General features: G+C 38.4%; 2 protein-coding genes across 6 annotated transcripts; both read left to right on the top strand.

Annotated features, from left to right (window-relative positions):
• Window positions 1–3,682: 3,682 nt before the first annotated feature.
• LOC122742976 (splicing factor 1-like) lies at window positions 3,683–5,143 on the top strand (the record flags this gene model as incomplete). The annotated part of the gene is made up of 1 exon (XM_043987589.1): window positions 3,683–5,143. A coding segment is annotated over exon 1 (1,461 nt), but the record flags the coding sequence as incomplete, so codon positions are not given.
• Window positions 5,144–32,307: 27,164 nt separating this feature from the next.
• Window positions 32,308–115,189, top strand: SHLD1 (shieldin complex subunit 1). Of its 5 annotated transcripts, XM_043980455.1 has the most exons (5): window positions 32,309–32,375; window positions 32,546–32,823; window positions 38,311–38,357; window positions 41,854–42,033; window positions 112,487–115,189. In XM_043980455.1, exons 4-5 carry the CDS (start codon window positions 41,862–41,864, stop codon window positions 112,924–112,926), a joined length of 612 nt encoding a protein of 203 aa, XP_043836390.1. In that variant the 5' UTR covers window positions 32,309–32,375; window positions 32,546–32,823; window positions 38,311–38,357; window positions 41,854–41,861; the 3' UTR covers window positions 112,927–115,189. The 5 variants fall into 5 exon arrangements, with proteins under 5 accessions (XP_043836389.1, XP_043836390.1, XP_043836391.1 ...); XM_043980456.1 differs by lacking the exon at window positions 38,311–38,357 and having other exon boundaries at window positions 32,546–32,733; XM_043980453.1 differs by lacking the exon at window positions 38,311–38,357.
• Window positions 115,190–144,179: the final 28,990 nt, after the last annotated feature.

The following is a 144,179-nucleotide window of genomic DNA, read 5'->3' as shown; positions in this document are numbered from 1 at the left end:
AGAAAAGGCCTATCAAGCCTAGAGTTCCAGCCTGGTTTGGTTCTTCCTCAAGTACTCCACCACGAGCCTGCTTCAATCATGAACTCCCCAGCAAACTGATTGTGGGAGGTTTTTATAGGTCTGGAACATGGGCGATCCTTACACACTGCTTCAGGCTGTCATCAAAATCCATTGGTCACTGGACTTGAAGGTGGTCTCAAGTTAAATTCAAAGTCTAGCTTCTGAGAACAATACCTTCTTAAGGGCTAGCCAGGTGTGCTTACAATCTAGTTAACTTGAAGTAGGCTAATCAGCAGTCAATCACTCACTTAATTCAATCAGTTTAGAGTTCTTTCCAGGTGGGCCTTTAAGTATCTACTAAATCCCATTATTTTATCATACTGCCCTAACAACGATAAGGTTCTTAAAAGATACATGCATCATTTTCCTATTTAAAAATGTAAATAGTTTAAATTTCTTGAGTCCCATATGATTTTTTTTTCCTGTTTATCGTTTTATTTCTCTCGAATCTTGTATTTCAAAGTCAAATGATCCATTCAGTTCTGGTCTTTTCATCAGGAATGCTTCAAAGTCCTCTATTTCATTAAAAATCCATTTTTCCCTTGAAGAATTATTCCCAGTTTTGCTGAGCAGGTTATTCTTGGTTGTAATCCTAGCACTTTTGCCTTCCAGAATGTCATATTCCTAGCTTTTCACTCTTTTAACATGGCAGCTGCTAAATATTGTGTGATTCATAGTATTTGAATGATTTGTTTATGTTTGCTTGAAGTATTTTCTCCTTGACCTGAGAACTCTGGAATTTGGTTATTACTGGGTGTTATAATTTTGGGAACTTTTAAAGAGATGATCAATGGATTCTTTCAATTTCTATTTTGCTCTCTGAATCTAGCATATCAAAGCAATTTTCCTTGATAATTTCTTGAAATATGATGCTTATGTTCTTTTTTCTAACAATCACAGTTTTTATGTAGTCCAATAATTCTTTTTTTTTTTTTTTTTAGTGAGGCAGTTGGGGTTAAGTGACTTGCCCAGGGTCACACAGCTAGTAAGTGTTAAGTGTCTGAGGGCGGATTTGAACTCAGGTCCTCCTGAATCCAGGGCCGGTGCTCTATCCACTGTGCCATCTAGCTGCCCCCAATAATTCTTTTATTACCTCTCCTTGATCTACTCCAAGTCAGTTGTTTTCCCAGTATATATTTCACATTTTCTTGTATATTTTCAGTCTTTTGACTTTGTTATTGTTTGTTTGTTCTTGATGTCATTGTTAGCTTCCACTTGCCCAATTTGAGTTTTTACAGTTATTTACTTGACCAATTCTGTTTTTCAATGTGTTCTTTTCTTCAGTATTTTTTGGGCTGCTTTTATCAAACTGTTAATTGTCTTTTCATAATTTTATTCCTTTGTTTTCATTTCTTTATCTATTTTATCCTCTCTACCACTCTTATTTGAGTTTTTAAATCATGTTAATAATTCCAGAAACTCTTATTGGACTTGTGTCCAATTCACTTTTTTTTTCTTTCAATGTTTTGCTTATAGCCATTTTGACTTTATTGTCTTCTGAGTTTGTGTCTTGATCTTTCCGTTCACTGTAGCTGATTTTTATGTTCATGTTCTTTTTGTTGTTCCTTGCTTGCTCATTTTTCTATGCTATTACTTGATTTAGAACTCTGTATTAATATTGGAGTCTTCCTGGTGTGAGATGAGTCAGGACTCTATTTTCAGGCTTTTTTGCACCATTATTTTCAGAATTAGTTCTGGATGGTAGGAAGTTTTCAGTGCTTCCAAGATGGTGTGATCTGAGGAAAGATGTGATCACTGCCTTCTTATTCTATACTCTGGTTTTTACCCAGGAAGGGCCCCTGATCTCTTGGGACTGCAATCATTAATACTCTTCAGGGCCCCTCCTTCCTTGGAACCAAAAGTGATACTGACCCTCAAGGTCCCTGATTGCCTGGAGCCAGCAGTGATATTGCCCCTCAGGACTTCAACCCCCTCTTAACTGAAAATGCTTCTCTCTGCCCTTGAACTATGACCCAGAAATAGGTTAGACAATGGAGTTGCTGTAACAGCATCTGGTCCTACATCCAGTGCTAGGCTAGGGGTACCCTATAATGTATTTCTGACCAGTTTCCAAGTCCCCTTACCATCTCAACCTTGAGAGCTCCCAAAACTGCTGCTGCTTCTGTTACCATGACTTAGTCCCACCACTAGTGTTTCATTCATGTGGGCCCTAAGCCAGCTTCCTTTTTTGTGTCACAGATTGTAAGTAAATAATGGGCTTTGCCAATGCCCAAAGGCCCCATCTTGGATTGATTGAATTAAGATTGATTGGATTGGGGGCAGCTAGGTGGCTCAGTGGATGGAGCACTGGCCCTGGAGTCAGGAGTACCTGAGTTCAAATCCAGCCTCAGACACTTAATACTTACTAGCTATGTGACCCTGGGAAAGTCACTTAACCCCAATTGCCTCACTAAAAAAAAAATCCAATAACAACAAAAAAAAGACTGATTGGATTGACTTGACTTCACTGATTAACTCACTTAAAGTTAATTCAATTAAAACCACACCTTCCTGGCCCTCAAAAAAGGTGTGTTCTCAGAAGGTGTGAACTCTGACCTCAACATGGGACCACCCTCAAGTCCTGTGAACCAATAGATTTGGTTGGTGCTAGTCAATTAGCCTGAAGCAGTGTGTAAGGACCTCCTCTCCTCCCAACCCATAAAAAGCTTCTACACACAGTTACTTGGCAGTTCATGTCTCCAACAGTCTCCTGGAGGAAGACTTGGGAGAAGAACCAGGCCAGGTTGAACTCTTATCTCTTTTCTAGGGTAGATAGGTTTCTTAACTTTCTGAACTCTATGTGTTCTCTCTTTACTCTTTAATAAATGCTTAATGCTCAAAAACTAAAGCTTCTAATTTATAAGTAAACCCTAGCTAGTTTTCCCTATACTGGGGACAGGAATAAGGTGACCACACATTTAGTTTTACTCATCACAAGATCTTTCTCTCACCTCCTATGTTGACTTGACCTAGAAGAATGTCATACTGACTCTATTGGCTCTGCCACCCAAGAATTCTAGCTGGGGTATTATTTTAAAGTTGTTTGGAGGAGAAAGTTGGAAGAGTCCTGGCACTTGAATCAGGTGAAAATAATCTATCAATAATAAACTTTAGGGGCAGCTAGGTGGTGCAGTGGATAGAGCACTGGCCCTAGAGTCAGGAGGATCTGAGTTCAAATCTAATCTCAGACACTTAACACTTACTAGCTGTGTGACCCTAGGCAAGGCACTTAACACCAATTGCCTCGCCAAAACAAACAAACAAACAAAAAATAATAAACTTTAGTCTTAGTATACTAGAAGAGGGTTCAAATAAATAAAAGAAATTTGGTTCTGTTCTAGGGGTCATCTATTAATTACCAAGCAAGGTGGTCGTATTAGCTGCCGCCCGGGATGTGAGAGGAAGGAGCTACTGCTCGCACCACAGACTTGGAGCGGTCCTCTCCGATTGGCTTGGACGAGGCTCAACGCCTGCGCCCCGCCCCCCGAAGGTTCATAAAGCCCAAGGCCGAGTGGCTGGCGCAGAGCTGCCTTCCTAGCCCCAGTCCCAGTCCCAGTCCCAGCCACAGCCACAGCCCCAGCCCCAGCCACAACCAAAACTGGAGCCGATCCCTGGGGGCACCATGGCAACCGGAGCGAATGCCAAGCTGTTGGGTTTCCCAAATAAGAAGCGGAAGAGGAGCCGATGGAACCAGGATACCATGGAACAGAAGACGGTGATCCCGGGAATGCCCACTGTCATCCCTCCTGGGCTTACAAGGGAACAAGAAAGAGCTTATATAGTGCAACTGCAGATAGAAGACCTGACTCGCAAACTGCGAACAGGAAACCTGGGCATCCCCCCTAACCCTGAGGACAGGTCCCCTTCCCCTGAGCCCATTTACAATAGCGAGGGGAAGCGACTCAACACCAGGGAATTTCGGACCCGGAAGAAGCTGGAGGAAGAAAGACACGACTTCATCACTGAGATGGTGGCGCTCAACCCTGACTTCAAACCACCTGCAGATTACAAACCTCCAGCAACCCGGGTAAGCGACAAGGTGATGATACCACAAGATGATTATCCAGAAATCAACTTTGTAGGACTTCTCATTGGGCCCAGGGGCAACACCTTGAAGAATATTGAGAAGGAATGCAAAGCCAAGATTATGATCCGGGGGAAAGGGTCCGTGAAGGAAGGCAAGGTTGGGCGCAAGGATGGCCAGATGCTGTCGGGGGAGCATGAACCCCTCCATGCCCTAGTTACTGCCAATACCATGGAAAATGTCAAAAAGGCAGTAGAGGAGATCCGAAACATTCTGAAGCAGAGCATTGAAACCCCAGAGGACCAGAATGACTTAAGGAAGATGCAACTTCGAGAGTTAGCTCGCTTGAATGGCACTTCCCGGGAGGATGACAACAGGATTTTAAGACCATGGCAGAGTTCCGAGACCCGCAGCATCACCAATACCACTGTCTGCACCAAATGTGGAGGAGCCGGGCACATTGCTTCAGATTGCAAATTTCAAAGGCCTGCTGACCCACAGTCAGCCCAGGACAAAGCCCGCATGGATAAAGAATACCTGTCCCTCATGGCGGAGTTGGATGAAGCTCCTGTGTCAGCTTCGGCTGGCTCTACCTCTGGGCCTGCCACCACACCCTTGGCCTGCGCGCCTCGACCTGCTGCCCCTGCCAACAACCCGCCGCTGCCTTTTCTCATGTCCACTACTCAGAGTCCCCCGCCGTGGGTGAACTCAGGACCTTCAGAGAATCGTCCATACCATGGAATGCGTGGCGGAGGACCTGAGGGCCCTGGCCTTGGAGGTGGACCTCACAACTTTCCCCATCCACTGCCCATCCTGACGGGTGGGCATGGTGGTCATCCTATGCCCCCACCCCTTTGGATGCAGCCGCCACCGATGAACCAGGGGCCCCACCCACCTGGGCATCACGGCCCTCCTCCAATGGATCAGTACCTGGGAAGTACGCCTGTGGGCTCTGGGGTCTATCGCCTACATCAAGGAAAAGGTATGATGCCGCCTCCGCATATGGGCATGATGATGATGCCGCCGCCGCCGCCGCCGCCACCACCACCACCGCCGCCGCCACCACCACCACCACCGCCACCACCACCACCACCACCACCACCAACTCCCAGTGGGCAGCCCCCATCGCCTTCCTCTGGTCCTCTTCCCCCATGGCAGCAGCAGCAGCATCTTCTGCCTCCCCCTCCTCCCAGCAGCAGTATGGCTTCCAGTACCCCCTGGCCATGGGTCCTCCTCCCTGAGGAGGTGGCCCACGCAATGCAAGTGGGAACTTTCCCTGCGCATTGGTGACCCTTCCAGGGAGACAGCCTCAGCAGCGCCCCTGGTGGACTGGATGGTTAGGCCTGACTTATTTTTGTGTAAGGAACACCCGCTGGCTCCATATCTTGAATTTTTTATTAATTTGTTTTTCTTTTCCTTCCGATTTCCTTTTGTCATGGGGCCCAGGGGACCCCAGAAGTTTTCTGGGGCACATCAAGGAATCTTCTCCTTGAGAAACTAAACCAGAGGACAGATTCGCCTAGAGAGATAAGTGGAACCAGTTTGGACTGAGCTAGCTTCTGGACCTCCACCCTTCATCCTGCTCTCCCTTAGCCCTGGGGAGATAAGTTTGGGTGTGGCTGCTGCCTTTGTGTCCTGAAGAGAGAGATGGCTTGAGAGATCTATGGCCATCCCTCACCCAATTCTTCCAGTCACTATCAGTAGGGGATGGTCCTCCACCCCTCACTAAAGGAACTTTCCACAGTCAGATGCCTCCCCCCATCAGTCCTTTATAAAAGTACCTGCCAGTCTCCTGCTCAAGGAGATTGGTATCTCGGAGCCACGTGCTTTGTGCCATGCCTCTCCCCAGGAGAAGTCCAAGGATTTCTCTTGGTTTCCCTTCCCTTTGCTTCCCTTCCTCAGCCCCCAAAATAAACTACTATCTTATTCTAACTGCTTTTGTGTGCAAGAGGGTGTAATTATTTATTTGTATGTTTTTTTGTTTTTGCAGGGCAATGAGGGTTAAGTGACTTGCCCAGGGTCACACAGCTAGTGTCAAGTGTCTGAGGCCAGATTTGAACTCAGGTACTCCTGAATCCAGGGTCGGTGCTTTACCACTGCGCCATCTAGCTGCCCCCAGGTGTAATTCTTTAAAGCAGAATTCCTAAGGACCCCAAACCCGTACCCCATTTTCCCCCATGACACTTTTCTCTTCCTTTCCTCAGAGTCCGTCCAAGGAGATGCTGTCCTCAGTCTTCCGCTGCAATTAGCCCCCTTTTCCTTCTTCCCAGGCCTAGATTGTTGGCTTTCTGTAGTGGAGGGAGCAAATGGAGATTTTCCCCCATCGTGGGCTGGGTAGAAAGGGCATCAGGGGCCCAGCGCCAGGCTCCTCACTGCTTGGCTTGTGGGGGTTTTAGAGAGTTCCTGAAGAAGTTGTGTCCAGCCCCTCACAGACCCGCTGACAAGGGCAGTGGTGAGGCTTTTGCCACCACCACCACCACCACCACCACCCCCCGCCCTTTGACCCCATTTGCTCCTCCTGCCCACAGAAGGTCTTCATTTTATTTTAGTCCTAAATGTCTGAATGTTTTGTGGTGGGGGGAAGGGTCCAGCTCTGCTTCCTCCCTCCCCCCTCCCCTCTTCATGGAGTGATTATGTGGACAAAGATGTGTAAAGTGTGCTCACTCTTCTCACTGCTTTCTCTGCAGAGATTTCTTTTGGCCTTTTATTTGGTGTAAAAACAATAAAACACTGCCTTAAAAGGTGGACGTTCCATTAAAAAAAATTACCAAGCAAGTTGAAAAAACAATCCTTGGAAAGGTTGGAATAAGCAGTAAAATTCTTGAAGAGAAACTTGGGGTGGGTGGCAGGGGAGAAGAAGTTGGGAATGAATAGAGAGGTCTTAACTCCTGCCTTCAGCAAAATCTCTTTTATCCCCCCTTCTGCTTTGACCAGAGGAGGAAATTTTTAGTTGCAAAGATTTGGAGAATACTGGACTTTCTATCTTCCCATCAGTATCCTAGCAGCATCCTGTATCAACCAATGACAGTGTCTGCCATAGGAGTCAAGGACAGGTTAGATACAGACTTATAGCTCCTCCATTAAGAGTTCAGGAAAGGGCAGCTAGGTGGGTCAGTGGATAGAGAACCAGCCCTTGATTCAGGAGGATCTGAGTTCAAATCCAGCCTCAGACACTTAACACTTACTAGCTGTTTGACCCTGGGCAAGTCACTTAACCCCAATTGCCTCACACACACACACACACAAAAGAGTTCGACAAAAGAAAAAACACTTGAGCATCCAACAAATAGAAGAAAAAGACTTCTATCAACTAGGAGTTGTGAGTTATCCCTTTGCCGCATGTGTTCTCTAAATTCAATCCCACTTTCCTCTGGACTCTGTATACTTGTTGGAGTGTGTCCCAGACTTTTTGGAAGATGTTTGTAATGACTCTTCTAACTATACCATCCTTTCTTTTTTTTTTTAGTGAGGCAATTGGGGTTAAGTGACTTGCCCAGGGTCACACGGCTAGTAAGTGTTAAGTGTCTGAGGTCGGATTTGAACTCAGGTCCTCCTGACTCCAGGGCCCGTGCTCTATCTGTGCCACCTAGCTGCCCCTGTAAATACCCCTTTCAAAAAGCAACTTAAGGGGCAGCTAAGTGGCGCAGTGGATAGAGCACCGGCCCTGGAGTCAGGAGGACCTGAGTTCAAATCCGAACTCAGACATTTGGCACTTACTAGCTGTGTGACTCTGGGCAAATCACTTAACTCCAATTGCCTCACCAAAAAAAAATAAGAAGAAGACAACTTAAAGCTGACGAACTATAGCAATTCTTAACTGATAATCATGGGGGATAGAGCCACTATCATTAAAGGATCAACTGCAACTCCTCAGGCATACTCCCTTAAACTCTAAGCAGGAGATGTAGCCTTGCTTGGCTAGGAGAGCACGAGTTGAGATAAGGATCCTCTTTGCATTTTTGGACCACACCTACACATAACATTCTGCCTCTTTCCTTTATGCCTTTGTATAAACTGGCCCTAAAATATTTCCCTCTTTACCACTGCCTTTTGGAATTTCTAGAACTTTTCAAAGTTCAGTTCAAGTGTCACCTCCTTCACAGGGTCTTTCTTGATCCCCTGAATTATTTTTAACAGCTGGAATAGAATGGGCACCAGGCATTTTGCCACATGGGAGGAGCCTAAGGCATTTAAAACCTCTTCTTCAGTTGGAAGTTCTGCTAGAGAGGGATTGACTTTAACCAGAGGCATGAAGTTAATGGCTTCAGCTTTGAATACTAAATGATCTGTTGAGAACACTATGGAAGTGTTCAGCCCAACTTTGACATGCAACACAGCTTTAAAAGCCTGTTTTAGTGTGCTGAGAATTTACCAGCAGCTACAAATCATTTAGAAGATTCTTGCTTCTGACAATATGCTTCAGGACCCTACCAATCTTTTGAATTGATCTTTGATCACTTGCCCTTGCTTCTACCATAAATGTCTTCAATAATCTGTTTCAACTTATTTTCCTTAGAAACTTTAGGCCATGTGAATTTCCTTCCTTTCTGCGACTTCTTTGAAATATGCTTTCTTAAAATGATGGGTGTGCATCATATTACATTATTCAAAAGACATGAGATAGGCAAAAAGAAGAGGGCAAAGAAGGGGCCAGGAAGTGACACTGTAGAAGATATATTTATAGCAGTTGTAATTGATGTGTGTGGTAGAGGGCTAAGTGGTAATTAGTAGACTAATTATTCCCTCTTTCTGGCCCCTACACGAATGTGGGCAGTACAACTTTCCCCCAATTCCTTCCCAATGTATTTTCCTTGGGTGAAACATTTTTCTTTAGTCACTCTCTTAGTTTCACCCCATAGAGAAGAGTTTTCTAAGTACTCACAGTCTTCTCACCCAAATAGAAACTAGACTAATTTTTTATCTAGGACTAGCTTTGATCCATCTTTTTGTTTTTAGGGATTCCCTACCTGCCTTCAAATCCTACCTGCAATTCCACCTCTGTAAGAAACCTTTCTTGATCTTCCTTAGTGTCAGTACCTTCTGTCTGTTGAGTATCTCTAATTTATCTTGTATATATGTTGTTTTTACATACTTGTTTGCTTATTGTTTCTCTCATTTGACTGAAAGTATGGGGAATTATTTTTGTCTTTTTTTGTATCCGCAGTACTAGCACAGTAGCTGGCACATTGTGGGTGCTTAATAAATGTTTGTTGATGAATTAGTTGACTTCAGCTCTAAGGCAGCACACCTGGTTAGCCAGAAACATTCAGGGTACTTCTAGGCATGCTCCCATTACACACACACATTGGTAGAAAGAGCTCCTGTATCAGTTGTTGCCTGCTTTTTCTTATTGCAGGTGAAAGTTTGATCCTGGGGAATGGCAGAGTACATCCAGAAATAGAACCCCCCCTCCAAACCAAAACTGTGATTTAAAGGTGGAAGCCATCAATCATTTCATTAAAAAAAAAGATTAGATTATATCATACTAAACTCATTTTCCTTTTTGACAGGGTTGCAAGAATGGTAGATTAATGGAACTCCAAATCTCCATACACACACATATGTACATATGCACACACACACACACACACACATATATATATATATACACACACACACACACATACATATCTTACCTGAAGGTAGCAAAGCATACTTCATAAAGTCTCTCATGCTAGTCTTATAAACAACTTATGATCTAGATGGCATAGTTAGGTGAACTGAGAAGTAAATGGTTGAATGGTCATACCCAAAGAGTTTTCATTAAGATTTGATGTTGTGAGAAAATAATGGGATTTGGCAGATACTCAAAGGCTCACCTGGAGATTAATCTAAACTGATTGAATTAAGTGAGAGTCATTGACTGATGATTAGCCTACTTCAAGTTAATTAGATTGTAACCACACCTGGCTGGCCCTTAAAGAGGTATTGTTCTCAGAAGCTAAAGACTTTGAACTTAACTCGAGACCACCTTCAAGTCCAGTGAATCAATGGATTTGGATGATGCCTACCAATCAGCTTGAAGCATTGTGTAAGGACCGCCTCTGCTCCAGACCTATAAAAAGCTTCTATACTCCATCTGGGGAGAGTTTGTGATTGAAGCGGGCTTATGGTGGAGGACTTAAGGAAGAACCTGACCAGGCTGGAACTCTAGGCTGGATAGGCCTTTTCTTAACTTTCTGAACTCCACATGAATACCTGGTATGCTTTAAAAAATGCTTAATGCCCAAAGAGCTAAAGCTTCTAATTTAAGGTGACCACACCTTAGATGTTTTAGACAACACATTAAATTTTAAACGTCACAATGTCAAACTGAAAGGAAGTTTTTAGGGAAGCATTTGAAGAACCTTTGCTTGGCCCTATGTTATTTAATATTATTATTGATGATTTTAATAAAGGCATGGATGACCTGTTTATTAAACTCAGAGATGACACAAAGCTAGTATAGATAATAATAACTAGTTTTTATGTAGCGATTTAAGGTTTGCAAAGCACTTTCACATGTATTACCTAATTTGATACCAAATTAGATGACAGGATTAAAAAAATATTGATACACTACAGAATCAGGTCAATTCTAATAAGATGGTGTTTAGTAGGGATAAATGTAAAGTCTTATATTTTGGTCTAAAAACCAATTTCACAAGTACTCTATGGGGAATGTGTGAGTAGACAATAGTCCTGAAAAAGATCCGGGGTGCTGAATGATCAAATGTAGAGTAAATATACAGAAAGGTCAAAGGATCCCATGACCACTTGAGGCATATGGAGTTATTGTTGTATTCAAAGTCCTTCCAAGAGCTTCTTGAGCCACTCTTGTGAATGACTGGCTAGTTTCTTTTCTGTTGGCATAGAAGTAGCATGTGCATTGGGAAGAGAACAGCTTTTAGCCTGGGAGAGTAAGAAAGATATAAAAGTTTGGGAGCATAAAGGAAAGTGATGATCTTGTTATATTATCTATTGAATGGTGTTTTTCAACATTACCATGCTTTTCCTCTTTTAATCCAATTAAGTTGTTTTGCTTTTGATTATTAAAAGAAAAAAGATATGGAAAGTTTCATGGGCTATAAGCTCAAATTAATTAACTGTGATATGGCAGCCAAAAAAAAAAAGCTAATAAGGTCTTTAGTTTCAGTAAGAAAGGCAAGATGTCAACAGTTGATAGTTCTATCATATTTTGTCCTGGTCAGAAAACCACCTGGTGTACTGGGATTCGATAGAGGTGCCATATCTTAGGAAACACATTGAAAAGCTGAAAAATGTGCAGAGAAAGGTGAATCGGATAGTAAAGAGACTCAGGATTATACCCTGTGATGACTGATTAATGGAATTTAGGATATTGAGCCTAAAGAAGCCAAGACTTAAGAGAGGTATGATAAAAATCCTCGAGTATTTGAAGGACTATCCCATGGAAAAGGGATAAGACTTGCTTCATTTTGCTCTAGAAACAACGTGTAGAAACCACAGAGGGAGATTTCAGCTCAATGTAAGGAAAAATTTCCCAATGGTCAGAGCTATCTAAAAATGACGTGGGCTACTTTAGGAAATATAGAGTTCCTCCTCAATGCCAGTCTTCCAAAAAAAAAAAAAAGCTGGATGATTCTTTGTCAGGTTAGTTGTAGTGGGGGCACTTATTCAAGTATGGCTTGGACTGAGGTTTCTAACAAAACTGAACTTCTGTGATTTTATATGAGACATTTCCTCTCCTCTATTAAAGTTCCCATAATTCTACTTCAGCAATGAATTCTTCCTTGTTGGTCAGAAAAAGGTCTAGAATAGCAATTTCCCCATCTCTTCCTCCATATTATCAAGAATGACATTATCATTAAAGCACAAGAAGAATGTAACAGTTGCTCCATTTTTGACAGAGTGAGAGCTCTAACAGATGTCTCAATAATTGAAATCTGCCATAACTTTGATATCATGCTTCCATGCCAAGTATATAACTTGTATCCTAAATTCTATATCTATTCCTTCCTTCTGTTCATATGGTTCTATTGTAAACTCCCATGAAAAATTACTTCTGTTTCTCCCTCCACTGATCATCACTTAAGTGTTTTACACAATACAAAGCTCCTCTGGTTTCTGGATTTTCTATAAATATATTTTCTCTATATACAATGAAACCTTTTTTTCCCAATTTTTTCTTTTTAATTATATGTGCTTTTCCATAGTACATTTCAGTTCTGAGTTCCATCTTACTATATTTCAGGGAGATTGACCAATAGGAGCCCAGTCCTTCAAGAATGTAGAATATATTTTCTGGGTTTCAATCCATGTGTAGATGGCTAATGAAGGGCCTATTCCCCAATTCAGAATATACTTGGTTATTCCGTGACTATTACCTGTGAGTTTACTGGTGATAAAAAAAAAAAAGTCTTTTAAGCTGGCTGCTGAGCTGAAACTGAGTGTGAGTACAAAAGACAAACAAAATCAGTCTCTCTTCTCTCTCTCTCTCTCTCTCTCTCTCTCTCTCTCTCTCTCTCTCTCTCTCTCTTTCTCTTGCTGTCTTTCTTCCCCTCCCCCAATTTTGAGTCAGGAGGACCAATGCTGCAAACAAGAGAGTTACTTGCTAATTGGCTATGCTACAGCCAAAAGTGAATTTAGCGAGAGGAATGTTTGTATCACTTTAAAGTTGCAGCTCCCTTTCCCTGGGGACTGAGGTGGTAGAGGAGAGTATGCTCCCAGTTTTAGGGAAGAAATTCTATTGTACTTTGGGTCTTGCTATATCTTCTCTGTAAATATCCCTTTGTAAAAGCTAATTGATGATAATTTGTTTTTAATGATATCAAAGAAATATCAATCAATTGATGCTGGTATATGTGATTGGACCAGTGTTTCTCTGATAGATCTTTTTTCCTCCCACCCACAATATAAGCAGGCTTTCCCAAAAAGAAGACAAAGCTGCCCCAGAGGTCTGATTGGCCTTAGCTTTCCTGACACAGCATCCTGGTCATCTATGGGCATAAAAACTCTCAACAGATAGAGTTTATTTCTCTCAGACTTAGTGGGTTCCTAAGATGATGCAAGTTGTTCTACCTACTGTGATGACCTAATGAACAAATTCATTTTCAGATGGAAATGGGAGGCTAGGGTGGAGATATTCAGAGATGCTAAGTGCCACTGTATCCTTGTTTCATAGCTGTGATGTATTAGGGCAAAGTAAACTTCCTTTGTTAAATGTTTGATGACTTGCAAGTACTTCATTTTGTCCCAACATTGAGTCTGAACTAAGGAAGGGCCTGATGTTAGAGTCATGCTTTCAATGAGGTGCTAATTGTTGGTGTAGCTGATATTTAGACAATATTAACTACTAGTCAATTGATACTGGAGGGAATAGACTGGATGGAGGCTTGTGCACAGTTGCATTAAAAAAGATGCCCCCCCCCCAAAAAAAAACCTGTAGAAGGAGCAGCTAGGTGGTACACCAGTCCTGGATTCAGGAGGACCTGAGTTCAAATCCGAACTCAGACATTTGACACTTACTAGCTGTGTGACCCTGGGCAAGTCACTTAATCCTCATTGCCCCACCAAAAAAAAGTGTGGAAAATTGAGATTATTACCCACAGAATATTGAGGGGAGATATAGCCTTTTTATGGGTATCTAATCTGCTGTTCATAGTACGTTTGGGGAGTAAGCCCAGAACCTATATGGACTACATCTGTATTAGGAATACTAGCTCACCTTTTTATCCCCCATATTCTGTGCCTTGTTATTTTAGATATTACAGATTATAGTTATCTTAAGTCATGAGTTTTTATTGCTTCATTTTAATTACTACTTTTGTTTTATTATTTATTCTTGGCCTGTGAATTACTGGATTTATTTACTATTATTCTTTTGGTAGAATAGCAGTCATCTTATACCTACCTGCTACTCTGCATGATATGTTTATTCTTTCCCCCTCTATTCTTATTTTAAATCCCTGTGATTAGATTCACTTCAGAAGAACATTTTTACCAGCCCTCATTAATTGTATTCCATCCCTGACCAAGAGTCAGGCAATTGTATATTTTAAGGCATAGTTCCAAAATCCAAATCAAATTCTCATGTACTATTTTTAAACCCAATGTTTTCTTACCAAATCTGCATTTGTCATCTTAAGTACCTATTTTTAATATGCTGCAATGATAAAAACACAACCTGCATCCCTAGCATCTTTATTCTCTATCCCATGACTTTAATATATAGCTATGATCCTAGATGCCTTCTGGTCAATATGACTTATTCCTATATGAATTACCCTGAATAGTTAGTAGTTGTGACATTTGACAAAGTTTAGGAGGGTCTCCATCATATCTTAGACACATGTTCCAGAAAGACAGCAATCTTCTCAATTGTCAACAAATAGCTGCCTTCGTTTCTAGACCCTGCAAAGGATCACTGATCACCACTACTTGTTTATTTTTCCTCTGCCTGTGGATATCTGTGGATCTACATCATCCTTTCTGGAAGGACAAGAAGCTACTTCCTTCTGCCGGGGTCCAGGTCCTCCCTCCACAGGAAAAGCATCATTCCTATAACTTAATTGTATCTTTCTTTTCCCTATCATATTCTTCCACCCTCTAGCCTCCTAATGCTGCTTAGGATTCCCCTCACTCTCCTCTTAGTTTTATTATTTGCTTCTTCAAGCATTTCTTCTGTTCTTTCAAAGAACACCCCACTTTCTCTGATAACTTGGGGGAGTAGAGAGGGAGTCTTTGAGCTCTTTGACTTTCTTTTCTGGGAGGATATCTGTGAATACATAGTTACTACTTCTCAGTGGCAAACATACACAGAGACACAGACAGAGCCACACACTCCAGCATACCCTACAAAACTGCCCTTCCCTCTTACATTTACCAGAAGCAAGATAGCTCTCTTGTCAAAGTCTTCGGCTACCTACCTGTTTGCCATACCTGTTCTCTGTGCCTCAGTTGATAATATTGGGGCTGGGGCAAAGTAATCTATACAAGGATTAATTTGTATGTCTTTTCTTGAAATATGATGCTTGCTCACTCAGCTTCTGATTTGCAATGAGTAAATTCTTATCAAGCCCCATTACAAACAGAAGCTGCCCTCAATTCACCTCTGTGCCAAGATTTCAAACAAAGAAGCAATTAGCAATAAAGCTAAAAATTCCCACTTCCTTATCCTCTATTCTCACCCTTAAGCCCTGTCTCTGGGCCTCATAATGATAATTGCTTCTCATGCCCTCAACACAATACTTGCCCTGTGGGTGCTCCTGTCGTAGGTCACAAAAGCCATAAATAATAGCTTTTACTACCTAGCAGGTGGAAAAAAGAAGTTAACATTCTTTCTGCCTGTGTTGTGGTAAGAGAGGAGTGGTCTTTGCATGCTAAATTGGAACTCTGAAAGTATGTTTTCCCATAGAAATATAGTTACATATGGAAATTAGGTTCTGTAATACTATTAGCACCATTAACTATTACAGGTAAAGTGTGGGTTAAATAGGATTTCCTTTATAATATTCTATGTGAAAACACTCTCAAAGTTTTGAAAAATTGGCACACAAATGAATTCCTAAGTTGGGGATTGCTGATATTTTGAACAAACTACTATCATTCATTCAACAAACATTTATCAAATGCTTATTAGTTGCAAAGGTTTGTGCTGTTATTAGGGGTTGCCAAAATAGAATAAGATATATTCCTGCTGTCAAATATTTTGGAGTGAAGAAAAGGTAATGAAATATATTCATATTAAAGTATAATTAAACAAGGAAGAATTTTATAAATGGGATGAGAGGTACAAAGGACTATTGGGTCCAAAAGGAGATAAGCTCATTTTTCACTGGAAGACTTCAAGGAGTTATAGAATTCCAGATTTGGAAGGAACTTCAGAAGCTATCCAGTATCTGAACAAGAATCCCTTCTACAATGTATTTGAGGAGGGGTCACTTTTCATTTAAGACCTCCAGAGAAGAGAAATATTCTACCTCCTACTGTATTCAGTCAACAAGCATTTTACATTGTGCTAAGCACTGGGGATACAAAGAGAGGCAAAATCACAGTTTCTCACATTCTTATGGAAAAGACAACATGGAAATAACTAGCTACAGATAGGAAAGATACAAGGTGGGTGGAAGTTAATCTCAGAGGGGGAGGTAGTAGGACATGGGGAAATGGGGAAGTTTAGATAGGCATGATTGTTAGGAAAATTTTACTTACATCAGGCCTAAATTTTCTTCTTGCAATTTCCACACCTTGCTCATAATTATTCTTCTTGGGCATATTTAATTGATCTTCCAAGTGACTGCCCTTACATACTTTAGGATAGCAATTATCTCCTACCAAGAATTCTCTTTTCTAGAGTACACCTCCCAGTTCCCTCAATCAGTCCTCACAGGGCATGGAATTGAATCATTTTGTTATCCTGGTTGCCTCTCTAGATACTCTATAATTTTTCAATGGTTTTATGAAGATTAGAGAGTTAAGCCTTCAAACATATGTAAGATCTTGACAGCTGGGGAGGAAGGAATATAATTGGGAAAAAGTAAGAAAGGATATACTGTGTTCAGGGAATGACAAACAATTAAACTTGACTGAAGCATATTACATGCTTAGGGGATTAGTGGAAAGTATGAATGGAAAACTATTTGGGGTCAAATCACAGAAGGCCTTGAAAGCCAAGTTTGTGTGTTTTTGATAAAATGCTTCTAAAAGGATATGAAAACAATTTCCAACTTTTGAGTTGGAAAGGAGGTTTTCCTTTACACTCTGAAGCTATGCTTGTTAACATTTGGCTCTGCAGTTCCGGAGTAGGTCATGTACTTTGCCAGACAGACCACTTGTGATCTTTTCCTACCTATGGGTCCCAGATGACTCCTTTAAGAATTCCATTATTTTGTGATTTGTACATATACAACCTATATCAGATTGCTTGCTGTCTTGGGGAGGGGGGAGGGAAGGAAGGGGAGGAGAAAAATTTGGAACTAGAAATCTTATAAAAACCAATGTTGAAAACTATCTCTACATGTAACTAGAAAATAATGAAATACTTTTATGATAAAAAAATTTTAAAGAGAAAAAAAAGAACTCCATTATTTTCCATAGTTCCTAAAAACAAGTTTTTGTTTTTTGTTTTTAATATGGAGAACTAGCAGATTTGTGTCTAGGTTATCTGGTTTCAAATCCAGTGATCTTTCCATTATACCAGACCACATGTTAGTTCTTGAACTTGTGCACATAGCAGGATATTAATAACTATATCTGTTTTACAGATTAAGAAATGAATGCAGCCAAGAAAGCTGACACAACTTCTTAGATTCCTAGATACATGCAAGACCTCCTCTGCCTCTCATAAAGCTTTCTGTTACAAACTGCAACAAAGAAGGAAGCCAGTTTATGAGAATGGGTCTAACAAAAATGGTATATGAATATTTTTATATTTCACATCAAACATAACTAGGACATTAGATCTTTGTAATTAGCAAAACCCTTTGATTAGTGCTTCTATACAGGCCCTTTGTCAGTCAGTCAACAAGTATTTATTAAGTGCTTACTTTGTGCCAGAACTGTACTAAGTGCTGGGGATACAAAGAAAGTACTTCCCCCTTCCCCTGACCTGCAATAACCCCAAATCAAAAACAAAAATCCAGTCCCTGCTCTCAAGGAATTCACAGCCCAGTAGGGGAACAACACGAAAAGTACTGTGTAAGAAGATTTAGATAAGAAAAATTGGATATAATCTTAGAAGGAAGACACAAGCATTCAGGGAGATCAGGGAAGTTTTCTTTTCAAAGGCAGAATTTTAGCTGGGATCTGAAGGAAGTCAAAGAAGCCAGGAGATGGAGATGAAGAGGGAGAGAATTCTAGGCATGAAGGACAGCCATTGAAAATGCCTGGAGTAAGAAGATGGAGAGCCATGTAGACGACTTTTCACTTTCTTGCCCAAGACTTCATAGTTTTAAAAAATACTGTTTTACATTCTTTATGGGAGTGTTATTTGTGGTCACGTAGCTATCCACCATAATACCCATAAGTAGGTTGTTGTCATCAATTCGGACTAGGCTTTGGGGTTCTCTGTTAGGTCTTGAATCCACATATTGAAAAGAAAATAGGCCTTTCCCGTTATTTCCTGATCTTGACCTTTCCTCTTCTTCCCCTAAATTTTTGTATATCCAGTATATCCTCAACATTCCCATGAGTAACTTTCATGACCTTGAGCATTCTGTGATTTTGTTAGTAACTTCATTTTCACTTTTGCATTGGCAACCATGCAAATTTTAGGGTACATGCAATAGAGAAAAAAATGAGAGGCACGATGGGCACAAGTTTGTGGAGTGGCTGGTATGCTAATAGCCCTGCAACAGCTATAGTCTCAGAAACCTCTCCTTTGGTCTTCAGATGGCAGCCAGGGTTGAGAGGTTTACAGCAGTAGAGTATGCACTACAATGCCCTTGTAGCACCATCTAACACAGTGGAAGATAAGATTCACGTGAAAAAATGTTTTAGCTTTAAGAATTTTATTTGCTACACAGTATTTATGACATGATAGTGTCATGATGTATATGAAAAGTTAATGTCTGAAATCAATGTATGTTTTTTTAAATTGAGATGTTAGCACAAAATGTCATAGAATTCTAGGGAATTAATTACTAGTGAGAAAAAATGTCTTGCATGTTACCAGTTTTATGTTGTGTACTGCATTTTATGGGTTATTTCATAGGTACTGTGTTAGGAATAGTGCATATTATCAGAATTAATGTTTTGTTATAAAGAATTGTTTGTAAGTGCATTTTCAGCAATCTCTAGTGAAAGATTATAGCTTTTGGTGGTTGCCAGAAACTAACTCCCTATTTCCCAGAGATTCAATGTATCAACATTTGTGTTTTTGACTTTCATGTCGTTTTCTAGGAAAATTACCCCCATGAAAGTTGAAGATTGATTATACATCCATCATGCCTGGAATGTACTATTTCTTTGATTTCTGTCATTTGGCAGCCTTCTCCTCCTTTGAGATACAATCCAGGTACTACCTCTTCTCTTCTGAAAAACAATCTCTGATCTCAGCTATAAAATAATTCTTTTTCTCTTAAATGTTTTAGGTCACTTTGACCTTTTATGTATACAATCATTTCTGTATTCAAGGAGTAGTTTACGTCTATAAATAGTTCCTAAAAGATTGCCATGTGCAAGGCATTGGACTAAGTTGCTGGGGGAAGGAAAGAGGAAAATTAAGAGCATCCCCATTGCCTAGGAGCTTGCAATAGTACTTCTGGCAAGTCTTGGACTGGCTCTCTCTTGAGGCGACCTAAATGATTCAAGATCCTGGGTGGTTATATTTCTTTCCAGTGTGGTTAAAGAGGAAACTAATAGATCAGGACTGGAGGGCTAAGTCTTCCTCCTCCAGCAGGGGTCTTAATGACCTCTTGAGAAAGAGAAAAGAGAACAGGGACAGAAGGAGGTGGCAAGGATTTCCTAATTCATGGAGAAACTGCAGGACCATGGCAGGAGCCCGGCTAAATTACCCAAGCCCTTCCCTGGAAAACTAGAGAGGCAAAAGCTAATTAACAAGTTATGCAGGGGCGGCTAGGTGGAGCAGTGGATAAAGCACCAGCCCTGGATTCGGGGGTACCTTAGTTCAAGTCCGGCTTCAGATACTTGATATTTACTAGCTGTGTGACCCTGAGCAAGACAGATAACCTGCATTGCCCCACCAAAAAAAAAAAAAAAAAGAATCCTCTGGTGCTTCCTCGAAGGGCTAGAGTTCTGAGAAAAATAAAAACAGCAGTAACTGGCTGTCCATATCCTCCTCCTCCTCCTTTCTTTTTTCCTTTTCTTTTTTTTTTGTCAGGGCAATGGGGATTAAGTGACTTGCCCAGGGTCACACAGCTAGTGTCAAGTGTCTGAGGCCGGATTTGAACTCAGGTACTCCTGAATCTAGGGCCAGTGCTTTATCCACTGCGCCACCTAGCTGCCCCCCTCATTGTCCTTTCTTAAGAGGGGTGCAACCAGAACTTGTTTCTCACTGTGTTCTTTTATTCTGCTATGGATTGTATTTGACACATCCAATTTTATTTCTTATAAGCATCTGTCACTGACCCTATCCTTTGTAATTTTTTTTGTCCTTTTGTTTATTCCCTAAGGAATGCTATGAGAACTACACAAGGGAAAAGTAACCTTTCTTAGTACAGGATTGGGATCCCAACTCCTAACCCACTCTTAAAGAGTTTTCACTCTCTATTTGGGGACATCATCACAAACCATTCATATGTTTCATGCCTGCTCTTTCAAGGGTAGCATTACTATGAATTTCATTATTTAAATTTGTCTCATCAGACTATGAGCCTAACCTGGTACAACCTCCTAGTGGCTACATAATTATAATCTAATAGGACTATTACATGTACAAAAATAAGCATAAGGTTGAGATCTTGGCATTTTTTTTGTCTGATGATAATTTCTCATTCCATTTTTCCCTATGCTTTGGTCCTCCCAAACCTATTCTTCATCCACATTGTGAAATTCCAATCTTTCCACACCTTCTCTACTTTGTCAGGCTATCATCCCTGCTCTGGTTTAACCTCCTCCCAAATGGGATCCCTAAATGAACGAATTCAGTTCTTCACTCTCCTCTACACTAGAATCCTTTGCTTCCTTGTATTAGTGCCATTCATGCCTTGCCAAACCTCTAACTTGGATTATTCCTACCATCTGACTCCTAAGCTCCTACTCACAGGAACAGAACTGGTGAAAATCACAAAACTGAAGACTGCATACAATCTAGATTTATGTTACCTAATCTCAATAATACCTAATATCATCTGAGTCCTCAATGTAGCAAAACAATCCTTTTTTTTTTTTAAATTAGTGAGGCAATTGGGGTTAAGTGACTTGCCCAGGGTCACACAGCTAGTAAGTGTTAAGTGTCTGAGGCCGGATTTGAACTCAGGTACTCCTGACTCCAGGGCCGGTGCTCTATCCACTGCGCCACCTAGCTGCCCCAAAACAATCCTTTTACTCCTCTAATTGTTTTTCCTCCCACCTCTGCCCAATGGCTGTTCCAATTTCCCTCAGTCTCCAGTAGTAGTCCCTTCCTTTCCTCTCTCAGTTGATGACTTTGCCTCATACTTTATCATTCAACTTCTTTCTTCCTTCTCACCTGGCAGGCCTTCTTCATCATCTCCCAGCCCCTGATATTAATTCTCACTTTTTCCTTCTTTACTCCAGTATCTGATAAAGAAGCAACATGTGTAAAATGCAACTCATTGTCTTCTGCACACTCACGCTGCTTCCAAACTTGCCTACTGCTTTTGAGGGGCCCATAATCCTCCCACTCAGGTTTACATGCTCAGCTTCATCCTCAACTCTTCTGTCTTACTCCAATCAGTTGCCAAATATTGTCTTTCCAAAAGATCTCTCACACATTGGAATGTCACATCTTCACCATTCACATTGCAGCCAATATGGTTCAAAATCTAATTACCTCTTAGGATCTAATCACCTGCAAAGTAATACCCTCCTATTTGTTGTTGTTGTTGCTGTTGTTGTTTTTCTGACTAAAGCCTGCAATTATTTTTCTACTTAACTGCCAAAGTGTTTTTCCTGAAGCACAGCTCTGATCATGTCATCTCCCTGCCACTACCCACCTCACCCTGCCCCTCTGGTCAACAAACTCCAGGAGATCCCCATTACCCTAAGGATCAAATATTACATCCTTTTCATCATTTAAAGATCTTCATAACATAGCCCCTTCCTACCTTTCCAGTTTTATACTTTGCCCTCTTCTTTGCCCTATGTTAGCCTGGCATCTGGTGTACTCGACATCCTGCACCCTCCATCTCTAACTTAATGCCTTTTCATTAGTTGTCACATAGGTGTGTAATGTATTTCTTGCTTATTCACACTTGTTAGAATCCCTGATTTCTTTCAATATTCTATTCTTGTACCACCTTCTTGGCAGTCTCTCTTGGTTTCCCCAAGCACTTGTGTGTTTCCTTGAAAAACTACCTTGTAGGGGGCAGCTAGGTGGCATAGTGGATAAAGCACTGGCCCTGGATTCAGGAGGAATTGAGTTCAAATCTGGCCTCAGACACTTGACACTTACCAGCTGTGTGACCCTGGGCAAATCACTTAGCCCTCATTGCCCTGCAAAAATAAACAAACAAACAAACAGATAAATAAATAAACAAATGAATGAATGAATAAATATATGAATAAATGAATAAATAAGTGAGTAAATAAATGAATGAATGAATAATAAATACATAAATAAGACCACCTTGTATTTATTTTGTCTGTTTATACTTATATTTATATGTTCTCATGTGATCTCTCCCACTGGAATATAAATTCTTTGAGGGCAGGGATTTTTCACCTTTGCCTTTGAATGTTCAGTGCTTAGAATAGTATCTGGCACATGGTAAGTGTTTAATATATCCTTGTGTATTGACTGAAAGTTCAAAACAATGTCTTACAAGAAATATGAAGGGGCAGCTAGGTGGCGCAGTGGATAGAGCACCGGCCCTGGAGTCAGGAGGTCCTGAGTTCAAATCCAGCCTCAGACACTTGACACTTACTAGCTGTGTGACCCTGGGTAAGACACTTAACCCCAATTGCCTCACTTAAAGGAAGAAAGAAAGAAAGAAAGAAAGAAAGAAAGAAAGAAAGAAAGAAAGAAAGAAAGAAAGAAAGAAAGAAAGAAAGAAAGAAAGAAAGAAAGAAAGAATTATGAAGGTAAGGGAAGGAATAGCTTTCAGTTGGAGAGATCAGAAAAGGTTTCATGGAGAAGTATATCTGAAACAAAGCTTGAAGGAAAAGTAGGATATCAAAAACATGGAAGATGAACATTCCACGTACTAGACATGGCCTTCAATGAGCACATAAATGTGGAAGATGTTAGACTGAAATTGGCAAACATCTATCTGACTTATTTGGCTGGAAAGAAGTATATAAAAAGGAACAAAGTGAAATAAGTTTTCATGGGTAGATTGGATTACTATTGTAAAGTGGCAATATGACGTTAGCAAATTTGTTTTTTATCCTATAGCTAATGAGGCATCAATGAAGGTTTTTGAGACACAGAGTTGAGGATTTGCTATGTGCCCTAGGGATTCAGATACAAGCAAACATATGCTTAAGAAGCTTACATTCTAATGGAGAGAAGATAACACATAAAGGGGAGCTGGAAGGGTAGGGTGGTATCTATACAAGAGAAATATGGCAGGAAGCAGGTAGCACATTTCATTATTAGTCCTTACCTTGATCTGAATTCTTAAATCTTTCAAAGTTGTTTTTCTTTGCATTGTGGTTGGGGTTGTATAAATTGTTCTTCTGTTTCTGTTCACTGCATCAGTTTGTACAGACCTTAGGAAGATTTATTTTGGCAGTTGTGTGAAGGAAGTTCAGTGGGGACTATGAAAATCTCCCTTTCCCTTGGGTGCAGGTCCCTCTTCCTCAACTGCCTGCAGCTCCATGGACTTAGCATGAGGGGTGACCTGAAAAAAGAGACTCCAAGAAACAAGGACCTATAGTCATCTAAGGATAATCTTTGTATGTTGCTTAGGGGTTAGGACTAAGCAACGTGGGTGTAAAACAACAGACTAGAGACAATTGTTGAAAAAGGAATGGGAGAGATTTATAACAAAATCATCCTTTGCTCCGATATGATTTTCCCATAATCTAGTTTCTTGAGAACCAGAGCCTGAAGGTAACTAGCTCCAGGGAACCATGGTGCCTGTCAGGAGTGGGAAGCAGTGATGGGAGCATTGCCAAAGGAAAACAGTGTGGCATAGACTCCCAACAAGGAGCAGTGACCAGAAAAGAGCTGCCAGTGAAAGAGCAGTCACAGAAACTATTGTACGGAGGCCTAGGAGGAAGGGGGTTGGGGGAGGCCCTCAGCTAGCTATGGGTGCTTTACCATATAAAGTAAACTAGTCCCTATATTTTTGCCTCTAGCAAAAATATAAGAGCAAAAATATAAGCTGCCTATACAGCTTAGAGTCTCTCTTCAGGAAGTAGCATATATTGGATGGGAACAATGAACCATATAAATGTTTCCAAAATGTCCCTGGGCCCCTTGTATTATGAGGAAGTTTCTGACACAAGTATGATGTCTAGATTAGAGAGGGGAAAGACAATGGACACAAAGACCAACTAAGAAGCCGTTAGCTAAAATAGTCCAGATGAGAGGGTGGTAATGGTGTGAGTAGAGAGGAGAAGTGAGAAAGACTGTGGAGATAAAAGTCTTTGGGACATAGTCAACATGACCACTTCCTGGGAATGTAATAGAAGGTATTCTTGGTCAGGTATTGGTTGGGGAAGAGAAAGGGAAGAAGCATTTATATAGTGCGTACTATCCTAAGCACTTTCCAAATATTATTTCACAACAATCTGTGAGGTAGCTGCTATTATTATCCACATTTAAAGTTGAGGAAACTGAGGCAAAGAAATTAAATGACTTGCACAGGATCACATAGCTAGTAAGTTTCCAAGGCTGGATATGAACTTAGATCTTACTGACTCCAGGCTCAGTGCCACTTAACAGCCCTATAATAGTTGCACTAAAGAGCCTTTATATGTGAATGTACCACAATACTCCTCTTTTCAATTCATTGATTGTCTATAAACTTACCTGTCCTCCTACCATTTCTGTTGAGGGCACCATTATTCTTCCAGTCACCCAGTTTTACAACATAGAAGTCATTACCATTTCTTCACTCTCTCTCACCTCCAATCAACTATGAGATGTTGCCAGTTCCATCTCCTCTTGCATCTGTTCCCTCTTCTTGATTCTCATCACAACCATATTAGTCTACAGTTCTGACCATGTCACTTCTCTACTCAGATTTCATCAACGGTTGCCCATTTTTTTGAGGATAAAATACAAACTCTTCTCTTTGACATTTACAGCCTTTTGCCCTCTAAGAACTCCAGCCTATCTTTCCACACTAATTATACATCATGCCCTTTCATGTTCTCAGAATTCTAACCAAACTGGCCTATTTGGTATTTCTTCTACACAACGATCTCCTGTCCCTGTGACTCTGTTTGGCATACCTGGAATATTCCTTCTTCCTGGAATATTCCTGCCTACTCTCCTCAGTCTAATGAAACCCCTTACTATCATCCACACTCAGCTTAAGTTTTACCTCCTCTAAGAGGCCTTCCCTGATCCCCCTAGTTGTTTCCTCCACCCAAATCAATGCATATTTATTTTGTATATTACTTATATTTTTAAATTTGTGAATGTTTTATCCCCCTAGTACAATGTAAGCTCTTTGAGAACAGGGAGCTTCTCACTTTTGTTTTTATATCCCAGCACCTTTCCTGACATATAGTAGCTAACTGATAAATGATTGTTGGTTGATTCATCTATGGTAGGTATTCTTAATCTTTTTTGCATATCAGGGACCCTTTGGCCAGCTCATAAAGCCCCTTCTCAGAATAATGTTGTAAAATGCATAAAATAAAACATATACGATTACAGAGGAAACCAAGCCTACTGAAATGTGCTTATCAAAATATATTTTTTTTAAGTTACAAGTTTACTTACCCTAGATTAAGAATCCCTGGTCTATGAGGTCTCTTCCAATTCTGATATTTTGGAATTTAGTTTGAGGTAAAGAATGAGAAAAAAAGGAAGAGTTAAGATGAGTAATGTTTTAAATATGAGTGACACCATCAAAAGAAATAAGGAACTTGGGAGGAGAATATGATTTGGGAGAAAAGAGGAGCTAACAGGATATCTAGGCATAGACATCCATCAGACTGTTGGAAAAGTAGAATGAAAGCTCATGGTACAGGTGGGGCTGAATATAGAGATTTGGTAGTCATCTACATAGAGATACTAATTAAAAGCATTAGAGTAGATCGCCAAGACAGAGAACATAGAGAAGGCACTAAAGATACTCACATTTAGGGGGCAAAAGGTAAAAGAATATCTATTAAAGAAGATTCAAAAGGAACCAACAGACAGGTAAGAGGATGAATAAGAAGGTTTGATGCTACAGAAGCCCAGGAGGAGAACATCAAGATGTAGAAAAAAGACTAAAGCAGACTCTCTATTACTTTTACCTGCTGGTCTTGGTTTTTCTCATTGGAGTCACATAGAAAAATATAGTCCTTCAAATGTTCTAAAGCATCTATCATATCAACCTTTTGTCTTCCAATTGTCTCTTACTCAGGCTAAAAAATCTCAGTTCCTTTATTATTCCTTTTACAACCCAGTTTCAAGTCCCTTATCATCCAAATGGCCATGGTCTAGCAATGTGTTAGTGTTTCAATTTAAATATGATGCTTAGAGAAGTGAAAACTATACTCTAGGTGTGATATGATAACAATTAATAGAGGAGGCATATGATTTCCCTTATTTTGAACATTATACTTCGATTGATGCTTTCTTTTTTTTTTTAACTTTTTTTTTTTTTTTTTTTTTGGTGAGGCAATCGGGGTTAAATGACTTGCCTAGGGTCACACAGCTAGTAAGTGTTAAATGTCTGAGGCCGGATTTGAACTCTGGTCCTCCTGACTTCAAGGCCGGTGCTCCATCCACTGCACCACCTAGCTGCCCCGATTGATGCTTTCTTAAATTGTTTTGTCATGTTACTTACTAGAAAAAAGGAAAAAGACAATGGGAAAGTAAATAAATTACTTGACCTTTACATGCACATTTAGCTATTTATATTTTTACTCTTGCTTAAGGTTACCCAGCACCAGGAAGAGGAATTTGATCACGGGTCAAAATAACAAGGTAGGAGATAAGAAAAATATTGTCCTCATTGGGAAAACAAAGAATGCAAGGTCTCTGAAATACTTACTTTGGTTTTTCACCTAACATGACTCCTATAAAAGAAATGTGGCTAAGATTGCTGATTTTAATGTTCTAAAAATAAAACCTAATACCAAAATACTAGTACTTTTCCAAATAATGTTGTATATAATTTTGAGATAATATTTTATTGGTCATTTTTATAATTATAGCTAATAGAAAGGAACAAGAAGGCTATTTTGATTGTAAAGATATCCCCTAATCATTTACCATGAACTTTTTTGGGGAGCATGGGAAGGTGGTCATCAAAAGCTTTCCCTTTCTCGATATTTTCTGTATATACATATATTTACATATATTTTATATATCCATATATATAATTTTATGTGGTCGTTTTATAATTGTTGTTGATAGAATGGAGCAGTCATCTCTACAATTTAAGAAAGCAAAGAAACCCACAAATCATTTACAATTGAATATATTCACTTTCACTTTGGGGGAGGAGAGAAGGAACAGATTTCACTTTCTCTTTATCATAGATATGATTTATATACATATATATTTCATTATTTGAACATAGGCCAATTAATGGGAGTGGGAGAAGCAACTCTACATGGTAGAGGGAAAGCTGCTACTAAGGATTCAGAAATCTTTCATGTGGATAATACATTAGTGTGAAAAACTCTTGAAGGATAAGCTGGTAGTATAAATGGCAAAGGGAGTCAATATTTATGCCATGAGTTCATTCCATATGAGAATCTGTTAAAGGAACTGGGGCTGTTTAGACTGGAGAAGAGAAGATTTATGGGGGACACAGTTAACTATCCTAAAGTATTTAAAGGAGAGGAACTAGATTTGTGAATCTGACCCCAGAGTGTGGAACTAGAAGCAATGGGTGGTAAATTAGAGAATCTTAAATTTTGGCTTAATGTCAATATAGACTTCCCAACCACTGAAGCTAAAAAAGGGGGAATACACTTCCTCAGGAGGTAGTACATCTTCCCTTGCTCCATTGGATGTCCTCAAGCAAAGGCTGAATAACTACTTCCAGGCCCCTTCAGTCATGACACTCTTCTCTGACCATCACCTCTATCTCCTCCACCCTTGCATTGCTCAGCTTGGATAAAGGAGCTTTTGCCTAATCTAAATAGGGCCTTTGCCTCTTTGCCCTGCCTCCCATGCTGTAATGCTAGGTATACTAGGAAAACTATTTCACACAAAGACTGCCGCCATCAGAAATTTCCCTAGGATATAGGGAGAAATTAAGGATATGTTGGAGAAGTTAAGAGGGCAGAAGAGGAGGATGTGCTGGTGGCTGGGAAGCACCTAAGGGAGGCAGCCAGTAGTGGGGAAGGAAAGGCTTTAACTAGCTGGTGCTTTTTTAAAAAAAGAGGGGGGAAAACCAATATGACCTTTGCCCCACCATTCTTTACCCTTTAAGAGAAAGAGTTTAATAGATGTAGAGTTACAGTACCTGTATTTGAATCCTGGCTCCTGTAACTTATTAGCTATGTGACTTTAGACAAATCACTTAAAGACTCTGAACCTTAATTTCCCCATCTGCAAAATGAGGGATTATACTGCCTGATTCACAGGACCATTGTGAGGGTCAAATGAAAAAAAAAAATGCATGCAAAACTGTATGTAAACCATAAAGGAATATGGACTAGACAAGTACTTAATTTGTATAAGGAAGAGGCAGATGTCCTTCAACCGATGAAGGTTGGAGACTTCTCTGCAATTCACAGCATTAGAAGGTTGCCCCAGCCCTGAGAGGATGAGCTCAAAGTCACACGGACGATATGTCACATGCAGAACTTGAACTTGGTATTTCAGGCTTCAAAGCCAAATCTATCTGCTACACCATACCGCCTCTTATCAACCACACGACGTTGTATAAATTCGATCTAACAAATATAAAATCGTGGAATTTTAGAGATATTTTAGTAGGGACATTCCATCTCCCAAACCCGTGCCTTTGACCATCTTGTTCCCTGTGTAGGGAATGTACTCCCTCACTTCTCCCTTTTAGGAGAATTTAGAAGATTACCTCCTACATCTGCTTCCTTTAGGGAAATTGGTTATAGCTTTAGGTTCCTGGCAAATTATGGACTTTGTTTTGTAGGGAAATGCTATGTTATGAGAATGAGCATTCTACTGTTTATGATAGGATGGCATTTATCAAAAGGAAATGGTAATTGACCTATTGGACTTTAATATTGATCAGTTTTATCAGAGTTGGTACCAGGAAGAAAACTGCAGCTCGATTTTCAGGTGATGGTGATATTTTGTGAGATAATTATACACAAGTAAAACCATCTGTATAATTCACAAATATAAATTCAGCATACTACAAGGTAGACATTATTTTCCAAAGAATGCATACATTCCAAAGGATATGCATGCATGCACACATGTATATATGTATGTATGTATGTCTGCCTGTATAAGTATGGATGTTTCAATGATTCCAAGGTCATCCATTGCATCCCAAGCCATTGCCAGGCATCCTGACTTTTGTCCTGCCACTTAACTTCCGTTACTCAGGAAGAGAGAATGAGACTGATGACTTTGCCAAACTCTGCCTTACTTAAATTCACATGCAAGTCAAGACTTTATCTATAGTCTTTATCTATCATTAGTCCTCTTTGAAAATGAAGGACCAACAACAACCACCACCTCCTACATGAAGCCATTCTTGATTCTCCAGCCTTCTCTCCTCTCCTCCCACTAAATTACCTTCCGTTATTTGGAACTATGCCCAAAGGGCTTTAGAAATGTGCATACCTGGGGCAGCTAGGTGGCGCAGTGGATAGAGCACCAGCCCTGGATTCAGGACTACCTGAGTTCAAATCTGGCCTCAGACACTTAACACTGATTAGCTGTGTGACCCTGGGCAAGTCACTTAACCCCAATTACCTCACTTAAAAAAAAAAAAAAGAAATGTGCATACCCTTTTATCCAACAATACCACTGCTAGGTTTATATCCCAAAGACATCCCAAAAAAGAAAAAGACCTATTTGGGGGTTTTTTTTGGGGGGGGGAGGTTGTTGTTTTTTGGATTTTTGGGTTTTTTTTGCGGGACAATGAGGGTTAAGTGACTTGCCCAGGGTCACACAGCTAGTAACTGTCAAGTGTCTGAGGCAGAATTTGAATTCAGGTCCTCCTGAATCCAGAGCTAGTGTTTTATCCACTGTGCCACCTAGCTGCCCGAAAAAGAACTATTTGTACAAAAATATTATTTATAACAACTCTTTTTGTGGTCGCTAAGAATTGGAAATCAAAGGAATGCCCATCAATTGGGGAATGGCTAAACAAACTGTGGTATATGATGGTGATGGAATATTACTGTGCTATAAGAAATGACAAGCAGGATGACTTCAGAAAGGCCTGGAAAGACATGTATGAACTCATGTATAGTGAACAGAACCAAGAGAGAACATTGTGCACAGAGACAGCACAGATGAAGAACTGTGAATGACTTGACTTTTCTCAAAAATACAATGATCCAAGACAATCCCAAAGGACTGATGACAAAGCATACTATCCACCTCCAAAGAAAGAACTACTATTTATGGAACACAAGCTGAAGCACGCTATTTTTCACTTTCTTTCATTTTTTTCTTTTAATCAAGTATTCTTGTACAAAGTGACAAATATGGTAATGTTTTGCATAATCATATATGTATAACCCATATCTGATTGTTTGCCCCCTCAGGAAAGGGGGAGGGGAGAGGAAAAGAGGGATAAAAATTGGAAGCCAAAACTATAAATAAAAACGTTTATTATACTTAAAAATAAATAAATTCTGTATGCAACTTCCTAACAAAATTTTTTTAATTAAAAAAAACAAATTACCTTTCATTTATTTTGCATATATTTTAAATGAGAGACAACATAGTGTAATATAATAGTTTTCCAATTTATTGGTCTCAGGACAACTTTATAGTATTAAAAATTATTGAGGACCTCAAAGAGTTTTTCTTCACGTGGGTTATATCTATCAGTATTTACCAGGATGAAAATTAAAATGAATCCATTTAAAAATATTTTAATCCATTTTAAAACTAACAATAACAAACCTATTACATGTTGACATAAATAATATTTTAAACGAAACATAACTGTTTTCTAAAATAAAAAAATTGTGACGAGTAACAATTTTACAAATTTTTGCAAATCTCTTTAATGTCTGGTGAAATAGAGGATAGCTGGATTCTCATATTTTCTGTATTCAGTCTGTGGTGATATGTATATACACAACGAGCTCTGCCCTCTACATGTACCCATGTTATTAATACCATTATAATTTCTCCACACTTTTTGAAGTACATGAAGAAAATCCATCCTCATACAAATAGGCAGCTAGAAAAAGGAGTATTTTAATAGGAAATAAAGCCTTCCAATCATTATGAAAATAGTTTTGACCTCAGAGACGTTGTGAAAGGGTCTCAGACTACACTTTGAGAAACACGGGTACAGTGTTTATCTACCAAGGAAGCCAGGAAGACTGGGGTTCAATTCCCTGCCTTTGGCATCCTTACTCTGTGATTGATCGTGGGCAAGTCATTTAACCTCTCAGTGCTTTAGGCATCTGCCCACAACTATAAGTTGCACAGAAATTGCAACCCAAATTAATGAAGGGAACTCGCGGGAATGAAATCCTACTCCTTTGCATACTATAAACCGAATCAGAAAATAATAGAACTCTCTCCTTCTGGTTCCCCCCAAGGCAAAGTAAGTGGGATCCCCTTGCACAGACCTGTCCCGAGCTGCATGTTACTCTTTTGTGACTTTTCTCCTTCAAAGCTGCTCTTAAATATTAATTTTAGAGTACATACCATGTGATCTGTTCTCTACACAAACCTATGTTATTAATAACTTTATAATCTCTCCGCCCACTTTCTTATCAAAGTCTGCCCTCAGCTAGCATTTGGTAACTGATTTTAAAAAAAACTATTCTAAACTAAGCTATAAATACCTGATAACTCGATACAGTATTCTTTCTAGGAGCAGTAATATCTAGGAGATACAAAACATGTTTATTATCATCTCCTTTGGACTGTGGAGAAAGGTTAGTGTCCAGTGCCATGTTGGCATTCAATATCTACTCGGTGCAATACTTTGTGTCTCCTGGCTCCTGAATGTGTTTTACCCCAGAGAGCTAACCTGAAAAAAGTGAGATCATCTACATGAAAATGCTCTGAAAGCGATAATGTGATCTAGAAACCTAACATTACACTGTTAATTCCTCGTTATCTCTTCTGAAATTTTCCATTTTTTTCATTTTCATTTAATTCATCTCAGAACTGCCCTGACCTGTTTTTAAACTGCAGCTTCAGGGGAACCAGGTACACGACTGGTGCCTTGCTCTCCACAACCAGGCTTGGACTAGCAAAGCTCCCTTCCAGCAGCAATTGCCCTTAACCAAAATGGCCGCCGCAGCCTTTCCCTTCTAATGCTGATCGCCAGCACCCAAGATGGTGCTATCACTTCCTGTTGGAGTCTGTTTTCCCTTAACAAAGATGGTGGCTGTATTTCCTGTTCTGCAATGTGCTGACGGCCGCCTTAGGCTGGTGAGTATGGTTCCGGTATATTATCGCTAAGTCTCTGGCTTCTGTTAACTGCAGGAGGCCTTGGCCTTGGGTGACGGAAGGGGGAGTCTGGCCCGGTGTCTAGTTGGCAGCAAGGGAATGACGTCCGTGCTTGGTACTAACGCTATGAAACTGTCTCTCTCTCTCCCCAGCATCCCTCCCTCCTCGCTCTCAGCCCATGCAACAGTAGCTTTTCTGCAGGGCTACAGCTTTCTGTGCTGGCGTTTGGGGAATTGACTGTTACTGACTCAGAGTTAACAGTGTCTGGATGGATGATCCCGGGTTCAGATCACAAATTGGACATTCCTAAGCGATCTGGGACAAGTCAGCCAAGCTCTGGGTCTGTTTCCTCGTCTGTTAAATGAGGGGCTGGTTTTGGAGGACCCCCGAAGTCTTTTTCAGCTTTAAATCGTGACTGTAGGAACCCAAGGTGACTGATATTCCGTGAGAACCCAGCTCTTGTGCCCCTCATTCCCACAGTATTACCTTTGTACAGCCTTCCTCACTTAAATCCAATTCATTGCAAGCCATGACTTCTGCGGAGGTCCTCTTTAGGAAGGAAGGACAAACAACAGACAAATCAAGCATTACAATCAATAGGATTAAATGCAATAACAGTTTATTTAGCACATACTTATGTGCATTTAGGGATCCAAAGACAGAAAACAATGGCAGTACTCCTCCTGGAGGGGATGAAACCTGTACACATACACATACACACACACACACACACACACACACACACACACACACTCTCTATATAGGGGTAGGAAGAAGAACATTAACAGCTGGGGTAGAAATCAGGACAGGCTTCCTGGAGGAGGTGGCATCTGAGCTGTGCTTTGAAGAAAACTAGGGAATTAAATGCTATTTATTCCAACGAAGCCTTCATCCTCAACTGATTATAACTTCAGTTTCATAAATGGAAGCGATCTCAGAGGCTCTCTGATCCAAAGCTTCTTAAACTGTGGGTTGAAACCCCAATATACTCAATGTGTGGTTGCAAAAAATTTGGCAATAGTAAAAGGTTATATATACCTATTTTATATAATTACATACCCAAGTGAAAAGGAATTGAGAGTGGAAAAAGTTTAAGAAGCCCTGCTCTAGTCCAGCCTCTTCACCTTAAAGGAAACTGAGGCCCAAGAGGGGTAAGTGACTTGCTGTGAATTAGCCAGAAATTGTCAGAAATAAGATTTGAACTGGTTTTCTTTACTTCTGGACCAGCACTGGGATCCCCTAATCTACCTCCCAGTGAAGAACATTTTGAAGCACATTGCACTTACTACATCATGTTTTATATTCTTAATTTTAAAATAGGAGTTGAACATTTTATATTGGTTTCTTTAAGGAAAAGGGGGGGAGCTAAATGAAGCTGATATCAGCTTAACTGATGAAAAGAAAAAAGAAAAAATGGGTTTCCCTTCTCTTGATATACCAGATTTGGTATGGTTAGGGGCTGAGTATATATAGTTACAGCATGTACCTTATTCTATAGCATAAGGAAGAAATATCCATATAAAGCATTATAGATGCATATAATTTAAAAAACTTTATTGATATCTTTCATTTTTATATCACCATAATTTCCTACTATATATAACCTTCCCTGTTTTCCTTATTAGGGAGGATAGGAAGAATTTTTTGAAAAGCAGTTTAGGGGGCAGCTAGATGGCGCAGTGGATAGAGCACCGGCCCTGGAGTCAGGAGTACCTGAGTTCAAATTCGGCCTCAGACACTTAACACTTACTAGCTGTGTGACCCTGGGCAAGTCATTTAACCCCAATTGCCTCACTAAAAAAAAAAAAAAGAAAAAAGAAAAAGAAAAGCAGTTTAGCAAAATAAACTATCATACTCAACCAGTATGACATCATAAGGCATACACTATTAAGAAAGGAAAGGGAACACTTCTTGAAAAAGAAATGGTATTTCCCTTCCAAAGGTGTAGAGGTAGGTCATACAGGGTCAAAGCCAGTTTAAGGTAACCATCCCCCAAACTGATTGCAAATTCAGTTATTCCCAGACTATTACAAGGGCCTCTCAAACTCTCCTTGTTCTTTATGTTTTTTCCAGTAAGAATGCTGTAGGATGAGTTTTCATTTAGCAGTAAAGTTATTTTGCAAATACAAATGGTTCTTATTTTTAAAAGGAGTTCTGCTTATCAGCAAGTCTTTCCTTGGTACAGTGCCCAGTCCTGGAACATGTTTGGTATTTAACATATGATGATATTATATATTTTTTTATCCTGGTGTTGTGCTATTCTTTCTGGGAAAAGAAATCTCATCTTATCACAGTTCTGATAAAACACTAGGTTGGGTATTTGGCTGTTGACTTCAAACTCTACTTTGCAGTCAAAGGTCACAGAATTTTAGCACCATTGCAGCTGCTAAACACAGATTATGTTTCATCGACCTGTTTTTCAGACTAGGGAGACATAGCAGTAAATCAAGAGACAGCCATGGGCACCCACAACTTAGGAGCTTTCTGAAATTTGAGGCTTGACTGGCTAATGTGGCAGAAATTTTTAAAAAAACAACTAGGATGTTTTTGTTTCTTTGAGAACCTTGAACTTTCAGGTCACTTCAGAGTGAATCAGCTAAAACGTGATTCATCCACATGTAGAACATATGTGGCAATAGATCCTGACCTAGGGCTACGGTACTGGACTTTCAGTCAGAAAGACCTGGATTTGAATTCTACCTCAAACACTTAGGAGCTGTGTGACCCTGGGCAAGTCACATAGCCTCTCTCAGACATAGGATTTGGGGGTTTTTTCTACTTTAAAATGTAGAAAATAATAACTGTAGTATTTGTCCTAAAGCAGTAGTTCTCCAAGTGTTGTCCAGAGATTCCTGAGGGGCAAGAATATTCTGGAGCCTGCGCTAACATCACAGTTTCAGTATAAACATGTACATTGACAAATGTTGCAATTTAGTGCTTGGTTTATTGTTTAGTTGATTGTCTAAATTTCAGAAAGCGGTGGAGAAAACGCTGATGCAGATTAAACTTGAAAGTGTGTCATGTATAAAATTTTGCCCCCAGAGAGAACTGGTTGTTAAACATTTATCAGCATACCACTGCATAAGTTTCCCTGAGATCTTTTCGGGGAGGTCTCCAAAGTCAAAGCTGTTTTCATAAAAATGCTAAGATATTTTTTGCCTAGTAAAATAATCTTTTTTCCAGCCACTTATCTTTATGAGTTTGGATTTTCTTCAAATACTTCAACCAAAACAACATATCAGAGCATATATGAATACAGAAGCAGGTATGAAAATCCAGCTATCTTCTATTAAGACAAACATTAAAGAGATTTGCAAAACACCCCCCCCCCAAAAAAAACCCAAAAAACAAATGCCACTTCTCACTAACATTTTTTGGAAAATAGATATTTCATAAAAACATGTTAACATGGAATAGGTTTATTATTTTTAAAGTTTGTTATTTTTAATATCTAATATGGCAAATAACAATAGATAAAACCCGTATAAGCAAAAACTCTTTTTTGTCCTCAGTAATGGTCAAGAGCGTCAAGGAGTCCTAAGACCAGAATGTTTGAGAACCTCTGCCTTAGAGAGCTATTGTGAGACCCAAATGTTCTTAGTGTTTTGCAAGACTTAAATCACATATAAAATCAGCAATTATTATCATCATTGTCATCAGTATTGTTATCGTCTAATAGCATGGGTTTCTCAGGTTGACATGTCTACTCTTCTAAGCTAAATTTATTAAGATAGTAATTTAGACTATAACAGGGGCAGTTAGGTGGTGCAGTGGATAGAGTGCTGGGCCTGGATTCAGGAAAACTCCTCTTCATGAGTTCAAATCTGACCTCAGACACATATTAGCTAAGTGACCCTGGGCAAGTCACTTAACCCTACTTGCTTCAGTTTCCTCATCTGTAAAATGAGCTGGAGAAGGAAATGACAAACCATTGCAGTATCTTTACCAAGAAAACCCCAAATGGGGTTGCGAAGAGTCAGGCACAACTGAAAAATGCGAGAACAACAGCAATAATTTACACTAAAGCAGTGAGTAGGAAGCTATAAAAGGAAATAAACTGCATAACAGTAGAAACAGCTTTGACTCTGGAGTAAAAGATCCTGAGTTCAAATGCCACCTTTGGTTTTTTTGTGTGTGAGGTAATTGGGGTTAAGTGACTTGCCCAAGGTCACACAACTAGTAAGTGTTAAGTGTCTGAGGCCGGATTTGAACTCAGGTCCTCCTGACTCCAGGGCCATTACTCTATCCACTGTGCCACCTAGTTGCCACCCCCCCCCCTTTGATTCTAACTTTCCATATGACTCTGGGCAAATTACTTAACCTTCCTCAGTTTTTTTAATCTGCTTAGTAAAATGAGTGGGTTAAATGGCCCCCTAGGTGCCTTCCAGTTCTCCAGCTATGGTTCTAGGATCCTTGCAAGCCAGTTAGTTATAGAATGTCAGAACTGGTCATTTAGTCTAATGAAACTGAAGCCCTCCAGGCCAGTGTGTTTTGCACTAGACCTCACTGTTTACTTAAGTGACTCAGTCTTATCTATAAAATAAAGAGAAGTTCAAGGAGCTGTAAGCCCCTTCTAGCTTTAGAATTCAAATGATTATATGGAATGAGCCAATATTTTTAGCAAGAATTCTTTAGTGGTTGCATAGAACATTGCAGCTTTCAGATTCGATTTATTTCCAGACATGTAGGAAGATAACCTGCACATTTCAAGTAGTACAGAAAGATTCTTTGACAAGATGGAGTATATTGTATCAAATACAGTAAACCTTTTGTTCTTTGTTAGGAACCTACATAGTTTGCTTCAGAATTAAAGCGTTCACTTTAAATCCAAAGCAAATGCTTTGTAATCCCTGATTTCCTTTCAAATCACTGATCTTCTTATCTTTAATGGCATATTGGAACCATGCTATAGTCTGCAAGGCCTAGATTTGCATTCCCAGGGGAGCTTCCCTACTAGCAGAAATGCCAGCTCTTTTCCACTGATTAAATCCCTGAGTTAGTTAGACTTTCAGAAAGCTGGTGAAGAATACTGGGAAAGTTATTTGAGGTTGCGCTAATTTGCGTGGCCAGAGGCATTATTAATGGTTTCCATTTCATGCTAAAATGGTCATTGGTAACCCTGTTCCTTATAGTTCCAGAGTGAACTTGCTTATTGCAAACACACATGCCAGAGGGGTTGAGAGGCTGAGGACATAGGTTATATAGCATTGTGGTAGACAGATAGGCCCTTTCAGGGATGTTCCAGAGCACTGACCATATGATCCTAGGTCAAGAGTCCGAAAGAGATTTCAGAGGCCACCCAATCCCACCCTCTTTTTACCTTTGAGAAAACTGAGGCCCAGGGAGGTTAAATGTCTTCCCCAATGTCCTGTGAGAGGTGGGAGTTGGCCTTCCTGCAGTATAACTCTGTCCAGGTCACATTCCTACTTAGCAAACTCCAGTGGTTCCCTAGAAGCTCTAGGATCAAATATAAAGTCCTTTATTTGTCACTTAAAGCTTCCCACAAGCCAGCGCCTTCCTACCTTTCCAGTCTTCTTATCCCTTATTCTACTCTTCCCAACCACAACACTATTTTCTGCCTCTGCTTTTGTACTGGCTGTCCCCTGTGCCTGAAATGTTCTCCCTCCTCACTTCTGCCTCAGTGTCCCTGGCTCAACTTGTACTTTCTGCAAGAGGCCTTTCCAGGTCCCTCCAGCTGCTGAGATTGCCTTTCATCTGCTCTGCATATATTATACACACCTAGTTACTTACATGTAACATTAGACTATAAGCTCCACCCAGGCAGGGTTTTTTTGTTGTTGTTGTTGTTGTTGTTGTTGTTTTGTTTTTGCTTTTGTAAGAATAAGAACGGCATTTATATAGCACTTTAAGATTTGCAATGTGCTTTACAAACATCTCATTTTATCCTCACAACTAGGTGCTGTTAGTATCCCCATCTTACAGATAACTAAGACAGATAAGAGGGTAAGTGACTTGCACAGGCTCATACAGCTATTAAGTGTCTGAAGCTAGATTTGAATTCAATTCCTGATTCCAGGTCCAGTGTTGTATCCACCTCACTCCTTACCTGCCATCCCAAACTTTTAGCATAATGCTTGGCCCATGTTAGTTTTATTTGTGTCTAACACTTTGTGGCCTCTTATTGGTTTTCTTGGTAAAAATCATGGTGGTTTGCCATTTCCTTCTCCAGTAGATTAGGGAGAACAGAGGTTAAGTGACTTGCTCAGGGTTACACAGCTAGTGAGTGATGTCTAAGGCCAGATTTGAACTCAGGTCTCCCTGGACTCTAGGCCCAATGCTCTATATACTGGGCCACCTAGGTACCCATAGTAGGCCCTTAATAAATACTTATTGACTGACTGATTCCACTGCAGTGCTTTTTCCACTGAACCAGCTGCCTCTGAGATAGTTATTTTCCTCCAGTCTTTGAATATCAAGTCCAATGCTGAGCCTACCATCAATCCTTAATAAATTCATGTTTGACTGGCGTGTATAAAGTACTGTGCCCAGTGTTGGGAGGGATACAAAAGAGCTATAAGTCACAGATGCTGCCTAGGATGAGTTGGCAATCCAGTCAGTAAGGAGAAAGGCTTTAAGTAACAATACAATGCAGTATAAAAATAAGCATCAACATGAGTGCCGTGGATAAGGAAATACTTCAGTATTACCAGGCACTATGTCAGCCTCTGTGAGAAATAGAGGAAAATTTCTATAAAATGAATTTCCTGCCCTCTAGGACCCAATGTGAGGTACAGCTAATTGCTGCTCACATGGGGAGGCCATGCCCTACTTGTCTGGTCTATATACACTTTTTAGACAATTTAAATTGAACAACATAGGAACAGTGTGATTGATAATTGATGAAATAATGACATGTCTGGCTTGTGGTCAGTGTGATATATTAGAATGTCTGGATTGGGAGTTAGAGGACTTGGATTCCATTCCCAACTCTATCACTTCCTAACCATGGGCTTTCTAGGTTGCAGTTTTCATCTATCTATATAATGAATGTGTTGGAATGGATGACCCTTAAGGTCCCTCATAGCTCTAAATTTAGTATCTAGTTGACTTGAACCAAATCAGTTGACCTCTTTGGGCCTCCGTTTCTTTATCTATAAATGAAGGAGTTGTTCTCTAGTGTCCATTCCAGCTCTAGATTGATAAACCTTTGGTCATTTCCATAAAAGGTTGGCTGTCAACCCTTTATTCAGAAATATAACCCTTTCCTGTAAATTGTCTTCCTTAGTACATCATAAATTCCTTTCTTAATTTAAGTTCTTCCTTTGTCAGAACTGTAGTAATTCTGCAAAGAGAAAGGGTAGGAGGGAGAGGTGGAAGGGGAATAATTGGGAAAGAATCATGGAGGAGGTAGGATTTGAACTAGTTTTTGAAGGATAAATAGGAATGTGAGAGGGGGAGAGGAAGCTCATTTTAATTGATTAAACAAGACCAGTGAAAGCTAGGAAATGGAAAAGTCGAGGCTTAATATACACAACGAATAGATGTTATATAAATGTTAGCTATTAAAATAATAATAATTATTATTAACTGTGGTTTAGGAAAATCACTTTGGCAGCTGCGAAGAATGGATTGGAGGGACTAGAGCCTTCAAGCAGGAAGGCAAATTAGGAGGCTATTGCATTAATCTACACAAGTGGTGATAAGGAATGGAGCTGTGAGAAATGGCAGGGTCTGGTAATTGATTGGCTATGTGATGTGTGGGAAAGTGAGGATAATTACATTTAGGCTGACTGTTGGTCATTCAGTTAATAAACATTTATTAAGCACCTACTCTGTGACAGGCACTGTGCTAAGCAGTGGGGATATAAAAGGAGGCAAAAGGCAGCCCCTGTCCTCAAGGAGGTTGTAGTCTAATGGGGGAGAGACAACAAGCTAGTATGTGCAAATAGGCTATATACAGTAAATAGGAAATAATTAAAAGAAGGAAGCCTAGAATTAAGAAGGGTTGGGAAAGGCTTCCAGTAAATGATGGGATTTTAGTTGGAACTTCTTGGGCCATCTCCAGTGGTCCTCATACATACATACATGCATACGTGATACATAACACATACATACATACACATAGATGACTCAGAGAAGTGAGGCTGGTGACTTTTGCACAGCTCTCCCTCACTTAAATCCAATTCACTGCAAGTCGTGACATCACCTCCCGATGGTCCTCTTGGTCCTCTTAAAAAGGAAGAACAAACAACAACAAAGGAGGCTAGGGAAGGCAGGAGGCAGATCTGAGGAGGGAGAGCAGTCCAGGCATGGGGGATAACCAGAGAAAGTGCCTGGAGTCCAAGGACAGTGTTTTATTCATTGAATAACAAAGAGCCAGCATCACTGGATCGATGAGCATGTTGTGGGGAATAAGGTGTAAGAGGACTAGAAAGGTAAAAGGGGGTGACTGGAAGGATGATGGTGCCCCTGACTGAAACAAGGATGTGTGGAAGAGGAAGGAAAGATAATGTAATAAAATCATCGATATGAAACACAACCTAATGATCACTGCTCATCCTATGTTACTCATTCTGTCCCACCTTCATAAAAAGGGGAGAGCTAGAATTCTTACCAATCACTGCTCTCCAAGGACACCTGCTCTAGCAGCAAGGGGATGGTGGGTAGCACCAGAATTTTCCCGAAAGCATCTGTGCAGTTGCCAGGATAGTAGTTAGAGTGTAACTGTTTTGAGATGCTGACACATGGCTCAAAGAGAGGAGGGAGAGGGCACAGTGAGAGGAATGTTAGTGCATAAGGGTAGGTGTAGTTTTGTTGGAGACAAGCCCCACAATTGGCCATCTTGGATGGAATGGGATACAGCCTGTCTTTCCATCTTTGGATGGGTTGATCATCTTCCCCCACTTTGGAAACCACTGCTCTAGATTAGCTATAATGAGGACCTGAACTAGGGTAAAAGTCATGTGAGTGGAGGAAAAAGGATGGATGGAAGATATTTTGTGAAAATGGAAGGAATAAGTCTTGGAAACGATATGGAGAGAGAAGAGTCAGAGGATGCAGGTTGGATGAGTGGAAGGATTGTAGTACCCTCAATAAAAAGAATGAACTTTGGAAGAAGGGTGGGTTTGGATGGGGAGGGGATGTTTTATAAACAGTAGCATTATTCAGCAAAACTTTTTAGTTAAGATGTGGGACTTTAAGAGAAACTTCTGAAGGCAGTGAAAAATGGGATCTTGGGCAAAGTTTTCCTCTATAGTTTTCTGCAGCGTCCTGTTCTACCTGGGACTGTAGCTAAGGCCAATTTCTAATTGCTTGCCTTTCTTCCAAGTTTAATTATTAATAGTTTCTATCTGGTGAAATGATGTGTTTTCAAACAAATGCTGTGCCAATACTTTCATAATTTAATGTGGAAAAAAAGAAACTGCTTTAGACTGGAACGTGAGGAGCCTTTTTTTTTCCCCCGCCATGATTTTGATCAGTTTTGTTTTGTTCATGACAGGGAGGGCTATGGAAGGCCAGAAAGCCACATCAGGTCATTGCTCACAAGAGAGCAGCAACTTGCTGGACCTATCCCCAACCTATGACATAGCACAGCAGCTACAGCAGAAGCCCAGGCATGAGGCCAGTAGCGAGACTTCTAGTTCTGTGGACATTCTTGCTTCATTTTCACCAGATTCAGGTAAGAAGCAGACTTTAAAAAAACAAACCAGGATACACAACATGTGGGTACATGGTGGTTTTTCCTCTCTAAACATCAATAATTTGCCTTAGAAAATTATTTGTTTAAACAAAGTTGTAGGGACAAATTTCAAAGGCAAGTCTTTACCTAGAATTTGAAGTACCATTGGACCAATCAATCAAGTGCCCTGAGGATGCCTCAGGGCCGAGATACAACCTTTAAATAAAAATGCTGACCCTCAATAACAGTATGATGCCTTCTGAAATCTATCTGGGGTTTTTTAATGTCGAGAACACTTGAGTCAACAAATAGGGAAAGGAGTTTTGTTTTGTTTTTTCGAACCTTAGGAAGAAATAACTAAACTGCTTCTCTGAGTTCTATAGTTAGATTTTTTTAAAAGACTCTAATGTCCCCTTTGGAAAATAATTCCTTTGAATTTAAGTAGCACCTTTCCTTAATAGAGCTATGCCATGCCTCTTTTAAAATTTAAGAGCATTCTGTATACATTAATAGGAATAGGAAAGGCTAACACTTTATTTTTGGGGACCTGAGTAAAATTATTAAGTACACAAAGTTTGAACTCCAAGGCACACTTCTTCCAGGTATCCTCAGTCAATACCCTAGCTGAAATATTACCTTTACCTTGCTTAGAATTCTGGTAGATATAGATAGAGATTAGATGTGTGTGTGTATGTGTGTATGTATATATATATATACACACACACATGTGTATATATGTGTGTGTGTATATACATATATATATACACACACAGACATATGAATGAACATATACTTAGAATTCTGGTAGTACTATAATATATAATAAATATATATAAATGTATATGTATAAATATATACACACATATATTTTTTATATGTATATATACACATTACTCATTATATGTAGTATTATTGTTTACCTATCTTCTGTCTCCCCTGCAGGTCAGTTTTAAGAGCTCAGGGGACAAGCATTGGGTTATAGGAGAGGTCTTTGCATATAACAGGTGATCAAAATATGTTTTGAATGTACTCCACTTAAGCATTATGGTTATTTGTCACTGAATATATGTCAGGATTTAAAAAATAACAAGAAGAGAGGTGTGCTATGTTGTTGTTGTTCTGTTATTTGTTAATCATGTCTCACTTTTTGTGACTCCATTTGGGGTTTTCTTTTCTTTTTTTTTTTTTTTAGTGAGGCAATTGGGGTTAAGTGACTTGCCCAGGGTCACACAGCTAGTAAGTGTTAAGTGTCTGAGGCCGGATTTGAACTCAGGTACTCCTGACTCCAGGGCCGGTGCTCTATCCACTGCGCCATCTAGCTGCCCCCATTTGGGGTTTTCTTGACAAAGGTACTGAAGTGCTTTGCCATTTCCTTCTCTAGTTCATTTTACAGAGGTAGAAACTAAGGCAAATAGGATTAAGTGACTTGTCCAGGATCACATAGCTAGTAAGTGTCTGAGGCTGGATTTGAACTCATGAAGATGAGTCTTCATGACTCCATGTCCAACAATCTATCCACTGTACCACGTAACTGCCCCTCCAGCTGTTCTATGCTTTCTTCCTAAAACAAAATTGCTATATGACAAAGAAGGGATGGCCTATATAGGCCACCATTGAAACAGATATGATTCCTAGAAAAAATGTTTTGGATTTTTTTCTTGCCTCCACTATATTTTTATTCCAATATTTACTGAGGCTTAGAAGATGACCAGAAAAATCACTTAGTCCAGCTTTTTTTATATGAGGAAACTGGTAATGAGAGAAGTTAAGTGTGTTTTCGAAGTCCCAGAAGTATAAGGGAAGCTCTGGGATCTGAGTCCAGGTATTCTGACTCCAAATCCTGAGCTCTCTGTAGCATCCTGCTTCCTTTCCTCCTGTAGAGGTAAATCTTCATTTCTCAAAGACTTTGCTCGGGGAGCACAAGTTGTGGAAGAAAGCATGGGCCTGGTAATGGACTTTCTTCCAAACTCGTCAGGTTAGCCACCAGCTGATGGATTTTTCTGACCCCTAACCTCTCAGGAAGTTTGTCCATTAAAGTCAGACTTCCATTTTTTAAGCTAAGCAGGAAATGGATACAATCTAGAATGGGTTTTACTAAATTGTCACATTTTACAAAGGGAATTTTACCACTGATAGGAAAAAAATGACTGGAAGTGCCTTTGATATATCCTTAAAGCGTTATTTATTTTTATTCCAAACATCATTCTTTTGGTTCATAGGAAATACCTGTTGCTACAAAGAGAAAGCATTTTACAGATGTAATTTATTTCAAAAGGATTATTGCTTCCAGTCTAGCCCTTACCAGGAAACAGGTTTAGAGGTGATTGTTTTAAACATAGGGCAGTACTAATTCATAAGTTGCCCCACTTGTCCCCACTCTAACCTGCCTGTATTTTCAAATTTATAAAATTGTCCTTTGTTCTTAGATCTTTAATCTTAAATTACTTAGTTGATTCAAATTTTTCTGCATTTATTTTAACTTCTAGAATCTTTTCCCATGTCTTAGTTATAATATTTCATATTTTGTAATCTTCTCCACCTGTCATTAATATATATTAATATATAATAGGTATCTGAGGAGCCTTTTATAATTTATCTGATCTGTTTTAGTACTGATAGACTAAGAGCCTTGCATCAAACATATTATGACTCCAAAGCCAGTTTAGCATATTCTTTCCTTTTTTCCTTTAGAAAGGGGCTTAAAGGCAAAGAGAGGCATTCAAGATCTTATCATTTTAGGAAGTTTCTTTAAGTGATGACAGGCAGCATGGCACAGTGGAGAGAGAATTGGCCTTGGGGCCAGGAAGACCTGAGTTCAAGTTCTCTGACACAAACTGGCTAGGTAAGTTTCACCTCTTAGTGCTTTAGGTAATGCTCTTAAATTTGAGAAGGTGCTGACTTGCATTTATAGAGGAAATTATCTATCCCTAGCCTTTTGTAATAGAAGTTTGAAAACTGATAAACATCCTGGGATTTGTAATTTAAATGAACAAAGATTTCTTCTTGACTTTGCGAGTAGTTTGGGTCTGTTGAGATCTTTGTTCTAAAAGGTGGACTTAAGTCTCTCCCAGTTGTTCTTTTTTTTTTTTTTTAAGTGAGGCAATTGGGGTTAAGTGACTTGCCCAGGGTCACACAGCTAATAAGTGTTAAGTGTCTGAGGCCAGATTTGAACTCAGGTCCTCCTGACTCCAGGGCCAGTGCTTTATCCACTGCACCACCTAGCTGCCCCTCTCCCAGTTGTTCTTAAAGAGACACAATGTGTAAGAGAGCAGGAGCTCAAAGCTAAGAGGTAATATGCTTGTTCCTTTGAACTACAAACCTCAGAATGCCAGTCTTCTTTTAGAGAATTGGGAGATGGGACATGAAATTTTTTAGGGGAAATCTTGGTTTTAGGATAACTGCATCATTTTTTCCTAGTTATTTTCCACTTTTCATTCTTGGAAAACTTGGTAAGTTAGTTTGTCAGCTACATTTATTGGGCCTTCAGTGGTTTCATGGTAGTATATTTACTGCTATAGAAAGCATTTTAAGTCAATGTTCTTGCTTTGGACAAGATTGCAGGGTAGTTTCAGAGACCTGGTACACAATTATAGAAGGTACATAAAACTGAAGAGCATTCATTTACATAGTTGGTTTTTGTCTGGCAAAACCATGTTGGCAGACAGGCTAGATGAACTACGATTTGCACAGAAACTAACATGAAAAGTTATCAGGTTGCAGACTAATAAAATGATAAGTCAAATGGAATTAGGGAATATTTTAAAAGAATCTATGCAAAGGGGGCAGCTAGGTGGCACAGTGGATAAAGCACCAGCCCTAGATTCAGGAGGACCTGAGTTCAAATCCAGCTTCAGACACTTGACACTTACTAGCTGTGTGACCCTGAGCAAGTCACAATCCTCATTACCCTACCAAAAAAAACCCCAAGAACAAAAACAAACAAAAAAGAATCTATGCAAAGGAAAATAAAATGTTCATATCCATTTGACCCAGAAATCCCATTGCTCAGCATTTAACCCAAGCAGGATAAATACAGAAATAAAAGTCCCACATGCAGCAAAATGTTGGTAGCAACACTTCTTATAGTAGAAAATAATTGAAAGCAATGTAGATACCCATTGACTGGATAATGGCTGAACAATGACAAACTCTGTTATTGAGAGTTGTTGTTTTTAAAAATTGATACTTTTTGCAAAACACTCTCACTTCCTGATAACCACCCCTATCCTGCAACAGAGCCCTCCTTTACAACACAGAAAAGCAAAGTCCTATCAATAGTTGTCTGACAGCATTCCACACTGACTAGCCCTTAATTGGACAGTTAGGGTGGCTCAGTGGATAGAGTTCTGAGTCTAGAGTCAGGATAACATGAGCTTATATCCAGCCTCAGATGCTACTTGCTGTGTGGCCCTGGATAACTCACTTACCCTGTTTACCCCAGTTCCTTATCTGTAAAATGATCTGGAGAAAAATATGGCAAACCACTCCAGTATCTTTGCCAAGAAAGGCCCCAGTGGGGTCATGGGGAGTGTGATGCAATGGAAACGACTGAACAACAAAACAACAAAGCCGTTAACTCTTCTGAAAAGAGGGAAATAGGTTTTATCAGCAGTCTTTTGGAATCAAGACTAGTATAACGTTCCTCTAAACTCGAATGTCTTTTGATGATATGTTCTTTTTAATTACTGTGAAAATTGTATGTATATAAGTTTCTCTAGCTGCCTTTTTCACATTAAATTGGTTCATACAAGTGTTCCCAAATTTCTGAGAATTCTTCATATCCATAATTTCTGATTTTGCTATTATTTTATAATTTGTTCTATTGCATTCATATCCTAGAATTTGTTCAGTTTTTCCCAAGTTAATGGAAAGCACCATGTTTTCAGATTCTTTGCTATCACAAAATTGCCACTATTTCTATTTTGACAAACTTGCAGAATTTAAGGTTAGAAAGGACCTCAGTGACTATCTAGTTCTATCCATATATGAAAAGAATCTCCACTGTAACATATCAAAAAAGTGCTCATCTAGCCCCTCCCAGAAAGGAGAATCTACTGCCTTTCTTTATTGTCTGGTCTACTTGTGGACAGCTCTAAGAGTGAGGACATTTTGCCCAACATGCAGCTCCAAATGGACACTTCTGCCTATTGCTTCTCAATCTGACCTCTGGGAACAGAGGGAGCCCAGCACTTCCTCCATGTGACAACCCATCACATACTTCAAGACCGCTATCATGTACCTCCTGAGTCTTCTTTCTTTTCTTCTCTGTACTCTCTCCAGTTTATCAATGCTTTTTCTTAAGCAGTGGTACCCAGAATTGAACACAGTAATGCAGATGAGCTCTGTTAAAGAGTGTCTGTACTATAGCCCTGCTGTCATTTAACAGCATAATAAGGGATTACTGGAGGTAGATCTTGGTACCATCTCACATGTTTCTTTAGGATGTCACCAAGGTCAGCAACATAGAAGGCATCTTTATCATCAGAAGAAGAAACTTTCTGGTTCCCATATCCTTAGCAATAAACCCTTCTTCAATGAAATTAAGTTCATCACTGCTAAAACTGGTGTTCCTCTAAAGCACAACAACATGGAAAACTAAGAGATGGAATTTAAAGACAAGCTATTTCCAGCTTTTTAAAATACAAGGCTTTGATTGTGTCTCCACTGCACTGAAAGTGTTCTTAAAGGGCATAGACAGAGTAGGAAGACCCCATGGAAATGCTCAAGATGGATGGAGTTCAACAGCTACAATACCTCCAGCTGGAGGAGCTGTGCAGAGCTGCCAGCCTGAGATGGCACAAGAGCTGGTGGCACAGGAGCTTCTGGTGGTGGAAGCTGAAGGGATCTGACCATGATCTGTTCTTGATAAAGCCATTTTGACTCTGTCATCACTGCTTTCCTTTCTAGATGTTTGACAACCATATCTCTAGTGATCTTTTCTATAATTTTCCCAGGAATTGAAGTTAAGTTCAGGGACCCTATAGTTTATAGACTCTGTTCTCTAACATTTTTTTTAAAAATAGAAACATTTGCCCTTCTTACACCTGCTCTGTCTTTCATGATCTTACAAATATCACTGACACTGGCTCAGCAGTCACATTGGCCAATTCTTTCAGGACCTGAGAATGTAGTTTACCTGGGCCAGGTGACCTGAATTTAAAGAGCAGCTTGGTGCATTTACTATCTCCTTACTTGTTTTTGCTATCAACTCTATATTAGTTTTGTTATTTCTAGTGCAAAATTATCCCCATTATTTTAGTTATTCAGATTATTTGCCCCTCAGGGTGTGGCTGGAATTGGGCAGTGCTCTAAGCTTGAACTATCAACTTAGACTTCCCTCAAGAAATCCCATACAGGGGTGAAACAAACTAGCCTGAGTTCACTATGTGGTTCACAACCTCCTACTACCTTGGCCTTATCCTATCTTGTTTCATTTGGTCTAGGATTAAATATGCAAAAGTTATAATGCAATATTTTATATATTCATCAAAAGTGGCTCCTTTCCTGTTATGGGGTTGGGATATATCAAGGAATTTGAGACTATTAAAGTTTAAACTGCTAGCTAAACTTAAGGACAGACACACCTTGGGAAATAAGGGAGATAAACTCATTAGTCATGTTTGCTGCCTGATTGGCCAGGGGACAAAGATAACTCTAGCAGTAAGGACCATCACCTCTCATTCCATTGTCAGGTGGTCAACTCATCTATAAAAGCTTTTGTCTTTCTTCTGTTCAAGGAGAAATGCATTTCAGAGAATCATGTCTCTAAACCATTTCTCCCCTTCAGAGTCTATCACTCTTGGTCCCCTTCCTCTAGCACCGAAATAAAAGATTATTTTATTCTAATTGGATTTGTGTGTGAGAGGGTGTAATTCTTTAAAGAGGAATACCTAAGGACCTCCACCATCACCAGTTTCCCCCATTTCATTTCCCCATTCCCATTAGGGCTCTTAACTCCTTTCCAATTTCATGTGACCCAGAGGAATAATAAACTCTCATTCTAGATTACAGTACCTTTACTAAATAGACTCAGAAATATTCCTTGCACTACAATGGCTAAATATTTAAGTACTGATTATATCATATCCTTTGAAGCCTACATATTGTTAAACTGTTTAAAGAAGTAGAGAAGCATTAAATTGCTGTTTATTTCTAAGTTAGAGTTGCCTTCACATAGGAAAGAAAATACTAAATAGCAGCTCTCTTCTCCCTAAATCACCAAAATATTTATACTACACAGTACTTCCTGCACACTGTAGATAGAAAATAGTCTTCACTATGAACTGCTTGGGTAAAGGTCTCAAATCTTCATTTTCGTGGGTGACTTTTTATGGAAACACTTTCTAGTGCCCTGATTTTAAAGTCACTGAGGGAAAAGGAAGGATTTATCTCAGGAATAGTCATGATTAATCCTAATGCCTTGGTAAAGAGCTCACCAAAACATTCAAGGTTGGGAGCTGTCTTAGTCTCAAACTGAGACCTGGGAAAGACCTGAGTTTAGAAAGGACAAGGTCACCCACTGCATCCTGGGGCATCTTGCCTTTTGTCTTGCAACTGGATTTTATGATTCTGGAGGAGAGAGTGAGACTGAGTACTTTGAGCAGCTCTGCCTCATTTAAATCCAACTCATGTGCAAGTCAAGACATTACCCTCATGTCATTGGTCCTCTTCAAGAATGAAAGAGGAATAACAAGAACCATTTTTGGTTGCTTATTTTGGGGCTTAGGAGCTAGATGCTAGATTTTAGATATTTTAAATTTTTATTTATCTCTCCAAAAGCTGAGACAATTTACTCTTGTCCCATGTAGTTTTCATCTGTGATTTCTTGAAATATAGCTCTGAAAAAATGGGATTTTTAAAAGCCCATTGTATTTCAAATCAAGCTACTTGAGTAGTTTTTAAACCCAAATCACTGGGGCTTTCATTGAATACCCAATAATAGCCCCCAGCTCAAGCCTCTGTAGCTCATTGTTAAGGTTTTGGTGGCTTAGAATGAGTGTAAAATGGTGATTCTTTTCTGTTCTGGCCAGAAACTCTGAGGGTCTTCCTCTCCCAGAATGATATTTTTGTGATGGTAAATTGGACCATCTTTTGTCTCAATTCTAGCCTAGCCCTTAGTCATAGAATGGGCATATACATGCACATACATACATACACACACACACACACACACACACACACATACACATATTACATATACATCTCTTTAGATCTCTTTAGATATAAGCTCCTTGAGAGCAGGGCCGGTCTTTTGCCTCTTTTTATCCCCAGTGCTTAGCACAGTGCCTAGCATATAGGAAGTGTTTAAATACTGATTGATAGAAATTTTGGACAGTGTTTGACTTTGGTCTGTATTATTTGGAGTCTTGTTGCTGTGTTCTACTTTGTATATATTCTTCTTCAATCAAAGCGGCAGCTCAGTCTGGGGAACTTCAAACTTTTAAACTTAGGGAGACTAAGCAGCGTGATCTATGGTCATTGTCCTTCATTTTCTGGGCTCTAGAATCCAGTTTGAGTTTAGGCAGTGCTACAGTGGAATTGCCCTTCAGTGGTGCTCTAGGAGACATTTACAGCCCTCAGTCTCTGTTGCCCAGCTGGAAGGCTTTGCAAGTTCAGAGCAGCAAAGCTGTAGGCTGAGCCCTGGTCTCAAAGCCTGTACTTTGGTCACTCATCCTGGTGGATAGTCTCTACCTTCCATAGAATTGAATCCAAGATTCTTCTATGAAGTCAGAGAATCAGAGCTGCCTGACCACCACAGTTCATGCCCTGTTCACTTGCCTCAGGGCAGAGTTTGTTGTCTTGGAGTGGAAGGAGTAACTGTGATTTCTCCTTAATTTTCCCATCAGTCCTTGTCCTTGGGCCTCTTCCTAGATCTTTGTTAGAGTGGTTGTGAGGAGAGCTGGGCTGCTTCTTCCTGTTCTGACGTATTTGTTGGTCTCCCTCCCTGGGTTTTCAACAGACCTCTGGCTCTCTTGGTCTCCAAAGCAGTCTCGGCTTACATAGTTCTCAACAGCTCATGGATTTTACCCCTCTTGTGACATTCCTTTAAAGACTCACAGAAAGAAGGCTTTTGTTTGCCTTTGAAACCACACTTTTTTCTTGATCTTTTGCTTCTTTTCTTCTACCAGAAATCAGAGGAGCTAGAAATAGCTACTTGTGCCCTAGTGTGGCTAAGATCTTAAAAAGCTTCCATGCCTCTTTTTTTTTTATAGCACTGAAGAGGTATTTTTTCCTTTACTTAAAAATAAATTCCCATCAGTCTTTTCTAGTAAAACTGTTACTGAATATACCTGCATACAGTCATCTTTATCTAATAGTCTGTTGCTCCTGGCAATGTTTAAGTTAAGATAATAGCTTATAATTTTTAGAAAATTTTCTTCTAAAGGACTTTCTTAATAGATACAATATTCCTTATGATATAGTGGGAAATGGGGTACGGGTTGGGGTTCTTGGGAATTCCTCTTTAAAGAATTACACCCTCTTGCACACAAAACTTAGTTAGAACAAGGTGATAGTTTATTTAGGAGCAAGGGAAGGGAAGGGTGGGGGGAGGGAAACCATGAAAGAAATCCTTGGACTTTTCATGGGGAGATTTGGCATAAAGCACATGGCTCAGAGGTACCAAATCTCCTCGAACAGGAGACCGGAAGGTACTTTTATAGAGGACTGATGGGGGTGGACCATCTGCCCGTGAAAAGTTCCTTTAGTGAGAGAGGACCATCCCCCACTGGTGGTAGCTGGGGGAATTGGGTGAGGAGTGGAGGACCATCCCCCACTGGTAGTGACTAAAGGAATTGGGTGAGGGGTGGCTACAGATCCCTCTTCAGAACGCAAAGGCCACAGCCACACTCAAACTTATCTCTCCAGGGTAAGGGAGACCGGAATGAAGGGTAGGAATCCCAAGCTAGCTCAGTCCGATTTGGTTCCTCTAGGCGTTATCTGTCCTCTGGTTTAGTTTCTCAAGGAGAAGATTCCTCGGTGTGCCCCAGAGAAATTCTGGGGGTGCTCTGCGCCCCATGACATTCCCCACTTCTCTATATATAAGGAAAGGGGACGAAGATTATTCTGAAACTGCTTCATGCTGACCGGGGGTCGAAGAAATCACGGCGCAAGGGAGGGGGAGGGGAGAGAAGTGGAAAAGGCCTGGAGTGCGTGGAGTTGTGAGGGGCCCAGAGAGTCCAGAGGCAACACGTAGGCACAATGGGTATCTGCCACGAATCCTTGAGCCTAGATGGAACAGACTTAAACAAAAAATTAAAACTGACCAGAGCAAAAGGGAAAAGGGGCTTTATCAGATCAGGAGTCAAGTGGGACCTTTTTGCAGGACAGGGTGTGGCCTGCTTTACAGGAGGGAGTTCAAGCCTAATTCTGTGATAGGCAGTATCTGTCTACATTAAGGGTCCCTTTTATCCCATCCCCACTTTGTGCCTTGATTGCATGCTAGGACCTGAACCAGAGAGTAAGACAGAGGTCGCCCCAAAACCATTCCTAGGCTTGCCTCCTATGTCCAGCTTGGCCATAGGCCTGACACGATGCTGGTCAGGAGAGCAAGCTGCAGAGCCTTGGATTTTTGCTAAGCCGATCTCTCGGGTGCTGCCCTGGGGACAAAGAGGTAGGAGAGCTGACCTCACCTTCGTGCGGCCCCCACTTCTGTGTCCCGGTTTAATGCAGCTGCCAGAATCTCGGCCAGCCAGAGTTCTGCTGGTAGCAGATGTGGTGATGGCTGCTGCTATTATATGAGCTTGGTCTATGGAGCGGGCACGAGCCATCTTTTCTCTCTCTTTGGCTACTGCAAGGTCCCTGTTATTAAAAATCTTAAAAGCAATGTCAAGGAGTTGTGAGGATGGAATCTGGGGACCCCAGTCTAACTTCTGGAGCTCTCTCCTAATGTCAGGAGCAGACTGGCTGATAAAATGAATATTGAGGACAGTAATTCCTACATCTCTTTGGGGGTCTAGGTTAGTATATTTCTTCAGAGAGTCTGCTAAGCGGCTCATGAAGACAGCAGGATTTTCATCAGACCCCTGTGTTATCTCCCTCACCTTTCCATAATTGACTTGTTTCTTAACCCCCCTTCTCATTCCCTCTACTAGGCAGGTGACCATGTGATTTCTACAAGCTCTGTCTTCCCTGTTATCATAGTTCCATCTCGGTTCTATGACCCGGACAGCTGTAAATCCAGGGACCCCAACCCAATTTCCAACCTGCGAGTGTTCATCCCCAACTTGTACAGCCAGGTCCCAAATCTGTTTTTTCTCATCAGGGGTACAACAGCTGGCAAGTTCATTGAGGGAGATAACACAGGGGTCTGATGAAAATCCTGCTGTCTTATCTCCCTCAATGTGTGACCCTGGGCAAGTCACTTAACCCCAATTGCCTCATTTTTAAAAAAAGTGTTATTGGGTCCTTTTCATGGATGAATAGGACAAGGCAGTGGGAGAAAGTAGAAAGGATATTTCTTTGTGAGTTAGGAATCCTTGCTCTGCCACTGACTGTTTTCTTGGGCAAGTTATTTATCTCTTGTGAGTATGTTTCTTCGTGTATAAAATGAGATCTTTTTCAAAGGTCCCTGTTAGCTCTATGATGCTATGCTTTTAAGATTGAAAATATGTTGCTGTGGTAGGGTAAGGATGCATTTAAATATGCTTTTGGTAATGTCATCACTTGGATACCTTCTACCTCTCATAGGTTCAGGGAACCTTGGGTCTGTATTAGATGTAATACCTTCCTAATTCTTATATTGCCTTTGTTTTAGAATTCTTTACCTGAAAGATGAATATTTCTGATTCTAGCAGGCTACATGAATATACTAATATTCATGTTAATTTTGCTACATACATTTTCATAACACATTATAATTTGAAATGCACTTTCTTTCACATGCATTATCTCACTTGATCTTCACAAAAGCCCTGAAAGTTAGAACGAGACCAATAGTATTATTTAAAATTTATCGATAAAGAAACTAAAATAATACTTTGAGGAATTAGATGATTCCAACTAGTTCTCCTTATTAATGAAGATAGAATCCAAAATAGAATTTCAAAAGATTCTTCCTTCATCTTTTAAAAGAATTATCATTAAGACATGTAAAAGTTATTAGTTATTGACAGACGGATAAACAGACAACATATGCAACAGATGTCTGGATTAGTGAAGTCTCCCAGGTAAGGAAGTGGTATTTTATATTTAGTGGTGAAACAGGTCCTATAAACTGATATTGCCATACTGAAAAATTTAGAGCTATTCCTTAAACCTATCAGTACCATCAGTCTGGTACCTGAACGATGACTCTCCCTTGATCCAGTGCTTTTAGATAAAAGAAATTAACCCCAAGTTGTATTTTGGCCACTGGGTTTTGCTTGTTTGTTTAGTGTTGTGGGTTTTTTAAACAAAAAATGCTTAGAATTGCATAAGTTCACGCATCTTTGAAGATAACACTAAGTATATGATTGGTATAGGTGACCTATAATGAGAAGCTAGTGTCAAAGAATCACAAAAATCTCAGAACTGTAGAACATCTCTATCTAGTCAAACCCATACCTGACCAAGAATACTCCCTATGACATCCCCAATTAGTAAGGGAATAGCCAGTTTCTCCCCTTTATCTCAACTTCCCATTATGTCCACTCCAAAAACAGTTCTACTTATTGGTGAATATAAGATCCCAAACAGAATTTCAAAAGATGTTTTCTTCACCTTTTGAAAGATGAAATTACCATTAAGTTAAAAAAATTACTAGTTACTGTCATTCTTGGAAGAGAGACACAGACAGAGGGAGACAGACAGACAGAGAAGCAGACAAACAAGAGATGCAACAAATGTCTGGATTAGTTTCCCATCTTTACTACATTATACCTCTGTTCCAGGCCTGTGATCCATTTCCAGGAAGTAGTTAGGTTGCACAGTGGATAAAGTACTGGTCAAGAGTCAGAAAGACCTGAGTTCAAATGTGACCTCAGATACTTACTAGCTGTGTGACCCTGGGCAAGTCACAAGCTCTGCCTCAGTTTCCTCCACTATTATATGGGGATGATAATAATAATAGCTGCCTCACAGAGTTGTAAGGATCAAATAAGATCATATTTGTAAAATGCTTAGCACAGTACCTGGCACATAGTGGGTGATAAATGTTTTTCTTCTTCCTTCCTTCCTTCTCACATTCCTCAACTACTTCCTCTGTCACACATGGTCTAAAGTAAGTTCTGTCAAAAATATCCCCTCTGCTTCTGCATCTTGATTTCCCTCATCCTCTCTAGCATGCCTCCTTCCTCTGGCTCCTGTATTTCCTTATATGAGTATCTCTTCTTAGTAGACAGTACTACTCCCTTCTGCTCCTTTACCCTGTCCTATTTCTTTTAAATGTAGTATATCTTTTAAAGAGCCATTGTCAATGAGACCTATCATTTTCTGAACTGTCAGGTTTCTCAAGATTGAAAGATTTTGGTTAGACTTTGTGAGACTTACTATGAAATGCTCAGGGCAATTTTTCTTTTCTGTTATACAGGCATCTAAATCAATTTCTAACAGCCCAGCTCTATAAACCAAGTGAACATGTTAGAGTTCAGACACTGCCATATGTATTAATTTCATCAAGTTTTATGCCTTAGTACATACATATTCTGCATGTGAGCTGGAATTCATTCCCATCTGCTTTTCTCATCAAAAGTAGGATTATTAATCTGAGTCCAAATGTTTGGAGACTAGAATTTAATGGATGCTCAGTGTCTTTAGATGAATGGAGCAATTTAATAAGGTTCTTTTCTTTTTTTTTTCTTTTCTTTTCTTAGAAAAAGCAATTACACAATAAGCTACATCTTTTATACTTTCCTATGGACTGCCAGAAATGTTTCAAATAGTGGGGGAATAATTTGAGGTAGATGCCTACATTTATATATTGTTCCTTAATACTGCTCTGTTCATTCCATCTGAAATGACATTCCTGACAATTTATTCCTACTCATTTCTCCATTAATTTTTTCCTCATCTCCCCATCTCCCCATCTCCCCATTCTCCAAGCTAGCAAGGGTCTTTCCTTCCTGTGAATACCTAGAGCATTTTGTACTTCTCTGATTGCATTTCCATGGTACACTTTGTGTTACAGTTGTTAGTGCCCAAATGCCTGACTGGCTGAAAAGTTCCCCTGGGGCACAGATCATGTCTTGTTTTTCTTTGCCTTGTTTTACTGAAAAACTATGTTTTGAAAGCACCCGAAACAAAGTTAAAACCATCCACTCACTGTGTGAATTCCCTGAAAACACTAAAATAAAAATCTTCTTGTTTTTCTCCATTATTCTCAAAGTACCTGACAGGTAAATTGCACATAGTAGGTACACATGTTGAATAAACATCAGCAATAATTAGGCATGCAAAAATGAGTTAAGTTTTTATTTTCAATTTTCAAGAAATTCTAGATAGGGTAGAGGGGGTTAAGTGACTTGCCCAGGGTCACACAGCTAGTAAGTGTCAAGTGTCTGAGGTCAGATTTGAACTCAGGTACTCCTGAATCCAGGGCCAAGGCTTTATCCACTGTGCCACGTAGCTGCCCCCTAGGTAGATTTTAAAACTATTTCTTCCTTCTTTATAATGAACTAGGCAAATAAATAACAGATATTAATATTTCTATATATGAAGAAGAATAGAAAATGAGGATTTATATGCAACTATGAATCTCCATTATATGTATCTTTTTTAAAAGCATATATTAAATTTAACATAATCCCAATGTGACCCTGCTTTGTATGTGTCCCATTCTGAATTTCTTTCTCCCTTCTGTATATTTTTAAGATGATTCATTGATTCTCTTTTCTTCTTTTTTTTTTCTCTTCTTTTGGCCATCACTATCACTGCTTCTCTTCCCACAAAGCTCCCCCTTGTAACAAATACATGTAGTCAAGCAAAACAAACCTGTACATGGCTGTGTCTGAAAATATGTGTCATTCTACCCCTCTGGTTCATTACTTCTCTGTTAAGAGGCAGGAAGCATGATCCCTCAGCAGTATTTTGGAATTGTGACCACTTATTGCATTGGTCGTAACTCTTAAATTTTTCCAAGTTGCTTTCCTTTACTATGTTGTAGTTGTGTAAATTGTTTTGGTTCTAAAAAAAAAAATGGGCAGCTAGATGGTACAGTGGATAGAGCACCGGCCCTGGAGTCAGGAGTACCTGAGTTCAAATCCGGCCTCAGACATTTAACACTTACTGGCTGTGTGACCCTGGGCAAGTCACTTAACCCCAACTGCCTCACTAAAAAAAAAAAAATTTGTTTTGATTCTGCTCACTTTATTCAGCATCTGTTAGTATAAATCTTCTGAGGTTTCTCTGAATTTGTCCTTTTCATCTTTTTATAATAATAACCCACTAATTTCATAATTTGTTGAGTCATTCACCATTTGACTTATACTCATTCTCAGTTCTTTGATAGACCAAAAAGCACTATTATAAATATTTTTGTCCATATAGGCCCTTTCCCCCATCTTTGATGTTGTTTGAGATATATGCCTAGTAGTAGTATTTTGGGGTCAGTCCAAAGTACTTTCCAGAATGTAAGGCTCTGCCAACAAGGCATTAGTTTTTCTACCCTTTCACAGCATCTACTAATTTTCTTTTTTTTTTTTTAACAGCTTCAGCATTGAGTTAATCCAGGAGCCATCTCTAAAAAACTTAGTTATTGATTAACATTTTACATAGGGAAATCCCTCTTTGGAGGATTGTTGCCTTATCAGTGGATTGCTAAAGAAAGAGAGAGGTATTCAGCAGCTTTATAACAGCTTTAGGGATCGTGCAAAACCTAGTGTTCTGCCAGTCAGAAGATCTGTCTTTGGTTCCATTTGTGACAAATGGAGTCACGCCCCCTGTTGGAGAGTTACTCTACCAACAGGAGAAGGCATCTGAGGGCAAGCCATGTGGCTTGGAAGGTCAGTTCTTTGGCGTCAGGAAGTGATGTTTGATGTTTCCAGTTTATACAGGATGCTTGTGGGATGAAGAAGGGGTGAGGCTTTTTTTTTTTCATCAGGGCCTTGTGGAGAGTGGAGCTAGAAATGCTGGCTCCCTGAGATAGATAGATGTAGGCATATAGGCCTCTCTCTCTCTTCACCAAATTCTTATGCTCCTTAATAAATGCTTAAAAGTCTAAACTCTTGCTAAAGCTTCTAATTTATTGGCAACCACTCATTAGATTTTTAGACAGTATAGCTAGGTAGCAACTTTACACAATTTTGGCTTTGCTACAAACCTGTGTGACCTTCAGTACATCTTTTTAAGCCTCGGTTATCTTCCCTATGCAATGAGGGATTTGGACTACAGTCTCTCCATGGTCACTCCTTCAGGCTATAACTTTCTTTGAGTCCACAATCTATCAGCTCTACAGAACTAGTTAGACCACAAATGGTAGAGAGTTTTCTCAAGCAAATATGGGCAAAATGCTGTGTAAGAGAGCAGAAATGGATTTTTAGTACTGACAAAAGATTGAATAGTTTGGGGAGGGGAAAAGGAATGTTAGTGTACAATCTAGAAATATGATGACCCTTGTGTCATTTCTTTTCCATGTAGAAGTTTGGAGTATTTTTAAGCATTACTTTCTAGAACCGACTATATATTCCATCATATAAGCTGGGACTTAGATGTTACTGAGTTAATTAAAGTGGAATGTTCTCTGTGAAGCTGACCTTGTGGTTAGACTTGATCCAGTTTTAAATAAGACTGTTTTTCCAAACTGCTTTTACTCATAATGTCACCCAACTCCCACACAAAGGAGAAAAAAAAGAAAAGATCAAGAGTTGCCCTAAAGTCGTTTTCCTTCACTAGTGCATCTTTTCTGTATCTGGGACCTCAGAAACCACAAATCATTAAATGGGAGTTGGCTTAGTAGAGCATTGTACTGATTCTCCTTCCGGGGAAGAAGCAACCAGTGGGCGGACTAGACCCACTAATGAGGTCCTTAGAGGCCAGAAACGAGACAGGCCCATCTCAACAAGTGTTCTGTGTTTTTGGCCTACCCCTTTTCTTCTTATAGTTTTGAGCACATTGCTGCAAGAGAAAAGATAAAATTTTACTAAATTGGTAGAGCCTGAGCTGCTATATTTTATTGAGAAGTGAAGGTTAGTAATTGATCGTGAGATTGAATGTCAAAAGATATCATATCTTTAAAGAAAATTCAGTTTTTGACTCCCTTAAAATATTATAGAAACAGGGCAGCTAGGTGGTACAGTGGATAGAACACTGGCCCTAGATTCAGGAGTACCTGAGTTCAAATCCAGCCTCAGACACTTGACACTTACTAGCTGTATGACCCTGGGCAAGTCACTTAACCCCCATAGCCCCGCCAAAAAAAAAAAAATTATAGAAATAATATTGATTTGGCACTCAAATAGCCTTTCTAAGTCATAGGCAGAAAAAATACCTTTGAATGGAGATAGTCTAGTTTTATCTACTCATGTGAACCTAATGGTAGAGTTGATAATCCCTGGAGCCAGATCTTGAAACTTTATAGAGGTAAATTTTAATGCTTCAGGGAAAGTCGAAATATATAGACCAACAAGTGGTCAAATGAATCATGAAATTGGAAGGGAACTTAGAAATCATATAGTCCAACTCTTTGATTGTAGAGATGAGGAAACTGAGGCTCAATGAATTTATCTGACATGACTAAGGTAAAGGTAATTAGTAGAAGGACTAGAACCCAGCCTTCTTGATTCCCAGTTCAGACCTCTGGCCAATATACTAAGCTATACCTAGAGAACCACAGAGAGGTAATAGGAGTGGTAGTATAGTGGATAGAGTGCTAGAGTTGGACTCAATACAGATGGATTCCCAACCTGCTTTACTCACATTCTAGCCATGAGATCATAGTTATTTGCACTTCTCTGAGCTTCAAATTTCCTCATGTGTAGAATGAAGAGAATGATACCTGTCATACCTGCCTCATAGATTGGTTGTGAGGCTTATAGGAGAGAACCCATGTAAAGTGCTTTAAAGACTTTAAAGAAATATCTAAATGTCAGTTATTTTCTTATTTTCTCTTCATAAAAACATTTCTATGACACAGAAGGAGATGAGTATTATTGTCCGTATTGCTTAGGAAGTTTATTTCTTGAAATCCTATACTGAATTAGTAGAAAGGTTGAGACTAGACTCTGGGTCTTCCCATACCTTCGCCATTGCTTGTCCCATTGGAACAGGGTCAGTAGCCACTTTAGCCCTGAGGGCCACTAGTGAGACTAACTAGTACAATTACTTGTCTCTGGAAGAATGCACAGGCAGTAGGGAGTGAGGGGAGAAGAGGTCCTGAGATGGATTGTAGTGTGGGGAGAAGAAATTCAAATCAACAGAAGATCTACCAGACAGTGACTCCTAGACCACTCATTTGTATTTATTTATGCCTTGGGTTGCCTCTCCCTGTGCTTCTTCACCTAAATATTGCTCCGTGGCAACTTTGTTTCACCTTGCAGTTGTTTCTCATCTGCCAAATATAGTAAGTATCCAGTGACTACCTGTTTATTAAGTAATAAGACAATAAATAGAACATTCAAAGCACATTTTTTGGATCATGTGAAATCTATATATTAAGGGTGTTAATGTGTTGAGGAGAGAAACTGTTGGGCGTCAGTAAATAAAGGTCCACTAATTTTTTGGCAAATAAGATTTTAAATCACTTTTAGGGCAGGAACCTTGCCAACTATTTTATTTATAACCTGAGAGGCAGCATGGTAAAATGGAAAGAGCACAACAAACACCAACTTTGGAGTCAGAGGATCTGAATTCAAACCCTACCTCAGCCACTTAAGAACTGTCATATTAGGCAAATCACTTCACAAGTCACATATCAAGGCAGCAGATTAAAAAAAGAAAAGTTCAAAGTGATATAAATCAAACTGGGCCTCTCTTGGCTTCAGTGTTCCCATCTGTAAAATGAGGGTTTTGGACTAGATGATAATTAAGGGTCCTTCTAGATCTGAATCTATGATTGCATATTCCTCTTCTCAGCACCCAGGGCAATGCTGGGCACATAGGCATTCAATATACTTATGATTGATCAGTGTGGAGACCAAGAATTAATTGAATCAATAAAGACTTTGAATACTTTAGTCTGGAGAGAAAAAAATCTAATATTAAAATTGTCTTTTCATAATTTTAGAGTTATTTATGATGGACAGACTTTCAAAGATAAAACTGTTACATAAAAAGGAATAAAGCAGAGTTCATAAAATCAGGAAGATTAAAAGTGATACCTCAAGCACATGACTGTTGCTTAGCCAACTGCTAGACCATCTCAGAGGGAAAAGTTTGATTTATATCACTTTGGATATTTATTTTCTAATCTTCTGCCTTGATCTGTGGCTGTTAGCCTGGGCATTTGATTTGTACTGCTCTGTAGAAAGAGACTGGAGATAGCAAAGTCAGTTGGGACATCACTAACTGAATGTTTTATTGTCCTCAATGTCCAGGCCTTTCTTATAGTTATTCAAAGCTGCCTAGTGAGGTAGTTGGTAAAATTTTATTATACAAGTAACCCCTTGGAAGTTCCAGAGAGCCCCCTCATAATCTTTATTTGAAATACTCTGTTAAATACCGAATATCATGGTAACAGTATGTTTCCCTGAAAAATCTTCTGATATTTATATTTGACCAGATAGAAGAATAAAAGGTACCATATATTGTTAAAGTATTGGATACAGGTATTTTGTATGTGTGTATGTAAATGCAGCAAACCACTATTTATCTGCCCCATAAAATAGGGTTCAGAAATATTTTTGTCTGGTATTTTGAGAGCAGAGAGCATGTTGTTTGGTAAAAAAAAAAGTTTCAGTTAACTGGTAGTTAATTCATATAGGCCCATGTGGTCTCCTTCTTACTGTTTCCTTTATTCTTTCTTCTAAGATGTGGGAATATGGGTCAGGGCCTCAGTTATATATATGTGGCCAACTCCTTCAGCTGCATAGCAAACAAACAAAATACACAGATTCAGTTCGGAGAAGGTGTTATCTTTTTTTTTTTTTTTTAAGTGAGGCAATTGGGTTTAAGTGACTTGCCCAGGGTCACACAGCTAGTAAGTCTTAAGTGTCTGAGGCCGGATTTGAACCCAGGTACTCCTGACTACAGGGCCAGTGCTCTATCCGCTGCGCCACCTAGATGCCCCAAAGGTGTTATCTTCTGATACATCTGAAGTATGATCACTGTAGGTGCATATTTGAAGTTTAGATAGAGGAAGAAAATTGAAAAGTAAGATGTTATAAATGAATCTATTTCTTCAGGATTGCTCTCAAAAATTACTGTAAAAATACCAAAAAGAAGAAAAAATTGCCACCAGTCATCAAAAGAAAATGAAGAACAAAAATAACGAACAATTGAAAGAACTCTGACAAAAAGTTGGAGAGGTTGTCAGAAACAAATCAGTGAGTCCCTCAACACAAAAAATGGTAATAAACACTGAAAGAATTAACATTTTAAAATGGGGCGGGGGGGAGGAAATGAAGCCCTGGATGCAGGTAAGGAATTTCAGGACAAGATTATGGAATTTGGATGGATCAGAGGATTATAGATTTTAGAACCTGGAAGTACGATAGTGGCCATCTAGTATAATCCCTTTAGACAAGTAAAACAAGATCAAACTAAGGGCATGGAATGTAAGGAAGATGTTCCTTTTCTCCTCTTCTACCCTTTCGCCATTCTTATTCTCCATCAGTTTGCCAAGAACAATAATGTGTGTGTGTGTGTGTGTGTGTGTGTGTGTGTGTGTGTGTGTGTGTAAAACACCTACCAAATCAAAGGTGGTAGAAAGACATCCTGGGAAAGAAAACTGAGCAGAAGACCTATAATCTGGGTGAAAGGAGTACTTCATCTCTTTCATTCTTACAAGGCTTCTCCCTTGAATTCTTTTTAATAAGCATCCTTGGCCTAATATCTGCTGCCTTTATATTTTTAAAGGAGATGAAAAGATACCAAATTGGGAGGATATGGGGTTTGGGAATTTGGCTCCCTAACATCACCATTTCGATGAGGTCCTGAGCTGGAGAAATCCAAAGCATTACTGTCTCAGGACTCACAACTAGAAAGTTTTTAAGTATCCCCTCCTGTATTTTTTGTTGAGTTGTTGTTCTACTTAAGGGTGATCAAAGAGACTTAAATTTTAAAGGTACAAAGACACTCCTTTTAAGAAATCAGTTTTTCTTGCTATATCAACTTTGTCACTAAAGTTGGGCTTAGAATTAAAAATTAAGGTCTGGGGGCAGCTAGGTGGCACAATGGATAGAGCACCGGCCCTGGATTCAGGAGGACCTGAGTTCAAATCCAGCCTCAGACACTTAACACTTACTAGCTGTGTGACCCTGGGCAAGTCACTTAACTCCAATTGCCTCACCAGAAAAACCCAACAAAACAAACCTAGGGTCTGCCTCTTCTGGGATAGATTCCTTCTAACTCTGTTAGTTCAAGAGAGTCTTAATGTGTTGAAGGGAAGGGCATGATGGATGAGGCTACCTGTATCATGAAGATGCTGCAGAAGGTTATTTCAAGTTATACTGACAGATATTCAAATTATTTCAATCAATGCTTGGTTACCAGTGACAGCAAGTTTTATGAGAAGAATAAGAGCCTGATTTTTCTTGAAGTCCCAACATTTTAATTCAAGTTGAAATCTCTGTTTTTGAGGTTTTTGTTGGTAGTTCAGGATTTCTCTTTGTTTTTTGTTTTATTCAGTACATCTGGTACGGTGACCTCTGGAATTGTGTACTATTATATTCTGTACCTTTTCTCTATACCAGAATTAATGGTCTATTAATGGTCTACCTTTTTCAAGAGAATTCTTTTGAGAGTACATGTGTTTTGTTTTTTGCTTTTATCTGTTCCAGCTGGGCAAATATATTTTTCTATAATTCCCAAAGCACTGGAATTGCAACATTAGCTACGGTTTCTGGAGGACTTAAATTGGGTGTGTGGGAGGTCACTTGAAGACTACTGTTTGCTCTTTACTTTTGCTTTTAATAAATGTGTTGCAGAAAATGGTATTTTTAAATGTATTATAAATTTAATAACCATCACCAAAAACAAATAATCATATAAACATACAAAATACCCTACATACAAATCTTAGTATTTAATTAAGGTATTATAAATGTATTAACAAAAACATTTTAAATGCTTTCCTACTCCCTTTGTCTCTGATTTAATTTTCTTTCTTCTTGGGATTGGACTACACAGACTTTGAGATCCCTTCTTCATCTAAGACTTTAAATTATACAAAATGTGCTAATTTGCATTTCTCTGCCAGTTAACATTGGTATAGGAAGTCTTTCATTAGGAGTTGCCTATACGTATGAAACAATATGTCTAGTTTTACATGTACATACACATATATACACATACATATATAACTTGTTATATATTGATATGTATAATACTCTATACTGTTCAAATCATATTACTATATATGTATCTTTATACAATGTTACATATATTCTACAAATATTGCTTTGTAGCATTTTCTTCAGTTATCCTTTTGAAGAAGAAATTCCCTTACATTAATATACCATATTTATTCAACCATAACAGTTGCTGTTCTTGATTCTGTCAACCAAATTGTTTGGAGTAGAATAGAATTTCAATATTGTTTGACTTAAACCAAGGAACCAACCATTTCCTTTTTCTTGTTGGGTAAGAAAGGAAAACCATCTCCTGCCTTGATCTTTCTTCCCTTCTAGTATGGGGAATAATCAAGACCCACATCCCTGGTCTTTGCCCAGAACACCACCTAGTGGAGAATGGAAGCATTCCAATTCATCTGCCACCACCCATTGCTACTCCAATAGATAGCAAACTCATACCACCTGTTACTCTTCATACTGTTTCAGAGTACACTATCCCTGTTCCCCATTTCCTGTTCTCTTATCCCCATCCTCCTCAATGCTATACCCACCATGCCCAAGATTTCTACTCTGCCCCTTTGACTATGCCCTCTGGAATTCCCATTCCTTAGAAAAACAAGCTTCCCTTCATTCTGGCCCTCTTCCTCTCATACTCCTTCCATCTACCTGCACTCACTGAGACCTGACTCCCACCTAGATAATACTGTTTCCCTGTCTGGCATTGGCTGTACTTTCTCACATAACCCTACATGCAATGATCCTAGAGGGAAAGTTGTAATACTCCTTGGTCCCCAGTGACACTTGTAGATACTCTCTTTGCTGCCATCATTCAGTAACCACCTTTCCTTTGAAATTAATTTTATAAAAACTTTGAAACCCTATACAACTCCTGGTGGCTATTATCTACTGACCACTAGGTCATTCTCATTTCTTAAGGAGTTCAGCTGTCTTCCTGGCTGTCTTCCTTTCCTCCTCAACTTCTGCTATTATACTGGGAGACTTCAATATTCTTATTGACGTCCTAACCTCTCTTCAATCTCTTCAGGTAGAACGAACTATGCCTCCATTATACATCAGCCATGCACATGGATGTTCTCACCCAGTATGTCAGTATTACTCATGTGTCCCACTTCCTTAATAAAAACCTGTGACATCCCTCCATCTGACCATAATCACCCATCAAACACTGTACCTATGCCTTACCCCTCCTAAATATATCATTTGCCCTATAGTGAATTCCAATCCCTCTACCCTTCAGTACTTTAATTAGCTCTGACTTTCCTTACTTCATATTCTTGATCCTATAATTAACAAGTTCAACTCTACACTGTCTTGTACTCTCAAATCCTTTATCCTTTGCTCTGTCTACCTTCATATCTTGCTATACCTGAACTTTGAATTACCACCATCATTCACATCCTCTAGTCCTACTCATGTTCTGCTGAACACAGCTGGAAGAAGAAAGTCTCAGAGTTGTGCTGCCCACGTACAGTAAAAATTCATGTTGTCCAGTCCCAATTGGACACTCATTGCACCAAGGCAATCTTTTTATTCCTTCCTGATTCCCTATATCAATTCCACAGACACTATCATAACTTCTTTCTTCCTCAAACGTCCCACTCCAATCCCTCTCTCTCTCAGCTGAGAATTACACCTCCTACTTTATGAAAAAAATTGAGAACGTTCAACATTATCTTACTCTTCTCCCTTGTGAGCTCCTTTCTTCATGTCAAAACCCCTTAATACAAACTTTACCACTTCCCTCTGCTTCTCACAACAATTCTTCCTTGTAAGAAAAAAGTACAGTCGGGGCAGCTAGGTGGCGCAGTGGATAGAGCACTGGCCCTGGAGTCAGGAGTGCCTGAGTTCAAGCCAGCCTCAGACACTTATCACTTACTAGCTGTGTGACCCTGGGCAAGTCACTTAACCCTCATTGCCCCGCAAAAAAGAAAGAAAGAAAGAAATATAGTCAAACAAAATAAATCAAACTATTGGTCATCTTTCATTCCATATCTCTGGTACATGCCTTGCTAAAAGGAGTGGGAGATGAGCTTCATCCTCAGTCTTCTGAAGTCATGATTAGTCACTTCCTTGATTAGAGTTCTAAAATCTTTTAGAGTTATTTTCCTTTACATTATTATGGTTATTATGTAAGTAATTTTCCTAATTTTGTATACTTCATTCTGCATCAATTTATACAAGTCTTCTCAAGTATCTATGAATTCTTCATTTTATCATTTCTTATAAGATTCAATACATTCATATCATTTTGTTCAACAATTTCTGAACCAACAAATACCCACTTTTTTCTTGTACTTTGCTATGAAAAAGAAGTTTTGCCTATCTTTCCAGACTTATTGCACATTATTCCTTTTCACAAATTCTCCACTCCAGTGAAATTGGTCCATTTGCTGTTCCCTAAGCTCAGTACTCTGTCTTTCACCTCTATGACACTGCATAGGCTCTCTCCTTGGTCCCCCATCTCTGGATTGAACTTCTTTCTCATCACTACTTTTTACAATCTCTAGCTTCATTCGGAGATCAGCTAATCTGCCTTTTCCAAGGGGAAAGCTGCCCTAATCTCCTTAATTTTTAGTGTTTTCTTCTTCCTTAGATTATTGTATGTATGTATATGTCTCTCTATATAAAATATCTTCTTCATTTTAGGGTTTTGGGAGGAGGAGGGAGAGGTAGTGGTGTGAGTTTTGATATTGAGGTCACATCATTTTTGAGCATATTGTGATAGCACAAAATATTGGTTGAAAAAGTTTCTGCCAAATAGCTTTTTGTTTTTGTTTTTGTTTCTCAAACCCCCTTCAACCAAAGAAAAGAAAATTATGTTGTGAACCTTCAGTACAATTTAATATATTATTCAAAATATTGTTTTAGTTTATTCATTAAATGCTTAAAATAACTACAACAATAACCTACATGTGCATGTTTGATGGCCCAAAGGAAAAACATATCTGTAACATAATTGGGCAATTTAAGAAACGACTGAATAATATTTAGCATGAACCTCTTGGACCATCAAGGTGAATCCCAGTTCACAAATCACTAAATGATAACCACTGGAATAGGGAGTTATTTCCTAGGTAATTTCTATTCATGACTCTATCAAACATTATTGATCCCATTCCTTTCATCAAACTTACCTATTGTATGTGAGATTCTCTCCCCTCCTAGGTGGTTTACTAATTTGATGAAACACTCTAATTTAAGGTGATAGTGGTTGATACTGGTTCAATAGGTTATCTTTCCAAGAGAATATTTTCAAGCTAACAGGGGCAAGCATTTCTATTAGCCAAACAAAATGTGAGAGTTTCAGGCACCATGTCAGAATCACTGGGGGTGGGGGGTATCTCTTTTGGGAGGGACATAGTGCTTTTCTGTTTCCCTCAAACTAAATAGGCAACTGCCTGCTTCATCAAGTAAAGCCATCCTTAAACATAGAACCTCCCCATCCACTTTTCTTTTTTGTAGCCTTGTATCATTCCTTTAATTACTTTCTTTTTGTTTGTTTGTTTTGTGTTTGTTTTTTGTTTTTTGGTGTTTTGTTTTTTTTTGCAGGCAATGGGGGTTAAGTGACTTGCCCAGGGTCACACAGCTAGTAAGTGTCAAGTGTCTCAGCCAGGATTTGAACTCAGGTACTCCTGAATCCAGGGCCGGTGCTTTAACCACTGCGCCATCTAGCTGCCCCCTGTTTGTTTGTTTTTAGTGAGGCAGTTGGGGTTAAGTGACTTGCCCAGGGTCACACAGCTAGTAAGTGTTAAGTGTCTGAGGCTGGATTTGAACTCAGGTCCTCCTGACTCCAGGGCCAGTGCTCTATCCACTGCGCCATCTAGCTGCCCCCTTTAATTACTTTCATTTGTAATCTCTTGGTTTGTCTTTAGAAAGCTAATTTTAACTAAAATATATTCAATTAGAGTATCAAATAGTCAATAACTTGAAAGTGAACATAGGCATAGGTACATCTTGAGCATCAAAATATATTAGTTACTGTCATAACAATCTGACCAGATTTCAGATTTAATAAATTGGCTTTAGTGAATTATATTTAAAACTCTCAAGTGAAATGCTACCTATAAATGATTATTTTATGTGAATAGGACATATCACATAACTGCAAAACATTAATACATGTAAAAGTTCTTTTTCTCAATACTTTTTTATCTTATTTTTCTTGAGATTAAATATTTGGGGGAGCAAAAAGTTCTAGAAAGGAAATTAAACTTGGGACTTTGAGATAGTAGAGCTTTTTATGGGTCTTAGTTCAGTTTTCTGCCAATAGAAGAAGATACTGATCAGAAAAAGCAATTAAATTTGGTTTTCTGTCTGAGCACAATTGTCAAGAAAAACTAAGAACCTAAGGGCAGGGGGGAAATTGTGCAGATGGTCTTCATAAAAATAGGGAAGATTAAATCTGGAGTCATGTTATAACACTGCTTTCCCTGACACATCTGTTGCAAGCTAATTGCCTCATTTCTGCCTGATAACTTAAGCATAGGTTTGGAGTTCTGTACTGTAGACAATTAAAAACTCAACACTGTCATTTTTTTCATAAGTTTACAAATGGGCACTTCGCTTCATATGGGTAATATAATTTGTTTTGAACTTTATCATAATCACAAGTGGCTTTTGCTAGACATCTTGTTCTTTATAATATAATTTGCCTTTAACTAAAATGCAATTCCTTTCAATCATCTTAATTTACCCCAGGACATTTGGTTGAAAAATTCAATAGCTAGATCTTCCTTGGGAAAAGATAAATAGCCTGTGTTTGTGAAAAGATTATTTTTTAAAAATAGATAAAACATAGACCTGTTTGTAGAAGATGAAAGAAAATATATTGCATTTGCCATAGGCCTTGAGTTAGAATTTATCAGAGAAGTTGAAAGCAAACAAAGGTAAAATTGGGCCTTAGTTCTCAGATAAATATAAGCCAGTTTTTGTTAAAATGATACTTGTTTGAAAAAATGCTGAGTAATTTGTAGAAAAACTGATTGTTAGATTATATAATGCAGTGTAACCCTTTATATTGACTAAAACCTATATTCATAAATTTGACCTTCTGATAGGTTTTCCAGCAAATGACCAGAGAACACCATTGAAATTCAGAGAGAAACACTTATGCCAATATCTTTTTACATTGTTTGGAAGTAATATAAATGTCAAATTGACCCTGACTAAAGCTAAACACAACAGTGAATCCGTTGGAAGGTTCACTTGAAGTGTTCAGAGTTTAAGAGCTTTGTATAATTTTAAACTTTCCAAAACATATTCATTCATTATTTCACTTATTCATCACAAATAACTATGAAGGAGGTTGTGCAAATGTTTTCGTCATCTTACAGATGAAGAAACTATGGTTCAGAGAGATGAAGTAATTTGCCATATGTCACAAAGCAAATAAAGAGGGGAACCAGGACCAGAATGCAGTATGAGAAAAAATTCATTAGACCATGACTCTTAATGCAGTACTCTTTTTTTTTGGGGGGGGAGGCAATTGGGGTTAAGTGACTTGGCCAGGGTCACACAGCTAGTAAGTGTCAAGGGTCTGAGGCTGGATTTGAACTCAGGTCCTCCTGAATCCAGGGCTGGTGCTCTATCCACTGCGCCACTTAGCTGCCCCTTAATGCAGTACTCTTTCCACTATATCTCATTGATTTGATCAATTAATCAATAAACTTTTAAGTGCCAACTGTGTGCCAGGCACTATGTTGAGCACTGGGGATATAAAAAGAGGCAGACAGGCCCTGCCTTCAAGGAGCTTACAGTCTAATGGGAAGACAATATGTAAATGAATATATACAAAGCAACCTATATGCAGTATAAATAGGAAATAATTAAAAGAGGGAAGACACTAGAATTAAGAGGGGTTGGGGAAGGCATCCTATAGAAGGCAGGATTTTAGTTGGGATTTAAAGGAAGCCAGGGAGTTCAGTAATCATAGTGGAGAAGTGTGGGCATGGGGGGAGATAACCAGAGAACAATGGAACCAAGAGATGTAGTGTTTTCTTCATGGAACAGCCAAGAGGCCAGTGTCACTCTATCATAGAGTATGTATCAGGGAGTAAGGTATAAGGAGACTGGAAAGATAGGAGGCGCCTAGACTAAGAAGGGCTTTGAATGCCAAACAGAACATTTTGCATTTGCTCCAAAAGGCAATAAGAAGCCACTGAAGTTTACTAAATAAGGGAATAATATGATCAGACCTGCAATTTAGGAACATCACTTTAGCTTGGTCAGACATGGAAGATGCTGAGGACATCCGCTGCATCCTGCACCTTCACCAGTCATCTTGACTTTTGTCTCATTACTGGACTTCCTTGACTCTGTAAAAGAGAGGCTGGTGGGGCAGCTAGATGGCACAGTGGATAGAGCACTGGCCCTGGAGTCAGGAGTACCTGAGTTCAAATCCAGCCTCAGACACTTAACACTTACTAGCTGTGTGACCCTGGGCAAGTCACCTAACCCCAATTGCCTCACAAAAAAAAAAAAAAGAGAGAGGCTGGTGACTTTGTGCAACACTGCCTCACTTAAATCCAGTTCATTTTCAAGTCAAGAAATGTGATTTCATTGGTCATCTTTGAAAGGAAGGGTTAATAATTTATCCCTTAGTGAGACCCATCATCTGTCTTCTCTGTTTCTTTTCTAAGCTACCAAATACCGGGTCCACAACAAACTTCCATTACCTAATTTCATTTGGGCCCCCAATTCTTTTATTAATTGAGTCTCATAGAGGGTATCCCACATTTTCTCCTGTCCTCAAATTCCTAATCTACCCCCACTATACTCTTTCTCAGAAGATCTAAGAGACTTCACTCTCTATTTTCCTAGGAACATTAAGGACACCCACCATAAGCTCCCTCATTTCTTTTCCTTCCCATTTCAAAATTTTTCTACTGTGAATGACTTAACTATTCTCAGCAATACAATGATCCAGGACAGTCCCAAAGGACTAGTGATGAAGCATACAATCCACCTCCGGAGAAAGAACTGATATTGATTGAACACAGACTGAAGCATACTATTTGTTCACTTTCTTTTTTCATTCTTTTCTTTTATTTGAGTCTTCTTATACAAATTATGAATATGGTAATGTTTTACATAATGGCACATATATAACCTATATCTCATTGCTTACCACCTTAGGGAGGGCTGAGAGGAGGGACAGAGGGAGGGATAGAATTTGGAACTCAAAACTTAAAAAAAAATATTTATTGAAAAAAAAGTCTATATTTCCACCTGACCTTGCTTCCTTTGCTCTAGTTTCAGAGGATACAATGTCTTACCCATCCAATGGTATTCTTGATTCCTCTTTTCCCATATCTATCAGGCACTTGTTCCATTAATCATTTTCCGTTTTCCTATCTACTACATTGGAGTCATCAAAGTGGTGCAATGGATTAATTGAAGGGCCTGGAGTTAGGAAGACCTGAGTTCAAATTTGACCTTGGATACTTACTAGCTCTGTGACCCTGGGCAAGTCACTTAACTTCTCTCAGTCTTAGTTTCCTCATCTGTAAAATGGGGATAATAATAGCACTTACCTCATAAGGTTGTTTTAAGAGTCAAAGGAGATATTTGTAAAGCATTTCACATAGTGCCTGGTGGATAAGAGGCATTTAAAAAATGCTTGTTTTCAATCTAGGGGGCAGCTAGATGGCGCAGTGGTTAAGCACCGGCCCTGGATTCAGGAGTACCTGAGTTCAAATCCGGCCTCAGACACTTGACACTTACTAGCTGTGTGACCGTGGGCAAGTCACTTTACCCCCGTTGCCTGCAAAAAAAAAAAAAAAAAAAAAAGCTTGTTTTCACTACCTACAAACCACTTTAGGTCTCCTCTATCCTTAAGTTAAACAAAAATTTCAAAAAAAAAAAAACCTTCTTCTCAATATTGATAGCAGCTCCTTTTACTGTGGCAAAGAACTGGAAACTAAGGAGATGCCCGTCAATTGCAGAATGCTTGAATAAATCGTGGCATGTGGATATGATGCAATAGTATTTTGTTATAAGAAATAATTGGGGCAGCTAGGTGGCGCAGTGGGTAAAGCACCCGGCCCTGGATTCAGGAGGACCTGAGTTCAAATTATGACCTCAGACACTTGACACTTACTAGCTGTGTGACCCATGCCAAGTCACTTAACCCCAACTGCCTCACCAAAAAGAAAAAAAGAAAAGAAAGAAATCATGAAGGGGGGTGCAGTAGATAGAGCACTGGCCCTGGATTCAGGAGGACCTGGGTTCCAATCTGGCCTCAGACACTTGACACTAGCTGTGTGACTGTGGGCAAGTCACTTAACCCTCAATGACCTGCAAAACCCCCCAAAAAACAAAAACAAACAAACAAAAAAGAAATAATGAAGGGAACCGTTTGAGAGAAACCTAAGATGACTTGTATGAAGTGAGGCAGAATGAAATGAGCAGGACTAGGAGAACAATTTCTGTAATGATACCAACATTTTAAAGACAGACAACTTTGAAAGACTTAAGAACTCTGATCAATGGAATGGATAACTATGATTCCAGAGGACTATTCACTTCTTCCTGACAAAGAGGTGATGCACTCAGAGGCAGACTTTTTTTTTTTATACAAATGGTAAGTTCAGGAATTTGTTTTGCTTGACTGCTCATATTTGTTACCAGGGTTTTGTTTTTCTTTCCTTTTTAGTGGTGGGTGGCAGGGAGTAGAAAGAAAAAGAAAATGGATTTTTATTTTTAAAATTAAGCTAAAAAGAATGTAGTTGAATATAACAAAGAGTAGAAGGAGAGAAACAAACTGGAAAAATATATGTAGCAAGTTTCTATGATAAAAGTCTCATAATGAAGAAGATGATGATGATGGCTAATATTTGTCCAGCACTTATTAAACACTCAATAATTATTATCTCATTTGATCTTCACAACAACTTTAGGAACTAGATGCTATTATTATTCCCATTTTACAGATGAGGAACCAGAGGCAGACAGGTTAAGTGACTTGCCTAGAGTCACACAGTAAGTGTCTAAGATCTTCCTGACTCCAGACCTAATCATCACTGTCTCAAATTTATAAGACTGTGAGCCCTTCCCCAATTACTAAATGGTTAAAATATATTAAGAGAAAGTTTTTAAAGGATGAAATCCAAGCTATCAAAAAACATATGAAAAAGTGCTTCAAATGACTAATAATTAGAGAAGTCCAAATCAAGCATTTTGTTTTTCTTTATTTTAATAGAGGAATGGGTGGGAGAGTAGGTAGATTTTTGTTCATTAAAAAAATAAAATAAAACCCAAACTCCTTCCCTTCACTTTACCAGTGTCCTTGAGCTAAGATCCCAGATTGCCCTTCCCATACCTGCTGGCATCATTTCCTTCTCCATTCATGTAGTCTCCCACCACTTTGGCTCTGAACCCCAGCACTCTCCTGAAACTGCTGTCTTTTCATTGCTAAATCCAGTGGCCTTTTCTCAGTCTACATACCCCTTGATCTGTCTGTATCACCTGACACTGCTGACCATTCCTCCCACTTCTTTCTAGACACTATGACCCTCCTTGTGTAAGTCTTCTCCTCCCTGGACCCCAGCTTCTTTGTCTGCTAATTGAATGGGTTGTCCCCCCATTCTTTCTCTACCTCTCTCTGCCCCAGCTCCCCACTCCCCAGTTCTAGAATCTTCCCTTTGTGGTTTTCTCCAGTTTATCCTGTATTCATAGAGTATGTACATGGTTGCCTGTATGTTGTCTCTCCTTTTATAATGCAAAGGTCCTTGAGGTTGGTGATCCCTTTTTGTCTTTCTTTGTCACCCCAGCACTTCTAGTACATGATAGGCACTTAATAAATTCTTGTTGATTGACTAACTCGGGTACTAAGAAGCCTATCTTGACATTCTTCTGCTACTAGCAGACATTGCCTCCTTAATTTTTTCTAGAGAACTTTCTCTGGGTATCTCTTCTTGCCCCATAACTTTGTACTATATTTTTCTGTTTATGCTTTATAATCCCCAGTGCATAGTAGGCACTATATGAATGCTTTCATTCAGTCATTTTTTTCCATCATGTCTAACTCTTCATGACCTCATTTTGGGATTTTCTTGGCAAAGATACTGGAGTGATTTACCATCTCCTCCATCTCATTTTACAGATAAGGCAAACAGAGCTAAGTGGCTTGCCCAGGGTAACTCAGCTAGTAAGTAGCTAAGTCTAGATTTGAATTCAAGAAGATGAGTTGCCCTGATTCTAGGCCAAACATTCTATCTACTACACCACCTAGCATATAAATTTGAGATATTATTAATTTTTCTTTTTTATTAATCTGAACTTAATAAACATAAACATGATTTCTGCCTTATACAAAAACCAAAAAATATTAATATATATATACATATATGTATATGTGTGTATACATATATATGTAAGATTTTAACATGGTAGTTCTAATAATATCCTGCTTGTCTGGGTCACTTTCTGATTTTCCTTCTGCTCTTTTCTGTGTATTTTCAATGTTCATTGACTCTCTTTCTTTTCTCTTTTTTTGTTTTACTATCCATCCCTATCTTTTCCCCACAACTCCCCACCCCTCCAAAAAAAATCTAGGCTCTTGTAACAGATAAGTATAGCCAGGCAAAACAAATCCACACATTGACTGTGTCTAAAAATGTCTCTCTCTACACATCTAGTCCATCAACTCTCTGCCAGGAGGTGGGAAAGATGATTCACCAATAAGCTTTTGAAGCCATAATTGGACATCTGTTTCAGGTTTTTTTTTTTCACTTATAAAAATGATAAACCTGTACTAGCTTCTTAAACTGTGGGTCACAACCCCATATGGGGTCATGTAACTGAATGTAGCAGTGATGAAAATTTTGTCAACAGCAAAAGGTTATGTATACCTATTTTATATATCTATGTACCTGAGGTTACATAAAAATTTCTCAGGCAAAAAGGGGTTGCAAGTGGAAAAAGTTTAAGAAGTCCTGTACTAGTTGATCATGAAGGTGTCTTCAACTCCAAAATTCTATGACATGCTAAGCTATTGGGTTCATCTTGGTTATATTCTGGCCTTCATTAATAAAAGACTACATAACCAATATACATGTTCTGCTTATCCCAGAATTTCAGAACCTCAGAGCTGAAGGGAACATACAGGCCAAACCATACCTGACCACCATCCTCTCTACATCACAGTCAACCACAGTTCATCCAGTCTTTGCTTGAAGACCCCATATGAGGGGGATCCAAATTTCTCTCCAGATAGCCCAGCCCATTTGGGACAGCTCTAGTTTTGGGGAATTTGTCCTTATATCATGCCTGCTTATTTCTCTGTAACTCATAATTCTGAGCCCTAGAGCCTTATAGAATAAGTCTAACCTTTCTTTTCCATGACAGTCCTTCACCGACTTGAAGACAATTTACACATTCCCTATAAATATACTCTTCTCCAAGCAAACTATGCCTATTTTCTTCAACTGATTATTATATGTCATGAACCCAAGATCCTTCACCATTCTGGTTGTCCTCCTTTGAATGCCTCCTAGCTTATTCATGTCTTTCCTAAAACACGGTCCTTAGAACTGAATATATTTTTGCTGGTGGTCCAGAAGACACAGTGCAATGGAACTCTTTTCTCCCTAGTCCTAGACACTATGCCTCTTTTAATCATCCTAAAGTACATTAATTTTGGGGCCATCATATGGCCCTGCTAACACATATTGAGTTTATTGTTGTTCAGTTGTTTTTCAGCTGTTTCTGACTCTGAGGTTTTCTTGACAAGATAATGGACCACTCCTCCATTTCCTTCTCCAGCTCATTTTTACAGTTGAGGAAAATTGGGATAAATGATTTGTCCAGAAGCTTGTCACACAGCTTCTAAGTGTCTAAGGGTGGATTTGAACTCAGGAAGATGAGCCTTCTTGACTTCAGGCCCAGCACTCTATCCACTGTGCCACCTAGTTCCCTCAATTATTGAGTTTATAATACATAAAAATCCCCAGAATTTTTTTTGCCTCCTAGATCTTTTTGTTTTGTGTATCATCATTATATTATATAGAATTTACAGTAATTTTCCTCCCCAAACAGAATGATGCTCATACCTTGCTGTTTGATGTTATTTCCTTTTTTAGAGCATTTTTCCAAGTGGTCATCCTGGTAAGTCAGGATCAATGTGATGACACTTCTAGACCTCTGAAGTAATTCTGATCTGTTAAAGTAAACAAAGTTGTTTATTAACAAGGACAAATGTCACTCAAGTCACATTAATAACTTATGCTTTTCCTAACTGTTAAAACAAGTATATTCATTAACCTCTGAACAACTCTTAGAAGAAAAAAACATATCTAATTTGATACATAGGATTATTGTCTTAAATCTAGATGGAACCTTAGAGATCATAGAATTACAGACTGAGAATTACAAAGGCTCTCTCCAATACCTTCCTTTTATGGATGAAGACACTAAGGTCCACAGTGATTAATTTACTTTTCCAAGGTTACACAGATAAAGAAGCAGCAGAGTTAGCATTTGAACTCAGGTACTCCAAATTGAGAGTTTTTTCAACTTCACCACAATATCTCTCTTTTGCTATTCCAACTAGTTTGGATTACCACTGACATTATTTTGGTAATTGAGGCCTAGCCACAATAGAACACTTTTTGAGAATAGGTTCTGTATTATCTCATTGTTTTATTTAACATTTAGCCATCTTTTCATTTCTTAGTAAAGTCAACCATAATCATCTGTTATGGTATTCCATTTGTCTAAAATGTCACTGTTATCTGCTGTGCCATAGCTCAAAACACCATCTTTCTTCATTTAATCTTTGCACTGAACATACTGTACCTGAAATATTCTACTTTAAGTGGCATTTGGGAACCAGATGTTTACATAAGAGCATTCTGACTTGTGATATAGATATTTGTAATCCCATCGGTTGGTGGGAAGGCGTAGACTTAAAAAAAAATAAAAAGCTTGTTTATGATCAACAATTCATGTCTGTGCCTTCTCCTTCCAGACAAGAAAGCCATTTTAAAAACAGCTGAAATCAGTACACCCTCCAGAGGAGGAAGGTTTATAGTAGATTCTTCTCATTTCAGGGAAAGTAAACCTCATTTTTATGGGATTTTTCTTCCATTATATCTGTCTTGAGTATTCTTTCATACAAAGTTGTGCAAAGAATAAGCGTTTTGTACCTTAAAATCAGAAAATCATCATCTCTTAGTCATAAGATCATTAGATTTTATACTTATAATATTAAAACTATTATGCAATTCTCCCCATGTAATGCTTCCTCTTGTTTAGATTCTTAAAGGGAGTGCTTTATTTTCTCATGTAAAGTATCTCTTTGTTGCTTATGTTTTCTCTTTATCACTTGAAAATATTATGTCATAGAAATTTATAATTTATAATGTTCATTTAACCTTTTGGAGTCTTTACTAGTTATATTTGCATGTCTCTGAGCTATAGCAAGGACTGTTATGCTTGTCCTATTTACAGGCATGGGAGTTGAAGCAGTGACTCACCAGCAAAATGAGTGTTGTTAGTCACAAAGCTGACATTTTGTGACACTCAAGTAATATTCTCTGCCAAAATTTTGATTGCTGGTTTTATAATATGAAAAACACATAAGGGATCATCTCCTTCTCTTATCCTACCTCCAATAGTCCAGAGGAGAAGATATAAAATATTCTTTAAAAATTTTTTTAATACTTTATTATTTTTGTTTTTCAAGTTAACAGGTTTGTTTTTTTTTAAATCAACCTGTCCCTCCTATTCCCCCCCCCCCACCATTGAGCAAATTAAAAACAAATAAACTGGAAAAACAAAGTCCTTAATACATAGTTGCATGGTCCAGCAAAACAAATTCCTACATTAGCCAGGTCTGAAAATGTGCTTCTCTCTGCATTTTAAAAGTTCATCATGGGGGCAGCTAGGTGACGCAGTAGATAAATCACAGGCCCTGGATTCAGGAGGATCCAAGTTCAAATTCGGCCTCAGACACTTGACACTTACTAGCTGTGTAACCCCGAGCAAGTCACTTAACCCTCACTGCCCCACCCTAAAAAAAAAAGTTCATCACCCCTGTTGGAAGGTAAATGGGGTGTTTCATCTTCATTCTTTTGAACTTCTGGTATATCATTGTATTGATTAGAGTTCTAAAGTCTTTCAAAGTTATTTTTCTTTGTAATTTTTTTTTTATGTTTTTGGTGAGGCAATTGGGGTTAAGTGACTTGCCCAGGGTCACACAGCTAGTAAGTGTTAAGTGTCTGAGGCCGGATTTGAACTCAGGTACTCCTGAATCCAGGGCCAGTGCTTTATCCACTGCGCCATCTAGCTGCCCTAATAATTGACTCCCAACAAGCTGATTTTTTTTTTTTTTTTGGTGAGGCAATGAGGGTTAAGTGACTTGCCCAGGGTCACACAGCTAGTAAGGGTCAAGTGTCTGAGGCCGGATTTGAACTCAGGTCCTCCTGAATCCAGGGCTGCTGCTTTATCCACTGCACCACCTAGCTGCCCCTCTTTGTAATGTTTTTACATAAATTATTCTATTATTCCTTCTCACTGTCTTTCCAGTTCCCCCTGGAATTGTCCATTTCATCATTCCTGGTGCAATAATAAAGATACTTGACATCTTGGTATATACTCTGAGCCAAAATGAATATACTGAGTTTCAGTGCGCATATGTTCTTAGAATTGGAAGATTGTATTGAAAATGGTGTCCCTATTTAAGTTGTCACAGTCAGCAAACATTTATTAAATACCTACTGTGTGGAAAGTGATTTCTAGTCTAGTGTTTTCAGGCAGCTATGTTCCCATCTGATTTTTTGGCTGCTATATCACACTGGTGACTGGTACTAAGCAAAGGTGGGTGGGAGGGAGGAGCATATATGAAGATAACAGAAATAGTAGGCATTTAGGGTTTACAATGCAATTTCCTTACAATAACCCCGAGACAGTCAATATCATTGTCCCCATTTTATGGAGGAAAAAACTGTGGTGAAGCTCATAGAGGTTTTGGTGTGCCAAAAATCACACAGCCAGTGGGAGTCTGATCTAGCTGGCATCTCTCCTAACTCTACTGCTCTGTCACACCACATTGCCTACTCTAAAAGAGTTTCTATAGATGCATAAATTTAAGGATACCAAGTAACCTTAGAAGTCATGTAATCTAACTCAGTTTGGGGGACATTTTTAAAAGTTCTTTGCAAACCTCAAAGTAATATATCAGTATCAGCTGTTATAGCTAAGGAGGCTGAGACCAAGATCACGAAAAGAGTAAGAGACAGAACGAGGGTGGAAACCCACATCACTGAACTCTAGATCTAATGCTTTCTCCATTAAATCATACTATTTCTGCAGGCAGAGTAGGAAATGAGACTTTTTAAAATCTTATGTTTAAAAAAGATTTCCTATTTAATAGTTCCTACTGATAACTAGAACACAATAATATAAGTATTCTAACATCTTAGAGGGAAGATTTCCCAGAAGAGGTGGCAGCAGTCGGTTGGACTTAAGAGGATAGTCAGGACCTCAGATGGCAATGAAGGTAGAAAGAGAATGTCCAAGGAGCCCAGAAGAGCGTGAGCAAAGACTGATAGGTGGGAAAGCACAGAGTACACTCAAGGGATAGAGATCAGTCACAGTTTCAGAGTTGGACATCTAGGGCCATTCAGTCTACCACATACTTAAATAAGAGTTTCCTCCAGTAGTTATCCCACCTCACTTTGGCAACAGTAAATTTTTCCTTGTTGGTAAAAATAAAATTTCTCCTTATTGATTCCTCTACATTTTTTTTTTTAGTGAGGCAATTGGGGTTAAGTGACTTGCCCAGGGTCACACAACTAGTAAGTGTTAAGTGTCTGAGGTCGGGTTTGAACTCAGGTACTCCTGACTCCAGGGCCGGTGCTCTATCCACTGTGCCACCTAGCTGCCCCCGATTCCTCTACATTTTTAAAGATGACGCTATCATTGAGGGAAATCTGACAGATATCCGTATAACTGAAATCTGCCAGTGTGTCTCTGTCATGCCTGTCTGCTGAGCTTGTAATCTCTTTCTTCCACTCTTTTTTTTTTTAAATCTCTTCTTTCTGTCCAGAAGGTCTATAGTTTACTGCCTATGTAGTATGAGAATCTATTCTCATAAGGAAATAACTTTCACAACTTTGATAAATGGAAGAATTCATGACCAGAGAGGATCACAGAAGATAAAATAGACAAACTTGATTGCATAATTAATTTTTTTTGCACACATGAAACCAATACAGTCAAAATTAGAAGGTAGTCTACTGAAGAAAAAAAAATCTTTGCAGCAAATCTCTGATAAAGAGCTCATATCTAAGACATAAGGAACTAATTCAAATATAGAAAAATAAGAATCATTTACCTGTAGATAAATGGACAAGGTATATATGGAAAGCCAGTTCTGAAAAGAAGAAATCTAAGATATCAATAATCACATGAAAAAATGCCCCAAAACCCTAATGATAGGGAAATATAAATTTTAAAAGCTGTGGGGCTTTATACCCATCAAGTTGGCAAAGATGACAAAAAGGAAGATGACAGTTGTTGGAGGAACATAGCCAGCCACAAGTCTATATAGCTGGAAGGCTCTAAAGAGAGAGGTCTGAGCTAAAATACTGCCTAACAAAATGTGATTCAACCCATGTAACTTTGTATAACTCCTTAGTAATCATAGTTTCTTCATTTGTCATCAATATTTCCCATTTCCCTTTACTCACTGTTTTTGTTTGTTTGCTTGTTTGTTTTTTGTGATAGTTAACCTTGGGTCAGTGGTTAATGTTAGCTTCAGATGTATAGGAGCATTTATTTTTCATAAACCAAAAATTTTGCCAGTTTATTTTGTCAGTTGGGAACATTTTCAGTAGTATTATCCTTTTTATCATTATTGTAATATTCTCATTTCTCCTGTATGATTTGTTCATTTTGGAATCTCTTATAAGATATTATTTAGTTACACTGAAAAAAATAAGCTGTTTCAATAGTTATGGTGGAAAGGGGGGTGGTAATCCAAGTTTGCATGAGATGGGGAGCAGTTTATCTGAAAAAGATATGTGAGATTTAGTGGGCTACAAGTTGACAATGACAGTAGTGGTTTGGAAGTTGAGAGTGCTAATGCAATCTTTAACTGAATTAGTAAAAGCATTATGTCCAGCCCTAGAGAAGGGATCATATTGCTGTGCCAGACCACATCTGGGGTATTGAGTTCGTTTCTTAGTATCATATTTTAGGAAAGACATTGATTAAACTGGAGAGTGTCCAGAGAAGGACAACTAGAATGTTGGAGGGCTGCCCACCCTTAGCCCTATAGATCATTTGAAGGAAATTGGGAGATGTCCTAACCTGAAGAGAGTAAGTTTACTAGTCTTTAAAATAACAAAAGCAGTAAAATGTATTAGCCCTTTGTTTGGGACTAGGGGAAACATTGTTATAGTATGATATTCTTATAAACACCACACACGAGACACAAACAAAAATAGCATTGTTGTTAATATCTAAATTGTATGAATAGAAAAACATCTAGACATAGGTGGGCTCCAGACAAATGGATGTAAAAGAAAATCTGTAGTGATAACTTTCATTTAAAATGTACAGTACTGTCTAAAAAGACAGACCAATTAGTATTACCCTTTTAAAATATACACCTCACAAGGTATACAGTTGGTTATAACACTTTTTATTATTGCTTCTCTTAGAGGCTCTCTCACTCAATACAGAGACACAATATTCAGAAAGAAAAAACAAGTTTTCATTGTACATGATTAAAAACAATCATGAAGGTTATGGAAGATCACCTGACACATTACATTTCCCTGCACCCTTTCCTCCCCTCTTTGGAGCGAAAAATCTTTCTCTAAGCACTTCACATTGGTTACAGTGTCAGGGAGGTTGTAGCCTATTGCCAAATTTGTTACTGTGTCATACAGTTAAGAGGTGTTTTGCACAGTGACCCTACTGTGTGGGAAGCATATGGTTGGCAAACTGTGAGCCTATGTGCTTAGTATCTCTATATTTAGTTGCAGTTGAGAGGTTACAAATTTGTTAGAAAATCTTGCTAGTGATCCTTTGAAAATACACAGATAAGTCTCTGGTCACCCCCACCCCCATCTAAAATATAATGTTATGAGCCCCTTGGGCATACCAAGGCATGGCTTAAATTAGTGTAGATGGTAGTAGCACCTTGAACATAATCAGCTAATAAAAATATTTAATAGTTAAAAATCACTTGTATAATTCCTCACTATTTTCACAAACTTCACATATATAAATCATAACAAAATCCCAGTATATTTGGTTTATCTCTTATATGTATGAGGTATGAAGTTATATATTTGATTATATGTATGAACTATAACAGTCTTTGATTATCCTCATTGGTGTCGAATCCTTGTATTTTGATGGTGAATTTAGTTTTCAGAAACAATCTAAAGCTATATAGAGTCAAGTCTCACAAATTTGGTGGACAATGAAGCTAAAGTTGTGCTCTTTTTAGTGGAAAACAGGGCATGCTTCTAAAATGTGAGATATATTTGTCTATGTGATCTATAAACAGGCTTTGGAAATAACTCCTGAAAAAAAAGATAGGCTTCAAAAATGTTTTATGCAATAAACCAATCAATCAGCAAGTGTTTATTTAGTATTCTACTATGTGCTAGGAAGGAATTAGGTGGCACAGTGGATAGAGTGCTAGGCCTGTAGTCAGGAAGACTTTTCTTTGTGAGTTCAAATCTGGCGTCAGATACTTAATAACTGGGTGACCCTGAGCAAATCACTTAATCATGTTTGACTCAGTTCCACATCTGTAAAATTAGCTGGAGAAGGAAATGGCAGACCATTCTACTGTCCCTGCCAAGAAAACGCCATAAGGGATCACAAAGAGTAGGATACAACCTAAAGAACAACTCAACAGTAGGAAAATGTTCAGGGAACTAGACAAAGCAAAAAATGGAACAAACCCTATTTATAAGGAATTCATACTCCAGTGTTTAAGATAAGTACAGATGTAAATAGGTACAAAATAAATATAAAAAGAATAAATACAAAATGATTACAAATTTTTAATTATAATACAGTATATTTTCATAGTGCTTTACAGTTTTACAAAACATTTCAAAACTCATTTGAATGTTTTGGCATGTTTGTGTGAAAAACAAAACCAAAAAATGCAACAAAACTTAAAACATTCATCGTTATTTAACACTGTAATGCAGTATCCTCAAAAAGAGAGCATGTGTCAGTTCTGTTTATATCCTGTCTTCTTGGCCTTGCTCATTTCTTCCTGCTCTTCTTTTTAGAGTTAGAAAATTTTTATTTTCTTCAAATAAAGTAGACAAAAGCTTCTTTGGAGCATTTATCCTTTTCAGTATACCTGTTGCTCCTAAAATTGTTGACCATCATCTCCTGGTTGTGCTTCCTAGAATCATCTTCAGGGATTCATGGATCCAGAACAGATTCCTAGTTTTCATAGTTCTCTCTGGTCATTTCTTTATTTCCATAAAACCAAGCTTTATAAAGACAAAACCAAAATTATTTTTGACAGAAATCAAGCAAGAGTTGAACAAATGGAGGAATAACTCCTGCTCCTGGTTAGGTCAGTCATATAAAGTAAAAAGGTGAGTACTTCCTAAACTAATTGTTTGTTTTGTATAATGCCAATCAAAATGGCAATAAGAGGATATTGGGAAAGTTGTATATGGCAGGAAAAAAATGCTTTTCAATCCTAAAATCATACCATAAACTAACTAGATCAGTGACTTTTCTTGACTCTAAAAAAAGGAACATTTTTGTCGGTCAAGGAATGAGTTATTATAGACAAAATTGATGGGTTCAGATTGATAAAATTTTAGATTTTGCATAACATAAAAAGCCTCAAGTTGTAAGGAAAAGAATTGGGGGAAAAGCATATCAAATAAAGACCAGTCATCCAGAATCTTGTTGATAGGCCTACAGCACTTAGTTTCATTGTTGGTGGAATTCTAATATGATGAAAACTTTTGGAGAATAATATGGCAATATTTGATAAGATTCACAAAACTGATCATATAGCCTCTGACCTATGGGTTCCATTTTCCTAAAAAATGTGAAAAACACCTCATAAGTGGATTGAACTCAATGACTTCTGAAGTTCCTTCCTGTTCTAAATCTATGATCCTATGATTTAAGCAAAAACCACTCATAATTGCTTTATTTGCAACAACAATAATACAGAATGATGGGGAAATAGTTAAATAAATTATGAGATGTTAGTCCCTCACTCAAGTCCCATCTGGAGTTGCTGGCTGTCATAATTAAAAGATAAACTGGGGCAATAAAGTTCCAAACACAATTAATTTATTATCAAGTCACAATTAGCAATAAATTGGGTCAATGGCTCCTCAGTAGCCAGACAAACTGAGGGATTTATAGAGGGCTTTTTTTATAGTTAACAAAGAAGAACTATATTCATGAGATTAATACATATTCATATTAATGCTTATTCATAGAGTTTTGAGGGATAGGAAAGTATGACAAGAATATGGAAATAAGTTGATTTATAAAATTTGCCTTGGGAGCAGCCCTGACCCCATGTGACTTATAATAAACTAATGACTCATAATGGATCATTATTAAGAAATTTACAAGGGGGTCTTACCTAGTTGAGAAATCCTTCCTACAAGGGCTAGTAATCTCAGCCTTGAGAACTGTACAAAATATTCTGTGGTCACTTTCTTAATCCCATTTCTTAGAACTGTTTATCATTCAGATTATGGGGAATATAGTATTTTTGCCTATGCCTTCCTACCCTGCACGGGGTCACATACACACTTCAATTTCCCCAGAATTTAACTAACTTGAGTATCTTATCCTCATATGATTTAAGAGCAAAATTACAAAGTGAATTGAGGTTTAATTAGTAGAATCTGATTTAGAATTCTTAGCTGATATCCTACAATATGGTAGTGCAATATAATGGATACAGAACTAGCCTTAGAGTCAAGAAGACCTTGATTCAAGACCCACTCTTGTTTAACCCTGGACCAGGCACTTGACCTCCTAGTGCCCCATGGTAAATCTGTAAGTTGCAGAAGAGTTGCTGATCTACAGTAGTAAATTGAGTTTCTTTGCTGGAACTTCCTCTCCAATTAAATCATAGGGTAAGAGAGATAGACGCAGAGAGAAGGAAAAAGAAGAGAAGGAGGGAAAGGAGGAAGGAAGAAATTATGGTACCATTGAAAGATAAATATGAAGAAACCAACTGAACCAAGACATACTGCATATTGTATACCACTGTATTTTTTTAAAAAGAAAACTAAAGAAAGCCAAATTACTGAAGACAGCAGAACTAGATGGGGACAAAAAGCAAATGCATTTGTCCTTGTTTTGATATATATCAATAGTTCATTATAATTTCAGTGTAATATATTAATGTTTATGTATTATTTTATTCCTTATTTTGCATTTTATTTAGGTATTGGTTTTATAGTTAATTCTTTTTTAAAAAATTAGATAGTCCAATCACTACATTTTGTAGATAAGGCAACAGAGGCCCAGAGATATTGTAACTTGCCCCTATGTTGTAGAGTTTGCATATTCTGCGCCAGCCCTGTTTCTGCTGCCAGGCTATCATAAATTAATTTTCCTTTCCTTTCCCTTTTTTCTTCCATCCCACAGAAATCACCACCAAAACTCAGTGTGTGATTCCCCTGGATCTATCCCATTCTCCATAGTGATGAGGTGTGTTCGTTGCTTTTGCAATAGGAGTACTAATATGTTGGGCACCATTAAAACAGGTTGAGGCAGAATAGCCCTTCAAGATGACCATCTTTAATTGCTGAAAAGTTATCATGAGCAAACCTTATTTTAAAAATCACCACAGTATTAAACTAGAAGAGCTCAAATGGCATAAAAACAAAGCCCCAACATTGCACCAGAGCTCCTCCTAGTACTGAGGCCAGATTTGAACTCAGGTCCCCCTGAATCCAGGGCTGGTGCTTTATCTTTATCCACTGTGCCATCTAGCTGCCCCCCCCTCCTAGTACTCTAAATTTAATTTATTTTTATTTTTATTTATTTATTCATTCATTCACTCATTTATCTATTTGTTTGTTTGTTTATTTACTTTTGCAGGGCAGTGAGGGTTAAGTGACTTGCCCAGGGTCACATAGCTTGTAAGTGTCAAGTGTCTGAGGTCGGATTTGAACTCAGGTCCTCCTGAATCCAGGGTCGGTGCTTTATCCACTGTGCCACCTAGCTGGCCCCCCCCCACCCAGTACTCTTTTTTTTTTTTTTAAGTGAGGCAGTTGGGGTTAAGTGACTTGCCCAGGGTCACACAGCTAGTAAGTGTTAAGTGTCTGAGGTCGGATTTGAACTCAGGTACTCCTGACTCCAGGGCCGGTGCTTTATCCACTGCGCCACCTAGCTGCCCCCAGTACTCTTAACATATACTCCAACTTGGTTTTTAATAGATATGGTTTGACCTGACTTTTGGCACCTTGACCCACTAGGTATTATATGAGGTATTTAAATTGTTTTCAGAAGCTTTTTTGACTACTTGGTTTCTCAGTAACCCTGGGGCCTAACTGATATAATAGTAAAGCACTCGGGAAATTAAACATCATCCTGAGTGAAAGTTATTAAATAAATGTTATTTTAAAATAAGCTTAGAAAATATTTTCCATTTCCAAGACTCAATGTCTATTTAAATTATAAATCTTTACTCTCTGTCAAGAATATATACACTCGGGGGCAGCTAGGTGGCGCAGTGGATAGAGCACCGGCCCTGGAATCAGGAGTACCTGAGTTCAAATCCGGCCTCAGACACTTAACACTTACTAGCTGTGTGACCCTGGGCAAGTCACTTAACCCCAATTGCCTCGCCAAAAAAAAAAAAAAGAATATATACTCTCATTATTTATTCTAATTTTGGCAGGTCAGCAAAGCTCATGGTGCTAGGATTGGAGATCTAGCATGGCATGCATATCTGAGAAGGAGAGGGACTGAACCCAGTTTCAGTAGTATAACGAAGGTCATTATGTTCTCAGCCACTTAAAGTCTCCTAGTGTCACTTTGAAAGTTGAGGAGTTCCTTAGATTGCCTGGAATCACATATGTGTCAGAGTTGGGTCTTCCTGGCCATCAACAAATGGTTCTATCTCCTACTCTACACAGCCTTTCTAGAGCCAGAAGAGGCTTTAAACTAACTCCCTCTTATTAGAGATGAAAAAACTAACCTCTAAAGTGGGGAAGTAACTTATCGATGGACACACACATCACTTAGTGTCAGGGTTCAAACTGGAACTCAGATCTACTGTTTTCTAGTCCAGCCCTTGTTCCTATTCTGCCTCATTATACATACACCAATATAACCATATAATAAAGCGAAATAACTGTTCCAGAACTCTCTATCTCATAATGTGGTTTTGAGTGTTCATTGCCAAAGACTGGAATTGTATATTACTTCTCTTTCTTGTCTCCTTGGCAACTGGTTGAAGTTTTTTTTAATATATATTTGAGTTTTAGCTTTCCATGATAACAAGACATTTTTTCTCTGACTCAGTTCAGGCTTATCTGCACAGATTTATATCTTGTTATTATACACAAAAGGCCTCTAGTTTTTTTGTGAGTTATGGATTGTCATTTTGGAAAACCTTCCTGTGGGGAAACAAAGGGAGAAAGCTGAATATAATAAAGGTTGGCCTGAGCAGAAGGAGGCTGGTTAAAATTGATTTTCTTTGTCTGATTTCAAATACTCTAAAAATGGTTGTTTGCCACTCATTTATTGAAAGGCAAACTTTCTTAATGGCTCTTACAGGTTTGTTGAAAGATTGTTTCTTCACGTACATTTGGCACAGACCTGGAAGCTGTGCTACAAAGCCTCTCTCCCCCAAAATACATGGAGATTTTATTTCACTTAAAAAAACCCCACAGAGTATTCATGTTTAACTGGGATTGAGTAATATAATTGGAAGGTTTATATATGCTAGTTTTTACAGGAAGAGATTATTTGACCTGTTATAGAAGGAATACCTAAACAATTTGGATTTGAATCTTTGGAGACAAGTATAAAAATAGGAACATGGGGACAAGTACAAAAAGCATGAGAACTGACAGTGGGGTGATTTTCATGGAGGTTTTTTGGTGATATAGAGAAGGGAGAAAATAGAAGGGGAGAAGGACAAGGGAGCTGAATGAGGCTTATATCCCAAGTAAAGAAAGAGGCTAGACTGGGGAAGTGTTTCTGTGCAAGAGAATACTGATGAGTATTTCTTTGTTGTGGTTCAGGTGGTTATAAAGAGAAACTTTTCAAATTGGAACTGAAATATGGGCCTTGCACTCAGCAAGAAACAATTTTGCTCTCCCAGTGACAGAATGACACTGCTTGGACAAGACCCTCCATCTCCTGACCCTGGGCATGTGCCCCGATTCTCTCTCATACATAGAATGATGTCCCTCCTCATCTCTACCTCCTGACTTCCATTAAGTCCCAAGCTAAAAGCTCAAGTACACCCAATTCCTTGTAATTCTGGGACCTTCACTTTGTTGATTATTTTCTGTTTCTTCTATAATTTAGTTATCCTATGTATCTTGTTTGTACATAATTATTTGCATGTTGTCTCCCCCATTAGATTGTGATCTCCTTGAGAACAGAGACTATCTTCTGCCTTTCTTTGCTTGGCAGAATGTCTGGCATATAGTAAGCACTTAATGAAAGGTCACTGACTGACCGAAAGAGAGAAAATATAGTTCTAAATTGAACTAGGGATAGAAGTAAGGGAGAAATTGTCAGTATGGCATAGTGGAAAGAATGATGGACTTGAAGTCAGAAGATCTGTGTTCAGATCCTATCTGAGATCACACACTTGCTGTGTGAGAAAGTCATTTAATCTCTCAACACCTCAGTTTCCTCATCTTTAGGATGGAGATAATAAAATTTTAACTACATCTCACAGGATTGCTATGAGAAAAACTTTGTAAATTTTAAATCATGATATAACTAAGTTATTCTTATTAACTAAACAGGACCAAAATATGAGAATTCAAGGCTACATAAAGGAAAGAGATGGTCAAATTGAGAAACAACAAATCTACTTCATTACCTCGAAGTAGTTTATTTTGCTACATTTACTTAAAGATGCCTTTTGACATATAATTGTCTAATGTTGATTTTTGCTGGATAAATTGTTAATGTCCTTTAATAAGAAGCTCATTTTGTAGCCCAAAACACTTGACTGTATGACTCAAACCATTTTCCTTTGTGCACTAGATAATTAACTCAGGCTACCTTTGTCATAAGTCATTCCCAGGACCATTATTACTTCCTTCAGTATTATGGAGAAAGCCATGATTATGTCTCATGGTTATTACAGCTTCACATCTACCATGAATAGAGGTGATGGAAGCATTGTTAAATAGGGCCTTTTAATTCAGTTTTAATCACATACTAACTTTGCCAGTCCGTAGTCTACAGCCAGTATTTATCATTACAGATTTTCAAATTATAAGTTCTCAAAAAGACAATACTTCCTCCTGCCCAGGTAGGATCCTTATCATAAACAGTAATTTTAGAAAGTTAACAATTCTCCTTTGTCCAAGCTGATGTGAAACGCCAACTGCTACTATTCGCCCCATTTCCTTTCCTTTGCCTTTTTTAACTACTTGCACATAAAATGTGCTTATCCTATGCTTGATGTTCTCAATTTATGCCTTTGTTCAATGTTTTTATTCTTCAATCTATTTTAAATACTATATTATGTGTCTATATGTGCATATATTATATATACACATATATAACATATATGTAAATACTTGTAAGGGGCTAAAATTCTAACTATACTGTCTAAAATCTAATGAATGGTCACCAATAAATTAGAAGCTTTAGCAAGAGTTTAGACTTTTAAGCATTTATTAAGGAGAATAAGAATTTGGTGAAGACAGAGAAAGAGGCCTAGATTCAGCTGTCTATCTCAGGGAGCTAGAGTTTCCAGCTCCTCTCCCCCGCTGAGGTCCTCTCGAAAGAGAGCGAGAGAGCAAGCCTTACCCCTTATTCGTTCCACAAGCCTCCTGTGAAACTGGAACCATGCCATCCACAAGCACACACAGCTCCAAGCTAATTGGCTGGTAGCTTTGATAGACAGTACCCAGGAGCAAACATCACTTCCTGACGCCAAGGAAAAGCCACATGGCTTGTCCTCAGATGCCTTCTCCTCATGGTGGAGCTTTCCTACAGTAATTCTCCAGCAGGTTGCATCACTGTAATCATTATGTACTATACATACACACAAACTATGAGGTGGAAGTAGATCTAAGCCTATGATTTTATCTGTATAGAAAACTTTTAATATGGTAACATTGGGCACCAATCATCAGCAGAGCCAGGATATGAATCTAGGATCTAGCACTCTTTCCACTATACCTCGTGACCTCCTATAATTTAGTATGATTCAATTTAAGAAATATTTATTAAGTACCTACTATGTGTGGAATACTATACCAGGTAATGGAGTAAATCAAAAGTTTAGAGAAGGGATCATGGAGCTTAATATATATTAAGAGAATATGAGACATTCACATATGCCTCTAATGCAAGTAATAGTAAGTTTTTACTCATGCACTATGTGGCCAGCCCATTTCTTTTTTCCTGGTAACATATTTCTTTTGTGACATCTTTTAAATTCTGTAAAAAGGTGATTTTTATAAACAATATCATCTTATAAAGTAAATGGTAACACAGTAGATAGAGCACCAAACCTGATGTTAGGAAGACAAGTTTAAATTCTAAACCAGATACTTACTAGCTATGTGATCCTGGGCAAATTACTTAACATTTCTCTGCCTCATTTTCCTCATCTGTAAAAAAAAAGAGAAGAATATCTCCTAAGTCCCAGGATTTTTGTAAGGATACAATAATATTTGTAAAGAACTTTGAAAAGCTTAAAGCATTATATTAATAGTAATAATAAATACCAAGTATTATAGTATTGTCATTATTATTATTATTATTATTAAGTAGAGCGAAGCAATGAAGTATTAAATCAATCTTTAGAAAGCTTGGCAAGATATCCAACTGAGCAAAATTATCCCAAGGGCATTCAAGGATGAAAATTGAAAGACTACAAACAAAAATAATGGAAAAGATTTATGAAAATTATTATAAAATAATGAAACCACCACACCTGGACCCTAAATTTTTGATCCCTTAGATGCTTATAGAAAAAGTTAAAATGTACAAAAGATAGGGGAAAGTAACCAAATTTGATCAAGTATATTTAGAAGAAATCTGTGCTATAGACAATAGAACTTTGAAGACATCGAGAGGCTAATTTACAAAATATAAAGGGATGGAAGATACCAAAGGTATGGAAAAAATTATGGACCTTTGTGATTCCAAAACTAGATGACTAAGAAAACATCAGCAACTACTGATCATTCATCTATACAACATCTTTATGAGAGCTATTAACAGAATTCTCAATGAGGGTATTATTATGAAACAAATGGACTTTTGGAACTAATACTCAAAGAATTACCATATCTTTACAATTTCATAATTGACTAAAAGGTGTAGAGAATATAAAATTTCATTATGCTTACTGTTTGTTAATTATGAAAAAAGCATTTAATGATGATAGAAAGAAAAAACAACTACCCTACAGGCTTTTTCCCAACAAGTCATCCCCCATTAAGACTATTCAAGATTCTTTTGTAACAGCATAAAACAAAGAAATATATACACAGTAAAAGTTTTTACCGCTATGATGAAGGAAGTACAACACAGCATCCTGGTCAAGGAAGGATTCCCTGTGGATTCTCCATATTCTCTAATTTTCAGATGGCACAATGTTGATTTATCAAACCCAAAGATATTATATAGACTCCTGGGGAAAAAAAAAAAACAAACTGTAATCACTCAAAGGAGTCTGGCTTGTCTAGCCACATGGGAAAGGCCAAATGGGTGTCCGTTTGTCTACTGTACAGATTTCAACTGAATGGACGGGGCAGCTAGGTGGTGCAGTGGATAGAGCACCGGCCCTGGAGTCAGGAGTACCTGAGTTCAAATCTGGCCTCAGACACTTAACACTTATTAGCTGTGTTACCCTGGGCAAGTCACTTAACCCCAATTGCCTCACTTAAAAAAAAATCAACTGAATGGACACCCTTTAGAGATTGTCTAGCTGTATGTTTATCTGCAGCTGGCAATTCAGATTTGGGATGGACAAGGCAGGTGGACAGTGAGCTGAATATGAAGCTGAAAAGGAGGAGAGCAATCTCAATTGCTTTAGAGGAACTGCAAAACACTTATATTTTTACTTCCCATAATGACAGAGACCCATCTTTTTAGTTTAAACAGTTCACCAGTGTTGATTTATGGCAACAAGACCTGGATAACCACTGCCTACTGAAAGCTGAGATGAGTCTCACACAGAGGGCGAAAGAATGGCTCATGGTAGGTGTGAACAGGATGCAACATATAACCAATGAGGAACTCTAAAGAACACAAGCAAAGGATGTCATCAAATAATTATACAATGGAAAAAGCAATGGAAGAACTGTGGGTTTGGCCAGGTGGCCAGAGTGAAGGATGATGGGGAATGTCCAGAGTGTTCCATTGGTATTCTTATGTTGCTTAGAGAAAACACTGAAGGACTCCAGCATGTTGGTTGGACCCTTTGGTGAACTTTTGGAAGGACCAAGTCACATAGGATGGGCAGGCATGGATCATTTATGATTTGAACCATTGGAGGGAAATTCTGAGTCAATGAGATTACAAATCTATTTGTATATTAAGGATGATATCTTTCATGCTGTTTCTTCTACATAATTACTTGTTCACAATGTGTTGCAACTACTATGTGCCCACAGTGACCTCTCCATTGCCCTTTGGGTGAATCCCAATTTCAATTCAGAGATCCTAGCATTCCAAGATTTGTAATCATATGTAACGATTGGAATGACGCCACCTGCTGGAGACTTACTGTAGAAGAGTTCCGCCCATGAAGCGAAGGTCTTTGAGGGCAAGACTAGGAGTCTTTTCTTTGGCGTCAGGAAGTGATGTGGGCTAGTGGGAGGAGGAAGGAAGAGACTGGCGCTCAGTCTCACTCTCTTTCCTGGGGATGCTGGTGGAGAAGGCAGCTAGAAATGCACTCTCCCTTTAATAGATAGGAATCTAGGCCTTTCTTCTCTCTTTATCAAATTCTTATTCTCCTTAATAAATGCTTAAAAGTCTAACTCTTGCTAAAGCTTATAATTTATTGGCGACCACTCACTAGATATTTTAGATAGTTTAGCTAGAATTTTAGCCCTTAGCACATACAATGTAAGAAGAAGCATGTTAATGCTTAAAAAGCAGGCTTTATTTGAGAGACACCCAAGGACACCCAAGGAACTGTAAAGTTTCCCAAAGTTAATCTCACCTTCTCTTCTCCTGTTTAATTCTGCACTTAGCCCATTGTGCATTTGCCATCTTTCCAAGATATAATATATAGTGACAGATGAGCCCCATATATTGTGTCTCCAACCACATGTTATAGTTTGAACAAGAGGCATTCTTCACAGTAGGGTTCCTGATTCATAATAGGTGTTTAGTAAATGCTTATTGATTAATTCATTCATTCACTTGTTTTTTTCCTGTTTATAATTAAGTCTAGTTTATTTTGGGTAATTATATTTCATTTAGGGGGGTTGGCAGTGTTCTAGGCTAATAGGCAGCCCTGCAAGGTGTCTCCAATATGTGTGTGTGTGTGTGTGTGTGTGTGTGGTTTATACAACATTCCTAGAGATCAATAACTTTAAATAGCTTTGTTTGACCTTTTGACTATTAATATCAAGTGAACCATAAAACAAAGAGACTTATGGTGTTTGCCACTGTCATTGAGGAGGTAAAGTTCAGAGTCCAAATTGAAAAAGGATTCTGCAGAGATGGTAAGGTCTTCCAGATGTTTCTACTTGCAGATGAAATTGCAAATATTGCAAATATAAATCTTGTTAAGAGTTAATTTGAGGCTTAATTGAAGGTGCAAATTAGTGAAACTACAATAATTAATCTAGAGCTTTTCCACCACAACCTAATGATCCCTTCTTCGTTTCAACTCCCATTGCACACTTACTGTCCTAACCACTCACTTGGTACTTATTTTTATCTTAGTTATACTATGATAAGGATATGACCCATTTCCCCAAGTAGATCTCTTAGAAAGAAAACACCATGCCTTAAAGCTTTTATTACCTCTACACTACATTAAGTATCCTCTGTGTGGAATACTTACTCTGCCAATTCAGACCACAAGCCTTTTGAGTAGGCCATAGTGGACAGTCTGTATGAATGATTGTACTGAAAAAACAATCACCCCATAACCAAATCTGTAGTGAAGATCTTCTGTTTTAAAAGTATGAAGGGTTACACCAGTGAAAATATTCCGTCATTATTTCCTCTTACTTTTTACCACAGAGCCCTGCCATGTTAATTTTTTTTTTCCTGTTTGCAAAATGTGTTTCACCAACAAACACAAGGAAAATTACTTTTTTATTAATGGGGAGAGATAGCTTGAAGTAGTAGAAAGAGCCTTGGAATAGAGTCAAGGCATCCAGTTCTAGTCCCAGTTCATCTCACTAATTAGCTGTGTGCTCTTAAGCAACTTATTTGTCCTTTTTGTGCCTCAGCTTCTTCCTCTATAAAATTAAGAAGATGGATCAAGTGGTCTTAGAAGTCCCTTTCAATTCTAAAATCCAGTAGCTCTAATCTTTTTTCTTTTTACCAGGTCTGGGATTTCATCAGTGAAGCTCCCAGTGAGTAATTTGCTCTAAACATACTAGTCTTAGAAGGCATGGAGGAGTCATTATTTGATGTTTTTAAATTGCTAGGACAATCGCGTAGCTATGTGGAAGAAATTAGATTTAGGCCAATACCTTCTACTGTATATAAAGATAAGCTCCAAGTGGGTACATAGCTTATCTATAAAAGATTACATCCTAAACAAACAAGAAATATGGGGAAAATGCCTATTAGATTTGTGGATAAGAAAAAAGTTCATAACCAGACAAAAATAGAAGGGATCATAGAAGATATAGTAGATAATTTTGATTCCATAAAATCCTAAAGACTTTGCATAAATAAATCCAATAAAGCTAAAGATTAAAAGCGAAACAATTACATGGGGGAGAAAACCTTTGCGGTAAGTTTCTCTGATAAAAGTGTCACGTCCAAAATATATATAAGGAACTGATTAAAATTACTTTGTATTCTCTTTCCTTGTTTCCCTCTTCTACCTCACCAATACCCAATAAGATGTTTGGCATGTATTGCATACTCAATAAATCTTTGTGTAATCAGTAAATAATGGATCATATGAATAAATTATTAACTCTTTTTAGGAAATGATTAAGTTACCCATAAACACTTAATATACATGCTTTTATTATTTGCTGGTCTAAAAGGAATGGTGTAATTCCTTTCCTAAAATGAAGCTTTAAAGCTTAATTTTTAGTGTTTAAATCAAAGCATCACTCTGAAGAGTATACTATAGATGCCTGAAAATTACCCTAGAAAATTTCCTTTTCTCTTCTCTACCAAAAGAATATTCTGTGACTGATACTTTCCTGCCTCATTCTCAAGACATCAGCATTACAATGAAGTACTAAGGATGAATAGTGATAGTAGAGATCAGTTCACTTAGGTAACATAGTCAGGTTATTTGAAAAGCAAATCAAAAGCTGGAGAGAGAGAGAGAGAGAGAGAGAGAGAGAGAGAGAGAGAGAGAGAGAGAGAAATTGAAATTTACAGAATATTTAAAATATCCGGATGGTTATAAAAATGGTTATATCAACTTTGAAGCTGGGTGATTTTTCAAATTACTGGCTTCTTATGAATTGAACTTTTTTAGTTCTAAAATGTGAGGATGAAAAAATACATTTTAAAGAAAATTATGTATAATATGGAACAAGATCAAAGTTTATTTGGATTGATTTTTTTCAAGGATGGCTAAATTACATTGACAAATTAAATAGAATTAGACTACCAAAGGATTGAAAAGGACCAGGGTAGGATATCTAGTCCATTAATCTGCCTTCAGGCAAAGCTACACATAAATCATCCTGAATAAATGAAAATCCTTCCTGTTTGTTTTTTAAATATATATTCTAAACATTTTTATTTAAAATCTTGAGTTCCATATTCTATCCCTTTCTCCCTCCCCTTCCCTATCCCCTCCTTGAGATGGTAAACAATCTGATATAGTTTATACATGTGCAATTATGTATAACATTTCCATATTATTTATTTTGTATAAGAAGACTAGAATAAAAGGAAATAATGAAAGGAGGTGGAAAATAACATGCTTCAGTCTGTATTCAAACAATATCAATTCTTTTGCTGGAAGCAGATAGTATGCTTCATTAGTCCTTTGGTATTATCTTGGATTATTGTATTGCTAAGAATCATTGTCATTATTGAACAATAATGCTGTTACTGTGTACAATGTTCTGGTTCTGTTCAGTTCACTATGCATCAGTTCATGCAAGTCTTTCCAGGTTTTTCTGAAACCATCCTGCTTTTCATTTCTTATAGCACAATCATATTCCATTAATCCCTCCTGTTTCTAAAGACCCCTAGAGAGGGAGATTAATTTGTAAGGCTCTGTTGACTGTGGCTTCTGTCATTTCACTGATTGTCTAAGTTGATTTGACTAATTTTCATTACTCCACATTCATCATCTCTCCAGAAGATGCACATACTCACTCAAGGAGGATGACCTTCTTTAACAAAGGAATACTGTTCTTTAAAAGGTATATAACTGAATTTCCTTACTGAAATCTTCAAGGAAGGCCTTCAAGGTCCATGGATATGAAGGGAATTTCACAGCTGCATTCCATTATTTATTTTAGTCTTTCATTCCCTTCTTTATATGAAATTCTATCTAAAATATTTTCTCTCATGGCACATATTCAAAGCCTAAGTGGACTTGGAGAAGAACAGGTAATTTATTCCAAGTATAATAACTTGAGTATAATTCAGTCAGCTTTCAGTTTTTAGTTTATATAATCCCTGGGTTTTTTTAAATTTTATGAATTCTTCTGTATGCTTTGTGATTTTTCTCTGAACTCCTCAGACTCCTCAATGTCCCCTTGAGTTGTATACAGTACAGTACTGTACATGTTCAGGTCAATTCTGAAGAAAATGGAAAGATTGTGAGTTACCCCCTATAATTGTTTCTAATGATAGCTAGGTGTCACAGGGGTAGAATGCCAGACTTGGAGTCAGGAAAAACTGAATTTATATCCTACTTCAGACAGAAACCCTGAGCAAATCATTTAATCTTTGTTTACCTCAGTTTCATCATCTACAAAATAGAAATAATCATAGCACCTACTTCAAAGTGCTATTATAAGTATCATATGAGGTAATATATTTAAAGTATTTTGCAAACTTTAATGCATTCTGTAAATGCTAGTTGCTAAAGTGATATTTCTTTTTTCCCTATGAATTTTTTTCAAAGTTTTTATTGATGTCTTTGGTTTTTCACATCATCCTAGTTTTCTCCAGTATCCTTTCCCCTCCTCCCAGAGAGTTATCCCATATTTGTTGTTGTTGTTCAGTCGTTTTAGCTGCATCCAACTCTTCATGATCCCATTTGGGATTTTCTTGGCAAAGATACTGGAGTAATTAGATATTTTATTCTCCAGTTCATTTTACAGCTGAGGAAACTGAAGCAAACAGGGTTAAGGGACTTGCCTAGGATCACACAGGCAAGTGACTTGCCTAGGATCTGTCGGAGGCCAGATTTAAACTCAGGAAAAAGGGTCTTCCTGATTCCAAGTTCTATCCATTGTACCCCCTAGCTTCCTACTATTCCATATAACAAAAATATGTTTAAAGGCAAAAAAAAAAAAGAAAAAGAAAAAGAAGAAAAAATCAGGACAACTGATCAATATACAGGAAAAGTCTGAAAATGTGTGCAGCATTCAGTTTTGATTTTTTTTGTGTTATTGTTCTTCCTGTTTACATTGTTATAGTCATATTGTATATTGTTTTCTTGGCTCCACTTCACTCTGTATCGGTTCATGTAGATCGTTCCACATTTCTCTGTAGTCATCACGTTCATCATTTTGTACAGTACAGTAATATTCCTTTATATTCATATGCTACAATTTGTTCAGGCATTCCCTAATGGCTAAATAACAAATAGCAACAAAATGTGCTGCTCTAAATTATTTTGGTAAATATGGGGGCTTTCTTCTTATCAGTGTCTTTCTTAGGATGTAAAACCAATAACTGAATCTCTGGGTCAAAGGGTATGGGCATTTTAGCCACTTTATTTTCATAATTTCCAATTGCTCTCCAAAATGGCATACCAATTCACAGCTCCACCAACAATGTATTGGTCTGTCTATATTTCCACTTGTCATCTTTGCTAACTTTTAGGGTATGAGGTGAAATCTCAGAATTGTTTCAATTTGTAAGCCTCTTAATATTAGTGATTTGGAGCATTCTTTCATGTGGTTTTTAATACTTCGCAATTCTTCTTTTAGAGAACTATTTGTTCATATCCTTTGCCCTCACATGTTTTTAACAAGACTGCATTACTGACTCATATCCAACTGGTCATTCACTAGATCTTCTGGATCCTTTCCAGCCTATTTTTCCTCCCTAAATGTACTAACTTGTACTTGTTCCTGAGAAGTTTTGTTCAATTTATAGAATTCATTAGATTTACAAAAGCAACCAAAAGAATCCAGAACCTGTGAATGTTGAGTCACTTGGGTCACACCCACACTATGAAAAATAATAAACCTAGGCTATTTGCCCATTGGAAAATATTCTGGGTGACATCTGGAGGATTTTGCCAGCCCTCTTTCTGAGTTTTAAACTCCTACTCTTAAGGCATATTTTCCTCCTTACCATGATATGATTGTGTTGACTTTATGTACATCACACCCAGATCCCTCTGTGTAATTAAATAGTATCTGTGCTTACTGCATTCCTAGTATTTCTTATTTACTTCTTCTATAACTTTGTTTGGCATAAAGCTGTTTCAAGACAAATTGTTATCACATATGAGGTGTCACTATAAAATAATGAAACTCCTTTTTTTTTAGCCACAACTTATGTTTCTAAGTGACAATGGCCTTTTGAGATAGTCCCTTTAAGAGCTCATTTGTATGTATTTCAAAATGGTTCAAATCATTGGGGGGGGCAGTGAGGGTTAAGTGACTTGCCCAGGGTCACACAGCTATTAAGTGTCAAGTATCTGAGGCCAGATTTGAACTCAGGTCCTCCTGACTCTAGGGTCGGTGCTTTATCCACTGTACCACCTAGCTATCCCTCACCCAAATCATTTTTCAAGAAATAACATTTTAAAAACTGAGGAATCCCTTTTTGAAGGAGTTGAGATTGCTTATAAGTTAGAGATGAGATTTAGTCTCATTTTTTATAATGAAACTTTGTGGATATGTGTGTGTGTGTGCTTTTGCCAGGAATGGTGTCACCAAGCTTCACCAGAATTTCTCTGAGATAAAATCTAAATGACTTTGGGCTGTGTAAGGGCCAAATTTAGTATGGGGAGTTAATTGGGCAGCTCACTGTAATATTGGGGTTCAGAAAATAATGGGGGGGCAGCTAGGTGGGACAGTGGATAAAGCACCAGCCCTGGATTCAGGAGTACCTGAGTTCAAATCTGGCCTCAGACACATGACACTCGATAGCTGTGTGACCCTGGGCAAGTCACTTAACACCCCCCCCCATTGCCCCGCCAAAAAGAAAAAAGAAAAAGAAACTAATGGGGGACCTCTAGGTCCAGAGTTTGCCCTTCTCCAAACTGCCATTTTTCCAGTTATGTCTCCCAGACTAATAAGAAAGGAGATTAACAGCCTCTTTTTCACGAACAAATCAGTTTTTATTAATGGTAACAAAATTTACAACACAAGTGGAGTTAATAAAGCTAGGGACAATGAGAAAGGGGATAGAGAAAGTCAGAATCTAATCTCTAGGGTAAAAAGGCCCCAGGTACCTTGAGTGAGCTCCACTTCCTCAGTTACTCAGAACAGCTTATCTCAAACAAAAACTCAAACCCCAAACTTGTTTCCAGCTCAGCTGGCTTAATGAGCCAGCCTCACTGGAAGGAACACAAACTGACCACCACCTGAACTCTGCAGTCCTAAGGAGAAATCAGCTTTGCAGTATCTCCTGGTTAGGTCTGAAGATCAAAAACACCGGCTCCTCTCTCTCCATCTCCACCTTCCTTCCCTCAGAGTCTCTCCCTCACTTCCTGCCTCTCTCACAGGAAGGGTGGTTCTATTGCAATGCTGAGTCTCTAATTGGTTTAATGTACTCCCTGAGCTGTCCCCATTATAATTTGGCCAGGCCCATGTGGGCCCTAAGTGGGGCTTAGGTACTTAGTTTGATACTTTGACTCAATAAATGTTCTTTGTGTTGTTTGTTCCATAATCCCTTAAAGTACACACCCATCTTCTCTTAGGCTTTTAAAGCTTGCATCTTTTCTGTCTGACCATGATGAAGCAAAGATGGGGTTATAAAAACTCTAAATCACAATTAATTCCTTACAGCTGATTCCTATATACACCCTTATAGGATGAACATTTCCTGTTATTACAGTGTTATTGGACTGAACATTTCCTGTCATTACAGTGTTGTTGGACTGAGTCCCAAGGTAGCAGTTTTGAAGGGGACAACTCTCACTTGAATAGATAAGTTCTGACATATTTATGAGATCAGTTATCTGCAAAACAGCTCTTTATTGAGCACATTCCCACTATGGGCAAGCACCTTGGCCAAAGTCCTTCAGTTGTTTCGTTATGACAGAGAAGGGATTTTGAGTTTTTGAAAATTATTCCCATCAGACGCGAGTTCTGGTGGGTTCCAACAACCTGGAAGAGGACTTGTGTATGAACTCAGTAATGGACTGGGTTTGATTTCTGTCCAAGGCCCAGTCTAGCTGAGTTTGCAGAGATTAAATTGGAGCTACTAGGTTGGGTGCAGCACTTTTTGAAGACCATTTACCAGGTTATGGAGGGCTTGCCATCTACATTAGTTGAAGGGGTAGCTGTCACCACTATATTAAGTTCTGGTCATATAAAGATGGAGAGAAAAAAAAGACCTTCAGAAACATTACAGTTTAATTAGAAGAGAGTACTCAGGCTACTTAATTTCTTTCCTTATATTGATTGATTTATGGCAGTCAACAAAGTAGGTTAATGTCTATATGTAAGGGAATCTCAGGTATGTATAGAAAAAAGCAGTATCCCTCCCAAGCACCATAGACATAAAGCACAAATATAGTTCATTTTGAAATGTTCCCCTCTTCCTTATAAAAAGGATGGATTTCCGTACTACAGCTTACACTGGCTTGATGGGGACCCTATTGCATCATATTCTTGGTCTCATAGCTACCAAAGCTTTACTTGTTGATTTTGAGTAGATTGTGGGAAATTGTATTACCAAGGAAGAAGAAGAAATCAGACTGCTCACACGATACATAGAAATTACCCTATGCTGAATGAAGCCAAAAAAGCAGCCCACCCGACTAAATCATTTTTAGCATTGTTTTGACACTCCAGGCTTCAAGCACTATCTTAATTAACTGCTCTTGGTAAACTTAATTCTGCTCAAATAAGCTGTGTTCCTCAAAATGCCCTGTTGCCATGGCAGCCAGTAATCCAAATCATGCATTAAATGTTTTTCCACTCTATTTACAAGTCTTTCTCATTACTGTCTAGGATATGAAACATCTATGCTGAAACCTCTTTAAAATGAAGTAAAAATATAGTCTGAACAATTAGTCTAAAATATTATTCACCACATATTACTGGTGTCTGAGTAACATCCCCTGCTCCCAAATGGTACCTCAAGAAAACTATTGATTTGGGCCTCTATTTGTGATAACCTCATCTTGCTCCCCACTTTTTTAAACCATCATTTAACCATTGGCCTGGAAATTGCCAATTATAAGTAGAGAGAGGAGTCACTTGGAGTAACCAAAATCATTAAACTTGGGCACCTCTGTCAAGTTAAACATTAAATCAAATATACCAGCATCCTTAAGTAGCAAATAGATCAACATATAGTCACCCAGTTAGGATAAAACGTGAAATTTGAACTCAAGTCTTCTTGATTCCAAGTACAGTATTCTTAGGGGAAAAGATACTGCTCCATGGTCTATGTTAGTAATTCTTTTCTTTTTCTTTTTTTTGTAAGGCAATTGGGGTTAAGTGACTTGCCCAGGGTCACACAGCTAGTAAATGTTAAGTGTCTGAGGCCAGATTTGAACTCAGGTACTCCTGACTCCAGGGCTGGTGCTCTATCCACTGCGCCACCTAGCTGCCCCGTTAGTGATTCTTAAACTTATATTTCCCTATCTTTATCAAAACAACAAAAACCCCACAAATCCCCCATTTCCACTATAAGCTTATACCTGATTATAGCAGGTTCTAAGTTTATTAATATCCATGTCATTGTAAAATACAGCCACTTGGAGAGACTTGAAATTATGCAAGGGCCCAAACAAGTGGCTCACCTTTAGACTAATCCTCAAGGATTTTATTATTGCTTCACTGTGTCAGTCTTGATCAGTCAGTGTTTTTTCACCTGTAAAATGAAAATGAGAGAACCCTGTGTTTTTCACAATAATTTTGTATATCATGTAAGTATTTAGATGATGACTTTATGACTTTCATAGAGTCGGCACAGTCAGTGTTTGGTGGTAATGAGAAGTTGAATTGGTTTTCCTAATATTTTTAACCAGGTAATAAGAATTGTTATTGTTGTTGATTATGTGTGGAAAATAATTGATGAGGTTTTTTCCCATACACATGCTAGTACATGATATCTTGATATTTTATTTTATTTTGTTTTTTAGGTTTTTTGGTGAGGCAATAGGGGTTAAGTGACTTGCCCAGGGTCATACACCTAGTAAGTGTCAAGTGTCTGAGGCCAGATTTGAACTCCAGTCCTCCTGAATCCAGGGCCAGTGCTTTATCCACTGCACCACCTAGCTGCCCCCTTGATATTTTAATAAATCTCATACTACAACAAGCTAGCTGTGAAATTTTTTAAGAAATAAAAGACTAAAAATTTTAAAACTCGGAGATCAAATACAGTGAGTCAGGATTCCTCCAAGTGGCAGATAATGATAGGAACATAACCTGGGAAGAAAGGTTAATGAATGGGGTAGCTATTGAAATAGAGAGATTAAATGGAAGTTGCCAATAAAAAGACTATGTTTGGAATGGCAGTGTGGAGGAAAGAGTATTTTGACTTTACTTGAGGGTTCATGGGTTCAAATTCCATCTGTGTGACCTTGAGTGAGTCATTTGATGTCTTGATCTTCCTGATTCCCAAATTCATCACTCTATCCCCTGCTCTCTATGAATGCTTCCTTGCTTTCCTTTCTCATAACTTGCACAAAAAATTATTAGTTGTGCTACTTATTTGGAGTATATCATAACTGCTTTATATTTTGTCAGCAAATCTTTGTTAAGTGCCTATATTTCAAACATTATGTATTTTACATCTTTAAAAGTTTATATCTGTGGTATAGGACCTATGTGCAGCGGACCACTGTCTGCCTAAAACTAGAACATTTTAATTTTTTAATTATCAAAACTTTACTGATGCCTTTTGTTTTTATATCAGGTTTTTTCCAGTGTACCCACTTTCCCCCTTCATATCCAACCTTTTCATCTAGTGAGTTTTCCCACTGAAAAAGAAAAACAATTAAGATAAAGCAATTGATAAAACCAACACATCTTCCCCCAAAAGAAGAAGATGCATTAAATCATCTCTTCTCTGGGTTCAAGATTGGTCATGACAATTATATATCATTAAATTTAATTTTAGTGTTCCTTTCATGTACTTTATTGTAGCTTTATATGGTTTTTTTCTGGTTTGGTTACTTCATTCTACATGGGTTAATACAAATCTTAAGTTTCTCTGAATTCCTCAATTTGTAATTTCTTATAGTGCTGTAATATTCTATGACAATATACTGCAGTTTATTCAACCTTTCCCCGATCATTGGCACTCACTGTTTTCATTTTGGGAGGATTTTTTTGTTTTTTGTTTTTTTTGCTAACACAAAAGGTGCTGCCATTAATATTTGATATATGGAACCTTTCTTTCTGTCTTTGACATCCTTGAACAATGGATCTCTGGATCAAATGGTATGGACAAATTAAATGACTTTCTGGATTCCAAATTATTTATCAGAATGATTGGACCAGATTCATAGTTTTGTTTGTTTTTGCAGGGCAATGAGGGTTAAGTGACTTGCCCAGGGTGAGTGTCTAGTGAGTGTCAAGTGTCTGAGACCAGATTTGAACTCAGGTCCTCCTGAATCCAGGGCTGGTGCCTTATCCACTGCGCCACCTAGCTGCCCCTGATTCATAGTTCTAACAGCAGTGTATTAATGTTCTTGTTTTCCCACAGTCTCTTTAACTTGAGAAGTTAAACTCTCTAACCAACTAGTCTAACACTGACTATTTCTTTCTTCATCTTTGCCTATTTGTCATGAAATCTCAGAGTTGTTTTAACTTGCATTTCTCTTATGATGAGTGATATGAAGCTGTCTTTTTTATAGTTTGCCTTTCTTCTTTTGAGAAGTGACCATATCCTTTGACCACTTATCCATTAGTGAATAGCCCTTGGTCTTATGCATTTGTTTAACATCCACATATATCTTCATTGTCAGAATATTTTGTCAAATATTTGATGAAAAGCATTTTGCCCCCAAAATTGAAAGCCTTCTTTCTTAAATTAGCTGCGTTGTTTTGGTCATCCAAAATCTTTTAAATTTTATATAGTTTAAAAATCTACTATCTCCTTTAAGATCTTCTTTATCTCTTCTTTGATTAAAAATGCTCCCCTTTGCTATATTTATGAATGGTACCTCCTTCCATTGTCTTCTGATCATTTAATGATATGGCCTTTTATATTTAGGTTGACTATCCATTTGGAATTGTATTTTATGGTATAAGATGCTGGTTTAAACTTATTTTCTTCCAAACTGCTTTCCAGTTTTTCCAGAAGTGCTTGTCAAATACGGGTCAGGGAAGTTAATACATCCTGATACACGAAGCATCACCATTTTGATCTTTAGTTCTATCAAAATATTTAATAAAAGTTATACAGAACTTTCCATAAACTAAATAAATGCCTCTCCTGTATATGTATTACTCTTTTCTAATTGAATATAAATGTCATACTGATTAACAAAATACAAATTCACTTTAAAGCCCCACAACACACACCAAAAATAAAATAAATCCAACTCACTGTTGTGTCTTTGGAAAAGATACAATGATAAGATGGATTCTCTGAAGGAGCAAACAGTTTAACAGAGGTGATGGTGTCTGTCTTAAACTCTCCTTATCCCCAACCCCAACTGGATTGTAAGCTCTTTGAGAATAGGAAAAATATAATTCTTTGTTTGCCTTAAAGCCTTAGTGCAGAGGCAGTATTTTATGATTCACTGTGTTCCTTAAAATTATATCCCCTGTCATATATGGATTAATTGATAGATTAATTCTGAAAACTAAGGAGAGGCATGGAAATCTTTTAAAGTTAGCATGGCCTTATTTCTTTCTGTAAATGATGATCTATACCTGCTAATTGGGGTAAGATATGAATTGGTAGCAAATTAAATGTGACATACAGCTATCTTATATGTGACATCTTATAACTATATATGTGACATATCTTATAACTCTCATTGTTGGGTCCAGTTGGAATAAAAGTGACTAAGACATGTACTTTTTCCAGTGCATTATAATTATAGCACTTCTACATATTAGTTGCAGGCCATGTCTCTGGTCGTTTTCAAAATGCTATCTGATCTTTATGAATGTCAGGAATTATCAAATCCCAGATGGGATCCTCAAATTAGAATCTCTTTAACAGAAATGGAATTTTATTTTCAGAATAACAAAGAAAGCCTAGATCTTACCTGTGTTGCTAATATACTACATCCCCATTCTGTGATTCTTGTGCAAAGTTCAAGGAAAGTATGAAAGCCTTCCAACATTGTGTCAATATTTCTGCTAAACTTCCCTGGATAATATACATGTTGGGTATCAATGTGGATTAGATACTACTCATTTTCTTACTTGTGGAGACATCTGGAAAACCAAATAAGTGTGGTATCCTTAAGAGCATTAGCTAGAAGAACATTTCTAGGATTGTTCCTGGTATTTAGTGAATATTTTGATTAAATTAAATACGGAATTATGTACCAAAAATACTTACAATATATACAATATTTTGGTTTGAAAATGCCTTTTTTCCTATATTGCTCCAAAATTTACTCCCACATTCTTTTATTTCAAGGGGATATTCTGTCAAGATTCTCTGGGCTACTGTGTGTGGCTCTTTTAATACATTTCAGTTCCCAAAGTGTTTTGTTGACCAAATAAGTAGTAGGGAACATTGAGCTAAACTTTCACAAAGTGTCTTACCTATAGTAGGCAGCCATTCTTAAGTATTGAGTGTCTACAAGAGGCAGTCTTGTGCTTTAGGCTTTTCTATCATGCAGCTGGAAGCAAAAAGAAAGATTCATGACAGCTATGCCCTTAACACCTGATCCCAGCCTTCTTCCTTCTAGCACTGAGATGCCAGGGTCATACAAGTAACAAGTAGGATGCCTCATACTGAATTCCAGCTTGCTTATTCAGCTTTCTTGCCTCCTTTTTATGACTAGGGTAGAAGGGTAGTGATGGAGATGGGGAAAGGATTTGGAGGACACAACCTAGGTAGCAGGGTAGGTTTGGATGACTGTTTCTAGCAAACAACCACATTGTCCTGAGGATGTGGGATAAAATATAGCCTTTTGGAGAATCCATTCCTTCTCTGGTTTCTACCGTGAATTGTTGTTGTTCGTCCATTGTTCTCAAAGAGGACCGTGACATCCAGAGGTGATGTCATAACTTGCAATAAATTAGATTTAAGTGAGGCAGGACTGTGCAAAGTCACCAACCTCACTCTTCTCCAGAGCCATCTGGGTCCAGTGGCAAGATAGATATCTGGAGATTGCCCCAAATATTTTAAGGCAATTAGGGTTAATTAACTTGCCTAGGGTCATACAGCTAGTAAGTGTCAGAAATGAGATTTGAACTCAGATCCCTCCAACTTCAGGGCCAGTGCTCTATCCACTGCACCACCAAGCTGCCCTGTGTCTGCCGTGAGTGACAGTGCATCATATGGAGAAGTTCTATTGATAATTCTGTTAGGGGAAAGAGTCCTAGACCTGCTGAAGAATGAGATGGGGACATTTGTATTCATAAGTATATGACTTTGATTAATCATTGAAGGATTTGATTGTCATTCATTCTTCCTTGTCCTTTTGGCACATATGTTATTCATTCTTGGGCTCTGTGAAACCTCAATACTCACTTGCTTCATTCTGCTCTTCTGCCATTATTCTATTCTTCCTACTGCTATATATAGTAGAAATCACACTCAGCTGAATCTCATAGGAGGCTTTAATATAGTGAAACAGGTGTTAGATTTTTATTCACCCAGAGCACTTCATACATCCTTAAACTGAAAGAAAGGGGGGGAAACCCTACCCTTTATGAAATTTAAAGGGAAACAAAATCTTAGCCACACAACTTTCCAAATCTTCTCTGTAATTGCTTCTTCCTTACCCTCAAATAGCAGTGTAGATTCAGGATCATTCCATACCATTGGGTTCTTTCCTGAATAAGGAATGTCATTTTTTCAAGGAAAAAGGAAGAGGTCCATTTTATTATGTTTGCATGGTTTTCTAGAAATGAAGTCTCCCAAAAGATGGGAGAAGAGGGAGGAATGAGTACAATGAAATGAGACAATGAAGGGGAATGCAGATAGCCTTTCTACCGGGGAGAATAGGAACAAACAATCTTGCCTAGTTATCCATCTGGAAGTCTTTTAGGATCACAGCATTAGGCATCTCCTTCCTCTTGGCTATACAGAAAGGAGGAATTTGAAAAATAGCTGTGAACATACAGCACTGAGACCCAGCTGGCTGATTTATTGAAGATGCATTAACCTCCACCATAGACATCAACTCCACATGGGAGTAGATCATTAAAGGACCATGTTCCTTCTCTCTGTTCGTTTTGCTGCTGAAGAGGCAGTTAGTGATATGAAAAGGAACACACGAGCTTTTTTCTGGATTGCCTTTAAATTGACACGTGATGACAGGAATGGTTTTAGAACTGGGAATGAAGCAAATTTTAAGAAGAGATCAGAGACTAAAGTGGATTGAGGGCAATGTCGTGTTTAAAAAGAACATGATGTGACGTATGACTCAGTCCTTATTTAACTTTAGGACTGAAGACAGAAAAGAAACTAAATGAAACTATGTGGTCCAGACAAAAACTTTTCCTATAGTACAGACTGAAATTTCTCAAGAGGTAAATTTCTTAATTAATACATAGGATAGAAAATATATATGTGTATGTGTGTATAATATTATAATACATAAATATATATACATAAATATATAACATTCTGTTTCTCATTTGGATAAAATACAATGTCCAGGCACTTTATTTTTGATGTGCATTTGTGGCCAATGGATTTCAAGCAACTAATCCAAAACTGTGTAGAGTTCTCAATATCAGTGTGCTGGTCAGTTCCTCAGTAATCATACTCTTACAGCCTCTAGCTTATTCATGCCCCTTATACTTGAGTTTCAGCTTGATATTGGAAAAACTTCCTGACATTTGTAGTTCCCAAGGGTTGAATCAATAGACTTGCATGTAGTGTTTTACCCCTCACTAGGGGTTTGGAAAGCATTCTGCATATATTATTCCATTTGGTTCTTACTCTAAGATACTTTTATTATTCCCATTTTACAGAGGAGGAAACTGAGACAGACAGGTTATGAGTTGTTTAGAGTCCCACAGCTAGTGTCTTAGGCTGGATTTGAACTGAGGTCTTCTGGCCCCCAAATCCAGCACTATATCCACTGCACCACCTACCCACCTCTTAAATAAAAAATCAATGCCCCATATCAGTGTACATGAGCACAGGATATAAGCTGCTTAACTAGAAGGCACTGTTTTCTTCTTGTCTTTGTACCTCACAGCACCCATCATGATGCCTTGCACACAATTAATACTTAATACATTTTTGATGAATTGCAATGAATTGAATTTGGCAAGTGTTCCCCTTCTAACTTCTACTGTTCATTTGAATTTCCTTTTAAGCAAGAGGAAATCAGGCAATGTGGGTGCATTCCTGGTGAAGGAATGGTACCAACTGTTCCTTTTCTTTATAAAATTAGAAATCTTTTATTAAAATGTAATTTAAAATGTCAATGATATTTTCAAACATGTTTAAAATTTGGTAAATATAGAGCAGCATTTCTTAAACATTTTGGTCTGAAGAGCCATTTACATTCTTAAAAATTATTGAGTATCCCAAAGTGTTTGTTCATGTAAGTTATATCTTGCACTATTTGCCATATTAAAAATTAAAACAACTGATTTAAAAAATAATTAATTTAAAATGTAATTAAAATTCAATAATAAAATATTAAATGTTTATTTATTCACTTTAAAATAACACTAACAAACCCATTACATATCAAAAATAACATGAAAACCCAAAACAAAACAAAATTGTGAGAAAAATGGCATTGTTTTACATATTTTTGCAAATCTCTTTAATGTCTGACAACTAGATTCTTATATCTGCTTCTGCATTCAATCTGTTGTAATATTTTGTTTGAGATGAAGTAAATGTATGAAGATAATCTGATCTTACAGAGATGTACAGTTGGAAAGGGGAGGAGAATTTTAATCAAATAATGGTTTAGGATTATTATGAAAATAGTTTTGATTTTGCGCACTTCCTGAAAAGGTGTTTGGACTCCCAGAAGTCTTCAGACCATACTTTGAGAATTGCTAATTAAGAATAATCTTTTAAATTTAGAAAAAAAGAAAAAGACAATACAACAGCAACTATTTTATTAACCATTAACTGTTTTAATCACAACTTAATCTGATTCTGATCTAAATTCTAAGCTTACTTAAAAAGCCCTTTTAGTACAATGGAAAAGCACTAGCTCTGGAGTCAGAAGACCTATATTCAAATCCTACCTCAGATGCTACTGCATGTATGACCTTGGGCAAGCCCACCTGGACCTTAGTTTCCTCATCTTTAAAGTGAAGGAGGTGGGGCAGCTAGGTGGCACAGTGGCTAAAGCACTGACCCTGGATTCAGGAGGACCTGAGTTCAAATTTGATCTCAGACACTTGACATTAACTAACAGTGTGACTCTGGGCAAGTCACTTAACCCTCATTGCCTGTCCCCCCCCCCCAAAGGTTAAGGAGTTAGACTATAGGGCCTTTGTGGTCCCTGCTAGCTCTACATATATGATCCTATGAATTTGAGATATAGCCTATCCAGTTTAAAATGTTTAATAAGTATTTAGCACAATGGATAGAGCGCTGGGTTGGAAGTCAGGAAGACCCAAGTTTGAATCTGGCCTCAGACATCTACTAGCTGTATAACCTTGAGCAAATCACTTAAACTCTGTTTGCCTCAGTTTCCTCAACTATAAAATGGAAATAATCAAGCAATCAACATTTATTGAGTATCTACTAAGTGCAAGTGCCATACTAAACTCTAGGATAATAACAACACGATTGTTGTGAGAATCAAATGAAATAATATTTGTAAAGCACTTAGCACAGTGTCTGGCACATAATAAGCATATAAATGTTTGTCGGTGGTAGTAGGAGGAGGAATAGTTGGAGAAGTATCCACAATCATTACCTTCTCTCTTAAATCATCAGTCAACAAGCATTTATTAAGCACTTATTATTGCCAGGCACTGTGTTAAGCACTGGGCATAAAAGAATGGCAAAAGAAAAACCCAGTTCCAGCTCTCAAGGAGCTCACAGTCCAATGAGGAAGCCAATACACAAACAACATGTACAAATGAGATATAGAAAGGATAAATTGGAGATAGCAGGAGGGGGGAAGGCAGGCACTAGTAGCAACATGGCTTAGAAAGACTTCTTACAGAAGCCTTTGATTTGAGCTGGGATTTGATGAATACCAAAGAGGCCAGGAGATGGAGAGAGTGAGGGAGGGTCATGGGGGACATGAGTGAAAAATGCCTGGAATCAGTAAATGGAGTGTGTTATGTGAGGAAGAGCAAGACGGCCAATGCCACTAGACCACTTTTGTGGGTGGGTGGGTGGTGAGGGAGGTATGAGAAGGGTGGGCTAAATTGTGAAGGGTTTTGAATGCCAAACAGAGAATTTTATGTTTAATTCAGGAGATGAAAGGGAGCCACTGGAATTTATTTAACAGGGGGATAACGCCAGACCTACACTCTAGGGAGATTGATAAGATGGTTGGGTCGAATGGAGGTGAGGAGAGATGAGGCAGGGAGACCAAACAGTAGCCTTTTGCAGCAGTCTCTATGTGTGAGGTGATAAGGACCTGCCCTTGGGGCAGCTAGATGGCTCAGTGGATAAAGCACCGGCCCTGAATTCAGGAGTACCTGAGTTCAAATCTGGCCTCAGACACTTGGCACTTACTAGCTGTGTGACCCTAGGCAAGTCACTTAACCTCCATTGCCCTACCAAAAAAAAAAAAAGAAAAAAAAAAAAGAAAAGATAAGGACATGCCCTGGGGGGAAGGGGTATCAGAGGAAAGAAGGGAACGTGTTTGAGAGTTTTTTATGAGGGTAGAAATGATTGGACCTGGCAACTGATTGGATATGAGTGAAAGAGAGCAAGGAGTCAAGAATGACAACTAGGTTGTAAGCCTGGATCATTGGGAGGATGTTTGTACTCTGAACAGTAATAGGAAAGTTAGGAGAAGAAAAGAATTTAGGGGAAAGATACTAAGTTCAGTTTTGGACATATTGGGTTTAAGATTTTTGCAGGACATCTTTAAGATCTTATCCTGGTAATTCAAAGAGTGATCATGGTATCAGTATAGGAATGGAAAGGGAAGAATATTCAAGAATCAGCTACTAGCTTATATCAGCAGTGTGACATGATGAGGCAAAGAAGTACACGAGGGAGCTTATAGCCAAGTGGCATAATCTGATTTTGATGTATTCTTTAATATTTTTTAAATGTGAAATCAATCATTGAAATGTGTTTTTATTTTTTAGAAGCCAGCAACTTAAATTCAGGACAGAATGCTCGTGGGACCAGTGAGGACTTTTGGCTTAACCACTCTATGGAAAACCAACCAGAGACCATGGAAGATGATGAACTTAGGAAATCTCTGGATCATTTCTATGAAGTATATGGTCAGACACTACCCCCTCCAGGGGATGCACTTTCAGTGGCAGCATCTCATCGCCTTTCTCAGAAAATCACAGAACTGACCAGCCAAGAGAGTCAAAAGTATGCACTCCGTAGTTTTCAGATGGCCCAAGTGATTTTAAACAGAGATGGATATTCAGTCATACAAAATCATTCAAAAGATGTTCACTTCTATCCACTGGAAGAAGGAAATGCATCTCTGGATGAAGAAAAGCCAACACCAGGACTTTCAAAAGATGTAATTAGTTTTCTCTTAAAGAATAATAAAATGAAACAAACATAATTCATGTAACTAAAGGAGCTGGACTGGACATATAGCTTGGTGTTGAAAGCTGATAATTTAAGTGTCCGTACATAAGATGGGAAATGATATTTATATGGAAATTAATCTATCCATAATTGAGTGTGATATGTCATCTAATGAAATAAAACTGAGGTCATGTGATCAAGAATGTATGAACTAAAATAATACAAATAAAGAACTAGAGTAAGTTTCCAGCATATTTCAGTTATGTGTACTTCTCTCAAGAGTCAGAGGTAGAAAGAACATGAGCGATTTTTTTTTCTTTTTGGTTTTTGTTTTGTTTTTGTTTTTGCAGGGCAATGAGGGTTAAGTGACTTGCCCAGGGTCTCACAGCTAGTTAAGTGTCAAATGTCTGAGGCTGGATTTGAACTTAGGTCTTCCTGACTCCAAGGCCAGTGCTTCATCCACTGCACCACCTAGCTGCCCCCAAACATGAGTGATTTTATAGGTTAACAATTAAAATTTTGTCCTCTGTCATATTGCAAATGGAAAGGGAGAGTACAAAGTAATCTCCTGTTACCATCATATATATGTATATATGTACATATACATGTAATCAGGCTTCTGTCTTATCAGCCTATCAATTTCTAATTGAAAGGGAAGAGAAATTTATTAACTTGCAGAAATGGTAGCAGCCTCTCTTTTATTTTTGTTTTTACTTGTTTATTGCCAGATGCTAAATCTCAGACCAAAACCCTCAGTCATTCTGTGAACAATTAGAGAATTACCCAACAATCTCCTTGGGTCTCCTGAGGCTAGCTAGTTTATCTTCTCTCAAGCTGGCATAAGGTTTGTATATACAAATGGCTGCCCAGTGGGATGTTCCTGTAACCTTTTCAGAGACCAGGTGCTCTGTGTCCGCGGTGCCCCTCTCCAGCAGGGTTGAGGAGTACATCTCCTCAGTGCCTTTTGAAACAGATGATCCCAGTCTGTGCTTGGCAAGTGCTTCAGGGTGTGTGTATCATGGGCTTTAAGAAATGAAACACCATCTCAGTAAGCCTTGATGTCTTTACAGAACACACCATACAGGTATTTAAAAACTTATTTATTACTACCTAACCTTATACTTCTTACACTCAGAAGAAATTATGTTGACAGAAAGTGTTACATCACTTAATGGTGAGCAGAAATTATGATAGTCCTGTGTAGTTAGGAAGCAAGAGTATGAATTTTAGAAGATCTTGGTCAACATTAATTGGCCTAGTACCATTTTTATTCATCCAAGAGCTCTGCAAAAGACTTATTATGTAAATATCCAAGGATAATATAAGTATAGTTTTAAAAGAAGACAGAGAATTGATCTCAGAATCAAAAAATATCAGAGCAGAAGGAAATCAAAGAAGACATTGATTCCAACTCTTGTGCCAGAAAGAGTCCCCACTACAACTCACCTATATTTCAGCCTTTGCTTGAAAACCTCCAATGAAAGGGAACCCACCAATGCTGTCTGTTCCGCTTTGGGGATAGCTCCGTTTGTTAGGAAGTTTATTCCTGCCATCAATCTGTTTCCCTTTTTGTAACTGAAACTTCCACCCTTTGCTCACAGTTCTTACCTCTCGGGACATAAACCAACACAAATCTAATTCTTTTACCACATGAAAGCCCTTCACAGATTTGAAAACAACTATCTTGTCCTCCCAAATCTTCTCTTCTCCTGGCAAAACACCACCAGTCCCTTCAGCTAATTTTCATATTAGAAAGACCTAAGTCTCTTTACCATCTTCTCAATATTGTCCAACTTATCAATGCCATTTTCCAAGCAATGGCACCCAGAATTGATAACATTTCAAATATAGTGTGATCAGAGGAGAGTACAGCAGAACTAGAGCCTTAATCCTGGGAATAATGCTCATTCTTAATGCAACCAAAGATCATATTATCTTTTGAGGGGGGCTGCCATATGATGGTTAGCATTTATGTGATGTTTCATGCTTTGCAAAATGCTTAACACATATCTCGATTTGAGTCTCCCAACAACCTTAAGATGTTCTATTCATTTTACAAAAGGGGAAATTGATGTTAAGAGAAGTGAAGTGTCTGAGGCAGGATTCAAACTGAGGTCTCCCTGACCCCAGATATAGCACCTCATCTGTTGTATCACTTAGCTGCTATTGATTCATATTGAGCTTGTAATCTACCAAATAAACTTCTGTGAAAGACAATGTGACTCTGGGAAACCATTTTTATAGCCAGTGTTTCTGATAAAGGCCTAATATCTAAAATATATAGAGAACTGAATCAAATATATAAGAATACAAGTCATGCCCCAACTGAGAAATGGTCAAAGGATATGAATAGGCAGTTTTCAGATGAAGAAATTAAAGCTATCTATATGAAAAAAAAATGTTATCAATCACTACTGATTAGAGAAATGCTAATTAAAACTACTCTGAGGTACCACCTCCTACCTATGAGATTGGCAAAAACAGAAAATGATAAATGTTGGAGAAGTTGTGGGAAAATTGGAACATTAATGCTCTGTTGGTAGAGCTGGGAACTGATCTAACCATTCTGGAGAGCAATTTGGAACCACACCCAAAAGGCTATAAAACTGTTCATACCCTTTGACCCACCAATACCACTACTAAGTCTATTTCCTAAAGAGATCATAAAAATTGGAAAAGGACCCACATGTACAAAAATATTTATAGCTGCTCTTTTTGTGGTGGCATAGAATTGGAAATTGAGGAGATGCCCATCAATTGGGGAATGGCTAAACAAGTTGTGGTATATGGATGTAATGGAATACTATTGTGCTGTAAGAAATGATAAGCAGATGGATTTCAGAAAAACCTGGAAAGACTTAGATGAATTGATGCTGAGTGAAATGAGCAGAACCAAGAGAACATTGTACACAGTATCAAAAACATTGTGTGATGATCAACTGTGATAGATTTAACTCTTCTCATCAATACAGTGATCCAAGACAATACCAAAAGACTCATGGTGAAAAATGCTCTCCACATTCAGAAAAAGAACTATGGAGTCTGAATGCAGATTGAAGCATACTATTTTCACTTTTGTTGTTGCTTTGTTGTTGTTGTTGGTTTATTCTTTGTGGTTTTTTCCCTTTTGTTCTGATTTGTCTCTTAAGCATGGTTAATGTGGAAATATGTTTAATATGATTATAATTTATAACCTATATCAGATTGCTTTCTAGCTTCAGGAGGGAGGAAAGAAGGGAGGGTGGGAGAAAAATTTGGAACTCAAAAAATATCTTTACATGTAATTGGAAAAAAATTAATTTAAAAAAAGAAGAAAGACAATGTGATGCTATGGGTAGAGAGCTGGACTTGAAGTCAGGAAGACTCAGATTCAAATGTTGCCCTGTCCCCCTTAATAGCTATGTGACCCTTGACAAATAGCCTATATGAGCCTCAGTTTCAGCATCTGTAAATTTTGGATTTCAGGGCAGTTAGTGCAGTGGATAAAGCACTGTGCCTGAAGTCAGGAAGACTCATCTTCCTGAGTTCAAATCTGGCCTCAGACACTCAATAGCTATGTGACCCTGGGCAAGTCACTTAACCCTTTTGCCTTAGTTTCCTTATCTGTAAAATGAACTGGAGAAGGAAATGGCAAACCACTCCAATATCTTTGCCAAGAAAACCCCACAAAGGGATCATTAAGAGTGAAAAAGAAAAAAAAATGTTAAAAAAAGAGTGAGACAGGACTGAAACAATTGAACAACTTTTCAATGACTGAAGATTATTTTCCTGTTTTGTAATGAATAAGATCAAATTGATGACTTTTAAAATATTATTTTCCTTGATATTTGACAAGTACATAAACTCTCTGAATCTATCTAGTAAGCAGTGGCCTTCTGCTCCTCTGTGAGATTTCAATATCAAATGTTGTAACCATTATTAATCATGGAGCTGTGAGTGCCTGGCACTTGGTAAAAATATCTTAATGGCATTGTCTTGTCCAGATAATTGGGAAATCTAAAAGCCCAAATAGCCTCAGGTTAAAGAGCAAGTGGGGCATGTTTACTTTTTGTCTGAGTGTTGCTGATAGGTCAATAGGAAAGAGAAACCTGGCTCCCTGCAATTTTTCTCTTTAATTTGATCTTTATTGGGGACACATTAACACTGCCCACTCCTCCAGAAAGAGCTTTAATAATGACAGAGGCAAAGGTCTTGTTCCTCTGGCTTTGGGCACTGTTGCCTGATTCAGCTTTGCAGATACGCTCAGCAAGATAGCATCAGCCTACAAAGGTTATTGCCAGCCTGTACTTATCAGTGTCCTAAAGATAATGGCTTTGAAGGAAGGAAGGTATGTTCCAGCAGAAAGAGGAAATTAGGAATTATCAGCTCTCATGCTTTTAATTTTATAGGAAACCAAGTTATTGCTACATGAAGTGACATGACAAACATCCCACAAATGGTTAGTGGCAGAGGCAGGATTCAAATCTAGATCCTTTGATTCCAAGTTGAGATGACCTTTCGAATGCACCTTGTTATTTCTGTTGTTGTTGTCCATCTCTTCATGACCCAATCTTGGGTTTTCTTGGCTGACACTGACTCCAGTTTCTTGTTTCTTTCAAATCATTCTACAGATGAAGAAACTAAAGAAAAGTTAAGTGACTTGCCCAGGGTCACATAGCTTTTAAGTATCTGAGGCCAGATTTGAACTCACACAGTTGGGTCTTCCTGACTTCAGGCCCAGCAGTCTATCCACTGTGCCTCCTAGCTCCCCTGAACCGAGTTTGGGTCCCACCTAAGAGACTGGCAGTGTGACACTGCAAAAGTCACCCTTGATCAACCTTAGTTTCCTTATCTGAAAAATAGCTATTTTACAGATGCTATCAAGCACCTGCTTCACAAGGATCAAATGAGATAACATATGTAAAGCACTCTGCAAACCTTCAAGTGCTGTACTTATTAGCATTAGTATTATAGCCAAAGCTGGATGATGACTCATCAAGGAGATGCTTATTTAGCTCTACTCAGGTTGGACCATTCCCTTTCGATTCTGGGATTCTTTGTGTCTGCTCTGTAAACCACTTGTCATTATTTTCAGTTTTTTATTAAATGGCTTAACTTCTTGGGCATCTGATTTCTTTGAGACCTAGTGTAATTTCTTTTAGGCTTTGGACTTATAAACTCTTTATCTGAATGGCCTATCCTAGAAAGTTCTTTTTGAACCTTATATTCTCCTGTGATGAGCACAAGTCTTAACAAAACAACAATGCCAGCACACATTTAAATCTTTTCATTTGGAGATCTCTTGAGAGCAGAACCATTTGAATAGACATTCCCATTCTAGTCTGTGGTTGCATTGCATCTGCATAAAATTTTCATACTCAATGTTTTGAGACAGCCATTGCCTTCCTTTACATTTTTAAGTCTTTTTCAGTCCCTTTTCCTACCCCCACCAAACCCCAACTCTGCTTACTCATTCCCTCAGTTCCCTCTCTTGGGGGATATCCCTTTGCTTAAATTGGGCCCTGGAGCAACAACTTTATATTCAAAGTGTAACTTGCCAACAGAGCTCAGGCCTAGTAGAAACCTGGGCACCCTTGGGAAAGGACATCTACAATACTTAACTTGTAGGCAGAGTTGCTGCATCACTTTATTTTCTGAAACACTGTTCAGAGCACTGGATTGAGATTCAGAGGCCCTGAGTTCAAATCCCACATCTACTCAATTCAAAACGTGTTTTGACAAAGCCAGGAAGTAGGCACCTTCTCTGTTTCATTTTTACCTCCTTGGAGTTTCCTGTCCTATAGAGGAGCTTGCTCAGTATTGGTTGCTATAACATTGCTTTGAGTTCTGCCTCATAAAAAATTTATTCCTGTCCATTTGATTCTCCAGTTATATGCATATATACACACACATACACATAGGGTTGCTAGCTGGCACAGGGGATAGAGCTCTGGCCCTGGAGTCAGGACAACCCGAGTTCAAATCTCACCTCAGACACTTACTGGCTGTGACCCTGGGCAATATCTTGCCACTGACACAGCCCTCCCTCACTTAAAAATCCAATTCAAGCAAATCATGACATCTGATGTCATGATTAGTCTTCTTCAAGAAGAAGGACAAACAACAACAACACACATATTTTTCTGAGGCAATCAAGTTTAAGTGACTTGCCCAGGGTCACATAGCTTATAAGTGTCTGAGGTCAAATTCGAACTCAGATCCTCCTAACTCCAGGGCCAGTGCTCTATCCACTGCACCACCTGGCTGTCCTTCTAATGATATATTGAAGAGTTTCTTCCAGGATCCTAGAGGGCATCTGCCATCTGCTTTCTCTTTCTGAAGGGGCTGTGTTGTGTGACCTAAGCAAATGCTCAATAGAAGATTCTTGTCAATAAGAATAGAATTGAAACCTAATCAGACCCCTTTTCCTTGAGAATTTTCACCTCCCCATCTACTGGTTGCTTACCCTCTGCCTTCAAATTTGGTCATTTCACTGAGATGATAAAAACAGACAAAATGGACAAACAAAAAACCCACCTCATAGGATCCAGTTGCTTTCCTCTTGCTATGGTCCTGTTTGCTTTGTCTCATCAGGTGGTTTCTTTAAGAAGGTGCTAGTCCCACTGTATTCAGCCCTCACCAGATCCTATCTGGAGTTTTATGCTCAGTTCTGGGTGCTACAGCTTCAGAAGACATTAATAAGCTATTGAATGTCAGAGGGAGGCAGCCATGCTGGGGAAGGTCCCTGAGTCTATGTCACATAAGTATTAAGTGAAGAAAATGAGGGGTGTTTTTCCTAGCAAAGACTAGTAGAGATGATAAGACTTCCTGCATTTGAAAAGCTACAAAGTGCAAAAGGGGTTTTGTTTGATTTCAGAAATCAAAGCAGGAGCAGAGGTAGAAAGTGCAGTTACAAAGTGGAAAATGTAGGTTTGATGTCAGGAAAAACTAATAAATGAAGCTATAGAAAGGAGAATGGACTACTTTGAGAAGTAGTGCATTCGCCTACATTGGAAGTCTCTGAGCAAAGATCAGGTGACTATTTAATGAATATGTTGTACTAGGGTGTTGGGGGGGGAGGGCAGAGAGTATAGGTTGAACTAAGTGGTCCCCCTTCAAATCCCTCCCAACTGTAAAATTCTGTTTCCTTCTAAAACCTGCTTTTCCTATGAGCTTCTCTATTTCTGTCAACAGAACCACAATTCTTCAATTCAGGTTAGATTTAAAACCTCAGAATAATCTTTGATTCCTTGTCTTCCCTTTCCCCAGCACCCTGGTAATACTTATTTGTTTCTAACTTTTATCACTTCCTTTACTAGTGATCTGCCTATACTTTTTCCTCACCCCAGTGCTAATTCTTATTTTTCCTTTAATACCCAGCTGAAATGATGACCTTCTTACTGAAGTCTCCCTAGATTCTCATAGCCAAAATAATCCCTTCTTCCTCTATAGTTCCATAGCCCTTTTGGGGGATCTCTTTTAACCTAACTTTCACATTCCACTTTGCTTTCTCAAATCTATTTTTTCTGGCTAATCTCCAATCTTGCATCTCCAACTTCCTTTCAGATATCTTGAGCGAGATGTCCAGTAGACACCTTAAACTCCATATGTCCACTGAACTTATTATCTTTCCCCACCTCTTACCTTCCCTGTTACTGTAGAGGGCAACACCATCCTCCCAATCCCTCAGGCTCACAACCTATATATCATGCTCAACTCCTCACTGGCCCCCATTGTCCAACCTGTTGTCAAAGCCTGTCAATTTCACCTTTGCAACAACTCTTGAATACTACCCCTTCCCTCCTCTGACATAGTCACCACTCTCGTGCCGGCCCTTATCACTTCATGTCTGAACTATTGCAATAGCCTGCTGGTCTACCCAAGTCTCCTTTCCCCCACTCCAATCTATCTCCCATTCAGCCTCTAAAGTGATTTTCCTAAAGCTCAGGTCTGACCTCATCACTCCCATAATCAATAAATTGCAATGGTTTCCAATTGTTTCCAGGACCAAATACAGAATCCTCTGTTTGGTCTTCAAAGCTTTTCATAACCTAGTCCCCTCCTACCTTTTTTGTCTTCTTATACTTTATTCTCTGTCATGTTATTTTTGGTGGTTCCACAAACAAGACGTTCCATCTCTCTGGGCAGTAACATGCCTGGAATGGTCTCCCTCCTCATCTCTGCCTACTGCCTTCCTTGGTTTCCTTTAAGTCCCAGTTAAAATCCCATCTTCTCCAGGAAGTCTTCTCCCTTTCCTCTTCATTCTAGTGCCTTCTCTCTCTTGATGATTTCCTATTGGTCCTGTAAAGAGCTTGTTTGGACTTATTTGTTTGCTTGTTATCTCCCCCATTAGATTGTAAGGGTTGTGTTTTGCCCCTTTTTTTTATCTCCAGCACTTAGCGCAGTGCCTAGCACATAGTAAGAACTTAATAAATGTTTGTTCACTGATTGATATAGTCAGTTCACAGTGACCCATTTTGTCTTGCCCCATCTTGCTAATGAAATAAAACTATTCCATCTACCCTGTCATTGAAAAGGAAACAGGAGCAGAAATGAGTGAAGCATTTATTTTGTCCTGGTACTCAGTGGTCATTCTGTATGTTTGATGCATCATAAAAAATATTTATGAAGAACAAAATAATTAAAATTTTTTTTTCACAATATAACACAACCGTTTAAGTTTTTATAGTGTGCCAATTAAAGAACAAAATAAAAGGCAAAAGCCAGCCAGATGACCAGTGGTTATCACTGAGCCCCTGTTGTGTGCATTATAGGTCTTCTCCCTATAACAGCTTATCAGCATTTCCATATTTCTTATTGTTACATTCCTTATTAAAGTCTTGGCAATTTGCATATAATAGGTGGTCTATAGCACAAAGTATATCACGGAAAAATGTACACAATTGCTGAGGGAGAAAAATCCAACACCTTGTCAACCCACTCACTGAGACCAATGAAAAATGCAATGTGAATGGGAAAATGTGAATTTCTCAATGAGAGCTGGATGAAGGATGCAGTTAAATGTTTTCCAAAGAATCTGGAGGTTGTGTGATAGATAACATTAGGGTTAATAGATAGAAAAGGCAATGAAACAAAGACTTGGTATTTCACTTTATATATCCTTCCAAGCAGCAGAGAATAACAAAATCTAGGCCCTGCCTGACTTCCTCATGGTGGCTTATAACCCTGAAGTGCACCTTTTGCCACTCACAGATTCTCATCCTTTGCTAATTATAGAGCTAGCCCCTGCACAGCATTATTCATTGCACACAATCTCCCTCATAGAATCCAAGAGCAAGACAACAGATTCTTCCTGCGAACTATCTCAAGAGCTCTGAGCTTTTGTCCCAATTTGACACATCTGCATTGAATGACGACTGTGAATCACATTGGTGGTATAACTGGAAATAAAGCAGAAACCCCAGGATAGAGTTTCTATTGGTTTCAGAAACCAGGATTCTTACTCTGGGCATCAAAGTAAAGTCAAAGGGAAAGTTGAGTTCTCACTTTTTGTCTATAGTGTGGTCAGAGTGGCCCTTCTTGAGCAACAGAGAACAAATCACGTGATGGACACCTGTTCTGACAAGTTTTCGCTCCCTGCTTTGCAGATCTTGAGTTTAGAACAGTACTACATTGCTGGGAATGATTTCTACTGATCAGTGAGTGTGTAATAGGGGGTCTGGGGTATGTAGGGAAAGCAATAAAGGGCTGAAAATCAGCATGATCTCAGAAGTTACTGAAGTTAAATTAGGAAAGCAGAGTGTGGCATAAAGAGTGATGAACTTGGAATTGGCTGGCCTGATTTCTTGGTCTGACACTGCCACCAACTAGCTGTGACACTTTGAACAAGTCAACTTATCTCTGTGAAGTCTGATTTTTTTTTCCTCTGTAAAGGATTGAACGACATGATCTCTGAAGTCTTTTTAAGTGAGGATGACACTGGCCTTCTTACTATCCCTTACACAAGACAAGTCATCTCCTAACCCCTGGGATCCTCTCCTTCTTCATCTCCACCTCTTAGCTTCCCCAGTTTTCTTCAAGTGTCAGCTAAAATCCCACCTTCTATAAGAATCCTTTCCCAATCCTCTTCATGCTAGTATTTCTTTCTATTGCTTTATCCTGTATAGATCTTGTTTATACATAGTTTTTTGTATGTTGTCTCCTCTATTAGATTGTGAGCTTTTTGACGGGACTGCCTTTTACTCTTCTTTATATCCCCAGAGCTTAGCACAGTCACTGGCACATAGGAGGTGCTTTACAAAGGCTTGTTGGGGGCAGCTAGATGGTGCAGTTGATAAAGCACTAGCCCTGGATTCAGGAGGACCTGAGTTCAAATCCAGCCTCAGACACTTGACACTTACTAGCTGTGTGACCCTGGGCAAGTCACTTAACCCTCATTGCCCCATAAAAAAAGGCTTGATGACTGACTGGGCGTGTTATAATTCTATATCATGTATTGGACCTCAGATTGAAAGTTACCTATATCTTTAAGTATCTTTATCTGAGGGGACATATTGAAAGAGGGGAAGAAAGAGGTACTGTGGTGCAATGGAAAGCATGCTGAATTTTGAGTCAGAGGATCTGATGTTCTAATGATGACTATGTTATTCTCTGTAGGACTTTAAGCAAGTCAATTAACTTTTCAGTCTTGGTTTTGTTTTCATTTTTGTTTTTGTTTGGTTTTGATTTGGGGGGGGGGCAATGAGGGTTTAATGACTTGCCTAGGGTCACAAGCTAATAAGTGTCAAGTGTCTGAGGCTGCATTTGAACTCAGGTCCTCCTGTATCCAGGGCTGGTGCTTTATCCACTGCACCACCTAGCTGCCCCTGAGTCTTGGTTTCATTATCTGGAATATGAGGGTATTGGAAATAGATGCCCTTTAAGGTGTATTTCAGCTATGATTCAATGCTCCTAATAAGATTCTAAGCATTAGTACCATCTTTGGATTTTCTCCAGTTCTGATATAAAAAGGATGGCTTAAGTGTCCTCTAAGTTACAGATGGTCAAGGGGTTTCAAACTATAAACAATCATATGAAAGAATGTCTCCAAATCACTAATAATAAGAGAAATGCAAATCAAGACACCCCTAAGATTTTACCTCATACCCTGCAAATTAGCAAAGATGGCAAAAGATGGAAATAATCCATGTTGGAAGAGTTGTGAGAAGACAAGTATGCTATATTGTGCTCTTGGTGGAGCTATGAATACAACCACTTTGAAAAGCAATTTGGAAGCAAATAAAGTGATTAAAATGACCATATTCTTTGACCCAGAGATTATATCACTGGTTTATACCACAAAGAGGTCATTGATAAGAGAAAGTCTCCATATACACCAAAATATTTACAGTAGCATGAATGTGTGTGTATGTGTGTGCTTTGAAGGGACCAGGGATGGGGGAGGGGGGCATGATAGCAAAGAACTATAAACAAAGTAGAAGTCCATGGATTTGAGAATGGTTAAATTGTTTTACATTAATATAATGGAATATTATTGTACTGTAAGACATAATGAATGTGATGAATACAGAAAAGCATGGAACAATCTACATGATCCAATGCAGTCAGGCAAGCAGAGCCAAGAAAATCCAGTGACTACAACAATGTAAATGGAAAGAACAACTCCAAAAATAAAATCAAAGTGAATGTTTCTGGATTACAAAAAACAAGCATAGCTCAAAAGAAGAGATATGAGAAGACATTTTACCTCACCCTTTTGCAGAGATATGCAAAATATTGCCCATATTTTACAAAGTATTGAAATGTGGAGTTAGAAATTACAAAATTTGGCAACTGATTATATATGTGGGCTAAGTGTGAGTGAAAAGCCAAGGATGATACAAGAATTGCAACTGTATAAATAGTGATGACTTCAAGCAGAAATAGGTAAGTTCCAAAGAGAGGGGGGCTTAAGGGACAATATAATGAGCTCTGTTTTAGACATGTTAAGTTTGAAATGTGGGACATCTAGTTTGAATGTCAAATGGGCAATTCATGATGTAGGACTGGAGCTCAGGAGAGAAACTGGGACTGGATGTATAGATTAGAAATCAGAATATAGAGGATAATAAACTTATGGGAGCTTATAAGACTACCAAGGGAGACAGCAAGAGGGACAAAAGAAGAGGACTCAGGACAAAGCTTTGGGAACACCAATAGTTGACATGGATGAAGAACCAGCAAAATAGCCTCCAAGCACCAATTGGATTCTTGCACACTGTGTATGATGTGGTCCAGTTTCTAAACACCAGGGAGTAGAAGCTTTGCTTCTTTCTCTTCATGTGTGATAGCTGAAGTGTAAAAGACATTGTGTTATTCTTGGAGAATGTCTTAACTAACAACAAAGGATTTATAAAAGATTCTGGGATATGCTAAGATAGATGAACTCTAGGCAAGTTTTTTCTCCCCTTGAATTACAGAATTCCAGGGCGTTTTTGTCTATCAATCTCTGTAAAAAGTGTAATAGGTTGGGGGGTGGGGCACCTAGGTGGCACAGTGGATAAAGCACCAGCCCTGGATTCAGGAGGACCTGAGTTCAAATCCAGCTTCAGACACTTGACACTTACTAGCTGTGTGACTCTGGGCAAGTCACTTAACCCTCATTGCCCCGCCCACCAAAAAAAGCCATTAAAATTTTTTTTAATGTAGAAGGTTGCATAAATCAGTTTGGGAAATGTTGGAGTAGATGTCTATTTCTTATTTACTAAGCATTGCTGTCATTCCCTACTTGAGAAAGGAGCTGCAGTAGCTTCTCTGACTTAGTTTTCCAATCCTAAAGGAACAAGCATGTGATGATTGCCAGAGAAAATACATCATTTCCTCCTTCCTGATTTGCTGTGCATTCTGGTCAATAAATCAGAAAAGATTCTTTTCCTAGGTAGTTCATTAGCATTCCTCTTCCCTGTGTGGGGACCAATTTTTAATTGGGGAGTGCTAGCTAAGCAGCTCGTTGCAATATTGGGGAAAGGAAGGAAACCGGGAGCCTCCTTCGAAACAGAACAAGATTTATTTTAACAAGAACGAACTTAAAAAAACCACACAAACAGGATCAGTAGGATCAAGGGAAAGGAAATAAAAATGGGGAAAGGGAAATTACAATACCTGAAAAATACCACCGCCCAGGAATCAGCTGAAAATATGAAGCAGAAAGCCTGTCGCTTTCCAGCTTCCACCTAGAATGCCCAATTCTCCTCCCCCAAACCTAGAAACACCCCACACAGTCCCAGCCAATGGGATGGCTGCTCTGACAGTCTCATGACTGCCCTCACTAGGCTTCCAATCATTATAATTTTGCCAGGCCCATGTAGGCGTAGGCGAGTGGTGATGACGTGAGGTGCCAGAGCCCTGGCAATGGCTACAACCAGTGGGTGGAGCACCATGGGGTTTGCGGAGCCCCAGGCCAGTGCTCACCGAGGCATAAAAACCTCAAATAACAATTAATTCTTTACACCTGTAAAATGTGTAAATTTGGGGAAACAGAGGCTAGAGATTTCTCCCATGTTTCAATGAACCCATTATCTGGAAATAGGGAATATGTTAAGGAAAGTAGAGGCCCAACAAATGTAAATACTTTTTTTGTGGAAATGTCTTTCATTGTATTTAGTTATCAAGGCTCTTCCAGCTATTCTACTTACCATCTTGCCATTTCAGTTCCTACACATGGACAAAGTGAAACTGATGGCAAGGCAAAGCAAGAACCAGTTCACATTTGGCAGGCAGTCCAATTACACAAAAGCAACACTAAGTATACAAAGTTTTCTGTGTTCTTGGCCAGGATATAAAAGCAAATGGGCAATTAGATGGAGCAGTGGATAGAGCACTAGTTATGGAGTTAGGAAGATATGGGTTCAAATCTGACTTCCTACTTGTGTGAGCCTGAGCACATCACTGTTTGAGTTCCTTCATTTCCAAGTAGGGATAAAAATAGATCAACTTCTCAATCTTAATGTGGGAGATAAAATAAGTAATATTTCTAAAACAGTTTTAAACCCTAAAGCACTATATAAATGCTAGGGGCCATCATTATTATTATCTAGCAAGTTGGTGGCAAGTCAAGATTAGAACTCAGTTTTGGAATTTAGAGTTTATTTAGTAATTCTGTATCACATTCAGAGATTTCTTTTGAACTATAGAACCCCATGCCAAAATTCTGTCTCACCCACCCAAAACAAGAACAACAAACAAACAAACAAAAGCCAAAGCACCAACATGTAGGGAGAAAGCAGAATATAACCTATCTTGTACAAAAATTAACTGAAATCATATTAACAAGGAAGATTATAACCTCCTAGAAGGCAAGGATAAGATTTTTATTGGTCTTTTAAAATGAAGTTTTTATTGATAGCTTTCTTTTTTACATCACCTACATTATATGTCTTTTTATGCTTTTTTGTATTGATGATGTTCATTTATTACAACATAGCATTTCTTTTCTGGATGTGAGACAAAACTTTATGATTATTTTGATTTCTATTTCTCTTATTATCAGTGATTTGGACCATTCTTATGATTGAGTTGTTGCTCTTTAAAGAATTCTTTGTTCCTTCCTTTGACCACATATGATAGGTCTCTTTTGATAGGACCTTTCAAAGCATCATGCTCAGGTAAGAATTTTAATGAATGTTTTCTGATGTTGAAGAAGAAATCATTTTCAAAACAAAGGAATCTTAGTCATAGATGGAGACTGAAAGTAAAAGCTGTTTCTGAAGCTCTTCTTCTGAAGCATTAGTTGTGGCTACTGTCAATGGTGTGGGTAGTGGGAGCCATATACAAGGGATGCCCACCCCATATGGATTAAACTGGTTTTCTTTAAACAGTATTGAAACTGGCCTTGAGATTTAATTGGTTTAGGGAACTGAAGCCCAGACTGTTGACACAGCTTTCTGATCACTTCAATAGAAAAACATCCAGGACATAAGGAGTTCTAAGTTCTCTCTCAAGCTTCTGACCTCAGACTAGTGGGATGATCAATACAGGCAGAGAAAAGCTGTGCTCAGCTGAATCAAAGTGGTTTCCTCATGGAACATCCTTTCCTTGTTCTGAATGTCCTTCCCATGTTATGGCTAAATAAGCCTTTTAACAATTGTGAAACATTCCACAAATGTCTCATTTTGTTCTATTCTTGAACCCAAACTATCAAGGAACTGGCTTGTATCAGTCCTTTGCGAGAAAATGTGACATTAGTCATGCAGGATTGGTTCAGAATGACCTCACTGAAGTGTGGAAAGGCTGCTGTGTAAGAAAAGTTAAGCTGTGGTGAGACTGGCCTATTTCTGATGATGCCTTTGGTGATTGATATATGTGGTCATGGTGGCTGTTTACTGGGACACTTACTACAAGGTCATCAAGAAGTCATTGCTTACCTTGAGAGGGAATTTTCAATAAAACAATATTTATTGAATGATTTTCTATTTGAGAAGCCCTGTATTAGGTGCTGGAGATGCAAATTGAAAAAAACAAGACAGTTCCTGTTCTCAAGGTCTAAAAGCAAGCTTGTGCTGAATCCAGCTCCAAACTCATTAGAACCAGTTGCTAAGTGTTCATGGTGAGCATTCACACCTAGGAAGTAGGCAAGCATTACAAATCAGGGCTTGATTTATTTTTTGGGTCATAGGCACATTCTTCCCCACCCCCTCCCTATTCCCACCTCTACCCCCACCCCCAGAAATGAATGTTGAATGTTTACAAGCATGCCTCTATCTTGAGGGCATAGCAGCAAAGTAGATAGTAAGGTCAGCTTGACTTTAGAATAGAGTGGCAACGGAGGTGATAAAACCTTGTATTCCTCTATGTCACTGGAATACTTGTAATTGGTGACTCCCAGATTATCCAAGTAGTGTAAACAAACATGTTGCTCTTATTGCCTGGCCTCCTCATGAGATCTAGGCAGCTCTGGGTTAAGAGAATGGGCAGCTCAAGAGCCTTTGGGGAAAGGAAGAAGGGAAGCCTTCCCTTCCCCCACTTAGAGTTCTTCATATCAATCAGCCTGCCCCATGAGGACCTCAAGTTGAAATCAGATTGCCAATCTGAATTTTTTTTGTTTATTAATCCTTATGCTTTACTATGCATATTTGTTACGAGTTTGTTTTTATTTTTTTTCAGTGAGGTGGGGGAGATAAAAATGCTTGGTAATTGAAAAAAAATGAAAAGTTTTTAAAAGAGAAGAAAATTAACTAAAATTGTGGCATACCAGGTGAACTTTTCATGAGGTAGGAACAAGCCCCTTGAGGGAATTAGAAAGGAAGTAACATTCAAAGATGAGGATTTGGGGATCCAGATGGCCTTTAAATGATAGTTTCAGTGAGTCTGGGAAGAGAGATTCAAAGAATCTAGCTCCTGACAAGGAGCATGGAGCTAAAGAAACATGGACCTTAGAGAAACGGAAAGAGTAGAGGCACAGACAGAAGAAAATACTATAAGGGGAAGGGGCGAGACTCTGGGAATGAGGCTATGTCACCACTTGGGCATGAGGAATGTTGGAGCAAACACTGTCTTACCATAGAAACGCTTTGCGCTTTAGTTGTGGAGATAAGATGTGGCCAAATCAAATGGAAACTGATGAAACAATACCTGTAATTGGCAATAAGTGGTAGAAACGACAACAGCAACTCATTGGGAGTGCCCAAGAGGATCTCTGTGGGCTTGGGCAAGTCAAGGAAAGCTTCATGGGAAAAGTGAGACTTGAGCCTAGCCTTGAATAAGCAGGATTAAAATACACAAAGTAAAGGAAAAAGTGATGTTTCTTTTTGTTCATTTTGTTTGTGGGGCAATGGGGGTTAAGTGACTTGCCCAGGGTCACACAGCAAGTAAGTGTTAAATGTCTGAGGTTGGATTTAAACTCAGGTGCTCCTGAATCCAGGGCCAGTGCTTTATCCATTGCATCACATAGCTGCCCCCAAAAGTGATGTTTCATTAATGGTGTTGTTGATCCATCTACATTCCCTTTCCTCCTTGGATCAACAGGCAAGTGTTTTTTGAGATAGCTGGTCAATTTGAGTCAACTCAACAAACAGTTACCAAGAATCTACCACATTCAAGGCACTGTTAGACATTGGAGATATAAAAATAGCAATATTCATATTACTATGCATTATAGCTCACATTTGAATACACTTTTAGGTTTGCAAAACAAACATGCTATATTTTGAGTGGCCAAATTTCATAACTGCAGGGATTCTGCATAAGGAAACCTCCTCCGCCAAGCAGGTAGGCACCTTCTTTGCAATTTATGGGCTTAAAGACTTGCCTGGGGACTCTAAGAGATTAAGTGACTTTTCTAAGGTCACACAGTTAATATGTGTCCACAAGTGAGACTTAGACACAGATCTTTCTGATTCTAGTCAAAGTTGCCCAGCTGGTATATATAAGAGGTGAGTTTTGAACCCAGGTTTTCCTAACTCCAAAGCAGGCTCTCTCATCATTATGGTATACTTCACCTGCAATATGCATTATTACCTTTATTTTACAGATGAGAAAACTGAAGTTTAGAGAAATCAGGTTAAGACATGTTCACCCAACTTGTAATTGTCAGAGGCAACATTCAAACCTAAGTCCACATCTAGAATTCTTTACATTAGACTATTCCCAGAGTCAATAAACAATGACATAGTTGATGTCCCAAAGCAGTTTCCAATTAGTAAGCAGAAAACACAGGTTGGGTTGGGTACAGACTGTGTGACATTGGAATTTTTTTGTGTCCTTATAGGATTTTTCAACAGTAGAAATTTTAGTCCCTAGTTTTGTTAGTTTTTCTTTCCTTTAGCTCAAAATATGTCTCTCATATTTTCATTCCTCTATTTATCATACATATGGAAAATGTGAGGGCTGGAGAGATTAGCTATCATGGGAGATGATGGGTAAACTTGACCATATCTCCCAAAGAGTAAAGGGCATCCTTTGTTAGCCAGCTTCACAGAACACTGTGGCTCTACTCCCAGAAGCAGCTGTGTTTCATTGACCTGATAAACTTAGGATAGGCCACCAGAAAAGCTTCCATTTGACATTAAATTAACTGAGAAATTAAGCAGGTGTCTAGTAAATCCCCTTTAAGTACTGGATTTGCTCACCAGGCTCTGACTCTGAGAAAGCACCTGGCATAGACAGGTGACTCTAATGCAGCAATGAAGAATGATTTCCCCCTGAACTAGTAGTAGTGAGTGTTTGTGGACGTGATATGAACTGAGTACACATTGTGCCACCTGGATTAACCAGGGGCAGGGAACTGTGTTGCAACCACCTCAGGGTAATCAGCAATTTCTTTGTTGTTTTGCTCTATCCCTGTTTGCTTCTCAACATATGAAAAGATACTAGGCTCCTGGTCTGAAAAAGCTGATCAAGCTAGCCAACCTGATGGAAGCATGGAGAGGCACCTTGGTACAATGCCAAGAGTACAGGTTTGGGTGTCAGAAGACCTGGGTTCAAATTCCTTTTCTGCTACTTACCCATGTAGCTTTAGGCAAGTTACTTAACAACCTCTTTGGGTCTGTTTTCAAACTCGTAAAATGCCAGTGGATTAGGGGGCAGCTAGGTGGCACAGTGGATAAAGCACCGGCCCTGAATTCAGGAGGACCTGATTTCAAATTCCAGCCTCAGACACTTGACACTTACTAGCTGTGTGACCCTGGGCAAGTCACTTAACCCTCATTACCCCGCCAAAAAAATGCCAGTGGATTATGTGTCCTATAAGGTCTCTTCCACCTCTAAATCTAAGATCCTATGACTCTATAAAAGTATCTTCTAGAGGCAGAATGACCACAATTCCAAAGGAAAACAAGAGTATGGTGGGTAAGATAAACTCAAGAGAGAATCACTATGGCCTCCCTCCTTTAACTTATGGTCATTCCCTCAATCAACAAACTGTTATTAAAGGCTAACTATGTTCAGGCACTATACTAAGTACAAAGAGAGGCAGAAGCACATACCTGCCTTCAAAGAACATACATTCTAATAGGGGAGAGAACCAGTACATTTATAGATATGTACAAGAAAAACACAAGGTAGATATAAGGTAATCTTACTGAGGAAGGCATTAGCAGCTGGCAGGGGTTTGGGGAGGATACCCTGTGGAAGGTGTCATGTCAACTGAGTCTTGAAAGAAGCTAGAGATTTAGAGGTAGAGGTGAGGAGGAGGACCTTCTAAGCTGAGGGAACAGCCAGTGGAAAGGCCTGGGAAAAGGTCATGGAATGTCTTACACACAGGAAGGAGACAGGTACCCTAGTGTCCCCTGTTAGTGGAGCTGTGAATTGGTCCAGCCTCCTCTAAAACAGATTGGAACTAGGCCTAGAAAGTTATGTGAGGGTAGTTTCCTGAGACCCTCAACTTGGAGCTGCTACAAGACTAACCATACTCAGGAGGGTTCTGGACAGTTTTTTCAACCCCTACTAGCAAGGATTATTGGAGGGAAGAGAGGTGATACATTTATAAAATAATTTTTAAAAACCTTTATTAGTTAAAGAATGTGGGCATGGACTTGGGCACAGATCTACTAGAAATCTTCTCAGTAACCTAATACTAGATAGCATATATAATGAAAAGAGCATGATATCAATCAAAGGATCAGAATTCAAATCCAGTTTATACTTGGCATATTAGGAGTTTCTTACACAGATGAAATCATTGATCTGGATTTCCCCTCCCCAAAGTACAATGTATTATTACTCCTTGCCTGAAAGTACCTTAGCATCTAATAAGGAGATAAGAAAAATACAACAGTAATTATAAAACAAGTCATTAATATGATAAGCAAATAGCAATTCTCAGTAGTAGTGCATATGATTTGAGGTGGGAAGAGACTAAATCAGCAAGGGATCCATGGAGGAAGCTGAACCTTAGCAGAAGAGAAAGATTTCATCAGGCAGAAGTGTGAGGGAGACCATGCCAACCATGGGGAATGACATTTTCATTGCAAAGAATAGGACTGGATGAGATCAGAGAAGAGTGAGTAATTTGCATTGCCTGGAAGATAGAATACATGGAGGAAAGTAATATTTGGCTAAGCTAGAAATGTAGGTTGTCACAAGTATGATATACCTCACTTTCCTTTTCATAGTTGTCATAAGTCAACATTATTAGAAACAAAATTTCTAACTCATTTCGTGTTCTTTCTATTGCATTGAGATGACTCCTAAAATGGATAAGGTACAGAACTCTGAGGATGTTGGTGTTAAACAACAACAAAATCCTTAATTCCCTGCTTTCCTCTCCTAGATGTTTATGATTTTAATATCCCTTCATAACCTGCTCTAGGCATTTGAAACATTTGAAATGTGGCTTGTTCAGTCCTCTGGAGAGATATGACTCCATCCTGCACCACTGCTTTAGCCACATTGTTCTAACCCCCCCCCCAACATTCTTATTTCATGTTGTTCCCCTTATCAATATGCCATTTATCCCCAGCCCTAACTCTTTGCATCCACATCCTAGCCATTCAGCTATTGTCTCCAAATCTATCCCCCACCTCTTCCATTGAACTGCAGCCCCAATGGATCTCTCTCCTTTAACCCCACCCCCATCCCTTACTATTTGTACTATGCATTAGACATTTACTATTGCCTTTCATTTTTAATTAACTTTTCCTGTGGATATGTTTTATCTCCCAAGAGCTTAAGCTTCTTGAGAGTAGGGACTAGGCCTTATACTTCTTTTTATCCCCCAGAGTGCCTAGCACATAAACATTCAGCAGACATCTATTGATGATTGTTCGATTATGCCTCTCCTGTGCTTAGTAGCCAGGCAGCTGGTTTATTTCTTCCATCCCTGTCTCACCATTGCCTATATCTAGTGAGATAGCCCTTTTTGACAGTGATCATAGCAAAGTAAATAATATCCTAGAGAGTATGACTTTGGGTGAACTAACATAACTCAATTTCACCAAAATATTTCTCTTATTCCTATACCACAGTGTCTGAAAACCTCTCCCTCTGGTCCTCTTTTAAAATGCAAATCACACAGTGCTACCTGTCATTGTGTCACTTGAGATTCAATACTGCCAGACAGCAAAGAAGAAGAATTAGAAAATCGAATTTGTGAACCACATCAATTCAATATGATTGGAACATGGCCTCCAGATACCATGTTAGTAGCAGGTATTCCTATGTGTCTTTATATGTACATGATAATGATGATGAAGGTGGTGATGATGATAAGTGGCATTTATTTACATTTACTAACACATTCATTTTATTCTCACAACAAGCACTGGGAAGGGGATAGGTACTATTATTATCATCCCATTTTACAGATGAGGAAACTGAGACAGAGAAAAGTTAAGTGACGTGTCTAGGATCACAGAACTAATAGCTATCTGGGATAATATTTGAATCCAGTGTTTCCAGACCTTAAGAAGTATTTGGAAGTTTATCTACCACAGCTGTCTCTGAATAACCTTTCAATATATTTATAAGGGGAAAAGGGGAAGGGGGAAGGGAGGCAAGCACCCAGGTCATTTATCTTCTTTCTCCAAAACATATATCCCATTTGATTTACATACCTGGGTTGAGGTGCATAGGATACATGCTGTCTCTAAAGTTTGTTAGGTTTTTCAATGTAATAAACATTTTTATTTATAGTTTGGGGTTCGTTTTTTTTATCCCTCCTTCCCTCCCTCCCCTCCTCCTTCCCTGAGGTGGCAAACAATCAGATATGGGTTATACATGTATGATTATGTAAAACATGACCATATTTGTCATTTTGTACAAGAAAACTTGATTTAAAAAAATGAAAGAAAGTGAAAAATGACATGCTTCAGTCTGTTCCATCAATATCAGTTCTTTCTTTGGAGGTAGACAGTGTGTTTCATCAATAGTCCTTTGGGATTTTCTTGGATCATTGTATTTGTCAAGTCATTCACAGTTCTTCATCAAACAATATTGCTGCCTAAACTTTCTACATGTTGAACTCTTATTTTGATCAAAGGAAACAGGACTTATCGTTCAACCAAGATAGTTTCATGAGGTCTTAATTCCTACAATCTTCTATTACATGCCCTGATGTATGTTCCATCCTGGTTACAGTTTCCCATCCAATGTCCTTTCCATCTTGGTGTTAAGGGCTAAAATTCTAGCTAGTCTGTCTAAAATATTTAATGAGTGGTCGCCAATAAATTATAAGCTTTAGCAAGAGTTAGACTTTTAAGCATTTATTAAGGAGAATAAGAATTTGGTAAAGAGAGAGAGAAAGGCCTAGATTCCTATCTATTAAAGGGAGAGCACATTTCTAGCTCCCTTCTCCGCCAGAGTCCAGAGGAAAGAGAGAGTGCGAGACCGAGCGCCAGTCTCTTCCTTCCTCCTCCCACTAGCCCGCGTCACTTCCTGATTCCTGGTCTTGCTCTCAAAGACCTTCGCTTCATGGGCAGAACTCTTCTACAGTAAGTATCCAGCAGGTGGCGTTATTCCAATCGTTACAGTCCCCCCTGTTGTTCCTCAAGAAACAAAATGTTTCCTTGACGGAACAGTAAAAAGAATATAATAACTATTGCTAACTAATAATATGTGAACAACAATATAGAAAAGGAAGAGAGGAAAGTTTTGTCCAGAGGGGCGATTTTTTTGTCCTCATGAACCGACGCTTTGACATTGGTCTTGCAAAGGGAGGGCCTCTGCAGAGAATACATGTTACAGATGGTGTATATTATAACAGAAAAAGAAAAGAGAAAAAAACAAAACAAAACTGTTCATTTAAAGTCTCTGAAAGTCTTTTCTCAGATGTCCTCTAGGTGTAGTAGTGGAATGGAAGTCTTTTCAGGGGTTGATGTGTGGATACTGGTAATCAGCCAGGAAATTTCCTACAAAATTGAGCTTAACACAACTTTAAAATAGCTTTGTCAATAATCAAATCAAACAATGAAAGTTCTCAAAAACATGTCTAAGGGAATTCATAATCTTAGTTGTTACACATGAAACATATAATAAAACAAAAATTGAACCATTCTTTAAAATTATAATATTACTATAGTCCCCCCTTATGGAGGGTAATTGAGAAGACAATTGCTGCAATATTAATTAATAAAAATAATTTTTATCTTTGTTTTATCACTTTTTGCATCATCTGCCTAATTATCCTCATGCCATTATGAGAAATTTAAAAATCTAATATAATTGGTAACAGGTGTCAAGGCCAAATTCAACATTGTATTTATCATGACACCTGAGATAATTATGGGGGTTACCATAAAAGAACAGAGAAATGATGGGATATGAGCATTCCCACACTTGAGCAATATGTACTGCCCATACAGTATGCCAGGCTTAAAATAGGTGGATGGAATATATGTCCATGCCACCGAACATATTGGAAGAAACTGAGTCAGACTTAATCAGATGCATGGGATTGAGATGTCCATGGCATCAGGCATATAGGAGGGAGCATAGAAGCCAGGTGTAGAAGTGAGATGGGTGGGATGAATACTTCCAGCCATCTGTACAATATTGTGGGGAAAAAGAGAATAAAATATTAAACCAAGAGAATCCAACCTCAACATTTGTCAAAAGCCGTTCCCTCGGCCATACCTTGACTTCATGCATGTCTCCCCTCATGTGACAGTTCAGTGTCTGCTCTTGCATGTATTCCTCTTGTGATTGGATGGCATCTTGGCCAACTGGCATCTGATAACTCAGAATAAAGGCAATTAATGTCTTAAATGATAAGTTCCCATAATCCAAGTCTCATATGGATTTAAAATTGAGGATAATAAATGATTGCAAAAAATGTGAATACATCTTGACTCAAAATATAATATATAATTATGCAACAATTTCAAATAATACCCTTTTTTTACTTAGTATACAATTACTTTTGTGAAAAATCAGAACATACTTAAATACAAGTTAAAGCACAACAGAATCTCAAAGAACTTTTTTTTTTTTGAAAATAGAAAACTTTTACAAATGTTCCCCTCTTTTTTTTTTTTTTGGGAATATGCTTATCAAAAATAATACTTCTAGAATCAATTTACACTTGCCATGGCAACCAATTTGCCAGGGAAATGCTTTAAAGAGTTTGATCAAATAATCAGTTGAGAAAAAATAACAAAAACAAACAACTCAGAATATGGGAGCACAATACTCCTAGAATTAACATTGTATAATAAAATCAAAACCATCTTGCAATGTTTCAAAATTAGATAGACAAATGAATAGAAGAAAATACACATGGAACAATAAAAGACAATGAAATTCAAACTAAGGAAGTCTAAATGAATGTGAACTTAATATTAATAAGAGTATTATAAAATATAAACTTGATCACATGACTAAAAAGCTTTTACAAATATTCTCGTTTTAAAAACTAAGTATAAGACACAATCTCAAAAGCATGAAAATCTCTATAAAAATAAACCCATACCATTAATTTCAAAGTGTATATGTAATAGCATAGAAATCCTATGTAACCTCTGAACTGATACTATTACTCTGAGTGAATTCAGAACACTTTTGATTCCAGTATCTAAAATCCCCAATACTCATATCAATATCTTGCTGTTTACTTCTACATTTCTGTAAAATATATACCCTCCCATGGCAAAAGAAGCGGAGTCTTGAACTATGTTGATTATCATTCTTATTCAGCTTAAGTTTTTCTTCTTTAACCCCTCTATATTGTCTGTCAGTCTTTTCACCATACAAATGCTTTATAAGATTACTAATTAAAGACAAAAGCAGGTTAGCAAAATTATGAACAAAACAAGCATATCTGGAATTTAAAGAGTTTTCTAAGATTGTCTCAAAAGCACAGCCAGGCCGGGGAAGGGCTGAGCCTGAAGCTGCAAATGCAGGTAGAAAAAGTTGAGCATGCGCATCAGATCTCTGGACTTCCCAGGCAGGGGAAGCAATGGGCTTGGCCATAGGAGGAGTAGAGGGTGGGGTCTGGAGAGGAGGGGAGGGACCAGAGCAATTTGAATCAGACTTGATTTTGAACTCAGGCCTGGATTCCTCTTCCCCCACTTTGCCTCCAGGTGCTAGGGGATTAAAAGCTTCTAGAGGGTGGGTCATTGCCTCCAGGCATGCAAAATTAGAGCAACAATTAGTGTTAGAACTGGGAAAAGCTGCGGGAATCTCTTCAGGTTTCTCTGAAAAAGCATGGTTGGGAGAGGGAGAGATATTTCCTTGTGTGAGTAAGTTGCTGGCTCTTTTAACAAAAATAAAAAGAAAAATAGAAAATCCACAAAAACAAAGCATTAACATGATCTTATCTCCCATTTGTCTGGTTAAACAGACCAAAATCAAAAATAGGATAATTAGGGAGTTTAAAAGGTCCATTTGAAAAAATTCAAAGGAAAAACACAGCCAGTACACCAGTACTTAGCAGTTAAAGGGAGAGGGAGGGGAAATTTCTTACCCAACCAGAAGATCAGAAGAAGACTGAGGGTTAGCTTTCCTCTTCGTGGTCAGCCATCTGTTAAGGGCTAAAATTCTAGCTAGTCTGTCTAAAATATTTAATGAGTGGTCGCCAATAAATTATAAGCTTTAGCAAGAGTTAGACTTTTAAGCATTTATTAAGGAGAATAAGAATTTGGTAAAGAGAGAGAGAAAGGCCTAGATTCCTATCTATTAAAGGGAGAGCGCATTTCTAGCTCCCTTCTCCGCCAGAGTCCAGAGGAAAGAGAGAGTGCGAGACCGAGCGCCAGTCTCTTCCTTCCTCCTCCCACTAGCCCGCGTCACTTCCTAATTCCTGGTCTTGCTCTCAAAGACCTTCGCTTCATGGGCAGAACTCTTCTACAGTAAGTATCCAGCAGGTGGCGTTATTCCAATCGTTACATTGGACTGTGGCAGTTTCCATTCTCCACCTGCTTTACTCAGATAGTGTCTGTAGCATAGGACCCTTCAGGGTTTTACATAATTCTAGGCATTCTTGATACTTCTCAGGTTTCATATGTTATTTGAGTCAGCATCAGTACCAATCTATAACTCAAAGACCCCATTCCAATGACTCTCTTTGAGAGATTATACCAAATGACATTAGTTCAAAGCAAAAGACATTGAATTAAAACAGAAAATAACAAGGAAAAATTTCCCACATGAAAAAGGCACAGTTTCCCAGAGATTCATATGTTACTGATAGAAAGGGGAAGATTCAATCAATCAAAAAATGTATTAATCATCTACTATATGCCATGCACTATGCCAGGTTCTGGGTGTACAAATACAAATAATGAAATAATACTACTGTCCCTGGATATCTAGAAGGTGACATGGTAGAATGCATAGAGTACTAGATTTAGAATTCAAAAGACTTTGGCTCAAGTCCTGCCTCAAACATTCCTATGTGACCCTGGTTAAGTCATTTAAATGGCTCATTGGGTTTCAGTATCCTCTTCTATAAAATGAGAGATTTAGACTTTAAGATTTAGACCTTTAAGATCCTCTCCAGCTCCAAATCTGTGAATCTATGACCTCAAATCCCTAGGGTTTCATCCTTGCTGGAACATCTCTTGTGGTCCGCTTCCTCAGTTGACTATGCCCTTTTGCTGCTCCACACTCTCTCCAAAGTTGTTGCTTACTGAAGCTCTGAATGGGTTATATTATCAGGTGCTACTAGGCTTCTTTGCCCACTGAGATGTTATTGCCATTTGTGGTTGGCTTCCTTCTCTGTCAAGATGCTGCCATCTTCTGGAGATGTCTTCAGCTGTTAGGGTTTTTTTCCTCAAAGGGAGGGTTATAGCTCTTTTATGAGACTTCTCTAGCAAAAAGAAAAAAAATCCTCCTCAGGTTAATGAATACACTTTCAGCTCTTTTGTTAATCAGTTCCACAGTCACACCCAGCCAGTACAGCAAAGAGCTGTTATGGTCAGTTGTGTTTTTTTAAAAAATAAATATATATGAAAGCAGTTTACTCATATATGTGTGTGTATACACACACACACACACATATGTGTATATATATGTATATTTATATTTATATAAGAGAGTAAACTGTTTTCAATTCTTATCAAGCCCTCTTCCAGATGGTATTATTCTGGAGCTACACTTAAAAATATTGGTTGATCAGGGTGGAACTGGTGACTTACACCCTGCATTCCTGCTATAATAAGGTTCTCCTTACACATGTAAAGTTTTGTTTCTGTATTTACCAGACTCAGTTACTCTGTATGAACATTTTTTCCTAAGACAATAAAACATCTTCTGGACCATAAAACTGATGTTTTTTTCATCCTATTGCTGCAATCAACCAAGACCAGGTTGCCTCTTTCTCCCTCCCCTTCTTCCCTTTCTCTCTTTCTTCCTCCATATTTCTCTCCCTCTCTCCCTCTCTGCTTCTTTGTCTTGATGTCTGTCTCCCTATATCTGTCACTTTTGTTCTACCTGGATGCCCTCATTAATGATTCAAAGTGGGTTTATGGTGATTTTATTTGCTGTTGTTCAAAGGTAGAGGAGGATTTAATAATTCTGTTTCATCACTGACAATGAAAGGAACTAAAACATACATATTAGCTTTTGTTGTTTGGTCAGTTCAGTTGTGTCCAACTTTTCGTGACCCCATTTGATGTTTTATAGGCAAAGATACTGGAGTGTTTTGCCATTTCCTTCTTCAGCTAATTTTATAGATGAGGAAACTAAGGCAAACAGGGTTGAGCAACTTGCCCAGGATCACCCAAGTGTCTGAGGCTGGATTTGAACTCAGGTCTTCTCAACTCTAGAAGAATCTTAACAAATGGTATGAGGGTTGATGATACAAGTGTTCCTTGCTCTTTAGATATTCCTCATGATAATTAAGACTCTAGTCCAGGTCTAGGGGGCTTGCATTTTTGCTCTTGTAGAATTTCCTTAGGTTCTCTTTCTGAATCTTGTTGGTAATGGGACTGTAGCAATGACTCTGTGGACAACTCAGATCTTAGATAACTTGATGAAGCTTGAGCTCCACCAGACACCTTGGTCATTTGAAGCTGGGAATGATATATCTTCAGGTTATCTAACTGTTTAAGCATCTTCTTTTTCTTCCCACAAAGACCATGGGTCTTGATCTTTGCCACAATCACAGTTCCACCATACTACAAGTGGCTCTGAAGGGAAACAGGAAAGGGATAAAAACTACCATTTTAGAAAGGCAAATGAAATCCTTACTATTCCTTCCACATGACATTCCATAGCCCATATCCATACCTTTGGTGCTGTGAGAGAAGATACCCAAAAGTCAGCAAGTCATTGCTGAAAGTCCCCAGAAGCCTATTGACTATCCTGCCTCCTCTAAATAAATAATGACAACTAGCATTTATATAACTCTTTAAGGTTTGTAAAGGACAGAAGTGAAGTGACTTGCCCAGGGTCACACAGCTAGTAAGTATCTGAGGCTGGATGTGAACTCAGGTCTTCTTGATTCAAAGCCCAGAACTCTACCCACTTTATTCCATTATTTTATATCAGGGAATATCATTATGACAAATGAAATTAAATCAGAGGTTTGGCATCTATGTAAATTCATGTACTTTTGATCACAATAAAGAACAACTCTACCCTGCTTTTGCTTTCTAGAGTTCTTTAACAGAAATGAGTGTTGTATTTTGTCAAAGGCTTTTCTGGTCCTTTGTTGTTTATATAATTACTTTTATAAAATATTTTTTAATATTGTATCATCTTTGCATACCTATTATAAATACAACTTAGACACATTAAGTAATTTTAAAATACTGATGTAGTATTTATGTTAAGATTTTATTTACTTTATACCAATGTTCATTAGCAATGTTGGCATATAGTTCTTATGGTCATACATTTAGTGTTAGAAATTACATCAGAAGTAATCTAATTCAATCCCTTAATTACTTTTTATAGTAACAGGTCAGGGATGGTTAAGTGATTTGCCCAAGGTCACATGGATAATAAGCAGCAAAGGTCAGATTTGATACCAGGTCTTCTGACTCCAAATCCAGAATGTTTTCTACTGTACTACACTTACTCTCTTTCTCTGTTTTATCCTTTCCTGACTTAGATATAAAAATGATATTTGTCTCACTAAAGGAGTTTGGCATGTTATTCAACAAATATTTGTTAAATGAATGGTGTTAGTGACTTTTTCAATCAGATTTCTTTCTTTCTTTCCTCCTTTCTTTCTTTCCTTCTTTCTTTCTTTTTTTGCAGGGAAATGAGGGTTAAGTGACATGCCCAGGGTCACACAGCTACTAAGTGTCAAGTGTTTGAGGCTGGATTTGAACTCAGGTCTTCCTGAATCCAGGGCCGGTGCTTTATCCTCTGCAACACCTAGCTGCCCCCAGATTTCTTTCTGATACAATGGCATGGGCAGCATGAAAAACTAACAAGTTGCATTGAGGGTAAAATGGGGGACAGGAAAAGAGTAGAAAAAGGAGAGGTAAGTGTAACTAATCATAGACTTTACCCGTTTTAAAATTTTGCCTACGGTTTGCCTGTATTAGAACATTGTATGACTCAACACAACTTAACACAGTATAGACAGTAGTAGCACAAGAAGCAAAAAGCAGCACTTTCTAAGAGTTCTATTGTGTTCTTCTACCATGATAGATAAGAACTTTGTTTTCTCTCTGTTCCTGCTCAAGCCCATGTCACAGCCATGTGAAGTTTGGTATGTTAAATAGAAATGTGTTTAAGTTCTATATAGCAAGCTCTTACTTAACTCACAGAAGTGTATCTTAACTCTAGAGAGATCAAACCAAAGCCTGGATTATCCATAACTTGGAGAACCCTTGGGTGGTGACTGTCATTAATAGGACATGGCATGTATATTCCATAGATTATATGGGAAAATTGTGATCCCTATACACGTAAGTCATTTAGCTTTCAAATGACTTGACATGTCACAGAATAAAAACCTGCATTCTAGAAAGAACAGAATTTTCTGGCATTAAAAATATGTACATTTGTAAAAAGTAATATTAAAAAATGTTTCTTGTAATCCAGATACATGTAGTAGTACCCTATTTTACCTATCCATTTTCTGCTTATTGAAGATTCAGGTTCAGTATGATTGGATCTGGGGTCTAGGTGTTCTCTCCTATCTCCCTTTCAAGTCTAGCTTGAAATACTACCTCCACTCTATTTCTAGGGATCAGATGTAGGTAACAAGGAGTAAAGGGAAGGAGGATGTTCTAGATAGTCTATAAAGTCATATGAATAAGAATTCCATTTTTCCATTGTTTAGCTTCATGACTAATGAAAAGGAAAAAATACCTAGAGAAATTCAACAGCTAAATTTTATTTTGGAAGTGGCATACCCAATAGGATTTGTATTTTCAGATAGCATATTTATGTGGCAGTATAAGGAAGAAATTTAGGGGACTACCTTTTCTTTGCTCTATCAGTTAATGTAATGTAAAATAGAGAGCAATGGGGCTCAGGAGATTAAGAAATAGAGGGACAGAAATTTTCTAGTTAAAGGGTAAGAGAGCTGATGTATTTATTAAAAGAGTAAGTCTTTTTATTAGGCAGAATGGAAATAGGTATAATTATATATTGGGCTGATTTTAATTATGCATATTTTACCCAATTGTATTGGTTTCTTTAGGACCGTCATGATATGCTGGAGCAATAAGTATTCTTTAGTGACAGAGCTGAAATTAGCCTACATGAAGTTTTCCTGTAGTTAGCATTCATAGAGCATATTTTCATTGATTTGAAGCCTAGCTAGGCATTCAAAATGCTCTGTGGTTAACACAAATAATTGAAAACAACAAAGTAACAGCACAATGCTTCCTCTCCCAGTAATTAGAGGATCTAGAAAATCAGCCCAACTTCACACACTCACAGATCCTTAACCTTTTTTTGATCCTGTGACAATTGTTGGCAAGTACATCAGAGAGGCTGAGAAATTTGCCAGTTGACATAAGAGAGGGAATATGTAGTTTAACATATTCATTATTTAGGGGCAGACAATTGGATGCAAATTTTCCATTTGGTTGGACTTAAGTGTAGGCAGAGTAGTTTGCTGACTATATGAAATGATTTCAGGTTGGACCAATTCTCCCATTTCACTTTCCTTAATGCTTACTGGGACATAGTAGAAATTAAAGATGCATGATCGAGCCTCATAGAATCCTAGATCTAGAGCTGGAAAAAACTTTGTAGGGCATCTAGTCCAACCACTTCACTGGAAAGAAGAGAAAACTAAAGTGGGGTTGCCTCACCCCCATTATAATGTAAACTCCTTGAGGGCTGGGACTATTTTGCTTTTATTTTTGTATACCAAGCACCTAAAAGAGTGCTTCTTAATTGATAAATGCTGTTGATTGCCCAAGGTAACATAGATAGCAATTGGAAGAGCTCGATTAGAACAAAAGTCCTATGACTTTAGCAGTCTTTCCACTGCACCAAAAAAATCTTCTGTGATAGCCTAAGAGAGGTATC

Source organism: Dromiciops gliroides, chromosome 2 (assembly GCF_019393635.1).
Source record: "Dromiciops gliroides isolate mDroGli1 chromosome 2, mDroGli1.pri, whole genome shotgun sequence".
Lineage (NCBI taxonomy): Eukaryota > Metazoa > Chordata > Mammalia > Microbiotheria > Microbiotheriidae > Dromiciops > Dromiciops gliroides.
The sequence above is the reverse complement of the archived record's forward strand: the minus strand, read 5'-3'. Positions and strand labels throughout refer to the sequence as shown.

Excerpts from the sequence above, each read along its gene's own strand:
- SHLD1 (XM_043980454.1), top strand. The coding sequence starts at position 41,862 with ATGGAAGGCCAGAAAGCCACATCAGGTCATTGCTCACAAGAGAGCAGC. Across the intron at positions 42,034-112,486 it reads TTCATTTTCACCAGATTCAG|AAGCCAGCAACTTAAATTCA; the intron begins GTAAGAAGCAGA and ends TTTATTTTTTAG.